We start from the raw sequence: 144179 nt of genomic DNA on the forward strand, positions 1-144179 counted from the left end.
ATTAATTTATATTCTTTGATCTCAGCCTGGCACAACTGCAATACACATGACCTTTTTCTGAAATGTTTACCTAAAGAGAGATATGTTTAGAGAAAACTCCACCTCTATTCTCTCTCTCATGAGTCATCTTAGGCTTCAGTTTTGATGCATGAGACAACAGGCCAATTTCATGGAAATCTGCACCTAATTCTCTCCTTGAGCAATATGGCGATTTAAGATTAATCGTCCAATCTCCAATCTGAAATCAGGGTTGACAGATTCGCAGGAAACCTCTTTGTTTCCTTAGACTTTGAAGTGGTGAAATTTATTTTAAATTGGGTGGGTCAGCCCTCACTTGAATGAAATGCTTTGGCTTATGATTTTTTTACTTCCAGTTAGAAGCTTTTTAATGTATTCAATTAGTCTACTAATGTTTTCCTTTTTTGGAACTTAATGTATTTCTAGGAAGTTATTCACATCTTCAGTGTCTTCAAATTTATTATACATATTTTCATGGAGCACTTTTCCTAAAAATTTTAAGGAGGGTTTTATAGAATAAATGTAAAACCCAGTAACTTTTCCTTAGTAATGAGAATGTAGAAAGGAGAACTAGAAAAATAATCTATTCAATGATCTCAGTTAAAACATACTCATGTATTTGGAAATAATTTCCTTATGAATTCACAGACTAGTATTAACAAGAAGCATAGCTAAAGAAAACAGAGAGATACTATGTTCTTTTTGTTGTTGTTGTTTGTGGGGCCTGAACTCTGAGCCTAAGTGCTGTTCCTCAGCGCCTCAGCTTTTCAGCCCAAGGCTAGTGCTCCACCACTTGAACCACAGTGCTACTTCTGACTTTTTCTGTTTATGTGGGGCTGAGGAATTGAACCCAGGGCCTCAGGCATGTGAGGCAAGCACTCTACCACTGAGCCACCTTCCCAGGCCAGATACTATGTTCTTAATGAAAATAATTGCTATTATGAAATAGCAGTCTCTTGAAAAATGGATACTTGCATTTTTTAGACTTGACTGGTCATCTATATAGGTGGTAGTGAAAAAGAGGGTTAAAATATGGAAGTCTACATGGACTTTCTATATGTTTTATTTTGCTATATGTTTCATTCGCTTCAGTTCTTACAGGTATCTATGTCAAGTTAACTCTATGAATTAATATTTCCCCTTAAAACTCTATGTATACTAAAAAATAAAACTATATTGGTTAGTCATGTGCATCCTAGTTTTCCTTGGAAAGGGTAAGCTTTGAAGAAAAAATAAGAATAAGTTGGGCACTGGTGGCTCATGTCTGGAATCCTAGCTACTCAGGATGCTGAGATCTGAGGATTGTGGTTGAAAGTGAACTCTGTCCCAAAAGTCGATGACACTCCAATTAACCACCAAGACAAGTCAGAAGTGGAGGTGTGGCTTAAGTAACAGAGTGCTAGCCTTTAACAGAAAAGCTCAGGGTCAGTGCCCAGGCCCTGTGTGCAAGCCCCAGTACACACAAAGAAAAATGAAAAAAAAAAGTGAAAAAAAGACTCTGCTACTGAATACTTGAAAGCATTTAGTAAAAAAAAATAAACTTGAGTTCAAACATGAAAAAGTACATAATTATTGTTTTGGGACTTTGTCTATTAATAAAAATAGCACCTACCATGAGCTGTTGAATTCCTCTGAAGCACATATTTTGTTCTAAGCAAGAAGAATGCAGTCTGAAGACACCTGAACTAGCTGTCCCGTCCCGCTGAAGGTGTTGGCAGGAGGCTGATGTTGTGCATTGTTTCCTGGTATGATTGGTAGGTGTGAACTTGGATTGAGAGAAACAGGAACAAAACTAAGAGTGAACATTATTTTTGCTAGTGGTTTCAAATAAAAGACCTAGTGGCATTTTTATTGTGAAAGATAGTAAGAGAATTGCTCTTCTGGCAGTGGGTGTTAATAAGAAAGAAACAAGGGGATTCAGTAGTGATTTCTGGGGGTCTGCATGAAAGCTTTCAAAATATGATCTCAGAGCTTGGGGCAGTGGTATGACACGCATGCCTAGAGCACTAGTGCACCTCTTGGCATTACTCCTCCTCCTCTTCTTTCTTTCTTTCTTTCTTTCTTCTTCTTCTTCTTCTTCTTCTTCTTCTTCTTCTTCTTCTTCTTCTTCTTCTTCTTCTTCTTCTTCTTCTTCTTCTTCTTCTTCTTCTTCTTCTTCTTCTTCTCCTCCTTCTTCTTCTTCTTCTCCTTCTTCTTCTTTCTCCTCGTCCTTCTCCTTCTCTTTCTTCTTTCCTTCTTCTTCCTCCTCTCTTCTTCCTCCTCCTCCTTCTTCCTTTTCTTTTCCAAATTAAAAAAGTTCAGGCAAAATTTGATGACAGCTGTACTGATGGAGAGCCTGGCTCAGGACTAGGAGGTCTATTTCAGCATGTGATAGCATCAGAATGGAAAAGGAAACTGGAATTCTGGAGATTAAAAAATTTACAGCTATAATCATTGCACATTGGTATATAAGCTGTCAGTCTTGTGGTGTAACATAGATTCTGTGTGTGTGTGTGTGTGTGTGTGTGTGTGTGTGTGTGTGAGTACTAGAGTACTGAGTACTGGGGTTGGAACTCAGGGCCTGGGTGCTATTGCTTAGCTTTCTTGAGCAAGGCTGGTGCTCTACCACACCTCTACTTTTGCTGCACAGGCTGGGTTTTAAGTATAATCCTCAGGTCTCAGCCTTCTGAGTAGCTAGGATTACAGACCTGGCTAGATTCATAAACGTGTGCCTAATCTTGTGATGGCTCCAGTGGGATCGATGTACAGCTCTGTGTCTGTAGATTTTAATGGGGTCATTATTTACAAGATAAGAAGCATGAGAAAAATCTCATTGTCCATTCATACAGTGAAATATCTTTGAAAATGTTTTTTTATAAATTTGAAAAGTTGTGTGTTTATTTTCACTTATTTGAAAATATTTTAAAATTAACTCATAAGTCTTTAACTCATATTGAAGCATCTCTTAATGAAAAGCAAGCAAACCACAAGTGCTTACAGATAATAGAAGCAAAAAAATTTGCCACCAAATTCCAACCATCTAGAGATTACTTCTATCAATACCTTCAAGTATAAGTCTTCTCTTCAAAATAATTATACCTTTGGGCTGGGAAGGTGGCTCAGTGGTAGAGCACTTGCCTTGCATGCCTGAGGCCCTGGGTTCAATTCCTGAGCACCACATAAGCAAAAAGAAAAAAGTGGCGCTGTGGCTCAAGTGGTAGAGCGCTAGCCTTGAGCTGAAGAGCTGAGGGACAGTGCCCAGGCCCAGAGTTCATGCCCCACAACCGGACCCCCCTCCAAAAAGTAATAATAATTATACCTTCTTTTCTAGGAGGTGTTTAGGAGAATAAAATAATCTAAAACAATTCTTAAAGATGTTATTTAACATATTTTGGCATATATTACATACCCAATAAGTATAAGTTCCCTTTCCTCGAAATTCCTCTCATTACTTTTTTATTCACATACATTTGTTTTTAAAATCATACTGTTTTATTAAATGCTTGTTTCTATAAATGATTCCAGGTTAATAAACATGTTTTCTCCATTGCTTTGTACTTATTCAAATTTCAAATAAGACGACGAAAGGATTTTTAACTAATTTGTGTAAATCATGGTCTGATTCATAACCACAGTTCTCCTTTAAATGTCTATTACTCTTCTAGGATCTTTGTATTGTTGGATGATGATGATGATGATGATGATGATGATGGTACTTGGATTGAATGCAGAGTGTCACATGTGCCAGTTTATGTGGGAGCTAAGCTCCCAACCCATTAGTATTATTTTTGTTTTAAACACATCAGTTTGTTGCAATGATTGAATCAGTAGTTCTGCAAATGTCGCTCTTTTCAGCTGGTCTTGTAGTTTTGTTTAAACCTGCCTCCTTTTTCTTGATAGTATTTCTTTTATTTGTAAATATTTGTATTGTTATTATAAAGGTGATGTACAGAGGGGTTACAGTCAGGTAAAGAGTACGTTTCTTTTGGATACCCCTTCACTCATTCTCTCCAAGTTTTTCCCTCTCATCTCTATCTACAAGTTGTATAGTTCATTTGCAACACTTGGTACCATGTCAAATCCCTGTACTTTCTTTCTTATCTCTAAATATTTGTCAGAGGCAAATAAAATATTTTTGTGGAGAACGTATTTTCATCAAAAAATAGGGTAGTCGTAGAAATGCGAAATACTAGTCTGTTTACATCGTGGTGTTCTGTAGATCATGAGTAATTTGTCTCAACTGGAAGTGCTCAAAATGTTATTTTTCTTAATTACTAAGGGTTTATTGTTGACGTTACGATGTCTTATTTTGGTTGAGCCTGGCCTTGACCCTGGGAACCATCTGCCATTGCATATTATATGAGTATAAATGTATTAAATAGTTCTCTCTCTAACAGCAAGGAGGAAAACATCAATTTTTAAAAATCATTTAATGAAGCTGGGCACCAGTGCCTGTAACTCTAGCTACTCAGGAGGCTGAGACCTGAGGATTACATTTCACAGCCAGCCCTGTTGGGAAAGTCCTTGAGACTCTTATCACCAATTAACCACCTGAAAATTGGAAGTGGCTCTATGGCTCAAAGTGGTAGAGCACTAGCCTTGAGTGGAAGAGCTCAGGGATAGAGCTTAGGCTTTGAGTTCAAGCTCCATGACTGACAAAAATCATTGAATAAACTTTTCTGTTTTTTATTGTAAAAAAAAGAAGATAGAGTAATAGCTGACCGAGTTGTCCCTGTTTTTGGTCTTTCTCACTGTCAAGTAATTCAAGTTATAACAAAAATGTTGACTTCAAAGAAGATTCTAGTGATCTGAAGTGATGGTCTATTTAATCTAGGACTTATATCCCCAAATAATTAACCTATTGCTGTCCCCAGTTTCTAAAATATTTAAGATATTAAACTAGCTTAATGACTCTTCAAGGTCAAGAGCCTAAACAGCTTATCAGTGTAGCTGTGTCTGACAGACTTAAGAGGTCATTCACTGTTGAAGTTCCAGATTCACTGAGAGGTACAGAATTAAAGCTGTGTCAGCCTCATTCTACCCATCGTCTTATTTTCTTCTCCACAGATTCATCATAAAGACAAAGAAGGTACATGATGAATTCCTGACTATTTAGAGTGAACGTACTATATTCCATGCTTCCGTTTAAGGAATGTTTCCAGTCTCCTTTCCAGCCATTTCTGGCATGTACTTTGTGCTATTTATGGTCTGTGTCACACCAGACTGCACAGTGCCGGTGGCTGCTCCACTCCCATCCCCCCAACAGTACTTCTCCGCTCTTTGCTAGCTGCTCCCCTCATACTAAACTCAGGATTCAACTCCAGAGCTTCATCTCTGATCTCCTTGCTGGGCTGGGCTGCTCCTGTGTTTGCATGTCCAGAGCACCGGTGTGAAGCCTTTTGGAAGATTATATTGAAATATCTGCTTAAGAGTTTATCTCTCTCCAATTAGTCTCTCCAATTAGTACTCAAGGGTAGGCCCCTGTAGTGTTCCTCCTTGTACCCACAGTGCCTCTTCTGCTTGTGGCAGATACCCAATAAATACTTGAGCTGCAGGGAACTCAGTAGATTGAAAGTCTAAGATACATTTGGGCTGGGACTCTTGCCTCTGAGAGGACATCAAGGACAGATGTACTGGCTCTGAGACCAGGGTAGAAGATAGCAGGCGACAGTGGAGATTGAAGCATGTTTCATTGGCAGAGAATTTATCTGCTGAGTCAGCATGTGGAATCCCAAGTACATGGGGACATACAGTCAGATAAAAGATCAAGGTGCCAATGGCTCTTGCCTATAATACTAGCTACTCAGAAGGCTGAGATCTGAGGATCTCAGTTCGAAGCCAGCTTGGGCCGGAAAGTCTGTGAAACTCTTATCTTGAAATAACTACCAGAAAATGACCAGAAATAATCTCCAGAAAGTGGTCCCATGGCTCAAAGTGGTGGAACACTAGAAGCGGTAGCCTTGAGCAAAAGATCTCAGGGACAATACCTAGGCCCTGAGTTCAAGCCCAACAACCAAAAAAAAAAACAAACAAAAAAAACAAAAACAAAAACTTAGTGTTTGTGATCACTTGGGATATTTATTAAAATGACAATTCTTGAGCTTCATCCTAGATTCTGAGGTAGACTGTCAATATCAGTGAGAACTATATATTTGTAGAAAACTGAGTCTGCTTTAGTATTGTTTTGTTTATGATCATTCGGGTAAATGCTCAAAAGTGGGATTGCTGGGTCATAGGCAAGCTCTATGTGGAGTCTTTTGAGGAACCTCCATACTGCTTTCCAAAGTGGCTGAACAAGTTTACATTCCCACCAACAATGTAGTAGGGGTCCCTTCTGGCCACATCCCCTTCAGCATCTGTTGTTATTAGAGTTCTTGATTATAGCCATTCTAACTGGGGTGAGGTGGTATCTCAATGTTGTTTTGATTTGCATTTCTTTTATGGCTATAAAGGTTGAGCATTTCTTCATGTGTCTATTAGCCATTCTTATTTCTTTTTCAGAGAAGTTTCTCTGTAAGTCTTTAGTCCACTTATTTACTGGGCAGTTGTTTCTTTGAGGATTTGTTGTTGGGGGATTTAATTTTTTGAGTTCCTGGTGTATTTTAGATATGAGACCCTTGTCCATTGTATGGCTACCGAAGAGCTTCTCCAATCCATGAGCTTTCTATTATCTTGTTAGCTATGTCCTTTGCCTTGCAGAAGCTCTGCAGTTTCATACAATCCCATTTGTACAACCTTTCTTTGATTTGTTGTGTTTCTGGGTCTTTATTAAGAAAATTCTGGCCTGTGCCAAGGAGACATAGGGTTTCTCCTATTCTGTCCTATGTTTATTGCAGCATTATTTACCATAGCTAAGATATGGAACCAACCCAGATGCTCCTCAGTATATGAATGGATCAAGAAAATGTGGTATATATACACAATGGAATTCTATGCTTCCAGCAGAAAGAATGGCATTGCCCCATTTGTTAGGAAATGGAAAGACGTGGAAAAAATTACATTAAGTGAAGTTAGCCAGGCCCAAAGAAATATAGGTCCCGTGGTTTCCCTCATTTGTAATAACTAGCATATATCTGAGGCATGCAGAAAAGTTAAGATGATGTTAAGCGAAATGAACCCCAAGATAAAGACACAAGTGGATTTTCTTTCTTGCTATTGTTTCTAACATATTTATCAGTTACCACATGATTTTTTTGTTGCTTTGTATGTTCCTCTCCCATGGTATAACCCCTGTTTTCACTGTATTTGATGTTGGTATAATTTGGGGAGAAGAAGGGAAAAAACATTGTTTAACTAGGGATACAGGTTGACCCATTGCAACAATGAGATGTACACGATGCTATGTCGCAAAAACAAACTTTACAATTTAGGTGGGCGGCGGGGAGTTTAGTTGTGGAGATGGGAGGAAGGGATGGTAGGGGAAAAACAAAGGAGGAGGCAACAATGTTTGATAGGAAATGTACTCATTACCTTGCTCATGTAACTGTAACCCCTCTGTACAGTATTTTCACAATAAAAAAAACTTATTAAAAAACATGAGTCTGTATTTTACCATATGCTCATAAAACCTAGATGTATACAGTAGAAATCCCCAGTAATTGCTATATAGATTTATTCTTAGTGAATGATTTTTCAGATCTGAATATTGTGAATTGAGAAGGAAGTTGAAAACTCCTATTTTTAAGAATATACTGGGACAATAACCATGCATCATTTGAACTGCGTTATCATATTTGTATAAACTAGGTACCACAAATATGTAAATAAACATTGAATTTAGAGCAATCAAAAAAAAAAGTCAAGTGTTTGAAGGCTGAAGACTAGGTTGAAAAAAGCCAACACAAAAATCCCCAAAGAGGGAACAATCAATCAGCAATCAGAATAGGCAGCTATTTAATCCACTCCACTTTCCTAGAACAAGGACTTTACCTGAGCTCCACCCAGGGCACTTCCCTTGAGGTTGGAGAAGGTTGGGCAGGTGTGGCTGTCTTGGGAACAGACAGGTGAGCACAGGCCCCTAGGCCTGAGGGCCCATTCCCATCCTTCTTCCTGTTCTGCTTTCTGCCTCCTCCCTGTGCTCTCTCCCTGTCTGTATTCCTTCCCGCTGCTTTATTTTCCTTGTCACTACTCATCCATTCCTCTCTGTTTTTCCTCCCCATTACTTCCCCACTTTGTCTTTTCTCTCTTCCTCATTACCTCTGGGCAGAATGTGAATCTAGTTTATATTCATTTATCAATCAGAGGAAAATTTGTTTTCTATTTTCATTGGGAAAAGTAATTACCCCCACATAACTTTTTTCACCCTTGAAAGAACAACTGATTAAAATTCTGGCTAGTCATTTAGAAGTCATTAGAACACACCATGGGAGAACCTAGAGCCAAGCAAGTTACTGTGGAGAGGGAATGGTGTGGGGCAGGGGATACTGTGAGCTGGACTCCCATAACAGGGGAGCTGTTGGAATTTAGATCCTTTCAGTCAGTGAATCCTGAAGGACAATACAGGGGAAATGGTAGGAGGAAAACGAAATCCCAAGGGATTCTTGAGGGCTTTTCAGAAAAGTTATCCTTCAGGGGGCAGCTTTTCCTTGACTTCCCAGAGGATTTATTCCCAAGTTTCTCAGTTGAGCACAAACATCCTGTGGGTTTTGAACCTATGTACCAGCTGTTTAACTACAAAGAAATCCTTCAGAATGGATTTCTGCTAGAACAAAGATCCTGAAATGTCTCATTAGTCCTTTTTGTAAATATTTAGTACCCAATAGAGATCACCTTGTTAAACAGAACTAGGTAATTTCATACTCAAGAGACCTTAGTATCCAAGCAACTCACTGCTTTGACAATCAAGTTCAGAGACAGAAAGGATTCCTTTGCCATTGTATACCTCATTATAGAACCTGAACCAGAATTCCCATCTCCAGTTTTCAGGATACCATGAAAAAGTGCCACTACAAAATGCAGTCTCTACAAAAGGCAGTGTATTTCATCCTCCAAAAGTTGAGGATCAAAGCAAAGAGAGTCAAATTGTTAGGTTTCATATAAGTAACAGTGAAGAAATATGCTGCACCACAACCCACTGACTTTTCTCTATGTGGATAAACTGTCTCCATTAGTATTGATCACAGAAGACTCTGGTAGATGAGAATCATGAAATAATCATTTTCACAAGTTCATTCATACTTCAGGGGTGTGTGACTTCCTTATTTCTCTAATTCCAGGAAGAGATATTTGGATAAAGGATCCACCCAGGGCTTATCCTCATGTGCTTGAGTAATAGCTAATGCACTGAACCATCTCTCCTATGCATATGCGTAGCATTTGCTCAGCTCCAAAAGCACTGCCCTAGGTCCCTTGGGGAAGCTAGCCTTCCCAACCTGTTCCCAGAGTTAGAAGATTTTTATTGCTTTGAACTTACTCATACAATTCAGACATTTCATAGCCTGACAAAACAAGAAGAGTCCATATAGTGGTATTTAGATTTATTTTAACTAAGACCTGTAGTCAACACGCACACTCACAAAAAGAAATGAGACAGATGTTTTACATAAAACAAAAATTTTATAAGATAATCCTCACTTCTGCTTTGTGTAATATATATGGATGTGTTTTCTTTTATGTCTTATTGAATTCCATTGAAACATTAGCTTAGTTAGGCATATTAAATCGTAAATTGACTGCGTAACATTATGATAAAAAGACGTATGGGAAGGGATGGGAAGGGGAAACAAAGGAGGAGGCAACAATGCTTGATAAGAAATGTACTCGTTATCTTGCCCATGTAATTGTTACCCCTCTGTACGGTATTTTCACAATAAAAAAAAGACCAATTTAAGTCAATTCTGATTTTTTATGAATATCAAAGTAAATTGAACAGATCTTTGTGACTTATTTAAGAAGTGGACCCAGATATGAATAAAATTTTCAATCTGGTCATATAGGTAGAAACTGAAACATCTAATCTTCCATGCAGCAATAATTTCTATGACTTCTCTTTTAGAAATACAGGTGTTTCCATACCTACCACAAATACAAGAGACACTTTTGTGACAATGTTAGAATTGGTTAAAAATGATAATTCAGTCCACAAATATTCAACACACATATTTATCAAATGTCCACTACACACTAGACATAGCCTGGACCTTGAGATATAAAGATAAATGAGATAGTGATATAATCTTGGGTCAGGATAGGTCTTCAAGATGGGGAAAGAAAAGAAATAGTCATGCACGTAATCTTAAGAATTACTAATCACTGCAAATTTCTCAACTTAATATAAATCCTTTCCTTATTTTGACTAGATTTTCTAGCTGACAAAGTGAAGGTTGTTTTCTCTTTCAACATTTCACTGCAAATCAGTATGTCTTCTGTGGAGCTTAGTGGTTTCATCTTTAGATTTGATTTCTCATCTTTTTTCCTGTTAAGCTACATGCTTTTCTGTCTTAGCCAAGGGTTCTTGGCAAAACATGCAGTGTTTGCCAAAATATGTAAAGAACAGAACACACCCTTAGCATGAGAGAAAAGATTTCTCTTTTATTCTACAGAAACCACAGTTTCTAAGCCTCTTGAGAGTCTTTTCTCTTTTTCCTCTTTTAGTCCTCCAGGGAAGGGAGGAGTGTGGAGGAAGGAATCTGGAAAATCTGGTTCTCTTCTTTTGACCACTGGATATGTTTTCCTAGCTAGCTAGTGGTGCAAAGGAGACTGCAAGAGGTCTGCTCAGTGGAGGGTAAGTTTCTTTCTCGTTCTGCTAGAGAATTTCCCCCTCTTCCACATTCTCAGCTTGTTTCCTCTGGGCAGAATACAAACTTTCATACCCTGCTCTCACTAACTGTGAAGATGGAGGGGGAAGGTTCTAACTTTTGAAACTGTCCAGGTCCCATTGACAGATTAGGATAAAGTATTTTCCATTATTGTTCATCTGTTTCCTCAATTGGTTGTTTTTCTAAATGACACATTTTATGATGTTGGGATATGGTTCGTGTTAAAATTTCCTTAAAAAAATATATGACTTGGTCCACAGGTACTATTAGATTCAAGTGCACCTTCTTAGTTATTGCTGGAGAAGGATTCACACAGCACTGTGAAGCCTGCTGAACAAACAGGTAACACCCACCAGAAACAGTTAATGAGTCTCATGAGCCTGAGATACTTGTTGGGAAGAGTTGGCACCTCAACTTGTAATTGTTATGAGAGGGGTCACTGCATCAGCCAACTATTACCTCATATGCTCAAACCGTCTGTATTTATTTTGTTTAAGTGATGAAGCTCATCATACTATACTTTAGTTTTCAGTGTCACTTGCTAACTTCTCACCTGCCACTATCTCAGGACAGGTAAAATGGAGAATGCAAATTCCCCAGATTACAGGGGGCTGGAAAAAGGGCAGAAATGGAAATTCTAGAAATAGAAAACAATAGCAAGCATGCTATTACATGAAATCCACCAGCTGTGAAAGATAGAGGTTATAATGTGTTGTGTTTGGAAACATAAACACCCCCAACTTTTTGAGATGAAGACTGAGGATAAGATAAAAGTGTGTACTACTTCAGGAGGAGATTTTGTCCTATTGCATCAAATCACTTTTCTGTCATTGTTGAGAATATGTTTTTCCTTCCAAAGCTCATATTTGAATCTAAGGACTTTTCTTGATGGATGTACAAACCTAGTTCTATCAGTTAGCCTGCTGATGGTACCTGAGAGGTGTCATGTGATCTTGTGGTTTAGGTTTCCTCAAGCCTTTCTGGGGTGAGAGACCTTCTACAAGATTCAAAACCTTCTTAGAAGATTATATTCCACAACTTTTCTAGGGCTACACTACTCCTAGATAGGAGATATGCATTTCCATAGAATGTAGAGCCTAATTTACAGTGAGTCAGGAAAATGACTTCTTTCAAAATCACCTGGGGACAGCCTTAGCCTTCATTCATGTCAGTGTTAGCCATTTACTCCATAGTGCTAACCATTTACTCCATAGTGCTGGCATTCTCACAAACAAACATAAGCTTCATGATAGAATGGTTCATGTATTGAATTCATAGACAGAATATCAGAACTAAAAGGGAAAATGGAACTGTAGTGATGAAAAGAATTTTAGCTGTATTGTTGCACTTTGGCGCGTATTTTACCCATCATGTAAAACATAGATTTCTTTTTCATTATTTTTATTTGAAAATTCTAAAAAGAAAAAAGTGATTACCATTAATATAAGTCAGGCAAAGAATACATTTCCTTTTGGACAATATCACCCCTTCCCTTTTTATCTTAAATATGTGCAGTCTTCAACTAGACAGCCCAGCTCCACAGAAAGCAATGTAAAGTCTGTCTCCAAATATATTAGTGTCATCATTATTTGCAACATAAATCAAGAGGAGAAACCTTATTGTCTATTCATGGAATGAAATACCTCTTAAAATACTTTTCCAAAGTCTACTAAATTGAAAAAGCAGGTAAAGCCTTTGGAATAGGGTCATCTCAACTTAAAAAAATACAATGTGTAAAGGTATATAGAAAGACTAAAGAACCTTCATAAATTTGGGTTTCATAGACACTGCATTACCTGTCAGATGAAGGGTAGAGCTACAGTAGCATTAGCTGAAGTAAACTACCTTAATATTGCTAGTAGTTGACTTTAGGCAAGGGGACATTATTTCCATTCAAACTTTATGTTTTATGAGTTTTCTGCAATAAACACACACTCATTTTATACTAGGAGAATAATCAATGTTGCCCTACTTAGCAAAAAATAAATAGATTGAACTTTCAACCCTGAGATTTCTTCTGATTGCATTTCTGTTTTTTCCAAATATGAAAAGGATATATTCTTGACTGGGTCTTAATTTCCCCTTTGTGCTGTTATTATATATAGTTCTTATATATAGACTCCTACAGTGTTAAGGATAGTTCCTGGGCTCTGTGTTTTTAGGTTACAGTGCCATCTTTGGGACATGACTGGGCTAACTGGATGATATCAATTGCTGATGATGTTAAATGCATACTTGTAGTAGGATTTTGTGACATAGGTAGTGAATTATTCTAAATATTGATGAGTGGATGAAACTCAAATAATTTTTTCACAATTCATTTTTACTGGGATCGTCATTATTAATAGCCTTATCTGTCTCCTGACAGAACAAACTATGTGATTTCAGAGTCACTGTTCTCTTTTGAATATTTCTTTTCCTTTTCATGCATTTCATTTTTATTGTTATTATAAAAGTGATATTCATAAGGGTTACAGTTACATAAGTCAGTTAAAGAGTACATTTCTTTTTAAACAATGTCACCCCTTCCCTCATTCTCTTCTAGTTTTTCCTTCCTGTCCCTACCCACAAGTTATATAGTTCATTTTCAATATAGTGTTTAGTGTGTACCACTACTTTATTGGTTCTCCTTTTATGCCTCCATTTCTGTGTCCCCACTTGCCCTCCCAAGGACAAATAAACAAACATGACAAAAGGAAAAGAAAACCAAAACAGCAACAAAGAAAAAAACATCTTGTTTCCATTTCTTGGAGTTTATTTTGATAAATATTATTTTATATGGTCAGATGCACATAGTTATATTGTGCCATTGTATTCCTCTCCTAATAATATCCTCCTCTGATCTTACTGTGTGTGAATGGTTAGACAATTTCTCTTTAATTTTCAGACTAAAATAGAAATTTCAAAGTACTTCTCAACAAACTCATGCTTCTGATTCCTTCTTGTCTATATGACCATATATTACCATTCTCTAGTCTTCTATTGAAGAAGACAAACCTTTTGTTGTGCCTTCCTTATTTATCTCCTTTCTTTGGGAAGGGAAACTAACAGTGCTCTTTTTCATTTCTCCATCTGACAGATTCCTGAGGTTATTTTCTTTTATGAGTTGAATTTAAAAATATCCTCCAATGTTCATGCATTCAAGGTTAGGTTGTCAGCTGTTGGGGTTTTGAGAGGTGACTGGATCACAAAGGTTCAAATTCTATCAATGGATTAATCCATTGATGAATTCACAGATGAATGGACTATTAGGAGGTGGAGCCACAATGGAGGCAGTAGTTCACTGTGTGTGTCTTTGAAGGGTAGATCTTGACCTCAGGCCCTTCATCTCTATCTCTACTTCTTGGTGCCATGAGATAAATAGCTCTGTTTTACCATACCCTCTCTGCCATCATGCGCTTCCTCACCACAGGTCCAGAAATAGGGAGGCAAAAGACTGAAACTTCTGAAACTGCAAGCCAAAATAAATCCTTCCTCATCTTAAGTTGCTCATATTGGGTATTTTGTCAAGTAATAATAATAATAATAAATCTACTATACTTCCAGATGGGGCTCAAAGATCAAGTCTTAATTTGTCTTTCTTAAGTCCACTAGTTAAGCACTTCCCATCTTCTCTGTTGACAGTGCCATTTATACTACTGGGCAGCCCTCACTCGACCAGATTTTAATTCTTCCTCCTGAATCTGACTGTAAGGGTCTTGGTGTTCATCCTAGTTTACCGTTCTACTGGCATTTGGCTCATAGATCAATAATGAAAATGCTCAAAAACATTTCTGAAGGAAGAAATGAGCATTGGAATTACTTGTGGGTCATGGTGGCTCCTATACATTTGAAAACATGTCCTTGATTTATACAAGGAAAAATCCCCAAGTTGATTAAATGGAAAACAATTTGAAAAGCAATTCTTAGTGTACAACATACTTAATAACAACTATACACACACGCACACACACACATTTGCTCTTCCTTTTCTATAACCTCTATTTAGTTTCATGTTCTTCACACCTGGTGGCTCATGCATTATTGATACCAAAGGCCTCACCCAGTGAGATGTCTTAGTCAATCCATATTATGCTGATCACATGTGTGTGCTGTGACTTTTGTACCAACACCTCATCATTACTCACCACACAGAGTCACTACCTCCCTATAAAACACACAGTCAGCATCTCTCTCATCTTTCAATTAGTCATCAGTTAATCAAGGGGAGGCTCAACTCTATGAAGTTCTAGCCAAACTGAGATCCTCTTTTTAGGCAAACCTCTTTAAAAATGATTAAGGGTCAATCTTTATGCAAACATCATCAAGAACAGAGGGTTTTCAATTTTTACTTACTCTACATTCATTCAATTAGCTTTATTCACATCATACATTGATATGTCTACTCTGACCTTTGGATACAATTCAATCTGCATATGAGCCAATGAACAAACACCATGCCAATACAACAATAATTAGACAGTTGCCAGCAGTATCTGCAAAACAGAATTCACTTGGGGCTGGGAAGGTGGCTCAGTGGTAGAGTGCTTGCTTTGCATGCATGAGGCCCTGGGTTCGATTCCTTAGCACCACACAAGCAAAAAGAAAAAAAAAGCTGAAAGTGGCGCTGTGGCTCAAATGGTAGAGCACTAGCCTTGAGCTGAAGAACTGAGGGACAGTGCCCAAGCCCAGAGTTCAGGCCCCACGACCTGACCCCCCAAAAAAACCCAACCCCCCCAGAATTCATTTATGAAATAGTTTGAAGGATTCATTGCTTCTTACTTTAATTTTAAGATGAATAAATGTTTCACATCTCTTGCTTATTATCTAAAAAATACTGGCAAAGTGTGATTTCAAGTTAGCTAAAACAGAATTTAAAGAAGTTGTCTTAACAAATTAATGTTTTTATTACCATCGAATACTGAGAAGGCACGAACACTGTAACCATAAGTTATACATAAAGGTAAACATAAAACTGCATCATATTTTGACACAATAATGTGATTGTATAGAAATGGACTTTTTCCAAGTAACATATAGGGTTATGGGTCAAAGTTCATTTATTTAGCTTTCATAGTTACGGTGAGAAATATGATTAAAAGCAAATAATTTTTATCCCTAATAGTAACACCATTTGCACACTACCATATGATTTTTGTTGTTATTGCATTTATATACAAGAGATACTTTTTTTTTTGTCTTTTCTTTTTTGGTACTGGGGATCGAACCCAGGACGTTGCACTTGCTAGGCAAGTGCTTTGTCACTGAGCTACATCCCAGCCCCAAGAGATACTTTAGAAAGAAAATATGAACTCCTAGTCAACCAATGACTATAATGAAAGGCTGTCATTACCAAAGGGCTTTCTCGTGGTCTTCAATTCACCAAAAGGTATAGCATTCTTTTAAAGTATTCTGTGCAAAATATCATACTATAACAGTGAAAGATGTAATCAGATGCTGGTGGCTCACCCCTAGAATCCTAACTACAGGAGGCTGAGATTTGAGGATTGTGGTTTGAAGCCAGCCTGGGCAGGAAAAGCCATTATACTCTTATTTCCAATTAACCACCTAAAAACTGGAAAGGGAGCTGTAGCTCAAAGAGGTAGAGTGCTAGCTTAGAGCGCAAAAGCTCAGGGATAGTGCCCAGACCCTGAGATTATTGTTAGTAATCTCTAAATTAAATTAACTTTTTTAAAAGACATATTCTCACAATGTCCAGGTTGGCCTCTAATTTGTGAAGTAGCCCAAGATGACCTTGAGATGGCCAGGATTCTCCTGCCTCAGTTTCTTGAGTGCTGGAATTGCACATGTATGTCATAATACCTAGCTTAATTTTAGGTAATTTGTGTGTGTGTGTGTGTGTGTGTGTGTGTGTGTGTGTGTGTGTGTGTGCTGGTCCTGGGGCTTGAACTAAGGGCCAGGGGGCTGTCCTAGAGAATTTATTATAAAGGCTAGTGCTATATCATTGAAGCCACAGTTCCATTTCCTGCTTTTTGGTGGTTAATTGGAGAGAAGAGTCTCACTGATTTTACCTGCTCTGCTGGCTTCAGATTGCCTTGCTTAGGTCTTAGCTTCCTAAGTACCTAGTATTACAAGCATGAGCCACCAGTAGTCAACAAAGTTTAGTTAATTCTTATTGAAAATGCTTCCTGGTTTTTTTTCTTTGAAACATGGGTTTACTCAAAATGCTATTATAATTTAAAGGAAGTAAGAAATTGAGATTGTACCTAATAAGTATCAAAACTAATAGGCAAAGTCTCCTGTAGTAGTACTCTGAATTTTCAGCATATCTAATAATATGCAAGAGAAGAAGGACCTGAAATATATTGAACATATACATGATAATTTATCAAAGTTATTTAATCATTCATCATTTCATTTAGATAACCTACATGTACTATGTGTCAAATTCTGTATAATGGCTGGAAAGCACCAAATAATTGTAGGCTTTACCATGTTATTAAACATGAAAATTAGATAACATTAATTATTAAATTTCTGGTTAAGCCAGTCTTATAAAAGTTGATAGTAGTTTAGGTTGACATTCTTACTTAGAGGGAAATTTAGAAAACACTATAAATTACTTGCAAATATCAGTTGATGTGATATCTTCTTTTAAGTGCTTCTCCTATAGAAACACTTCAACTTCTGTGTGATAGGAAATATATATATAACATGTAAATGTTCATGTAACATTTTTTATTAAAATATGGACTTGACCAGGAATTGTGGAATAATGTGGTACAAATATATGAATTTATGCAGATTTTTGAAACAATTATAAATATTTTACAAAATCCTGTTCATAGTAATGTGAGAAAATCATGATAGAAAAAATTCAAAATCTTAGCGCCAAATTCACATGGTCATCCCTCTGTTGTGACTAACTCTAGGGAAAGAAAATCTGTGACTACTGTTCTAGACCTGTCTGATTTGGATATTCATTTTGGATTGCCCCCATTTGCTTCATTATCTGTTCTTAAGGGTTTCAAGGAGTGACTTTATTTCCCAGATTCATTCTTGGTAGTATATTTTTGCAAGTCATTTATCACACTGTACATTCTTTTAAAAAGCATAAGAATTTATTTCCTATAACTTAATTTTAGCAGTTTTTTTCTTTTGCAAAAGACCTATTTCTCCTGAAGTGTATTGTTCATTGTAAGCTACATTCAAACATCTTGCTACATGCGGCATTTATAAAAGCTTTTAGATGATCACTTCCTCCAAAGGCTGCTATCTAGAGGCAACACTGCTGAACTGCAGACACGTTCTTTTTTTGGTGCTTTGGAGAATTGGATTATATTCTATTAACACGGGATGAAAGGGAGAAAGGATTACTTTTGCTCTCAAGGAGCTCACAAGCTGGTGGGCATAGGAAAAAGAATGAGTTCACTATTGCTGAGGAAAAAGATTGGGGCAGTGGGAAAAATACATGCTCCTGAGAAGTGGCAATACCTGAGGTGAGTCCTGAAGGTGATAGTAGGAAGCTACACAGGTGAGGAGAGTGCAGTATCAGGTGAAGGAACCAGTGTGGTGCAGACTGAGAGAGGTCTGAAAAGCCTGTGCCCGGCTCTACATTTATTTCATGTAAAGTAATAACAAAGGCAAGTCATGCTTTGAATTTTGCAATGTGCAAATACTGATTAACACAAAAAATGATTAATTTTCCTCATTTTAGACAGCATGGCCCTCCTCAACCAGATGGTGGGATGCTCTCCTAGGTTTGTTATGCTCGATTCTCAGATCTTTACCACCACAGAATTAAAAGCCAGGCCCTCTGCCTTAGTGATTGGTCACCAGGGTGTTTTTGTGCTGCGGTTGGGCTGCCCCAAGGTCCTCTTTTAAAGTAGGACATGACCTTTGAATAGTGCAGAAATTGCTACTGGCTCTCCATTTTCTGCAAGCTAAATCTATACTCCTATTGAGACATAAGTCCTCTGCCATGTGCATTTCAAATATCCTTCTGGAATTAAATCAATAGCATTGGGTGGGTAAAAATAAAGTTTTTGGGCTAAGGTACCTGGCTTTGATTTTAACTCTGCTACTAACTTAAGCTCTAATATGAAACATCAATTTCTCTTAGTTTTAATGTGTTCATCCCTGACATGGGTACAAATCATAATTCTAGTGTTTTCTTTATCATTTGGATTGAATTCCTTGTGATTTTATTCTTTTTCTTTCATGATATTGTTTTGAGAGTTCAAAAGGATCATGAATTTTGAGTAATTGGTACAGAAACAAATTTTAAAGTAGATGACTGTACAATTTTATAATTCTTGTTTTGATTCAAACTTGTATTTGTTTTACTTGAATATATCCTGTCATTTGGTCTTTTATAAAAAAAGTAAAAAAGCCAAATTTTGTTAGACAAAATTCGACTTGGCTTCTTCCAGATTTCACTTTCTTTTTCAAAGATCCTTCCTCAAACCCCCTAAGTGAAATTAATGGTAATTACCTTATTGCCACAGAATGTGGTATTTCTAGTACAGAAATTATAGTTATAATTGTGTTGCATTTAAGAGAGATGGTAAGAAATGGTATTTAATTCTCTATAATTCTAGAACATTTTCTGATGCTTATTAAAATTGATTTGTATTTCATGATGAAGATTATGAAATAATAAGAAATAAAATGAAATAATAACCAAATGTAAAACAATGATTTTACAGAAAAATCACTACACATTTTTTTTTCTGAGTTTGAATTAACAATGAATCCAACCTTTTGTACAGTGTATACAATACTAAAGACAATGAATACCCAGGACCAAAATGGGAACATATTTTCCAGATATATGTCCATGTTATGTATGGAATACTATGCATATTAAGAAAAAGTGAAACATTATTTTCTCTTAACATGATTTAATTGAAGAAGTATATAAAACATTATACATTTACTAGTACATTTCATTCAGAAACAGCTAATCTAAAAGCAGAATTCTGTTAAAAATGTTCTTAAATATCCTCATATTCTAAATATCTTCTTTCCCTTCACCTAAGACTTCACCAAGAGAGCCCATATATTTATTTATTGAATAATGCTTTATCCTCAAGTAATTCTGTACATCAGACAATATCTACTCAAATAATATTGAATAATATTTATTGATTACATTTCACCTCCTGGCCTTTCAGACTCATTTTCATGCCTGAATACAAGTGCTATACCAAGTTTACTTCCAGAATCTTAATTCTTATGGGATAAGGGGAGATTGTTAGGTTATCCTTTTCATTTTGTTTGGGATGACATTCACAAAGACACCAATTTCAAAAGCTTGAGTTGCATGACCATTCCGGCATGATGGGAGAGTCCTCCCTCGCTACTCATGTTCTGAGTACAAACGAGATGGTTTTGATCTGTTTCTGCTGACATGGTGGAGAAAAGTGTCCTGTAGAAATGAGTGTGCTCTTTTGGAAGCACTTTTAAGTCTTTGTATAATGAGAAACAGATAGAAAAAAGCATGTGTGCAGAAAAATTTTCTTACCCTTCTCACAAGTAGTTGTATATCTCCATTCCATACTTACATCTTTAGTCAAAAGCTTAGTTCTAGTTTATTCTTCATTTTTTCAGATCTCATAATTTTCAGGTTTTAGCTCACTTGTACTTTGCATATAAGTACTTGCCAGTCACTTTTTATATGTTGTGAATACAGATTTAAAGAGAGAAATTTCCATATCAGGATGGGCCACATAATTGATGTATTGTATGCCAGGTGGTTGTAGAGTGAGTGTCAGAATGATCCGGGAACCAAGGGTGCTTGGTTAGCCCATGGATCTTACCAAATTATAGAATAGTGGCATGTAGAATTTTTTCACATATGAATAACTTTTTTCACATATGAATATTTTTTCACATATGAATAATTTTATTCAATTAAATTAAAGTAACAGTTGCTGGTGCATGCAATTGGGGAAGTATTGCAAAATCTACAATATTTTAACCATTCTGCACCTTAACTTCATAGAATCAGGAAACTTTTTGCTTCAACTGAAAAATATTAAAGTCAATAAAATAGACAAAATTAGGGTAACTCCATTCAGATAAAGTTACCATATTAGAACACTGGCCAAGATGTCAAGCAATAGATTCAAGATTTTATGCTTAAACTAGTTGGTTGTAGACACATGAAAATGAAGAATTGGATAAGATTTTTCCTCCAAAAGGAATAAACCCTAAAAGTAAGTTTCATTTATACTATCTTTCTAGTCATAGTTACTACCATATAGTTCTCATATATTACAGAAGTATTTAACACCACCATGCCAGAATATTTTCTTATGCCAGCTTTATGTCTACAAAATCAGTCTCCCTGTGTGTTTCCATTTCACTCATTCAATATAGGTAGTAGTGTTAGGAAGAGAAATGCAAACTTGATAATGGAGTTCAGTAATTAGTTAATCATTCTTTGTAGGAATTCAAAGCCCTATTACAGAATTTTATTTTAGGTCTAAAATTGAATTAGGAGCTTAGTGAAGGTAAGAGTTAGGTCTGTTTTCTACATTCAAAGAGCCAAGACCAACAGTCAAAACCTAGTATAGTAGCTTCTAAGTAACTACTGATGAAAATAAAATTACATATGTGCTTTTGGAGAACATCTGGTTAGCGTATGAAAGTTCCATGATTTGGATCAATGAAATTGATTAACCAATGTTTGATTTTTTATTGACGTAATTAGCTAAACTGGCAGAAAAATTCCTGTGAAGAGGAAACCATTACTACTTCTACTGTTTTGTTTCTTCTATAAACATCATACTTTTCCAATTCTAAATTATGTAACTATTAACATTACAAATCAATTTTCATGAATTAAGCATGCTCTTAATATTGTTAGTCTTGTGAAATGGTTTGATGAGAAATATGACTTCTTTTATCAATTGATGTATGCTTCATATTCCTTTTCCATTTACTTCCAGGAATGTACATAACACTCATCTTTTCTATGGAAATTTTTAATAGAAATATGACTCTAAAGAAAATCATGGCTGACGAATGTATAAAGAACATTTGCAATTTCCAAGAATAAGAGTATCCTGGTTTACATGACTGGTTTTTTTCAGGGCTCAAGACCTGTGGGACTTGCAAAAGGAATTATGGGCTAGAAGCTGCATTAAAGGATGTACAACATTATCTTCAAGTTTTATGGCACATTATTTAAAATCTGAAAGAAGTACACAGGGCTTACCTAAAGTGCTCAGCCATATTTATCCTGCAAAAACTAGAATCAAAGGATGTCATTGAACTTAGAATATTTGAATATTTGTTGACTGTTAAATATAGTACATCATATATCTTTGATGGTTATACTGGTAATTACAAAGGTCTCCATCTAGAATACTGAGCATAAGAAGAGCATGAAGCTCTTACTGTGGGGAATAATGTATGTTACTGTATCGTGTTACTCTGTGTCGAGATGTTATTGGGGATGTAGAACCAATGGTTTGGCTTATGTGAATGTCTGGACACACTTGTGTCACTTGAATTTCTGGTCCTACTAAAATACCACCACTCATCACAGGTCCCATACAACCATCAGCCATGCTAGTATTGCTCATGTCAGGCAGACCAGGACTAGACATCACTCTCTCGGCATAGTATACATTGTGGGTATTGGCTATCTCAGCAGGCACACAAATATTACCTTGAACATCATAGACGGGTGCCATTACTGTTTCAGTTACAACAACATTGGTGGGAAGCTGAGGATCAAATACAATTGTAGTAGGTTGTACACATGGTTCAGTGGTTGTGTAAGTCTCAGTCACTATGATATCCCCATGAATCACAGGTTCACACGTTGCTATTTCTGCTTGGAATTCAGCCTCAGAGAGAGTCATTCCTGAAGACTCATTGACAAAGTAATTAGGTCCCAGCAGAGGAAGATCAGTACTAATAGGTATGCAGGCCTGCTGTGAAGGAAATGGCTCAATTTCTGTGTCTAAGCAGATCTCAGCAAGAGTCCTAAATTTTGGATCTAAAGTTTCCATGTAGCTTTCATCTAGGTCGTCTACGATCCAACTGCAGCAACCAATAGAGCCCACAGGAGACCCTACTCCTTCATGGTCATAAATGAGCAAGCAGTCATTGGCTGGTCGGCCTTCATCTTCATCTGCATATGCATATGCTTTCTAAAATTAGAAGAAGAATGGAAAATTACAAAATTCTTTCTTTAAAGCGACCAATGATGAATAACAGCAAAGCTTCAGAGCAAGTTGATCTAAGAGTATTTTATGTAAAAGAAATGGAAGAAGAATTGATGTTTGGGTGAGTGTATCACTAACATAATAGATATTGTTAGGAGATTGGTGTGTATTCATGAGCCCAAAATATGAAGAATGAATGTGAAATTCTCTTATTTGAAAGTTAACACATTTTTTTCATTAAGTATTTGAATCAATGGAGGTATTTAGATATTTGGGATATATATTTTTTGGATTCTGAGGTAGTCTAGAAAAAAGTTGAAGGTGTTCAGTTATGTTCAAAATACTTATTTAAGAGTCATGTGATCAATTTGGAACGAAAGCATTCTAAACTTCAGAGAGCATAGTCAGAATGTTTATGAAGTTTTTTCCTGTTGTAAGTTAAAAGAGCTAGATGCTCTCTGGGGTGAGGGTTAGCCAAAGAAAGGCACTAGGAGGTTATTTTCTATGATGCCCCAAATTTTAAATCAAAGCTTTTAAAGTATAGTCTTAGGTAGGAGCTCAATATGTAGAAGAGAACAGATGAGAGTAGAATCTCTGCTTGAAAAGGGAGGAATGAGAGCAGAGACCTGCTAGTTACTCTTCCATTTCCCCTCATCTGCTTTGGCCCTTGAAAAGTTCCACTGAATCCTTTTATCTTCTTGTTCTTCTTCTTGAGAGTACTGAGGTTTTGAACGCTGAACCTCATACTTGCTAGACAAGCACTCTACTAATTTCAATGCCCCCAGCCCTTTATGGTTTAATTTGTATTTCTGTTCCCCTGGACTTCTTCAGTCCCCTGACGATGTTCTGGCAAGTAGCTAGGATGACACTAGTGCATCGCTATATACTTGAATCACCTTCTAAGTAAAGATGTAGTTGATATTTTTTGTTTGTTTGATTATGTTTTGTTGTTTTTCCTGCACTGGTCCCAAACTATAATCCTGTGTCCCAAGTAGCTGAAATTATAGACACAGCCATGGCTGGCCTGTGGAATATGCAGAACTTCCTTTTTCCATTAAAATAATGAAAGATCAGGAAAGGATAAAAAGTGAACTTCTTGTCCAGACTCAACCAGTTATGGAATCAAATCTTAAAACCAATCATCCCTTTACAATGTCACCTGATATTTTCTCCCTGGTTTTGTACCAGACGCTCAGTTCTATTATTAGAGCTGAATGGATTGGCATCTTGAAATTAAGGCAAAACTATCTCTGCTACTTAATATTTTGGTAATGGACTTACGTAACCGTAACCCCTCTCTACATCACCTTTATAATAACAATAAAAGAATTTAAAAAATAGCCTTTTGGTAACAGGATCATTGCCTGGATTGGATCACAAGTTGTTGCTGCTGGTGGTGGTGGTGGTGGTGGTGATGTTTAAAGTTGAAGGGAACATTGGCACAATTTTGCAGGAGTTTGTGGAGACTTTGTGCAAGAGACTCACCTCTGAGAAGTAGCTGTCCAGGAAGGCCATGTTCAAGCCAGCAGTGTCTTGGTATTCCCGCAGCGTGCCTATGGTGGAACTCCTCTTCCTCAAGGTTCCCGAGGCAGCACCTCCAGCCACCAGGCCTGCGGCTGCTCCCACTGCTGTGTTGAGCTCCACTCCCGACACACCCCCTTCCACAGTGCCTCCTCCTGCATAGGTGTTGGTGTAGATTTCTGCAAAGACAGGAGTTCTCATTCCAGCGGGAGGGTTGCCCTTGTCACTGTTGCATCCCCACACTTCGCAGTCTCTATATGCCTACAACCCACCACCCTATGCCACAGAGAAGGTTCTGGAAAGATAAGATAAACAGACTCAGTAATTCTATTCAGAATCTCCAAGTTGGAAGATTTTTTTTTTTTTAAAAAAGCAACAGATTCAGCCAGCCCTCAGACATGGCCTTGGCTTGTGTGAATAATCTTGGTTGAAGTTGTAGAAGTTACAGAGAGGAGCTGGGTCTCTGGGCTTTGCATAGAGCTTTCCCAGCCAGGAGGGCGCATACTCCCCACCCGGAAGGCTCCATGTCCGCATTCACTGGGGCCCTGGGTGCGGAGCTGGCTCTCAGGAATATTCAGCCAATCTAAACACTGAGTGGAAGGGATCGAGCTTTGGATACGAAGGAATCAGCACTGCGAAATCTGCCTCTCTAGAATTATACAGTCATTCTGCTTGGCTTAATCATGGATGGGTATTTTTTTTTCAGTATTCTTTGGTGTGCATCAGACTGTTAATCTAGGAAGGTTACAAGATACTGATGGTCCAATAGTATATGTGAACTTAAGAAAAATTCTTCAATGTATTAGTAGAAGAGCACATAGGCTGTGTTTACTTTCCTTTGAACACCTGTAGTCTCTGCTAGGTACTATTCTAATGCATTCAGAATCACACACATATATATTATAACTAACATGTATCTATAGCAGATATATATATATATATATATATATATATATAAATTAGGTGTATATATTTATTCCTCATAGCAACATTCTGAAGCAGGTTCTTTGCTAAAACCTCTTTTTGCAAAAAGTGGTTAGGTTTTGCCCAAAGATTTCTTAGTAGTAAATGGCAGAGTTAGTGATCTAACCCCAGCATTTTGGTTTCAGAATTTGCCCTTTTACTTGCTGTAATATACTTTGCTTGACTTTAAGATCGAAAGCTAATGTGGCAACTTTAAATACATCACTTTTTCCTCTGAATATACTATCTCTCGGGGGAACTAATAGATATCCTATTTTTCTAACGGAAAGTGTCTACTTTTACATTCGTCTAGCTGAATGATTTTTCAAACTGTCAAAGGAAAAACAGACTTTAGTGTCCACTGACCAGAGGAATCAATACGATCCTGGGTATTAGAAGCTGTCATGGGTGGACATACATTTAATGCATCCTGAAAAGAAAAAAGAGAAGATATTAAAATACATATTTTTAAAAAACATTAGATAATTACACAAAGGAATTGCCACTTAGCAAAGCAGTTTATGACATATGTATATATATATATATATATATATATATATATTTGTTGTTGTTGGTGGTGGTGGTCATGGGCTTGAATTCAGGGCCTGGGTGCTGTCCCTGAGCTATTTTGCTCAAGTCTAGCACTCTACCACTTTGAGACATAGTATCACTTCCGGTTTTCTGGTGGTTGATTGGTGATCGGTGTCTCAGGGACTTTCCTGCCCCAGCTGGCTTGGAACTGTAATCCTCAGATCTTAGCCTCCGGGGTAGCTAGAATTACAGGCATAAACCTCCAGCATGTGGTCAATATATCTTGATCAATGTCACCCCTTTCAACATTCTCTCCTATCCTTACCCCATCCTCCCTTCTCTCAGCATTCTTAATTCTGAAGGGTATACATCCAGTTACTGCCTGCATTCTCCTCCTCTTGTCCTCTTCAATTGTCTGCCCCTTTTCCCTTGACCACACCTACCTCTTTCAAGTACCTGTTACCTGATGTTTTCTTTCGCAGAACTTTGATTTTTGTCTTTCAAAGGAACTATACTATTTGAGATCTCCCTTGAATCTACCATATTTCAATCAATACATTTGTATATACTTGCATACCACCCAACATATTTACTTACGGGTTTGTAAGTTAAATTTAGCTTCCACATATAAGGAAAAACATGGATTTTTTGTCTCTCTGGACCTGACTTACTTTACCTAGCATATTTTTTTACAAGTCTTTCCATTTCTTTGCAAATGGTACTAAACCATTCTTTCTAATGGATGAAATTCCATCCTGTATGTAAACCACATTTCTTGATCCATTTGTCTATTGAGGGCCATCTGGGCTGACTCCATACTTTGGCTATAGTGAATAGTGCTGCAATAAGCCACCAGCACAACCATTTATTGCAGCACTATTCACTAAAATACATGTATGATGTTAAACAGTTTAAAGTTGAGAGCTATTCATTTCCATTTGGTATAATTTTCAAGCCATGCTAATTTTTTAAAATTTTCATATGCAGGCTGTAAATTGAGGCATATAAACTTACTGTGCCTCATTTTTATCACCATGTATTATTTGTACATAGTAAACATTTTCACACTAACGTTTCTATTCAGAGCCAGACTTAGTTTCCCTGACCAGGAACAGTGCACTCACCCTGTCTTCTGGATGGGCCCCTTCTATTCTCCACGGCTGCATTACTCCTTCTCCACCCTCAGGCACAGGGGCGAACCTTGTCCCCAGCCCTTCTGGCTGTCTTCGTTTGCAGCAACACATGAGCAGCAACAGAGGTGACACTGCCCAAGAAAGTGATGAGTTAACCCCTATTGCTTAATATTGGTGAACGAATGAGTCATTTGTGTGGTGTTTTAGTTAGAACCACAAGATAAAGATAAAAGCATCAATCTCCCCATCTGAGAATCAAAAGGACATATCTATTATGGACATCTAATGGACATATGCATTAGATCAATTAGGACTAATTGATAAAGTGTGAGATCATGTAATCCAGATTCTTCTCTGATAGATTTGGAAAGTAAAATACGATCTTCCCCATGGCTCAAGTGACATGAGCCAGTTGGTGGCATATTAAGGATTCCAATTAAGTGTGACTCCTGACATCTCATAGACGTGTATGTGAATTTGTAAATGTGTAGACACACAGATAAATATACATACATACATACACGCACACACATATATAATATAGGTATACATATATGAGCTATCTTTGTGTGTATCTTCCTGAACATACAATGATTCAGTTTATGTTTCTGAACCTTATAATGGTCTGAGAGCAAAGCATGTTCAGTAGAAATCATACTTGGAAATTTGAATCTCTTCCTGGCTAGGGCAGGGGCTTGCCAGTCTCAGTCATCTTTGCAATCACATGGTAAACATCTGATATTCTATTGGTGCTATGTTCTGAGTGACAGTATGAGACAGGCGAGGTGTTTTAAATGCCTTTTGCCTTTACGATGTTCACATTTACTAGGCAGATCCTCTACCATTTCAGAACTGGTAGCCCTTTTTGTGTGAGTTATTTCTGGGATAGGATCTAGTGGTTTTGCTTGGTCCAGCTTCCAACCATGCCTGTGCTTCCTATAACTGGTGTTATAGGCATGCACTATTATGTTTGGTCTTGACACTAGCTTTTTAAAGGCTTAATTACTAAGTTTTTAAGTATACTAAAGCTTGAGTGTCATTTGGGTCAGGGCTTACATGTGAGTTATTTTAGAGGTCTCTATGTCATTCTTAGGTATGGCTAGGGTTAAGAACCTCTGATTTATAAAAGCTGTCAATTCCACTCATTTTCCTAGGTTCATGTTCTTGAAAATGTCTCTCATGTCATTTTCAGAATCACTCGTAAGTTTTATTTTGAGAATCACTCATAAATAGTATTTTCTTAATATAATGTGGGATTATTTCACAACAATTTCTATTTTCTTGTAGTTTGGAATGATATTTTAATTTATGCTCAGACATTAGAAATATGGCTTGAAAATTTAAACCTTTTAAAATTTAAGAATGTAGTGTTTGAATCCCATGAAATTTAAGCTTACTAGGGGAAACCTAAAATTAAGAACTTATCTAGTCTTCCTCCCCCTCTTCCTTTTCCTCCACCCTAAATTTCCAAAAAGGAGAATTTTCTTTTGAAAAGTTTTGATGGGAGGTCCTTTTATTCCTGCTAGTTCAAAATCCAGAAGTAAACTTCCTTCCCTAAACTCCTTCTTGTGTTTTACTACCTCAGATTGAGCTGGTTCCTTGAGCCCTAAAGTCTTCATTTCCCGAGGACCAAACCCCAGGACTGTACCTCTCCACTGGCCCCCAACCTATCTTCACACCTCTCTACCTCCTGAGTGGGGTTTTGCTTCTCCCAATCTTGTTTGTTGTTTAATGTTTGGTACTGGAGAGTCAATTGAGGACCTCATGGATGCTGAACCTGTGCTCTACCACTGGTCAACATCCTCAGCTCTTGGCTCCTTTTCTGCTCCAGTTTCCATTCTGGATTTCCTCATGTACATCGTACTTCCAAGAAAATCCTCTGGTTTCTAGATGCCGTGCAATCCACTTCTTCCATTAAGATTTTCCTAATATCTCTTCTTTGAATTAACTGCTTCTTGCTCTCTACTCTTAAAACCTTTTAATGCAACTTCCATTATGGGATTTATGATTTTATGCTTTAGTATATGACACTTAGTGATTTTTCACATTTCCCATCTTTAGTACTGTCATTAGCCATATATTACTTAGGGATCACCATCAAATATTTCCATACCTTTACCAGTCTCATTGTTTGTTTTCAGAGCACATGAACATTGTGCCAAATGAATCCAGCCCTCCTAGCAAGGCTGGTGAGAGTTTTGGGAAAACAGGACTTAATGTAGTACTTACAGAGTAGCAGTAAGAGGCCCAGCACAATCATGCCAATCCCTGAGGGTCCAAGCCGGACATTTGACTCTCCAACTCCATCATCAGTGGTGGATCCATAGATGTCAGTCGCCCCGCTCACATCCCCAGTATAGATGCCCGTGGTACTGGAGTGCAAGCACACATTGTTGTCACATACACAGGCAATCAACTGTACAATCTGGGGCAATTCACATGCTCTGTTATAGCTGTCCTTTACTAGGATTGGAATTTGGTAAGTTCCTGGAGATAAAGGTTGCTGAGCTGTAAGGATTGCAGATGTTCCTGAAAAAGAAGGGAAAAAAATAGGTTGCTCTTCTTGATAATCAAGACAATCTTGGAATTTGAGGTGTCTAGGCTCTTGGTCATGGAGTGCCTTGTCCTTTTATTTTCAGTTTTCATTTAAAATTAGCTGTTTCCTACTGTTTCCTACTACATTGTCAATTTTACAAAGCAGGAAAGGGACTCTATTGCTCAATAGTGCTTTACATATAATGTATACTCAACAAATGTTTAATGAATAAATATATTCTGCTAAAAGAAAATATTGGAAGACTTCTATTTAGGATTACAGTTTACAAATTCATCTTCAAAGAGTTATCTTTTGATTGAAATTATTGCTTCTTCAATTAAAATTATTTCAATAGCTAGCCTTCAAATTCTCTGTGCTACCATTGCGGATTTTTTAGTATAGTTTATTACCTTCAGTTAGATACAAGATAAGCCATCAGGGTCTATCAAAATCTAACTGGTCCACAAGGTAATAATCAAAAGATATCATAGCACATTGTTATATACATTCTCTTTTACAATATCAGCTGGTTCTAGAAATATTTGTTGTGCAATTTTTGTTCACAAGTTTTTAGTATCTTTTTCACACCAAGGTCTATGTAGACTTTTTATTTTGATAGTACTGAATATTAAAATCTAAGGCCTCACGCATTTTTGAGACAGGTCCCCTACTCACTCAGGCTTTCTGTTTGTATTTTATTTTTGAAAGTATGTATTACCACACCCAGCTAGCATATTTTTCTTACATATTTACTCAGAATATCTAATATGTGAAGGAGAAAAATGGTTAGAAATTCCTATTTGAATAACTGAAGAATAGGGGGAAGTGGATTAGAGTTGTTTTTACTTAATGAGAATTGATTGAATGTGCTTAGCTTTAAATATTAAAGGGAGGGGCTTGGTTGAAAAAAAACTAGAAAGTTGATGATAAAAAAAAACAACTGATTTTCTTCTTAGACCAAATATGTATCAATGACATTTTGTATTATAATTTAGGATTTTCACATCTGGTGAATTTTGTGACTGATGAAGTTTGGTGGTTTCAAAGAGGTGGAAAGAATTCCATCTCACCATGGGCCGTGGAGTCGGGAACGTCTCCCTTTCCTGTTAAATCTTTCCTATGTGCGCAGGTGAATACAAAATTAAGGAGATACCTTTTCTCAAAGAAGCTTCTCTCGTGGCATTTCTTTTTCTATTACACATTTAACATTTCGAGGAGAACCCATGGTAGGTAAAGTACCTTTTCTGAAATCTATGCTTTTTATTTTTTTTTAAACTCTATGTCAGGTTATTTTTAGCTAGCAGCAGTTAGCAGACATATATGTGCTTCTTTGGGATCTATATTATACCTTGCAGTCTTTGGTGAATGTATTCTTTATTATAAAGATGTAATGATTCTGGTTTTAATACTTACTTACATTAAGAATGTGAACCCTCTACACCATAGTTTACACAGCCATTGCTCAGCTATTGGGCCCTTGAAGTGATTTACACTTACAAAAAATCTGAACTATAGCCCTTGATAAAACAATCATCTCATTGGTCTCTGTGCTCCTAAGTAACAAGGGAATGTCTAAGCATATTTTAAGATACCTGGATTTCAGAGACATCTATGTGACTCGATCCAAACTTTTGAAAATAGGGAAGTTTAATGTTTGGAGACTTAGTCACAGGTTCTGTTTACGTCAACTGAGCAAAGATTACTTTTCTACCCACTTATATAGCATGATATATAAAATGGTATTTATACATGACTATTTAGAATAGAAGTATGGATGAACTCTCTCTCTCTCTCTCCACACACACACACACACACACACACACACACACACACACACACACACACTTTATTTTTTTTTTTGTTGGTCAGGGGGCTTGAACTCAGGGTCTGTACATTGTCCCTGAGCTTTATTGATTAAGGTTAGCATTGACTGGAGATAAAAATCCCACAGGGACTTTTCTGCCAGGGCTGGCTTTGATCCTTTATCCTCACACCTCAGCTTCCTGAGTTGCTGGATTACAGGCGTGAGGCATTGGCTCCGGACTGGATGGAATATTTTGACTTTTATTTCAGCCTAATATTTTTCTAAACAGACTTTGTGCACATGAAAGTCATAGAACAAGAAATATATAAAAGAATATAAAGTATAAATAACTTTATTACTTACTAATACATTTTGCTTTTGGGCCTGAATCATGAGCATGTTTTCATTCCACTTACCATTTATTGTCTGGATATCCCACATGTTAGCTACCTCTGATGGCTGGTCAACAACGCAGAAAGTAAAAGGGGCCCCGAAAGAATGGTCACTAACATAGATAAAGATTGATGGAGAATCAACGCAGATGGTTCTTCCAGAATAGATGACTGGACAGTAATCGCTGGCATCAGGAACCTCAATACATATAGTTCCTGTAGCTGTTTTGCCAGAGCCATCTGAAAAGTAAGGCATCATGGGTATTGAAGTAAAGGGTGTCAGGGAAACAAAAGTCTTGCTCATCTCACATAATGATGCTACTTAGAGGAGTAGTATGAGTTAACCTGTGAAACATGGCAGGTTTTTGCCTACTTTGATGATCGGCAGTTACTCTTGCTCTTGTGCACTTTTTTCTACTTACAGTGGGTGTTTTTGAACCATTTTTCCCCATTCAAGACTTACATGTTGCATTCACTCTTCTTTAAATGTAATCTTTATTCCATTCTATGAATTCCTAAGCATGCTAAAATGGGAAATTAAATGTTCCCCTTTCAAGGTCTACTGCTTTCTATTCTTACTTTGTTTCAATAAATTAGATGCCAGTGCAACAGATAGCCTTACATTAAGCATGCTAACTTACTCTGTCTGTAGTTTTTGTGGAAATTAAACAGTTGAGTGTATAATTTTGTTTTTATTATTGATTCAAATATATTCCATTTCTCTCTGAAATGGCTCTCTTGAAAACATATATAAATCTATTTGATCTTTTTTGTACCATTAAGCTTTTTGAAACCATATTTGCCTAGTATAATTTATTAAAAAATAGAAAACAACAATTAGAAGTCTGAGTTTCATCTACTTTCCTACTCTATGTTCAGTTATAGTGAATGAATTTTTTTTTGCTTAAATTTCTTTTACTGTTATTATAGAGATGATGTACAGAGAGGCTACAGTTACATAAGTCAGGTAAAGAATACATCTCTTTTGGCTCAATTTCATCCCTTTTCTCACAGTCTCCCAGTTTTCTCTTCCCTTCTGATCCACATTTTTGGTTTTTTAATCCAGCAAAGAAGCATTACATTTCCCATTTGTAAAGTAGAATACATTATCCTGTCTAGTGCACGTAGTTCTTGTGCTAGGTGCATGTGGTTCACACCTGAGTAGCTAGGGCTACTCAGATCTAAAGATCTGAAGATCATGGTTCAAAGCCAGCTTGGTTAGGAAAGTCCAGGAGACTCTTATATCCATTTAATTAGAAAAAAAGCTGGAAATGGAGGACTGGGTCAGGCGGTAAAATATCAGATGAGTAAAAAATCTAAGGGACAGTGCCTAGGCCCTAGTTCAATCTCTAATACCAGCACAAAAAAACAAAAACAAAAAATGTTTTGTATGACTAACTGGTAGAGTCACTGTATTAATAAAATAATAATAAACCAAGTGTTTATTCATATTCCACATAATTTTGTGCAGTCTGTTATACCTGATTCAGCACTGGGCCATCTAATGTATCTAATCACTCATTCTCTCACTAGAAAGACATCAGATTATTTTATAGAATGCATTATTTATTATTCTCTATCTTTTCTAGCTTTCTGATGATGACCTTGTGAGATGATAATCAATGCTCAAGATCTTGGTTGTAGGGTTTGCCTCTGCCTCTACATGTGTATTAGACAGAACCATCTGGACAGCTGTGTGCATAACATCTGAGCCTTGCATTTAGTTTTCTCCTAGTATCCTGTGTGTGTTTGTGTTTGTGTGTGTGTGTGTGTGTGTGTGTGTGTGTGTGTTTGGACAGTCCTAGGGCTTGAACTCTGGGACTGGGCACTGTCCCTGAGCTTTTGTGTTCAAGACTAGCATTCTACCACTTGAGCCACAGATCCACTTCCGACTTTTTGGAAGTTCATTGGAGATAACAAAGGAGGAGCCAACAATTCCCGATAGGAAATGTACTCTTCTTTGCTGATGTAACTGTAACCTCTGTGTACAGTATTTTTACAATAAAATACATACAAAAAAATAAACAGTAAGATCCAATAAACTCTAGAATAATAATAGTAATAATAAAACTTCACAGATTTTCTTGCCCAGACTGGCTTCTAGGTTTAATCCTCAGAAATCAGCCTTCTGAGTGGCAAGGATTACAGGTATGAGCAACCCTGGCTCCTGTTACAGTTTGATTATACACTCTTCTTTCACATGAAGTGGTTACTTTTTTATTCTAATTTCTACTGAAGATTTCACATACGATCAATTGTCAAACATAGGATGTGACCAGCATGATTAGAATTCATTTTGGAAACAGTCCCTCTAAAATGCCAATAATAAATATCTTATATAACTTGCCCAAATGTTAAAAGTGAACCTCAAGGTGAAGACCAGATTGTACAGATATTGCTTTCTTGAACTTTCTCATGATTTCCTTTTTGAATTTTATTCTGCTCATTTATCTTTTTCTGTTTGTCTACTATAAAAGTCAGATATGAAATGAATGCCCCAACCTGCCATATTTATTTTATAATAGGCATCTATTTGGCACACTTTAATTTTCCTCCTCTTTCCTGTCTACTGACCTTTCTCCATTGTTTTGTTCTGTATCAGATGGTTGCCTAGACATTGCTCTGAAGAATCACTATTGATAAATAAACAAACTCCTGTTGCTACTCACCAGGAAGAATGTGTCATGGATTATTTTTGGTGGAGAAGTGACTTAGTTACAAATTAATTTGGTGTATCTATGTTTATAGACTTTTAATTTGAATGGAATCTTATATTTGAAATGATCCTTTGGTCCCTAGTTCAGAGCATCTCAAGTCTAATTAAGTAGTGATTGTACAGGTTTCTGATTGTAGCTATATTATATATATAGTATAGCTACATATAGCTATATATAGTTATCATTATAACCACATTCTTGGGAACATTTTGTTTTTTTTAATTGGGAAAATACTTTACAGAGGGGTTACAATTACATAGTCAAGGTAATGAGTACATTCCTTATCAAGTATTGTAGCCTCCTCCTTTGTTGTTGGGAACATTTTGTATACAACTCAGAGCCCTGAGTTAGCTAAATATTTCTAACATACTGTACTAATAGTGTTAGATATACTTAACAGATGAGGTCTTAGACAGAAACTGAACTTTATTTATACAATTTTAACTTATAGGCTTTATGCTTAAATAATGGCTGAAGTATAAATTATGGTTATAAACGTAATTATATTCAGTTCTTTATATGCTTAGAACTTACCATGAATCTTTCCAAAACAACTACATGATACATTTTGAGTCACTCAAATATTGACATTAAGATAGCAATATTTGCAATATTTAGTACAGTATTCTATCTGTAATATTGAAAAGAATTTTCTTACCATCTATAGCGAGGATTTCTGCTGCATACATTCCATTGGTGATATATTTTGACTTCTTATCAAATTCCCTAGAAAACTGTATCTCACCAGTTCTTGAATCAACTTTTAACCAGCTGCCTGCATCATGCCCTATAATATACCTGTTTTTAAATAAATAAATTTATCATTATGCTTCTATGACAATTATTACTTTTAAATTGCAGAAGAGCAATGATGCAGTAAGCTTATATATTATTTATGGTGCCAGTTGTCTTGATTTGGAAAATGTATGTATTTGTGTATATATGAGTCCCATGTTAAAACATTAATACACAATATATAACAAAATTTCATTATCTTCTTAATATAATTGATAAAATGCATGAATTTATTTTAATTCCACTTATTAAATCATAATATTAAATTATATCAAATATTTTTTATTTTCCAAATGAAATACTATTTATTCTTTTTACATGTGACATATTTAGTACGTTTGGTGTAGATTTTAGGACATAATGATGGCTTTGGAATACTTTAATGTTTGGTCTATTAAAGGGCTCATGGTATTTATCCTCTCTTTGGCTTTTCTGTTTGAGTATTGCTGTAATGAATTTCTGGTACTTGACTTATTTGGAAGAAGTTTTGATTTTCTGTATCATGTATGATTTCAAATGTTCAGTTCATTTATCAGATCCTGTTTTTTCCCTTACTCCATACTAACAGACTTCATAATTTCCCTGGAGTCTATCAACTTACTAAATCACTAAAACTGCTAACATAGAAGTAATTAATGAGTCAATAGACCTTATTTACTATAAAAATACTGGAATGAAGAAAAAATAGGAGAATATAGATAAGGCATACCTAGTTCACTTTAGATATTTCCAGAATATTTTACTTATTTTCTAATTTCTATATAGTCTGCATACCTGGTACTTCTCATACCCATCTTTCTATCTCTCCTGTTGTGGCTCTGCTCATACTTGTCATGTTTCTGACACATGTTACTTAGGTTTCTCCATTGCTTTATCCTCTTAGTTTATACATAGGGTAGAAATTAGTTTCAAAGTCAAAGACAGCTACAAGTATTAGGAAAACGGACAGTAACTTATTCTTATTGTATGCTATTGTCCACAATTTGCTACAATCAGGCTTAATTTAAGGTAGCACAGTTGAGCACACAAGATTGGATATATTTTTGGAATAACTTAGGTGGCTCTTGTATCTTCCAATTGTTCCCAGAGAATTACTCTTATAGTCAATTGGATGATTAAAATTCTGAAAAAAAATCTGAAATACCATAGTCTGCTCCAACAATCAAACAAACAAGAGCAAAACAAAATTCCCAGAATATTACAACCTATTCCAGCACACAGTGTGAATTAATAATGGGCAGAGCCATGCCATGCTCTAGCAAATAGAATATTTTCGGTACCTGACATTTGTTGCAGGGTTGCCTGTGTCCAGATCTATGGCTGTGTATGTGCCAAGCACATAATTCAATGAGGCGTCTCCTCTCACTCCTTCTCGTACACTGAAAGTCATGGAATTTGGACGAAATGTGGGTCCTTCTCTGACATTAACAATCTGAATTCTCACAGGGGTTGAGTGCATTCGGAATTGAGAAGCAACTGAGTGATGAAACTCGGCTTGGTTTTTAACTCCAATACTGAGATGAATATTAGGCACCTCTTCATAATCCAGCATCTGAAATGATAGTTAAAAAACCTCCCAGAAACAATAATATAATGTGTTTTTTTGCTAAAAAAGGAAGTATGGTAAACAAAACACATGCTAGAATGAAATTTGGTAGCAAGGCAACTCAGATTTTACATTGAAATAACTTGAATTACTATACCTAATAAGGTATATTACACATATGACTGGCTTTATCTTTTGGCATGATCCGGTTTGCAGGTCATTTAAGTCTGTGACTTTGTCACTTTTTTATTTGCTGTTTGTTGTAATGCTGGAAACAGACCAAAGGCAAGTGAGCCACTACTCTACATCTATAGTCCTGTGACTCACATTTGGAGTTTTGAATTTCTTATATAAAAACTCTGAAACGGGCTGGGCACTGGTGGCTCATGCCTATATTCCTAGCTACTTAGGAGGCTGAGATCTGAGGATCGTGGTTCAAAGCCAGCCCAGGCAGGAATGTCTGTGAGACTCTTATCTCCAATAAACCACCAGAAAACTGAAAGTGACACTATGGCTCAAGTGGTAGAGTTCTAGCCTTGAACTAAAGAGCTGAGGGACAGCAACCAGGCTCAGAGTTCAAGCCCCACGACCAACAAAAACAAACAATAAATCAAAAACAGCCTCTGAAATGTAGAATAATATTTCCTTTCAAATTAATTTTTATGAAAAATAAAAAGCAATTTTAGTAGCTGAGAATGGTGGCATATATATTACTTCCGCCGGTGGGAGGTGGAGCAGGAGAATTCAAAGCTTGCGGCCAGCACAGACAATAGTAGCAGCAAGATTCTTTCTCAAAAGTAAAATAAAAACAGAAGGACTGAGAAAGTTGCTCAAGTGGAAAAGCCTTTGACTAGCATGCACAAGGCCTTGAGTTTAATCTCTCTTACCACACATACACACACACCCCACAAACCAACAAAAAAATCATGAATAATGGAATAAAAGTATTCAGAATCATTTGATGAATAAATAGGGCTCATATTCTTTGTAAAAGTCATATAAGAGAATATTAAAAAATCTTAACAGTAGGATAAAGGAACCAATATATAAATATATAATGTAACTAAACATACAATTATATTTTTATAGAAATGATGCAAAAAATTCTATAGAATTGGTGATTATTATAGTCTGCCCAACACTATAATTTCATTGCACTAGGTCTGGTAGAGGAGAAGACTCCTTTACAAGCTACATTCAAAAAAGTAAATACCACACCCTGAGAAAAAGTCACCTTTGAACTGGGCTTCCTGGATAAAAGATGAATAGAATCTTTTGATCCAGAGTGCTTGGTGTAGGACATGAAAGTCATCAGTGGAAAGCTGTGGTCATAAAGGGCACATGGGTTGTGTCTGTCTAGAAGTGGTTTAGCCGTTAAGGAAAGCATCTTTTGCATCATTTGCCAATGACTGAAGTCAAGATGTCTGTGCCTCCAGGGAAAGTTTACATCTTATATATTTTCTCAGAGTAAAATATTTGATCAGAGCTAAGAGAAATACTTGCCCCAAATCACTTGGTGTTTTGTTTAAAGAGATCTCAGCATTTTTCACTTAAATTTTAGCAAAATTTAGGGTTCTGATAGCCGTGATACATCTTTTCATAGATGGCACCATAATATCCAGTCTACTAGTCTATAATATCTATAATATCTGTAATAATGCAGTCCACATAATGAACCAGTACCTGGGATGCTTAGCACAGGGGCAAATAGAAATTATGTACTCAAAGAAGAGTTTTCCATTGGAAGAGGTTTCACTTCTACTACTCAGCTTTCAATGTCTACACTCCTGTGCTATTCTTACACAAATGAAAAAAAATTGAGAAAATATAGTTTGATTGAGAAATCTCTTGGATTTTCCATATGTGTACACGGATGCATTTGTTTGTCAGAATAATTCTCTATCGAATAGAATGAGATAAACATTGCTATTATGTGTTTAAAGTTATGTCCAACGTAGAAATCTATACAATATAGGAAATTGATTCAGGGTCAATCCTCCCTCTAACAGGGAAGATGGTAGAAACCGGGAAAGACAGAAGGAGATTGGGTTCATTCTTTGCAAGCAGAACATCATATCAAGAGTGCAATTTGTTTGTGATTGGGTTTTGCAAAGAGCAGGATAAATCAACTGTGTATCCTAGTCTCCTGAATGGAGAGGTTGAAATGTTGGTCTCTGTGGGCTGAGGAATGACTGAATAAAATCCATTTAAAAGGGTACATGGTTGGATCTTGGAGATGTGATCTGGAACCAGACTCAGGAAGATGAACCCTCTGGAAAGAAATTGGGCTTTTTTTGTTACCATAAATTGTGATATAGAAACTGAACTGTTAGATTTTCACACCACAGGTATTTTTCTTACTGTCTAATTTCATATAACAGTGCTAATTTAGGAAGACACAAATTCATCTCATAACTAAGTATGAAAGTAGGTAGAGACTTTATCCAAAAGGAATGTGTGGTAGCAGTTACTTTTATGGAAAGATGTTGGTAAAATAGCCACCAAAGTGAGTACTTTGTCCTTTCCAAGAAGGAATACTTTTGGGTACAAATGTGTATTAAAGAGGCAAACAGGGCACACACAGCTGGGAAGGGGTTTACAGAGGTAAGCAGATTGAGAGAAAAAAATCTCAGGAACCAGTTCTTTTCTGAACTATTCCTGGGCCTGATTGCTTGAGAGTGGCAGTTAAATATAATTTAGGGATGGGCGAGATCTTGTTGAACCTTGGCCTTGGTCATTTGTTACCTAGGTGACTGAAAGCTCAGTTTACCTCTTGGATTCTGTTTCACTTTCTACTAATAGGAAATTAATATTCTTATTCCCCAGAGTTGTGAAAATTAATTAAGGTAATATACATAAGGCCTTTATGCATATAATATACTACAACAGTTGGTGCTTACTACCATTATTACTTAATAATGGTTAATGTTTTACCCTTTCATTATCGATGTTAGAAATATCAGGTCTCTTGTGCCCTGAATGAAACATTTTCAGATGAATCTAGACAAGAAGGATCCTGCTTTCTCTTCTCTCATCTATACATTTGTATTTTACTTACATGACAATTTTGATTTTTTTTTTTTTTGTCGGTGGTGGGGCTTGAGCTCTGGGCCTGGGAGTTGTTTCTGAGCTCTTCCGCTCAAGGCCAGCTCTCTACCACTTGAGACACAGCATCACTTCTGGTTTTCTAGTGGTTAATTGGAGATCAGAGTCTCACGGAGTTTCCTGCCTAGTCTGGCTTTGAACCACAATCCTCAGATCTCAGCCTCTTGAGTAGCTAGTATTACAGGTGTGAGCCACTGGTGCCTGGCACATTATTCATTCATTTATTTATTTATTTATTATGCCAGTCCTGGGACTTGAAATCCAGGCCTGGGCACTGCCCCTGAGCTTCTTTTGCTCAAGGTTAGCCCTCTACCACTTGAGCCACAGCACCACTTCTAGCTTTTTCTGTTTATGTGGTAGTGTGGAATTGAACCTAGGGCTTTGTGGGTGCCAGGCATGCACTCTACCACTAAGCCACATTCCCAGCCTCACAATTATGTTTTATATAATAACAATTTTACTCTTATTTATTTGTTGCTAAGTCATGTGTGTGGTCTAGTTTTTGGGTGCTTTCCTTATCTTCCCAAGTAGATATGAGGCTCTGTAAGAACAAAGTGGTCTTCTTTTTCGTGGTAAGAAATATTGTGCTGTTAGACTGGCTGGTTTGGACCCACACGCTTCCTTAGGACACTTGTCAATACAAAACAGTGTTCACAGTCAAACAAGGCAAGACCTGGTTGTAGGAATAACTTAAAACTTTTTTGGAAGAAAATAATGCAGATCCCATACTGTACCTTGACGACTTTCAGAATGCCTTCGTTGGTTTGTGGATCTGTTTGGATATCAAACCAATTCCCATCATTACCAGAGAGAATTAAGTATTTTGCCAGCCAATTATCAGTGCCTTCTTCATCAAGATCAATTGCCTGCAATCTTATCAATTCTGAGCTCAGACAATTCTCTTCAATGCTTGCTGAGTACTGAAATGACATACATCAGTCTTTTAATCTCTAAATGAGTCATTGATTAGGTATTAGCTAATACATAGTTATCTTCTGAAATAAGATCAATAAATGGCATTGATTCCTGCATCATTATTACATAGCATATGTCCAATCAAAGACAAGAATTAAATGTTTATAAGATAATAAAACTGATTTCAATGTGTTCCATGTGAAATCAATATGTAGCTACACTTTGTTTTATTTTCCTTGCTTACTTTAAATTTCTTTCTTTCTTTCTTTCTTTCTTTCTTTCTTTCTTTCTTTCTTTCTTTCTTTCTTTCTTTCTTTCTTTCTTCCTTCCTTCCTTCCTTCCTTCCTTCCTTCCTTCCTTTTTGATGAGAGATCAGATGTTTTTCTATAAAGGGCCAGATAGTAACTATATTAGTAATGATATTGGGTGCTGAGAAATCTCCATCTTGGCTGCTTTTCTCTCTGCCGTTGCAGCAGAAAGTGGCCACAGATAATTGTGAAAAGGACAATCAGTACGATATATTTTTATTAACGCAGGTGGCAAAGCACATTTACCTCACTATTTTGAATTTTATGTTTTTTTACATCTAAAGGTTAAAATGGAAGTTAACATTGTTTGAAATTCTGCTAGAAATGGTCGATCAATAACAAATACATCACTATGTTGGCTTATTCTCAGAATGAAATCAATAAAATTCTAATTTCTATGCATAGACAATACACGGAGCACATCTTGTTTATACAGAGTAGGATTGTTTGAAATACTGAGTCAAAGATAAATATATAATGTTAGCTGCATTTTTATACAAAAGAAATTCCATGACTTATATAGCCATGCTGAATCCATCTATGCATGTGACAGGCCTACAAACTAGCAAGAGAGAAAATTGGTTATTGGAAATTATAGAAAAAAGGTCCATTGTAACAATGAGATGGGCAAGACACTATGTTGAAAATGAACTTTACAACTTAGGGGAGGAGGAGGGAGGAGTTGGGGAGGTGGGGAGGAAAAGGATGATAGGGGAAAAACAAAGGAGGAGGTAACAATTCTCAACAGGAAATTTACTCATTACTTTACTCATGGAACTATAAACCCTCTGTACAGTATCTTTACAATGAAAAATATATACTAAAAAAATGGAAAAAAGATTGTCATGGGTGAAACAAATATAAAAGGGTCATAAGAACAACAACTTACTGAAGTTTTCTCTAAGATGGGAAAATTATCATTGACATCAAGAACTTTGATTCTGCAGTCACATTCGGCAGATAGCCCATCTGTGGCCCCATCCCGATCGGAACCCCTCACGAGAAGGTTGTACATGCTGTGTTGCTTAATAAAGATGAACAAGAATGGTGAGAGTTAGGCCTGGCCCTGGATACAACTCAACACATCTCAACGTCGTTAGTTGTCTTTTATTTTACTGTTACATCAAGTCTATATCACTCTCTTTTAATTTTCATAAAAAATATCGCAATATTTTTCTTTTCCTTTTCGTTGGTATAAGGACACACATGAGTCATTTTATTACTGTTTTCCCAAATTTGCACTCTTTCAATTGCTTATCATTCACTTCTGAAAGCTTTACCTCTCTGTCAAGGAAACTGGACAGCGTGCGAACTTCTCCAGTGTATCTGTTCACCATGAACATTGGTGCACCTGTAGGCTCCTGAGCAATGATCTTGTAGGCAATTTTAGAATTCAGGTGATTGTCTTCATCTGCATCTGTAGCGCTCAGCTTTACTACCAGCGCATCTAGGAAAGGAGGTGAGGAATAGTTGGGAATATATGGTAATTAATTCATCAAATTAGACATGTCTATGCAAATTAAACATTTCTTTAGCCATGAAAGAATAGTGGAGATTCTGTTTTTTTGGGGGGGTCCAGTAGTGGGCCTGAACTCTGGGCCTGGGCACCCTCAGCTCTTTAGCTCAAGGCTAGCGCTCTACCACTTGAGCCACAGTGCCACTTCTGGCTTTTTTTTTTCTGCTTATGTGGTGCTGAGGAATCGAACCCAGGGCCTCATGCATGCAAGGCAAGCACTCTACCACTGAGCCACTTTCCCAGCCCAGTGGAGATTCTCTTGAATTCTTTGTTTGGGTAGTTTTTGGAAGGTATTACCACAATTTATAACCATAGCAATGATTAAAAAATTAATGGTATTTTCTTTCTCGCAAACTCCCTACTCTTTAATAAAATGTTTGTATTTCTTAAGTTAGAAGTTTTGAGTCTATGGAAAGATTCCGTTTACTATCATAAAGCTGGAGAAAGTGATTTTATAAGATTTGTTTTTGATATGGTCTGGAAAAATTATTTTAACAAGCCTACTTAAGGAAGACAATAGGTTAGTTAACTTGACCTTGTAATTGTTTATTAGGCATCTGTGTTTTTTTTATTATCATTCAGTCAGAAAGCAGAGAACTACTACTTGCTGCATGGGTGAAAACAGCACTATATCAAACAGTGCAAGCATGGAATTGAGACAAAGATTTGAGGCTGGATGTGTTGATCCATGGACACTCAGAAGACACAGATGGAAGGATTAGGGCTTTAGGTTAACCTCTAGAAAAGTTAGCAAGACTCTATCTCCAAAACAGTCTAGGTGTTGTGACACAGGCCTGCAGCACCAACTACTTGAGAGGCTGAAGTAGGAGGATTGGGGTTGAAGCCTAGCCTGGACACAGGTAGTGAGATGCTTTGTCTGAAAAATGAACCCAAAAGAAAGAAAGAGGACAGTGAGAGAGAAAGAAAAAAAAGGAAGGAAGGAAAGAAGGAAGAGAAAGGAAGGAAGGAAAGAAAAAAGAAAGGAGGTAGGAAGGAAGGAAGGAAGGAAGGAAAGAAAGAAGGTAACAAGGAAGGAAGGAACGAATGAATGAATGAAGGGAAGGAATTAAGGAAGGAAGGGAAAAAAGAAAAAGAAAGAAGGAAAGAAAGAAAGAAAGAAAAGAAAGGAAGGAAGGAAGGGAAAGAGAAAAAGAGAAAGAAAGAAAGAAGGAAGGAAGGAAAGAAAGAAAGAAGGAAGGAAGGAAGGAAGGAAGAAAAAGAAAGGGATTTGAGACTTGGTTCAAATGGTAGAGAACCTGCCTAGCAAACATGAGTCTCTGCATTTTATCCCTAACACACACACACACACACACACACACACACACACACACACACTAATTATGAAGAGTTTCTTAATTATTCACAGACACAAAGATGGAACCTGGTCAATTCTCATGGGACAGATTTTTCCAGAGTTGGCTGGCCCCATGTGTTCTTTCACTTCTCCAATTGGGAATAGAACTTCTTCAACAGAGTTCAAGAACTTCATAGCTTATGAAAGACTTTCCTGATTTGGACCATTTCTTCTAGAATTGTACTCAGTGGATGAAGGAAGCTTTAGCAAAGTGCTAATCAGCACTGAATGTTCTTGGTTGCGTGCATGACCTTCTCTTCCTTCATAGATTGGCCAAATGAAAAAGCATGCTAGAAAAGAAGCCAAGTTGCTGTCTGTTTTGCTTCTCTTAGACAAAATCTTTTCTCTGGCCTTGCTATGTCCTCCCATCCTCTAGGTTAAAGAACATGCTATGTCGATCTGCCTTTCTTCTGAAGTTTTTTTCTAATTTTTCCTTACAAATGTATTTAGAAGCATTTTGGCAGACACAGAGTTGAATGGGAGCCGGAGGACTGGAGGAGAAAAGGGTAGAAGGCAGAGAGGAAAGGGGAAAGTAGCAACCTCAAAAAAACCAAAGCATAGGAAGGAAAGAATACTCAGAAGAATGAACAGAAAAGGAGCAAGCACTAGACTTGGAAATGGATGAAGCAAGCTAGAAGTAAATAAAGAAGGGGAAGGCATGATGCCACTTGCTTCCCTGTGAGATGATGGCTCTCAGTGACTGGTCTGATTGGGGACAATCCCACAGACACCACTCTGACTCAGCCTAGTTGGGCTCAGCCATGAATTTTGACAAACAGGCCCAAAGAAAGCTTGTTTTTAACAATCACCCATATAGTGCTGGGAAGTTCCATTCTACTTACTGGCCTCGCTGTTCTCTTCAATGTTGGCTGTGTACACGTTTTGTGTAAACACTGGGGGGTTGTCGTTCACATCCATAACTTTGACTCTGAGCTCAAGAGGGCTCTCTAAATCTTCACCCCGTGCATTCAGAGCCCGACAATAGATCTGTGGAAAATCAGAAGGAAACGTATCTTTCTCCACTAAAGGAAATTAATAACCATGTTTAAAGATGCGTAAGGAAAGATGCTAGAAACAATATTTTTCAGTGAATTCAGACTATGTTATTTTTCTCACCCCTTCAGCCAATTTGTTTCAATCTATTATGTTTTATAAAATGTAAACCAGAGCTGGGCGCTGGTGGCTCATGCTTGTAATCCTGGCCATTCAGGAGACTGAGATCTGAGGATCACAGTAGGAAGCCAGACTGGGCAGGAAAGTCCATGAGACTCTTATCCCCAATTAACCACCAGAAACTTGGAAGTGGCGCTGTGGCCCAAAGTGGTTGTATGCTAGCTTTGAGCAAAAGAATTCAGGGACAGTGCCCAGGCCCTGACTTCAAGCTCTATGACAGACATTTAAAAAAATAAAAGATAAGCCATATTCCTTATACAATCTTTTGTACATGTGAATGGGTTTCCTCATGACATTTTGATACATGTATCTAATATACTGTGAGATGACTTTTTAAAACAGAAATGTCACAAGAATAAATCAAATCACACTGCTGTGACTTACCAGGAAAAGTGGAGTTATCTCTCTGTCTACCACTGAAGTGATATTAATTTCCCCTGTCCGAGGATTAATGGTGAACACTCCATAAGGTGGTCGATCAATTCCTGCTCCAGAGATTCGGTATGTAATCTTCTGACTCACTTCACAGTCTGAGCGAATCTATAAGCAAAGTGGCTAGGATTGTGATCCAGTTTAGAGAAGAACATGATCCTGAGAGTTCAGCAGAATGAAAAGGACCTGGGAACTACAACAGATAGGCTGTGATTTAAAATACATCCTGACTTAGTCCTCTGTGACCTTTTAAGCATTGACCTCCAAGCATTAGTGTATGATGGAAAGGATTTTAGTTAAGAGGTTTGGTGTGGGATTCTGTGGGGAAGGACATATACAACTCCAATCAATATGTGTCTGTCAATGCACATGCATAATTGTTTTAGGTGTGTTATTGTTAACCAAAATATGATTTGATTCTCTGATTTTGTTTGCCAATGGAGTCAGACAGAAGAAATAAGTATCATTAGTGTATTTAATAATTTGTGTTCCCAGCTGGGTGCCAGTGAGTCATGACTGTAATCCTAGCTACTTAGGAGGCTGAGATCTGAGGATCGCAGTTTGAAGCTAGCCTGGGCAGAAAAGCACGTGAAACTCTTATCTCCAATTAACCAGTAGAAAGCCAGAAGTGGTGCTGTGGCTCAAAGTGGTAGAGTACTAGCCTTGAATGAAAAAGCTCAGGGATAGCGCCCTGGCCCTGAGTTCAAGCCCCATGACTGACAAAGAAGAAAAAAATGAAATAAAAGATAATTGTGTTCTATTTAGACTTAAGTTTGAGACATCATCAAATGGTAGTTAAATAAAAAAAGAACAAAAAGATGGAGTGTACAGAGGTGACAAAGATTTTATAAATTCAAATGAACTTTATCATTCCTCTGTTACATAGATTTTATAGCCAATATTCTGTACAATGGATTTGATTTAGATGTTTAATAATTATTGCTTATAAACTTAAATTGCTATAGTTTGAAATATTACCTGTACATTGAAGATGAGAACATGTGATAAAATATTAAGATTTGTTACCCAAACTTTGAAATCCAAGTCAGCTGGAGAGACAGATTTGGTAAGCTCATCTGTGATTCAAAGAATGTTCTTTGGAACCCCCCAAATGGGAATAAAAAATGGATATGTGTTATAAGTAGGATAAAAGAAAGCTTTAAGTTAAATGGAAATAACAGCTTAAAAATCTTCCCCCAAATCTGAAGATCATTTGCTTACCGATTTCAATGACGACCCAAAGCAAAGATGCTCAGAAAGAGCCAGGGAGACCCTAGCCCCCAGGAACTGATCACACTTCCCTTTAACACTTTTTTCTGCTAGCTATTACTTTATAAGAATACCCAAGTTTCTGCATGTAGATATCTGGTGAGAACTGTGCACATCAGCTTTAACTTTCTTGAATTAATTAAATGCAACAACCCCTTGTTTGTTTGTTTTTTCAGGATTAGTGTTCGGGCTATCAAATACCTGATCACATATATAGGCCCCAATATAGTCCACTAGTGCTGGAGATATAAATCTTTCTTCTGGAATCCCTTGCTAAAGACCCTCTGCTGTCTAACAGTCTCTAGCATATGATACTAAAAATGTCTCTGTAGTACAAGCAAATGATTGCAAGCCATTCTCTAAATCACTACAAGCTGCAGAGGCTGCAAGTCCCAGAATTAGTCTGTGTTTTCCTGACTGCCAGGCACCTGCTATCAGCTCAGATTCCTTCTGTTTGTGTTGTTTTTCTCACTTACTCGGGCAATTGGATTCCTCTTGGAGTTGTCTTCTCCTTCCCGACAGGCCGCAGCAAACTTGATCCACTCCCGCTTCTGCCTCCTGACAGTTTGCCACTTCGTAGTGCCATTTTCAATGTCTAATTCTTTCACCTTAAACAAAAATGGTTCATATTGCTCATGGTACTAAAGCACTTTACGTAGCATGGACCTTTACTTAACATTGAAAGGTGACTCCAGAGGAAATAATGGCATTAAATTGGATGAACACAGGAAATTTTAACTAACTTACAACTGCATACACATAACTCGGGTAACACACTGCTATTTCTTTAGAATCATCTCATTTCTAAAGAGATTCTGAAGAGACTAGTTCTATTAGTTATATGCTACATTGCACAATATATTGCAGTTTTCTTTATTTCATCTATCTTCCCTAGATAGAGGACTTGCCTCTCCTACCCTTCCTTGTACTTTGATCCAATATTACTGTTACCAGAAGTAAAATTACCACTACTCTGTTGAGTCACATACAAAATGGAAGTTGTGATCACCTACAAGAAGGAAGGAATTTTTTCTGCTTCTGATGACAAAGACATAACCGTGGCTAAGCATCTCAGTACATCATTTCAAAATTAGGAGAATATTATTAACCAGCTTGACAGCACTGCCTATAATCTTATGAATAATTCTATGGCTTTCCAGTGTTATATATTTGTATCTCTATTTGCTATATTTGTTCCTTTATTGTTTTATGTTGCTGTTGTTGGTAGGTGCTTATAAATTTTATACTACTGAGAATTTAGAAATGCTACTATAGGCACAAACATACAAGGAAACACAAATTTGTATATTCAGTTTTGGAAGTCTCAATGCCCTTTTTGGAGCATAGGTGATTGTAAGTTTATTTAACCCAAGGTTTTATTTGCTACATGTGAGAAGCAGAAACTTTATGTGAATGTTGCTTGTTTTTTCAAGAACCAATGTATTTCTGCTCTCCGGTGTTTAATACATCTTCTTGAAATGTACTGATATTTTGTGAAGAAATATTATAACTTTTTTCCATTGAATTAAGATAATTATGATAGAAATTTACCTACCACAGTAAGATTAAGCACCACCAGAGCTGAAGAAAATTAGCTTTATTTTCTAAGTCCTAGTGTAAAAGAAACAAGATTCTTTGTTGGATTATTAAACTGCAATTGCATTTTTTTGTAGGTATGTGTTAGTCCTGGGGCTTGAACTCAGGATCTAAGTGCTATCCTTGAGCTTTTGTATTCAATGCTAGCTCTCTACCACATGAGCTACAGCTTTACTTCTTACTTTTTTGGTGCTTAATTGGAGATAAAAGTCTCACAGTCTTTCCTTCCCTAAGCTGGTTTCAAACCTTGTTTTCATATCTCAGCCTCCTGAGTAGCTAGGGTTATAGGTATTAGCCACCAGGACTTGGATACATATTTTTTTATTTGTGTGCTTTCCTAATTTATAGACTATATTTTTTGTTACTATCTAAAAATCCTCTTCCATTCTAAACTGTTTCTTTGCTTCCTTTGCTTTGCTATAGTTTGAGAGCCATGTAAATAAGCTACAACTATAGTTTGATTATATACTTAATAAGATTCTTAAAGAACAGAAACCTGGGAGTATAGGTTTTTCATCATTTTATTTCATTTTGACTAAGATTCTTTCTTTTGAGTTTTATATGGATAATTATTTATCTGGATAATTTTAAATATTCTTATTGTTGATATACCATGTACTATAAAACCAATTTTGAGGAGAGAAAAATAGCTTGTTTATACATTACCTCAACAATAAATTCACTGTTTACTTCCGTCACCACCTGTTACAGAAGAAACAATATTAAAATATATTTCTAAAATTTAAGGAAGCAGTGTTATAAAAACTTTCATGATAGATATAATTTTATTAATTCATTTAAAAACATACATAGATGGAATATTTAAAATAATCATGAATCTTTTGTATTCTTAGAGAACACATACACACACAGTGGCAATAAAAGAATTAGACTTGATAGTGAAAAGGAATATTTCTTCCTTTGGAATAGAAAGTTAATTCTGGAAATCTGTCCTATTTATAGATTTAATATACATGATCTTGATTAGGTAGTACCCCAAAATAATAAGTATTAAAACAAAAAAATCAAAATAAAAAAGTCTTGCATACACAGTTGCACAATTCAGCTAATAGTCCTGAGTTACAAAAATAAGTCAGCATTTGTATATTCAAGATAATGAGCATGAAGCAAGATCAAGGTTTAGTGAGTAGTATTTATGGGTATAACATTTGTGTTATACCCAACTGTAATGTAACCTACTACATTAGGTTTTGAGTGATGGATCCTTAGAACTACTATATGCATGGTTTGGGCAAGTTTGAGTAATTTTTATAATGCCAAACTCTGCTCTTATTACTATTTTGCCAAATTATTATGATTTCATTTGAATTTTGGGATCCTGTAATTATACCCATGACCCTGAATAAATATTGATGCTTGTGTTGACTACTAATATTATCTTGCAGAGGTCTTCAAAACTTTTGCTCATGAAAATTTATGTGTATATATATGTAGCATATTGTACAATGTACATATATATAAATTATACCATATATAAATATAAATATATATGTAATGGAGTTACTGTGGTTTGAACTCAGGATCTTCATTTGCCAGGCAGGCTCTCTACCACCTGAGCCAGGCTCCTAGCCATTTTTGCCTTAGTTGTTTTTTGAATAGGATCTCACATTTATGCCTGGGCATTCTAGATCACAGTCCTCTTATTTATACCTTCTGAGTAGCTGAGATAATAGATACTCATCATTCTATCCAGTTGCAAAACCTGAAAAAATTTTGAGAACTAAAAGGTGTGCTTTCTCAAATCTTTCTATAGTGACTGACAGTTAATGATTTTGATCATAAAATCAAAAGTTTGCAAAGGATGTTATTGAAAATATATTATAGATATTGCTATTTTAAAGTAAAACCATTACATCACTTTTGAAGTCAACCAAATTCCACTAATGACATGTTGCCTTTAAATAAATGTAAAATTTGTGCTTTCTTAGTTCAACATATTAATGTTTATATTGCTTTAAGAGGCACAATTTGCCTTTGGGGGAGTTATATTTTCAAAAAGTTAATAGCAGAGAAACAGCCAGTAGGTCACACAATGGTTTACTTCAGTGGTAGTCTCTTTGGAACCAAATATTCATGGATAATAGTGGTATACTGTGTATATATGTTAGGTAGATGATGTATATAAACTATAAACACATATATCATATGTAAATATATTATAAAATTTTAACTATAGTATATTTATTATTATATCATAAATATCTAAAATATATATAATAAAAATTTAAAGTATGAACACAGAATGAGAACAGGACGTTTTGAGATGTAATTGGAGGGAAAATTCGCACATTCCTCTTCCATAGACTTGTGAAATGGCTGAGAGGAGGTATCAGAAGTTACACCAGAACTTCTCTTGGGAGGTGAGCAACATGAGAGATTAGGAATTTGGTAGTGCAACACTGAATCTCCTCCTCTTCTTCTCATGTGTAATTTTATTAGATGTAAAAATCCAATACCTGATTTAATCAAAGACATTTTTTTCAATTGTATATAATATGCTGTTTTATACTAAATATGACATATGGGGTTAGGTTTTTGTTGTTATAAATGAAGATTATTCTGAAAGGTATAAGGAAAAATTCAGACAGAATCTCAATTAAAAATATTGATATTAGAGATTTGATGTTTTCTTCAGACATTTCTTTTACAAATATGTTCTCATGTAATTTGTATTTTTTGACCAAAACAAACTAAACATTGAAGACATTAAAATGTTCTTTAATTTTGTAAAAAACAAAAACAATAGCTAAACATCATTTTGTAAATTGTCTCTTGAACTCATTGATTACTGTGGTGAACTTCTATGTCCATGAATTCATCTAGACATATATATATATATTCATCTAGACATTGTATATTTTGTGTGTGTGTTTATGTGTGTGAGAGAGAGAGAGGGAGAGAAAGGAGAGGGAGGAGGGGGGAGAAGAGAAAGACAGAGAGAGAGAGGGAGGGAGAGAGAAAGAGAGAGAGAGAGAGAGAGAGAGAGAGAGAATGAGAGTGTCCTGGGTTTAAACTCAGGGCTTGGGCACTGTTGCTGAGCTTTTTTCTTATTGCCAGCCCTCTACCACTTGAGCCACAACTCCTCTTTTGATGATTAATTGGAGTTAAATGTCTCACAGACTTTCTTGCTTGGGGTTGGCTTCAAACTGTGATCCTCAAATCTCATTCTCCTGAGTGACTAGTGTGAGCTAGGTGTGAGCCACTGGTGCTGGGTTAGTAGCTGGTATTTATTTTATTTTTAGATTTCTGGCCCTGGGGCATTCAGCTATCAGAACTGACACATTCTGCAGTTAGTGCTGTAGACTACACACCAACATGCATTCCAGGGGCAGGGTAGACGGAAGGCCTGCCTTGGATTGCCAGGTTGGTGAGTTTAGCATGGGAGACTATTATTAGAACCTCCCTGTCCCCACCTGCAGCTTCACATGGTATCTCTTTTCACCCCCTTCTCCATTTCCCTTCTCTCTCCTCTCTGTGATATTTTTTTTTTCTCCCTTGTTCCTTTTTACCTGACACTTGTCTCAGGACCTCAGTGTCTGTCATTCAGTTGCTTCCTCCACCCACTGGAAGCAGAGCTGCAGAACCTCACAGCTATAATCATCCTAATAGCCTCCTTTTAACTTGAAAGCAGTGAGAGTGAGTCTTAGCTGGGTTCTGTTCATCGTTTGTGTGGAGAGTGATAGGTAGTTTTCCCTCTGTAGTGGAACACACTCTCACCAAACCCCTTCCCCCTCCTGTCCCCCCCCCCCAAGGCTTGCCTACAAACAAGCCTGGCAGGGTCACAGGCAGTATTAAAACAGAGCCCAGAATGGCCTAAAGCCACAGTTCTACTAGCTCTTTAATTCATTCAACATCCAAAGTGTTTTTTTAAATCGCCTGTTGCTGTTAGTATTTTGCCTAATTATTATGATTTTGTTTGAAATTTAGGGTCGTGTAAGTATGCCCATGACCCTGAGAAATATTGATTCTTGTGTTATTTCTAACACTATCTTGTGGAGGTCTTCAAAAACGTGTGCTCATGAAAACTTATGTGTATATGTATATGTAGTGTAGGTTATACAATGCATACATCTAAAAGTTATGACATAGATAAAGTACGTATGTAGAAGAATTACTGGGCTTTGAACTCAGGACCTTCCACTTGCCAGGCAGGCTCTCTATCACTTGAGCCAGGCTCCCAGACCTTTTTGCCTTAATAGGCTCTCACAGTTATGCCTGGGCATCCTAGATCACAGTCCTCTTATTTACACCTTCTGAGTAGCTGAGATGACAGATGCTCATCATTCTGTCCAGTTGTAAAACCTGAGAAAGTTTTGAGAGCTAAAATGTATGCTCTCTCAAATCTTTCTCTAGTGATTGACAGCTAACATTTTTGATCATAAAATCACAGGTTTGCAAGAAATATTATTGAAATATATTATAAATATTGCTACTTTAAAATAAAACCATGATATCACTTTTGAATGTAGGTAATGGCTTTAACTGACATTGTCACTTGATGCCTATTGTCATCCATTAGAAAAAATAGATGACCAAGTTTTCCAGGAGTTAAGATTTATTTTGCTTATCTTTCTTTTTGGATGCCTGTATCCTGATTCCACTGGTTAACCAATGGATTTAATTAACTCTACAACTCTAATGGAGTAAGCAACATGAAAATATGGGAATTCCATGTAAAAATAATTAAGCATAGAGAGTAAAATTTGATCAGGAATGTATAGTGATGTATGGAGTTTGTACAAGACGTAATGTCGAAAAAAGAAGTTTACAACGTTGGGTGGGGGAGGGGATGGGAGTGCAGGGATGGGAAGGGGAAACAAAGGAGGAGTCAACAATGCTTGATAAGACATGTACTCATTACCTTGCTCATGTGATTGTAACCCCTCTGTAAGGTATTTTCACACTAAAAAAACTTATTAATAAAAAATTAATTTATGAATAAATATCACTTATTAGTAGAATTAAACAAGTTTTAGCATCAATTTTACTTTTGTTTCATCTTTCAATTTAAATGTGATACAGAGAGAACTTGTTCATATTGATAGGCTGATATTGGAGAGATTTTTTTTTTAGTTATCATTAAATTCTTTAAATTTATTCTAAATTGTATGACCTAAGTCTACAAAGCAATTTATATTTAAAAATGAATGCTAAATAATCAATTCGCTAAAAACTCTTTTGCATCTTATTTTGGTTTTGTTGCAAACAAAGCATTAAAAACCACAGGATTTGCTAGAAGAAAGCTTTGGAGTCTGTATTTGCTCAATACAGACTTCAGAGATGGAGTTATTGTTTAGTTTAATACCTTTTCTCCTTTGTAGTGAAACAGTAATAATTTCTGTGGATGAGAGATGTGAGGGTTTTCCCCCAAAGATTTCTTCATTGATGGTAACTAATTACATAAATTTCACAGTAGTTATATTTAGCTAGTGGTGTAGTTATACTTAGCTAAAGTCACAAACACATTTTGACCTTCACAATGATAAGAATTATCATTGTAATCTACAAAGTTTATGAACAAAGAAAAATACAAAAGCTTCAAGATTTACATGAAAAAGAGTTTAACTCTACAAACCTTAACAATAAAAACTACTTTTTTGTTTTTTAAAGGGAAATTTGGAGAGGAGGTTGATACGTAAGATGCAGAGGCATGCTGACAGATTGAAGGAAAATGTATTCATATGTGTATATGTAGATTACTTAGTAATATACGTAGATACATGTGTACTATATACACATGTAAATAATCACATGAACATATGTATATCTGCGTATGTAAAAAATTTCTTTAAAACTATGTGTATTTCTTTACTTTTTGTGTGTATGTGCCATTCCTGGGGCTTGAACTCAGGGTCTGAGTGCTGTCTCTGAGCTCTTTTGTTCAAGGCTAGCACTCTATCACCTGAGCCACAGTTCCACTTCTGGGTTTTGGTTGGTTAATTGGAGATAAGAATCTTATAAACTTTCCTGCCTGGGCTGGCTTTAAACAGGGATCCTTAGAACTCAGCCTCCTGAAGATGCATGATTGTAGGTGTGAGCAGCTAACACCCAGCTACATTTAGCCTTTGAAGTGCTCGTGTGCATTTCAAGAAAACTTGTATCCCAATTAAAGACTTAGAGTGATAGAAATTAAGTTGGTATCATGTTTGCACATTTAAAATTGAATGAATTACATTCCACAGTGGATGTTTAGCTTTATTTTATGTTGGGCTTCATAAACAGTTATGTGCTTTAGAAACAAGTTCCTTAGACTTGTAAATAGAACTGAAAATTAGACTTGGTTTTGTCCTATACCAGCAGAATGACTGTGGACCACCCCTTCCCCTTTTTCCAACCCTTTCCTCCCCCTCCCCCAAGTTTCAGGATCTCCTAGGAATAGAGTCACAATGTCAATGCCATTGACCAAACAAGTGTTTGATACATCTGTAAAGAGGAAGTAAGAATGGACAAAATTTACTTCTGTCTTAGAGGATGAGCTCTTAGCACCTGACATCTAAAAGTACTAATTAAATAATTTTTAAATTTAATTTAAATTAAAAATAGCCATATACATGAGATTTGACTTTAACTCAAAGAGGTAAGGAAGGTGTTTTCAGTTTGTCTTACATTGCTCTTGTCCTCTTTACAAAGCTCAGCCTAACTCAACAGTCCATTCTAACCCTAAGAATCTTGACTACAACCTCCCTCACAGACCTTTGCTCTTTCTATCTTTTCCCCTTAGACAAAGGCAGTTGCAATACTAGGTCCTAGGATATGGTTTTCAATGAGCAGGATTTATGTTGTGCCTGATGGAGACTTTGTGATATACTTCTGCTAGTCTTTGTCCCCTAAAACTGGCTTTATTGATGAGTATCAAGTCGTCCAAGTCTGGTCAGTTTACAAGCTGTTCCCTGAAAGAACTCAGCTGATTACTCTGGGCCCTTCTGAAATCAGGGCCAGCTCACTTTCCTGGGAGCACCTGTGAATAGGTGTTTTGGCAGAAACATGAAATGATAGCATCTTCCCAAACTTTACCAAATGGCATTAGCTATATAAATCACACTGTGAAGAGCAATTCCTTGCCTGTAAAAGTCACCTTTTCAGAACACATGTGGGCCAGACCTTATCCTCTCATGTGGGTTGGCATATGGCCATGGCTAAAAGACACCCATGCCAAATGGAGCAGATTGAACCAGCTGCCACAATGGTAGCATACTAGAAAAAGGAGATGAAGGTACATACTGTTGTGGGGAGGGCAAAATAACCTGGAAAAATGTGTGCTTCCATAAATGTATTCCAGTTTCTGTGGGCCTTGGTGAGAGAGCTTTTGTTTTCTCTTTTCCTAAAGCGCCCTTATAATAAATTGCATTAATTTTAAGCAATGCGAAAGTGCCTAAGAAAATGAATAGTTGTGCTGGTAGCTTTATTGTGGTCTTTTGTGATCATTTGGGAAAATGCCCAAAAGTGTGATTGCTGATAGCTAAGATACGGAACCAACCCAGATGCCCCTCAGTAGATGAATGGATCAAGAAAATGTGGTAGATATACACAATGGAATTCTATGCCTCCATCAGAAAGAATGACATTGCCCCATTTGTAAGGAAATGGAAAGACTTGGAAAAAATTATATTAAGTGAAGTAAGCCAGGCCCAAAGAAACATAGGTCTCATGGTTTCCCTTATTGGCAATTACTAGTATATGTCTGAGACAAGCAGAAACGGTCAGACGAGTTGATGTTAGGAGAAATGAACCCAAGATAAGGATTCAAATGGTTTTTCTTTCTTGTGATTGTTTCTAACCTATTTATAAGATGATTTCTTTGCTGCTTTGTATGTCCATCCCCCACAGTATAACCCCTGTTTTCACTGTATTTGATGTTAATATACTTTGAGGAAGGGAAGGAAAAACAAATTGTTTAAATACGGATACAGGCAGACCCATTGCAACAATGAGATGTACAAGCCTTCATGTCGAAAACTGAACTTTACAACTTTGTTGGGAGGAGAGGAGTGTCGGGATGGGATGGGAAGGGATGGTAAGGGGAAACAAAGGAGGAGGCAATGATGCTTGATAAGAAATGTACTCATTACCTTGCTCATGTAATTGTAACCCCTCTGTATGGTATTTTCACAATAAAAAGAAAAGAAAATGAATACTTGAGTCCATGCTAATTTATGAAAATGTGCTGAAGAGTAAGATATAGCTTTTGACTAGGATAGGCTATATATTGAAAGAGGAAAAAGAAGCAAGTAAAATGCATTAGGCATAGTGGAAAAAAGCATGTTGTATGTCAAGTGCAAACCTGAAGGGTGAAGGGAATATATTACAGTATAGTTGGATGAGTTTTTGTCTTGTTTTGTGAAATGGTGATGCTTTTGAGGATTTTGAGGATTTTTGAGGATTTTTATAACATGTTGAAGTACCTTTCATAATGTAGAAGTTTTTGTAACTGTCAGGTGTAGGATAGCAATATTAATACAGACCTTATCCCAGAAAAATCAATGAGTCTTTGTCTCAGTTAAAACACTTGAGCTTAATTTGAAACCCAAAAACCTCATGAAACTTGTATCTCCCACAGATATGGGAAGTATAGTGAAGCTACTTGGTAAGAAACAAAAGTTGGAAACTGAACCCATTCATGAAAGCAGTTTCATTCACAAAATAGGTGATAGGTCAAGTTTTCTACATGCAAAGCAAGTTCTGAATGGTGGTGGTGGATGCAAGTCCAAGGAAAATAATAGAATGTATCTATATCACCATTAACTTTTAGCAAATTGCAAACTTTTTCTGAGGCTTGTTTTCTCTTTTGACACTTTGTTGCAGAGAATCTGATGATTTTATCTAAGATACATGGAATCTGAGTCATTACTGGGGCTCATTGCAATGTGCGAATACATATTATTCTCTTACATGCTGAGAGTATTTAAAGTATTGCCCCTGAGTAAGGCTACTGTTCATCTTTGTGACTTACCTTTTTTTGAAGTCAGTTTTGAAGTTATTTGCACACACCTAGGACCACCTTATTAATAAGCAGTTCTCTTCTGAATAATGCTTATAAAATTATTGAATAATTTGGTTGCCATCCTCTTGGGGATACAGTAAAGATGCCAGGTTCAAGCCTAATTATACCACTTTTGTTTATAATTGAAGGTACATCAAGTAATGGCATTTTGGTTTGTAAGCCATGTAATTTTCTGCATAGAAAGGAAGGGCAAACATTTCTCATGCAAACATTAACTAAGGGTTGTGCTTTAGTCACTTCTGTCACACACCCTGCCATCAGGCCTGGCATCCATGAATGCAGATTTCCAATATGGATCCCACTTGGAAAATGGATGGTAACATCCTCAGAGTTCAATCAATGTTCTCATTGCTCTGTGAAGAAGCCTCCCTCTTCCCGCATACAGAGCACTGGAAGGAGTCATTAGACTAGGCATTGAGGGTCCACAATATTTCTAAAATAGTACAAGTATCTCTGAAAAAGGAGAAGTATTCAGCATCTTAAGAGCTGTAAAATATTTCTAAGGCAGGATTTTTATATGGCAACCCATCAGATTGATTTAATTGATCTGGAAATGATATTAATTATTATTGTGATATATAACTGATTTGTAGGTAACTTTATTATCATGAACTCTGAAGGAATTTGAAATAAAAATGCATATTCTTTCACTCCTTAGCCACTTATATTGACAAAAAATAGAAGTGAGATGTGCCTGAATAGAACCTTTAGTGTGGCAAGGACAGAGGTAGTTTCCATAATAAGCAGTACTGAAACAAGTCCTTTAGTGTTATCTAGGGTATGACATTTAACCCAAACAAAATCCAAATCAGATAATATTATTTTTGCTTCCACCATTTTATTTCTGGAAATTTTCCTATCAAAAACAAATAAAAACCAATTTCTCTTCCACAGGCAGAATGACATTGTTCTATGTGAGAGCTATTAGGCTAACTTGGTTTTAAATATGTTTATAAATTTGGATACCTGTCTTCAACTTCTAATGAGATAGTGTCTATGAACTTTGCCCCCCTAAGCTTTCTGCTTTCCAAGAATCAGGACATCCAATATTTACCACTTGTATACAGTTTGAATGGTTACTCTATGTAGACCAGAATTCCCACCTGATCAATGACTAGTTTTTATGGTCTTATTAACTTGATAAAATATAGGCCTTCTTCAACTAATAACTGTTAAGCCTCCAGTAATTCCTACCTAATAAAATTTATACAATTTCCAGCTTTACCTAAATTTTCAGATATTTTTTTCTCCCCTAGGCAAATTTTTCAAAATAATATTCTGGAGCCAGTCATTAGTTTTTTCTGCATAAGTATACGATAGTAATAATTAGAGAATCACAGAGTTTCCATAGTGAAGGAACTTGATGACATCTTGTCTAACTCACATTCTCCATGGGGTACAATGAAGGCCTGAGGAGTTGAAGACTATTGCCAAAGTCACACAGCCACTTTGAAGAGGAGCTCTGACTCAATCCTGGGACATTTGAGTCTCAGTTCAGTGTTGATTGTTACCACACCTCCCTATCCAGTTTATAGTATAAGAACATGATGACTATCCTTAGGAAGAAAATGCCAAAGGACTCTTGTGATCAAATGAGACACCCCAGTGAAACCTACAGCTTTGGATGCCTTTTATTGGTGAAGTCAGTCAAAACTTTGTTTAAAGTACTCCTTGTGGTTGAGAAGTAGCTGACACACAATACCCATAAGTCTCTGAGAAGTAGCCACTCCCTCATTAGTGGAAGAGGCAATGATGCCCCAGAGAGTCTTTGATTTAGTTAATGAAAAAAGAGGCTGAGTTCAAGCACAGAAAATTAAAGACAAGTGGAAATGCTTATTTCCTTTTAACATCTACAATAGCAAACTTATTCACCTTAAACATTTGTTGCATTTGTCTCAGTTTTGAAATGAGATCTTTGCTTTCCAGATCTAGGTATTATGAATTCATATCCTAAGGAAATTCATAGGAACTTAATACTTTTCATAATGGTTGGGAAATGTTAAGCGCAAATACTTCAGTATCAGTAAGAAATGGGGGAATCATTCAGTACCAAATCCCACTAAGATTACTAAAGAAAATAAATTAATACTACCAGAAGGGACCATGGGAACACAGAATATATAGAATATACTAGTCTTTCAAGATCAAGGAGAAGAAGAAATTAACTCTGCAATTAAATAATTTTATCATAAAACATGCCTGAGCAGAAAGAATTTAATGCACAGAAGTTGCTTCTAACATTTTGACATATGATGTTTTCCATACAATAAACTAGTCCTCTCTGAGTCAGTGCATGGAAAAGTGTGTCAATAGGTATACACCTACACTTTACTCTTTCTGTTAATGACCCAGACAGGTTTTTAACTGTTTAGTAACTTTTTCACTTGATAAATTAGTGATGATTGTTGTAACTTGACATTGTACTTTTATTTGGTATTTCCTCATTAAGAAACGATTTTCACCAATTGTCTTATTTAAAAATCCGTCTCCCAAACTAAGAGAATGGAAACTTTCACCACTGCCCTCACATTCCCTTCCAAATTTGAGCAATGTGCCCATTGGCACAATTAGGTATCTGCACCTATTTGAAGTTCTTAGAAATATAAGTGCCAGAAAAATTGAATTCACTGTGTCACTAGCTAACTATGGGTTCCCAGCTCTGGCTATCTTGTCTTTTAGAACCGATGCTCTGATGAACTGAGAGGATGCAACTTGCTTGAGAATAATCTAGGAATCATTTCCCAAACTTAAACACTGTGGGTGTTCCTGGGAAACCAAGTTACAACCCAATTTAGGGTACATGATGCCACTTCGCAGGCACTTTATTCTCTGACTGCTCCCAGGTTGAAGGAAAGCAATATAATAGCCAAAGTACTATGTTTACTTTAGAGAAATACATCACTTAAAAGCTTTCCTTCTGGCCTGTAGGGATGCTCTCATAATACAATTTAAATGTTTCATAATTAGTTGCAACATAATTTTGATACAGCTGACGGCCCTCTTTGAAAGAAACTCCTTGGGAAATAACTGTTCAGAAGAAAAGAGCTTGATCAATTTCCTGTAAAATTGCTTACCATTTGCCCTGAGAAATTTTTATACCAATATGTCTGGTTTAAGTGTAAGTAAAAAATAATAGGAAAAAGTTTTATTTCCAATTAGCATTTTAGAATTTTCCTACCATTTAATCTGAATTAAATTGTGTCTCTGGGGCCATTTGAATCGAATGCAACAGAATCCACAGCATTTCTATACTCTGGCTCCTTGAGAAACAGTGTTTGCTTTGAAATCAGCAGAGGCTGAGTTCCCAGTTCTCCCTTTGCAAAAAAGGGGTTTAAAGCTAGAATAAATTCCATGTAGAAAACCAGGCAGTGAGTAGAACAGACAAGACTTCCAGGCTGCATTTCTTCCCAGGCTTAAAATTCAACTTACCATTAGGATGATCAAAAGACAAATGTTCCTGAAAAGTAGCCAATCCATTCCTCCGGGCTTTTCTTGTGCACAAATCCTGATGAGATTCAATTTTAGTCCAGGTCTTCTGAGTCCTGAATTAGGCTCTGCGGGAGGATGTGTTTCAAGACGCCCTTTTAGGAAGGCATGGGTGATAATTCTGGGGCTCTCTGAGCAGAGGGATGAAGATACTCTATAATGACTCGGTTTCCCCACCCCAAACTGCTGGGTCGGTCTGGAAGGCGAGCATTGTTTGGGCTCTGGGTAAGAACGAAGACACACCTTGATTCTTATTGCACTGAAACCCTTTGTTGGACACCAAAGAAAAATCTTACAGAGTGAGGACCAGATTTATGGGTAAGATACCCAATGAATAATAAATTACTCACAACATGAAAAATAATTAAAACGCTAGGGCCTATCATCATGCTGAATAAAATTAGAAGGCTCCTCCTGACTGCCAACATTGTAAAAGCAAAATTACATACACAGACAACACATACACACACATGTTCACTACAGAACCAGCTTTAAGGAATGAAACTGAAAAGACACTGGGTCTAAAGCATGGCTCAAGGAGAAAGACAGGGTAACAAAATTCTCCTTTCTTAAGTCAAGGTTTCTGGCTTCTCTTTAAAATGTCCTTTGTTCAACTCATTCTTTGGCTGTAGTGGGGCTTGAACTCAGGGCCTGGGTGCCATCCCTGCGCCTCTTTGTGTTCACCACTTGAGCCACAGCACAACTTCTGGATTTTGAGTGGTTAATTGAGATAGGAGTCTCACAAGGACTTTTCTGCCTGGGCAGGTTTTGAACAATGATTCTCAGATCTGAACTTCCTGAGTAGCTAGGATTATAGGCATGAGCCACCGGTGCCCAGCTTGTTCATCTTAATTTTAAAGATGTACTGGAAAGATCACAGTTAATATGAAACAACTTTGTTGAAAGTAGGACTAGTATATTTGTTTCCAACATTTGACATCTTTCTTCTAGTTATATAACTGATACTTTGTGGCACATTATTTATATAATTGTTTTAAAGCTGTATCAGTCAAGTTTCCTCACCTCTCATTAAATCCCCCCTGATTTAAAAAAAAAAAACAGAATAGAAGGTGTTTGAGGAATACCTTTTGAACCATCACATATGTTTTGTAAAGAATATCTGCAATGGACAGCTGTAGATTTTTTTTAAACATGCAAAAAAAATAGAGCATCATCTGAATGGTTCTGATGTCATTTTTCTCTTTTTTGTTCTCCCTTTCTCATTGTGCTCATGGGCTTTGAATGGGGTATAAAGTGTCCTCGTGCAAAAATTGCAGGTTAGAAGCAACAGCAACTAACATAAAAAGAACTTGCAGTAAATGTTCTCTAATTGCTAATGGCTGCTGGCTGGAGAGTTTCAAAGGCAAGTAGCATCTTCACTGACCTGCCTTCGTCACTCAGAAGCAAGGTGGATTCTAGTGATGGAATGTAGGCGGTACAGCTCCTGGTTTCTTGAGACACTTAGCATTTTGGGAAGTGAGGGAAGAGACGAGGCAATTAGAAGGCTGAAGAGAGCTGAATTATACGTTGGGGATGTTTATAAGAGAAAGAGGAGGAAATTGCATTGAAACAATGGGAAAATGCATTGGTAACATACAGGCAGTATTTGAAAGTACTTACGTAAGCCATACTTTAAATTTGAGACTATACCTGCCCCATTAGAAACATATAAGGTGAAGAGATAAAGCATAGGTGTATTATAGGCTTTTGAAGTATGTCATCAATTAGGTCCAAAATTATTTTAAGGTGAATGCTATCAATAAAGAATGCTAAAAAAAAAGATTCATAGTCAAGAGTTCCAACCAGTATCTCAACAAATGTCTCTGAAGAGGGAGGGGAGGAGCTGCCTTGATATGAGAATTTGTTAATTTCAGAATGTTTTAACAGTAGACTGAATGTTTTTATTGGCATGGCATTTGGTGGCAGATTGTCTAAAATACTGACAAATCAGTCTTCTTCTGGTGATTTATTAAATCACAAGTGATTGTATAGTACATAGGTTTTTAAAAAATGTTTTTACTATCTTTAAGTAGCTGCATAAACAAAGCAGTTTAATGAAGCATTTAACAAAGCAGTTTATGAATACAATGCATCTTGATCACAGTCACCCTTCTTCAGCATTGTCACCCCCCTTCAACCCATCCCTCCCCATAGGTTTTTAAACCAAAAATATCATGAAAAATCTGCTGTTTTGTGACTCTTCTAGGTCAGAGCTCTGATCATTTATCATTGTCATGCTTATTTTTCAGTTCAGAGGTTTGAAATATGCCAATTATGCCTGCATGAAAAGTATTTTTCTCATCTAGGTCAGAGCAACATTAACCTTTTTGTATCCATGAGACATATGCTCTCTCAATAATGCTGTTCAAGTATGGGTTGTGAGGATGCTGAAGGAATTTGCGTTGCTTCTCAATAGGTGGAGAGTACATAATACTGTTTCTAACTTGAGACCATTTATTTGGAATGTCTTTTAGTTTCTTAAACTAGTTGTACAAAGGAGTTGACATTCACCAAAGAAGTTTATGAATACAGTACCTCTGGGTCATATTAGCCCTTTCAACATTCTCAACTACACTTCCCACCCCATCTCTTCCCTCACTTTCCTTAATCTTTAGGTCAAGTATTGAATTTTCTTTGGCATTTAACAAAGCAGTTTACATAAACAATGCATCTTATCTGTATCATCCTGTACCATCTGTACCCCACATTTGACACGCCCCTTCCCTAATTTTTCTCAATTCTGTGGTATCGACAATGCATTTTTGCTTGCATTCTATATCCTGCATTCATTCTTCCATTCCTTTCCTCTTGGTCCCCCTATCTTGCAAATACCAATTTCCTGGTACTCATTTTGTTGGGGTTTGACTTAGTCTTTCTAAAGAATTGTATTTGTAAATCCCAAAGATCCTATTATACTTCAGTTTACTCATTTGTAACCACCTGCACACCACCCAGTCTGACATTTACTTATAGATGTATAGGAACATTCAAGCTTGTACAAATGAGGGAAAACATGCAACCTGTGTTTCTCTGGGTCTGGATTACTTCACTTAATATAATTTTTTCCAACTCCTAAGACAGGTTGAAGTAGCTCTCTCCAGTCTAACAAGGCTTTTCATTGGTGATAACACTGATGCCTTGGTTTTGTAAAATCATAGTGTAAATACATTTAGTTTACTTTTGAATAGAGAAAAACAATGAAAATTTGGCTACTGGTTCATGACTATTTGTGATAATTTGACTATTAGTGATGTTCCTTAACTTATAACTTGGTATATATCTGTATCTATGGACATACCACAGACATGTAGATTATTTTTTTACCTTTGGACATTTAATGTGTAGTGCTGCTTAAGATTTGCATAATAGAAACACAGGAGAAGATAAATCATCTCAAAATAATGGACTCAGAAGCTTAATAAAATATGGCTGACACCTCTGCATGGGCTAGAAGCTTGATTAGTCCATGGATATGATGAATTTACATAGAGAAGGTCCTGTGTTCTTCAATACTATGTACTGGGGCCATCAACCAAAATGCAATACAGAAAACCTTTGATAATAACAAGAATCACTATAGCACAACAGAGCATGAGTTCTAGAAGCCTGCGAAAACATGAATACTCTAGTGGATTTATGGTTACTCAACGTGGGTCACTCAGAACAAACAAGAAAACTAAGGGAGCACAAAGAAGCCAATGTTCGTCAAACTGGTTTTCTTTCTGTAACTGTTATTAAGCAGGCTTAGAGCAATCTATAATAGTATGTCTCCTTAACACATAGTATTCTGAAAACTGATTTAACCAGCTAAAGAAATGCATTTTTGTCCTTCTCCCCCATGTAGTGAGGAATTAGGATAACTTGAAAGAACAAATGAAAACGTCCAGATCTCTATATCACATTGCTTCTCATGAGAAATAAAACTATTCCTTTCTATCGCTCTGCCTGATGGAGATATTTTATAAAGGTTTACACTTTATTTATAGCAACCATAACTAATTTCTTCTGAAATATTGTCTAACCCCATGAATGTGATTAACCAAATGAGTTACAAAAGAAAGAGCAGCAGGCAACAGAAAAAAAGCATGACATTTTCTAGACATAGTTCTCCATTTGTAACCCCTGATTTCAAAGGTACTCAGAACACAAATCTGTAATTGACAAGGACAGGTGTTATCAGTCAATTTTCTGTGGCTATTACAGAATTCTCAGGGGTGAGTACTTTTTAAGAAGAGATTCAGTACTCCTCTTATTTTGCTCAAACCTTTGGGAACTGAAAGTATAAAATCAGGACACCCAGGAAGTTTAACCTCTGGTGAGAGCTGTGTGGTTCCATCATCATATGGAAGATAGCATCTGGAAGGATCACTGAGTTTCTGAAGGGAGCGGTCACGTTAGAAAGCTAAGATTTGAACAAGATTCACAAGATACCATTGCTCTTTCCCTTAAGAACTACATCAATAACTGCAAGGGCGCCATCCCCAGGGACTATCTTCCAATAGACCCCAACACTGTTTCCAACACCTCAGTACCATCACACAAGGGATCCGATTTCTAGCTCACACTTTTGGGTGATGCATACAAGCTATATTCAACTCAATCTTGTGATAACTAAGGAGTGATTGGTTGAGGCCCCATGTTCTTATTTGGACTTACTTCCTGCAAGAGATGTGCGCATGATCATTGGGTACAAGACATGTTTTAGTATTATATGTATGAAGGCAAAAATACTTGATGGCTGAACATTGTTTCTTTTTTAAAGCTTGCCCATATTTAAAAGTTTACCAAACTGTTGACTTTAGTAGTTGTTGCTAGAGACAGAAAGGTTTGAGTAAGTTTATAGTAAGTTTTAGAAAGATTTTAGTGCTTACCTTCTATGCAAAGCAGGGATTTTGACCTTCAGGTATGCTCTGGGTATTTATTTTTCTTGTGCTATGCTATAATAATATTTCTTATACCAGAGCATTTTCATTTTGCATATCACACCCTTGTGAACACAGTGAGAACTTTGGCAACTTGTATTTTTTCTTTTTTTTGTCGGTCGTGGGGCTTGAAATCTGGGCCTGGGCGCTGTCCCTCAGCTCTTCAGCTCAAGGCGAGCGCTCTACCACTTGAGCCACAGCGCCACTTTGGGTTTTCTGGTGGTTTATTGGAGATAGGAGTCTCACGGTCTCTCCTGCCCGGGCTGGCTTTGAACCACGATCCTCAGATCTCAGCCTCCTGAGTAGCTAGGATTACAGGCGTGAGCCACCAGCGCCCAGCACAACTTGTATTTTTTCAAAGTAATGCCATAGATGGCAGCTAATTTAATAAATGCTAGTACATATTCTCTGAAAAAATACATATATGATCTATACAGACACTTCTATTATAGATGTGATGCTAGCGTGGTGAACTTTTCCATTAAATCAACACATCATAGGGTTAGTAGTCAATATTATTTATGTAGTTAAGGGAAGCTCTTTTTCTTGAAAGCATGTGTTCGAGGAAAGGACATTTTAAAGTATATTATAGTTCTAGGCTATGTTTGTCAAATGTAGCACAGGTGATTCTAAAGCTGGTGCAAAGCAAAAGAGTTTTCTTTAGCTTGGGCCTGGAAGTATGTGCAGAAGGTAAACAAATTTGTCTCAGTTTTGACCTGGAGTAGTTGCTATGATGGTTCACCTGCATCACTGAAGATAAACATCCTGTCCCTTCATTAAAGTCAATTTAGGTATGGCAACAAAGGTCCAGCCACCAGGTTATTCAGTGGGTGTTAGAAATCCTGGAGATTAAATGTCAGTTTCCATAAGGATGATGTTAGTTTATACCCTAAGATCATACTTAACCTTGAAGAATCAACTTGTGTTGATTCTGTCTGAGATTTCATATTCTTGGCATGGAATTTATTCCAAATACACTACGATGGAACATGTTGGCTTCCAGCTCTGTATTAATTAAAGTGTACTACTAACATATTTATTACATACTTGCTCATACTTTGGAAAATACCAGCCTCTTGATGTCTGAGTATGACAGTGGCACCTGCACCACAGTGTGCTAATTAGTTAGGTGTCACATTGGCTAGTGACACAGGCAGTGCCCTCTTGTGCAAATCCATAGAGTTCACTTTGATGTTGTTAGTTATACATCTGGATTACTCAGGTATAGAATCTGGACAGCTCAGGTTGCTTCAGCAAGAAATCTATGAGTAGGAAGGTCAAAAAGAAGGGACTTTTCCCCACCCCACCCCCGCCCAAACATATACTTTTTGGGACAAATGTAGAACATGCAAACTGCTTGTTCCTAGATTTAGTGAAATTAGAATCGCTAGCTATAGAGTAAGATGTATTCATTTTAAACATCTCCAGGTAATTTCTGAGGCTGCTGTTTGAGGTTAAGAACTATAGAGTTAGAGCAATTGAGTGTTTCTATTGTGGGCCAGAGAAAGATTATGCCAGGTAAACAGGATTTTTTCTTTCTTTTCTTTTTTCTTTTCTTTTATTCTTTTCTTTTCTCTTCTTTTCTTCTTTCTTCCTTTTCTTTTGTTCTTTCATCTTTGAAGTCAAGGCCTTGTATTTGTCAGGCTGGTGTTCCACCACTTAAGACAAGCCCATAGCCTTACTTTTTGCTGGTTATTTTGGAGATGGATCCTAGTGAATATTTTTCTGCTTGGGGTGGCTTTGAATCATGATCCTCCAGATCTCAGCCTTCTAGGATTATGGGCATAAGCTATTGACACTAAGTTATGATGTATTTCTAATTTAATTAGTCTCTATTCATGGAAGGGATGAGATACTAGTCATTTTTATTTGATTTTATATGAAATATTTACTTTCTTTTCCCTTCCCCCCCATTGTATTGTTGATGTTGTTAAAAATAATTTATAAATATGTACTGACTCATTGTAGAAAGTGAAGGTAACATTTTTAGAAGAGTGACCTGCATTTTTCTCTCCCTTAAGAATTAATCGTGTGGTACTGGGTTCCCATATAACTATTCTCTGATTGTGTTATGGTTTTGTTACATCCTGAGATTCTTACAGATGATGTCATTTTTAGAAGATCTCTACTCTTAGTCCACTTATGAATAGGTCTAAGGCAGTTCCATTGCTCTTCACTGTCAGCACACAACAATCCCCCTGAGTTTTGTGAGATCATTTCTATTTTTACTATGACCTTTGTTATGTGAGGAAAGTGTATATTCTTTTACCTAATTTTAGAGATTTTTTTTCTTCAGTCTAGTTTTACAATATTGGGAAAATATTGACGCATATTTAAAAATAAACTATTTTCCCTCTCCTTTACCCTCTGGTTCAAATGTGATACTAATTAGGTCTAAATATTTACACATCTCAACTTGTCCTGAAACATACTTAAAACAGTTGATCAAGACACATTTACAATCTAACAAAATCAAATAATTTTTGCATACATTCAATTCAGAATGAAAAGCTCTATTTAAAAAATAAGAAGCATGGAGTGATCCAAGGACTGATTTCTCAAGAGACTGTGAATGGAAGAATGATTTTTTAGGACAACTTGAATAGCAAACAGACTTTATGTTTTCATGTGTCCAACAAATAATTATTGGTGCCTCTGTTTGCTTCTGGGCTGACCTTTGTGCCTCACACACTGACTCAAAATTTGTTATTTAATCTTGCATATATAAACTGATGGCCATACATGATTTGCTTTTTAAAATAAGCGAGGAGCAAGAACCTGTCTGACACAGTGAATTAGCATAATGTCATCAACAATGAGCTCTTATCATGTTGGAGGTTATATTTACCAAGAGCAGTAACATAATGAACAGATAGCCTTTATTTCTGGCCATCAACAGATATCATAACATTTATCTATTCAGGTCATTCCTGAGTTTGTAACAGTAAAGCCAAGTCATGCAATAAGGAGAATAATTATATCTATAAACACTATATAGAGGGCAAACATCTAATTAATGTAGATAATAAAACCATGAAGGTACATAGTAATGACAAGGAGGACCTGAAAACTTTCCTGATTTACACAATCTTGATTTACACAATTTACTGATATATTAGCTTATAAATCATTCTTTTTTAAAAAAGTTTTTGTTCATTTGTTTTGGTGGTACAGAGGTTGAACTTATGGTCTTAGGCTTATTATGCAATAAGGGTCCTTAGTACTTGAGCCATAACTCCAGTTTCAGCCTTTTTTGGCTCTAATTGTTCTTTTAAATAGCGGTTAACGTTTCATTACTTTTTTAAAGTTTTTTTTTCTTTTGTTAGTCGTAGTGCTTGAACTCAGGACCTGTATGCTGTCCCTGACCTCTTTCACACAAGATTAGCACTTTATCACTTTAAGCCATAGCTCTACTTCTGGTTTTTATGTGGTTAATTGGAGATGAGTTCCATGGGGACTTTTCTGTTTGGGCTGGTTTTGAATCACAACCCTCAGATCTCAGCCTCCTGAGTAGCTAGGATTACAGGCGTGAGCCCCTGTCACCTAACACACATTTATTTCTTGCCTGGACTAGCATGCAATCCTCCTTTTATGATTCCAATGGAGCTGGGATGACAGGTACATACCAACATATTGGACTATTGATTAAGATGTGACCTTATTAACTCTTTTTTTGCCTAGGCTAGCCTCAAACCAAGATCCTCTCAATTTCCACATTTCAAATACCGGAACCACAGGCTTGCGCCACACTTAAAGGCTTAAGGCTCATTCTTACAGGAAATGTTCAAGAAGGCCTGGTCAATCAAAATTCTGAGGTATCTCCAAACGTATTTCACCCGAGTGATCTAAGGCACACTGATGACGAACAGACTTGATGGGCCTACTCCACATTTTTTCATGCACCTGCATTTCTACACTTCTGCGAAAGCGACTGTACCCATCTATACAATAGACTCAGTGGGTAATACTTTCTAGTGATGGCCTGACCTGGTGTCAGTTGGTGTGTACAAATACACTCTCTTTCTCTGAGATTCTGGATGACTTAATTCTGCAGTAATTCACCACGCACTGGCTCCCAGTATATTTTCAGGACTGACTTTCATTTGCCTGTGGTTGTAACTGCTTTGATATTTTAGCTCCTATTGACTGCTTTCTGTTTTTGTTTCTGTCACAATTTTCTATGTGTGGTTTCTTTACATCTATTTATTTTACATTCTTTAAAAGTTGCCCTGAAATCCTGTTTTGGGCTTTGCTTCTGGATGAGCTTATTATAAGATAATGATCAAAACGTTCTGATCAGTGTGGGTCTATAATTTATCAAGTGGAATACATCTGAAAATGATATTCCATAAATTGAATGGAAGAAAGTGTATCTCTGTGTGTGGGGGGGGTTGGGGGTGGATGGGTGCCAATGTGACATTCTAGGTCAAATCGATGTGAACTTTGGTAAAAATCAGAACCTGATACTCTGAATAGTTCTAGGAAGATTTTGTACAAGAAGTTTCAAAAAAATCATATTGAGTGAAGTAGGTGTATCTGTTAGCAAGAATTTGGCTTATTATATGGTATTTTCACAATAAAAAAAGAAAAATAAATAAATAAATGAAAGTTGACTGTAACTTACAAAAAATAAAATTAAATTAAAAAAAAGAATTTGGCTTATTAGAACTCAGTCACCAAGTCCACGGCTGGAATTTGACATCATTTTCAAATTAGGTGATTAGCCTTGTGTTCTCCATTTATATTTATCCTATTTACCCTTGAATTTTGGGGACAATTTGTAATGAATTTGAAATTTAATTTTCTGCTCAACAACTTTATAACCAAGTTCTCTGTCCATGCTACTTTACTGATCTATCTGTAATAATATTTTCTTGTTTTCCTATTAAGCTGTGGTTCAATCACTCACTTGGAAGACTGCAGTATCTTTCTAGTGAGTCTCCTTGATTCTTTGATTTCCTTTTATGAGCACCTACTGTGAAGGCAGAGTGATGTTTTTAAAAATATAAATATTCAATCAGCACTGCTCATCCCAAACTTTCCAGTGGATTTTACCACTCTCAGTGAGTCAGGGTCTTACAATGGAGTGCAAAGCCACACTCATCCCTTCTTTCCTCTCACACCTCATCTTCTTTCTTTACTTTCTCTAGACCCATCTGTGTCCTTGTTCTTCCTGAATACTCCCGTGTCAGAGTTGTTATATACTTATGAAGCCACATGACTATCTTAATGGCAAATGGTATGACTTTATAAGCAAATAAGGAAAGTCATTTTAAAAGAAATAAAATAATAATGTAGAAAATGATAAAATAAGTATGTAAAAGAAAGGTAAAACTATAAAATCAACATGAATGTATAAAATACTAAGCATAGCAAATAAAATTTTAAATTCAAGCTTTTAAAAAAGTCTCATTAAATGAAGCTAAACCCCTAGTTATGGATGTGGTTTAGTGTCATTGGGAAGTCCTTTCCATAGCAGGCCTCTAGGTAAACAGTAGGCCTCTAATGGAACAAAAGAAGCAAGGAATGGAAGAATAGAAATAGATTTTGGCATTTTGTAAATAGAATGATTACCTCCCCAAAATATGGGATGAAAATAACAACCAGATTTGACAACTTCTAATTATTTCTTACACCATAAAACCTTCCCAATCTTATAATTCAGCAAAGATAATAGAGGCATATCAATCACTTTATTGCTGTAAACACAATGCTTTAGAAATTACAAGCTGTCTTGAAGAAGCCAACAGATGATGAAGTAAGGAACTAGCTACCCAAATAATCCAAAAACTTTCATATGGAAACTTAAGGAAAGCAACTTGTTTTAAACATCACCAAAGATGAATAAGAGATTAAAGAAGCTTAGGAAACAGCAAAAGAAAAAATAAGTTATTCTAAATACAATATAACTAACTAGAAGGGAATGTAGACAGACAATAAATTATCAATTATTTCAAATTATATCAAAATTATTAGACTTTGTCCTAAATTAACTGAATCACCTTGCAGTAGATTACAGATTCAGTATCATTTATGCTAAGGATCTATCATGGAGTCATGTATTCTAATGGAATGTTAAGTTTTCAAAATATCAACAAATCAGAAATACTTGCTTTCCCTTCATAATTAGGTTACACTTTTTTGAATAGGCTTGGGATAATGGGTTAAGTATTTTTAAAAGTTTGCTTGAGTTCTAAATAGCCCTGGCCAGTTTTGCCACCGTTTATAACATCTTTAAATCTTCTACTCAAGCCACAGGATGTCACATATATAATACTTTGGCTGACAATGAAATCTTCATGTGAATTTCAGAGATAAACTGTGTAGCCAGAAACATTCATTAGATATAGTAATACAACATTTTTAAGAGTTGCAATTAAAATTCTTTCAGAACATCACACAGAATAAAACTTCTGATGCTAAGATCCTAATGCATAAATGTAGGACAAGTGTCCAGATGATGGTATATAAATAAACCTAGAAAATACATTTTCTGTAAAATCTTCAGTGCTAATAAAGTTAAACCGGGGAACATATGTAAAAGTGCATACTACCTAACCATGTATTTAGAATTCAATGTCAAAATTACCTCAAGATGGCATTTTTAGCGATAGTAAATGACAAAGAATTTATGATAAACTGTATTTTTTTGCCTGAAGACAACCTTTAAAAAGTCAGTGTCACAAAAATATTCCAACCATATATGCAAAATGCTAAATTACTATCTACTTTTCTCCTTTAAGAGCAAGTTGGTGTGTGGCCAGCTTGAAATATGGATCTAAATTATTGCTATTGACGTATGGAAAGATTTCCAAATTTCTTCAAATTTAACTCAGTAAGAGAATTACACATGTGAACTGGAGTAAAGTATATGAAGATAAAAATGAAATCCTTCCCAAGGACTGTCAATTGAAAACAAAAAAATAATGCCCTTTAGTGCTGTCTTGAAAGGATAATTGTAAAGGTTAATACTAAACAGGTAGGACATCATTGTGCAATCCTGGAAAAAAATACTTTGATTTGAAGATACTTTCCTGGAAACATAGATAGCTAAAACTGTTGCTTAAAATTATGTTTTCTCTGGTTTTGTATAGATAATGCATTTTAACAGCCGTTAATAAAGCAATCAGTGTTCATTAGACTACCCAAAAAATGTTTCTGGAAGGTGTCAGACATCTTAGGAAAATATTTACTAAGACAAATAACCTTTCTTTTTAATTAACTGATGACAATAATTAATTAACAATTATTTTTATTCCTTCAACTTTTTGAACCAAGCATACTCAAGTACATTGGAATAAATGCCTTATGATCTTATTTCTAGAAAAATTACCTATCTTTGGTTAGCCAAAAGAAATCAAAGAAAGAATCCCTTAGACTATCTTTTTATACTTTCTGTGTTTTGGCATGCTATTGGTTATAAAATTTTTACATATTCTACAGAGTTAAAATGGAATATATATGGTGAGATTTAAAATATTAACTTTATCTCCTATTTATGTAGAGCAAAAGAGCTCCTGGTAAAATAATTTCTCTAGGTTCTCTTTAACATTTGTTGGAATTCAGTAATATTCTTTGATTTTGTTATCTCTCTTGGGAAATTCAGATAGGAGAAAAGCTTTAAAATTGGTGTATAATTTACAACCCCAGAGGAAATACTTTTTCTACTTTTATTTTGTCATATCCATTTTCACTCCAATGAACTTATTAACACTGAATTTAAAAATAAGAATAAAAATCCTTTTCATGCAATAGTGACATATTTTAAAATGCTTGATTCTTTCTAGAGAATTTTATTTAGGTAGGTAGCATTACATAGCAAACACACAGAAATAATAAATCAAAAATTGCACATCACTAAAATTTGAAGCTAGAAAAATATACGATATTATTTCCAAACTGTCTACACATCAGACATTTTATAAGCCAGGAGCATATGGAGAGATCAAATAAGGAATTTAACTTTTTGCAAGTAGAGAATGAGCTAGAGCAAAAAGAAAAATGGGTTGCTAAGTACTATTTCACTGTTGACATTACAACAGCATCCTCTTTGTTATAGGTTCCTAGGTGGTCACTTTAAAATGTCAGCAGAGGGTTGTTAAAGAAAAGTATTAAACTCAGTTGCAAGTAATCACTAGTATGGCATTACTTTATTGAAAAGTTCTCCAGTTTTCCCCTTTGAAAGAGTTTATATATTCTAAAAAAATTCTTGTAGAGCCCCTTAAAAAGTTTCCTAAAGCTTAACCACACTGCAAGCTCAGCTTACGTTAAGTCATTTTAACTTCAGAGTTATGTAATAAAGAGCTGGATATGAGCACAATCTGAAAATACAAAATGCATTGCCCATCCAGGTGCTTGGAAAGTCGTTTACCATTGGGGCAACACCCCATCAGGCACCACTTGCTTCAGTCCAGGAAGCAAACTTGGCAAATGTTATTAATAACACAAGCACAGAGGTAAAGAGGAAGGCAAGTATGATGTCTCAGAACCTCACCAGTAAGCAATTATTTATTCAAGACAACACCTACCATGAAACACAGACTGGCATCTGAGAAGTCCTTGACTATACAGGAGACTGAATAGAAGCCTTAACTGGCTCAGACACTGCCTGTTTCCCTTGAACAAATTGTGCCCTCTTGCCACTCTAACATGATCTTGCTCCTAAGACACATTCTGTAGTTGGAATCTTATTATTTCATCTGGTTCATATAAGGAGTAGTCAAGGTAGCAGCAACTGGTGGCTGATAGATTTGACTAGGGAGTCAGAAGTGTGTAGTGGCTAACCTTAGTTTGAATCTGTGCTTTGAATTTTATTTACATTAATTGAGACATTGACAGGGGGGAGAATTCAAATGTCTCCACCCACATGAGTTGAGATAGCATGTTTAATTATTTTTGAATATTGCCTGAGATATATGGCAATTCAGTACAGAGCAAGGAGAATTATGGCAATTGCCATCTCAAAGCCAGTGCTTTTACATGACCACATTTTATTAGTTCCACATGCCGGATTATTCTATAGGCCACACGGGGGAAAGGAGACCCAATAGGCCATGTGAACACAGAGAAGACTGTGCTTTGAGTTTTAGTTCACTGGCATGATTTCTTCCATTCGTATTAACATAACAAAACAAAGTTTACAAATGCTAAGGAGAATGTGCCTCCTACAGCCATGTTTCTAGGAATGGTTCTCATTGTGGTTTCTCACCTTGCTCCACCATTTTCTTGGCACCTCGATGTGCATTAGAAATTGCAATGTTAAATTTGGGAGGTGGAGGCCGAATCCAGACTCAATTGTGAACAAGCATGCTGGGCTCCTTATTGCTTACTGTATTGTACTGTGCTATACTTTGTGATTCGACTTCTAGCCATGCTCGGAGAGGCAGATCCCATGGTCTGGCTAAAATGATGATCAGAGGAACTCATATTGCCAATGGTGGCTGTGCCTCCCATGCTGCTACTCAGGCCTCCACCTCCACCCAGGTTGCTCAGTGCAATACCACCACCACTTACCCCAGTTCCACTCAACCCCCCACCACTGGCACCCAGGCTGGTGCTCATTAAGCCACTGGTGCATAGGTTCCCACCTCCACTCATCCCAGCCGCGCCACTAATTCCACTTATGCCAGCCCCAGACACAACTCTCTCTGTCACTATTACATTGTGGGCATTTGACAACTCAGGGTGCATACTCAGACTGCCCATCATGCCAGAAGTTGGTTGGATGACTCTTTCTGTGACTACCACATTTGAAGACTCTCTGGAATTAGGGATTGTAAAAGAAGTGGGTAGACTCGAACCTGGTGCTATTACCCTTTCTGTCACTATAACATTGGATCCATCTCTCAAGTCAGGCATATCTAAAATTCCGTGCAAATCAGTGCCAGAGATGGGGCCTACCACTCTTTCCGTCACCACCACATTCGACGCATGACGGTTATCATGAAGGTGGACAGAGGGCTTCAGAGTGCCCGAGGTAGTGTAAGACTCAGTCACAGTGACATTGCCATAGCTCAGAGGATCAGAAATAGGTGTAGGGTGCTGTACACCAGGGCCCCGGGGATAAGTGCTCTCAGAAATTACGGTGGTCGTACCATAATGTGGGGAGATTGGTGGGTGTCCAGTAGCAATGGGCTCTGTTTGCTGAGGGATAATAGGTTCAGTGTTCAGAGGTGGCCAAGAAGGGTCAGGGTCTGGATAGGATTCGATTTCTTTCCCCAAGCTGATATCTGCCAACTTCTTAAATTTAGGCCCCAGCGTATCCAGGAAGTTTTCATCCAAGTCTTCTCCAATGAAACTACAGCAACCCACAGAGCCAGCTGGAGACCCTGCACCTTCAGTGTCATAGATCAGTAAACAGTCATTGCATGGGCGGGCTTCATCTTCATCCGCATAAGCGTATGCTTTCTGAATTTGTAGAGGAAAGAGAAAAGGAAATGATGAGTAATATTAAGGAACAATAGAACACTCCACGCTAGTATTTTTCCTCATAGATTATTGTCAATGGCAAATATGGAAAACACAATTCTAATGTCTATGGGAAATGTTTAAAGAATCATTGTATAATTGCTTGAAATAATTTGGTTAGAGATAGGTATAGGTATCTTCACTATTTTGAATTTTACAGTTTGAAATTTACTTAGATGGGCTTGGTTAAAATGCTATGCACTGGACAAAGCTCACATACAAAACTATATGAACTATTTTATAAGTAGGTTAAAAGGAAAGGCATAAAATGTTGTACATAGTATACACAAACAGAAAGAGAAATGTAGGTTTAAATTATTTTTTCTCTTAATGAAGCATTTATAAACAATAGTTTTATTCAGGATTATATTTTTCTTTCTTCAGTTAGAAGATTCAGTTATTGTCTTATTTTAATATGGCTTTTAAAAATTACTAACATTTGACCCTGGGTCTGTGCCACTTACGGATTCAACATTGAAGGAGATAACAGATGGGCTTTGAAAATAGAATCTCTTTTAGAGAAATATAGCTTTAGTTAGAATCAGATATAGAAACCTTCTGAAGATTTAGTATCACATGATAAATAACCACAGGCAATTGGATCTTTCTGGGAATAGCAAAGTTAACTGCTGATTCTCCAGGATTCACCGTTAGTGTATTACCTGAACTTAGTTTTCTGACCATTCTAGGAGTACACCATGGCCCTCTTCTTGTAGAAGACTCACTATGTGCCTAGAACTAAGGGTAGTTCTGGCAATATAATATAGAGAATATATGAGCTCAGTGTGGAGGTAGATCTACAGACTAGCAGATTATTAGTAATGATAAGTTATATAAAAGTGTATAAACAAAACACTACAAAAATACAGGAGCTGGGCATCTGTTGGCTCACATCTATAATCTTAGGGACTCAGAAAGCTGATCTCTGAGGATCCCAGTTTTAAGTTAGCTTCGGCAGAAAAGTTCACAAGACTATGATCTTCAATGAACGACCAAAAAAGCCAGAAGTGGAGCTATGGCTTAAAGTGGTAGAGTACTAACCTTGAGCAAAAAATGTCAGAGATGTCACTCTGGTCCTGAGCTGAAGCCCAAAGACTGGGGGTGGAGGGGGGGGGAAAGGAAGGGCTCAGCATAAGCAAAAGCACGAAGCCGTACACTGAGAGCGTGGTACACTGAGAGCTTGGTGCCATTGAGCATTTTTAAGCGGGAGGGTAAAGTACTCACACCAGAGGCTTACAAAGATTATTCCACAACAGGATAATTGGAAATCAAGACCAGACATCAGGAACTGAGGCTTCCCAATGGAAATTAGTGAGCACTTAGAATATAGTGAGTGGAAGACACATGGATACACATCTTACCTGACAGAAGTAACTTTCCATGAAATTCATATTCAGACCTCCATCTCTACATTCTCTCATAGAATTTCTTCTTAATGTTCCAGAATATTCTTGACATATCTCAGGTGCAGCTGATGTTTTAACTCCATCCATTAGTTCAAATCCTGTTGTTCTTTCTTCTCCTCCCATATCTTGCATTTCTCTGCCACAGTACTCATTGGTATAAACTCCTAAAAGTGATCATAATAAATTCAAATTTTCTAATACATTGCAAGCGAAAACTAACTTGCTATAATGTGGGGTTTGTTTGGTCAAGCATGCATTTGCAAGTAAAGAAATAAGTTGAAAATGTCACTTCAGGAATGCAGAGATAACTATGATGACACTGAGTGCAAAGTACTATTAACTAACTAGCAGATTTGGTAACTATCTATTGCAATGGAGAGTGCAGAGGTTGCAACACCTATGCCCTACAGAACTTGATTCAAACTGAGAAAAGTGAGAGGTAAAAATAACTCAAATTCTAAAGGCTAAAAACCATGATAAGCAAAACTTAATAAGCATTATTGCAGGCACAGGCACTCACAAGGCAAAGGAACCACTGGCTATCAGAGAAGAGGCTATGGCTATAGATAAAAGAAGGTTTTAATGGATTTATATGTGGGTATGAAGTCTAGAGTTGAGCTTGTTGCAGTATTTGAGATGTATGATAACGTGATGGCCTGGACTATGGAAGGTCCATGGGAGAAGAATAATCTTTGCATGATAGGTGTCTCATAGCCTTCATATGTCAAAGGTCTTGGGTTTGAGGATAATATGTTCATACTTCAATTACTCTGACACTTTCTGCAGTTTATTGTTTCAGATTTATGCAAAGATTTATTGCCTTAATGAAAGAGTAGATGTAAAAATAAATATTTGTGGATTTGGCGGTTTGACAAGCCTTGAGAACTGATTGAGAACCAATGAAAAAGGAGATGTGTCAGATATGTACTAAAATGTTTTTTTTTCTTTCATGCAATTGTTTCTAACACATTTATAAGATTATTTCTTTGTTGCTTTGTATGTCCATCCCCTACAGTATAACCCCTGCTTTCACTGTATTTGATGTCGGTATAATTTGTGGAGGGGAAGCGGAAAAACAAATCGTTTAAATAGGGATACAGGTGGACCCATTGCATCAATGAGATGTACAAGTCGTTATGTCGAAAATGAACTTTACAACTTTGGTGCGGGGTTGGGGGGAAGCTGGGAGGATTGGGTGGGGAGGGAGGATGGGAAGGGATGGGAAGGGGAAACAAAGGGGGAGGCTATAATGCTTGATAAGAAATTTACTCATTATCTTGCCCATGTAATTGTAAACCCTCTGTACAGTATTTTCACAATTAAAAAGAAAAAATAAAAAGAAAAAGGAGATGTGAGTAAGCAATTAGTTTCTGCTTTCGTGGTGGAGTATCAGTGTCATTAATTTTATATATATATAACTAAATATATATAACTAAATATATATAGTTATAGATATTTCTCCTAATATATATGTATATTAGGATATAATATATAGATATAGATAAGACACAATATACACACATATATTAGTATGTATGTGTACATTAGGAGGAGAACTAATGTAAACATTAATGTATCTACTGTTACAAGATGTAAACATTTTGATGTCTATTCCATTTTGGAATGTTTAACATAGAAAAGAAATAATTATTACTTTGAAAAATGTCTAGGAGAAAAATATAAATTATTAACATTTATGAAATAGATATCATGATACAGATATTTTCACAGATGTAAAAAGTTATTTATTTATTTTATTACTACTGTGGCTATATACCTGTAGTGAAGTTTGAATTGTTCCTGGTGTGTACCTATGCATTGGTCTCAATTCCCATTTTAAGGCAAGTTATATGGACACAGTTTGAACCCCGGGCAAGGAGAGTCTTCACCACATGCCCACAATCTTTGCTGAGAGCTCTGAAATATTTTCATATTCTTTCACTTACTTTCAATGTAAGAAATTGGATAGTCTTTTTAGGTCAATGTTTGTGCTGATGTCAAGAATGGATGTAGTTGTTTTTTCTGTTTTCATAACAAGCAGGTGAAGTAAGAGCAATCTTGAATTATTGAATTGTGGAATAAGATTCTAGTCTCCATAAATCACAGATCTATTTAATTGGGTTGTCTTTAATTTTAATTAGTGTATATGTTTCTTGGGTGAATAAAAATTGCTCTATTAGATTAAAAAGATCTTGACAAGATTGACTAGAGTTATAATTCAGCCCTTCTCTTTATGGAGAGTTTATGCAGATTCTAATTTAGTGGTCATCATACTTTCTGATGATTGAAAGAGGTTGGAAAATACAGCATGTAAGAACAACAACTACTTTAAACACTTTTAAAGACAACTAAGATCATCCAAAATAGTAAATATACAGAGATACAGAACAGAGTTCCTTATCATTTGTGATATTATAATGTTTTTTTCTTACCTGAGTTGTCAATGCATTCTACTATGTTCCCATTGCCAGGTAGCATTGGTGGCACACAGATAGTGGCTATATCCTAAAAGACAAGAAACTCTGTTTTTCCATTTGTAACGAGTCTTTTCTTTTTCTACATTATTTTTCTTTATTCCTAAGTTACTGCAGATTTCCTAAATTAATTTCATTCACAAAACTTTTGAACACCATTTAATACATGGAATTTTTTTAAAGGATTCCCTGGTTAATTCCATTTGATTTTGAGGTTTTTGTTTTAATTGTTCTTCCTTTCCCCATTCCCTATCCTAAATTATGAATAGTATGGGTTGAATGATTGCAACCATGTTGGGTATTGAGTTGAGCTGACTACCAAGGTCAAGTACTTACATGGGGTTCAGGCTGTGGGCCTTCTACCGCCCATGAATGAATTGCTCCATCAGAACATTCAGGAACAGGCTCAAAGCCAACTCCACCCCCAGGGGCACCCCCACAGTCGCAGCAGATCAGTAAGAACGGGACCACTGATGATAGAAAGATGGGAATAACAGAGTTAGCAGTAGGTCATATTGAAGGAAGACATTTTGTTTTTCATATTTATGCTAAAATTTTACTTCCTAATATACATTGATTTAGTTATAAAATTATCACTAAACTTAAAGGAAAAAGAACTGAATAACTATGAACTTCAAAATACCAGACTGGAATCAATTTTAGTTTGTTTCATATTATTAAGATATAAAATTACAGGATTAAAACTTAACTCATTATTTTGTCATTGTTCATGGTAATAATGGAAAAGAAAGAAAATTGGAGGAGTCTGATTCTTCTGTTTTCCCTTTATGCTTTTACTTACGCTCCTGTTTTCACACATGCCTGACTTTATTTACTTTAATAGTGAAATCTTACGCAATACTCAATTGTTTTTATTGAGGCTATTATTTTCCCCTACAGAGATAACTTTTCTTTAAATTACACTTAAAGATGCTCTTGAAACATTCTAACTTTTCATAGTGTCTTTCTGGTTAATCAATTGGAAATTTTGTTGTTCGTCTACTTATTATTCATTCTTTTATATAATATAATGTTTTCTTTTTCTAGTTTGAAACCCTCTCATTTTGGTTTGGAACTTGCTATAGCCCAAGCTAGCCTCAAACTCAAGATTCTTCTGCCTCTGAGTTCTGAGTGCTGGAATGTAAGAATGAGTCACTGCCTTCATATAATATGAACTTGATGAATGATTTTGAATGGATGAATAAATGGATGGGAAGAAAGGACATACAAATTAAAATTTAAGAAAGAAATGAAAGGAAAAGGAAGGAAGCAAAACAGAAGAAAGTACAGAAATAATGAAAAAAGGGAGACAAGAGGGAAAAAGGAGAGAAAGAGTCCTTTGTGTTTTAATTATTGGAAACTGCTAGGTTAAGAAAAAATATTAAATTTGGAAATATGGACGTTGAAATCCTTATATAATTTAGATGCTAAAATCCTTATATAATTTAGACTCTTTAATTAAGCAAACTAACCTAAGTTGATCACCAATATAAAAAACTTAAAATGACAGTTTGATATTATTTACAGTTGTGATCATCAGCTCCTGGGTATTTAAGTTACTTTTATAAAGCAGTAAAATTTAAACTTTGTAATGTTAATTGGCCAACAAAATGATTTAAAAGCTTATCTTCTAATATATATTAAATTCTGCAACTTTGCCATGTTAATCATCACACTCATTAACAATGTTAATTTTGATGAAAATATTGTTTAAAAGTCATCCTTATTTTCATAATACTTTTCCTAGTCATTATTTCTATTGCTACAATCTCAAAGGAATGAATGCTTAGTCAGTATGCCTAATTCTGTATTTTACATGGATGAATGGTGATTAAAATGTTCAAAAGGGTAAGTTAAGTCTGAGCAAACACTTTACTAATAAAATTTAATGACAAATTCTGTTTGTAGCTGATTATGTTTTTAGAGAAACAAAGGGACATTTCACCTGTGAACTGTGTTCTGGTGCCAACATTTTATGCTTCTGCACTGGAAAATGGCAATGCTAGTGTTTTCTTTATTTATTTTTTACGGTGGTCTTGCTGTCTAGGCTGGTCTAAAACAAGTGATTTTCTTGATTTAGCCTCCCCAGTACTGGGATTACAGTTGTGTGCCATCTCATCCACATGAAAATGGCAATGCTCATGCTCACATTAATTACAGTGTGAAGATTTCAAGGTATTTACTACAGATCTTCCCTTCTCATCCTCAAATACGTTACTATGCAGCTCAGCTCTACTCTATTTTCTATCAGTGTCCAAGGTAACACCAAAGATCAGCTAGAGCACCAGGTTCTTCTTTTACAACTAGATCCTTGACCAGAGCTATTCTAGTGGCTGCCGAATTTTCTAAACACTTTCCATGTAGGCTTCTTTCAAATAATTATGGAAATATTTAAGACTACGAGGTAACTATCACATATAACAAAAGCAAGGCTCAGAGAGAAAGAGAGAGAGAGAAAGAGAGAGAGAGAGAGAGAGATAATTTAGAACCTGGATAATAACTATGTCTATTTGGCTCTCTGACTCCATTTTTATTCAAATTTAACTCTAAAGTCTTAGAGTTAAATTAATTTAAATCTCTTCAAGGTTTAGCTTTGCTTTTCTTCCTCAGGTTTCATCCCACACTCAGGTACCCCTCTTCTTTCTTCTCCATGAGAGTCCTTTATTTCAGTACCTTGTTCTTTCATTCTTTTGGTTTTTTTTTTAATACATATTTTTGTTGTTGTTGTTTTCAGGGCTTGAACTCAGGGCCTACGTGCTGTCTCTGAGTTCTTTTGCTCAAGGCTAGCATTCTACTACTTTGAGCCACAGGACCACTTCTGGTTTTCTGGTGATTTATTGGAGATAAGTCTCATGGGGACTTTACAGTCTGGGCTGGCTTTGAACCAAAATCCTCAGATCTCAGACTCCTGAGTAGCTGGGAGTACAGGTGTGAGCACCAGTGCTTGCCTAAAAAAAATTTTTTAACATTTTGCATCACATTCTTCTTCTCTTGTTTAATGTCTACCCATGAATTAAAACTCAACTCAGAGTTTACTTCTCCCTTTTTGCTTTTATAATTGCTTTCATAAATTATTTCTGACTAATCCACTCAGTAATTTGGACTTGCTTGTTGTGACACTTTCCCACCAAATTAAGTTCAACTGAGAACAGGTCTGTACCCTTTAGTATTCCAGAAGGAGGACAAGAAGTTTAAAGATTTTGTTTTTATAAACCCAGCACCAAGCATACGAATGTCTGGATAACATCACTGTCTAAAGAGCTGTAAAATATATTTCATCAAGAAATCAGAACAGTTATTTCTCCCCTCCTCATGTTTTTTTTGGGGGGGGCAGACGGGGTGGGGGAGCACATACAAATAAAATAAAGTACTTACAGCCTAGGACTAAGAAGCCCATGATGAGTAGCCCAATGCCAGCAGGACCAAAATGTACATTATCTGAGAGACCACCTTCACCTTGGTAAGAACCAGTGTTAGTTTCGTAACTATTTCCATTATTATTATCATTTGGCTCATTGTAAGAGTCATCAGAGGGAGTAACGTCGTTCTCATTTGTGGTGACATCGCCCCTGTTGCCTCCTCCTCCGGTAGTTTCTCCTCCTCCGGTTTCTCCTCCTCCGGCCTGGTTATTCGTACTAGGGGTGTTTGTATTGGTCTGTGAATTACTTTGCCCACTGGCCCAGCCAGAACCATTAAGGTCAATAACAACTGTACCAGTGCAAGTTCTTTGAAGAGAATCTGTAATAGGTTCAAAATGGCAGAACTGTTTTACACTTTGGTTGTAATAAGCATCAGAAAACATTGAGTTATTCTCTTTTGCATCATTACTTCTTTCAATATCTTTATTTTCAGAAATGTAATAACTTCTCTTTCATCCCTTGTTGATGATTCTCTTGTCAATGATGATATCATTATAATTAAGCTAATTATTATTTTCTACTGGGAACCCTATTTTCTAGATATTTATTATTTATTTATGTTTGCTATAAATAGTTGGATATTTAGTTATAGTTTGAAATTATAGAAGGAAGCAAATGAAAAAGACTAAAACCCTTAATCCGCACTCATAGGTGCTTAAGGACAACAATTTTTGATGATCCTAATTGTAATGTTTAAAAGGTATTTGTTATTTTTGTTATATTGAAATAATGAGTCACTCCACTTTTTAAGCTTTTTAAAAAGCATAACAATAATGTATGCATGTATATTTTCCTCAAGAAGAAAAAGCAGTTAGGTTGATTTCTTACCATCTATGGACAGAATGGTTCCTTCATATCTTCCCTGAAGCCTTTCATACTGTTCCATGGTTACTCTATTTCTCAATGTGATTACACCTGTTCTTGAATCAACAGCCAGCAGGCCAGCTGGATTATTTCCCATTACATATCTATGTTTGAATAAAATACACATTAATGTTAATTATATTAAAATAAGAAGATTTTGTAAATTATAAAATGTATCGCTCTGTTAGTAGTTGGAATTCATGGATAGAGTTTTCTATTATTAGGAAACAAATTTCAGGTAGTACCAGCTATATGAGGCCATTTAGAAGTAGATCAATGCCTTAATTTAATAAAAAGAATTTCTTCTTCTTTTTTTTTTGGTCGGTCGTGAGGCTTGGGCTTGAACTCTGGGCTTGGGGGCTGTCCCTCAGCTCTTCAGCTCAAGGCGAGTGCTCTACCACTTGAGCTACAGCACCACTTCCAGTTTTCTGGTGGTTTATTGGAGATACGAGTCTCACGGTCTCTCTTGCCCGGGCTGGCTTTGAACTGCGATCCTCAGATCTCAGCCTCCTGAGTAGCTAGGATTACAGGCGTGAGCCACCAGCGCCCGGCTCTCCTCCTCCTCCTCCTCCTCCTCCTCCTCCTCTTCTTTTCTTCTTTTCTTCTTTCCTCCTCCTCCTCCTCCTCCTCCTTCTTCTTCCTTTTCTTCTTCTACTTATTTGAAAGGTTTTGCTTTATACCTCAGGCTGACCTTGAACTCCTGCCATAGCCTTCACTACTTCTGGGCTGGGAAGGTGATAGAGTGGTAGAATGCTTGCCTTGCATGCATGAGACCCTGAGTTTGATTCCCCAGCACCACATAAGCTGAAAAAGCCAGAAGTGGTGCTATGGCTCAAGTGGTAGAGTGCTAGCCTTGAGCTGAAGAGCTCAGGGACAGCGCCCAAGCCCAGAGTTCAGGGCCCATGACCAACCACATCCCCATTCCCTTACCCCCAGCAAAAAAAAAAAAAAAAGTAACTACTTCTGGTAGAATTTCTCAATGCCATGAATGGCAGTATAATTCTTTTATGTTTGAAGACACATTTCCATTTGGTGGCAAGAAGCTTTCAATCCTGGGATTTCCTGAGTGTTACTAATTTTAAACTATCCTGTCAAACCAAACCAAACAAAGCAACAACAACAGCCAAACACTAAACAACAACAGAAACAAAAGCAAACAAGCCTCACTGTACCAGCTTGTCCTGTGCTTCTGTTTCCCCTTCTCCCTCATTCCACACACCATGACTCTCAGGATTCCAAGCCATGTTCTTGCCTTGTACATGCAACCTACTGTCCTCAGTCTTCATCATTGACTTCAGTGTTTTATCCTCACCATTATATACTTGTGAAACAAACACTGGTCCACTACTTCTCTGTCTCAGGCATTGTGTGAAGCTTAGGAAACAGAGCCTGGAGAGAAGCCCAGGTGGGGAGGACCTCAGGAAACCTACTAGGTAGAATGCAAGGAATCTGATCAGCAACTGTGGCCCACCATGAATGAGTAAGAGTAGAAAGAGTCCACACTGTGTGAGGACAATGTGGAGAGAGAACTTCACCATATTAGTGTGACTCCAGTTGTTCTTGATCACAATCACATCTGCCTCCTCCACACAGATATTTCCTGCTTACATGGGAGATTAGACACCAAGCTTAAAAAATGCACCTTGTACTTTTTCCTTAACATACTAACTGCTTTTTCATATCAAAGTTACTGTCTAAAATTTAGTGCTGAGTAAAGTCAATAAATTAACCCAATTAGCTACCTAACTTGAACTGATTGCAAATGGGATAATTTTGTGGGGAAATTCATGACGCATAACATTCAGGTAATTGATAAATAAGATAGATGGTTCTTTCTGATGGAGGAGTATAATTCCATTGTGTTATATACCAAATTTTCTTGATCCTTTATATTAAGCAAACTAAGCTAGATCCAAAGAAACATAGTTTCTTTGGTTTTCCTCATTTGTTGTAACTAGAATATGCCCCAAAATTCTACAAGTTTACATACTGGATGGTAGAAGACAAAAAAATACACTGGACCATGATAAATTATACAGGTCTCTAGAGATTCACACAGTGAGACCAAAGGAGTATATTCTTAGGAGAGATTCACAAAGGCTCAATAGCTTCATGCATATAATAATTCAAAATAATATTTATAAAAATGAACTTCAAGAAATGGAAGCAAGAGGTTTTTTTTTCCTTTGTAACTATTTTTGTTTTCTTAACCTTTCATTTGTAAATTTATATGTTTCTGGAAGGGTAAGGAGAAGGCAGGACAAGGGTAAACAAATGCAGCAGTGGCACTCACTAGACACTATGTGGAATATGAACTTTACAACTTGTAGGTGGGGACAGGGGGGGAAAACTGGGAGAGAGCAGGGGAAGAGCTGATACTTTCCAAAAAGAAATATACTTATTACCTGACTTAAGTAACTGTGTCTCTTTGTACATAACCTTTACAAATTACTATAATTATTTAAAAAAACAAGATATATGAACACAGTATCAAAACTTTCCCAATATATCATTTCCACAGTCTTGCATCTTACATCTTTCACAATTTTTTTTATTTTCTCACATTAACTATTGGTAGTAATTCAGTAGAATGATGGTTTCCAAATAATGAAACATACGTATTAATTAAACTAGTTTTAATTTTAAATTTAATTTAATTTTAATTTTAAATTTCTAAAAGAGAAGGTATAGCTTTTAAGTTCAACGTGATTTTAATTTTTTATGGAAAATGTCATTCTTACCTAACAGTTGTTGAAGGGCGACCTGTGTCCAAGTCAGTAGCTACAAAGTCTCCAACCTTGTAGTTATCTCCCATATTGCTGGTCACTACATATGTCTTTGAACCTGGGCGGAACACTGAGCCTTCAATTACATTGGTCACAGTCACAGAGACTGCAGTTGCTGTGAGTTTATACTGAGACATAATTGAATGATGAAATTCAGCTTTATTTCTAACACCGATGCTAAGTTGTAGACTCTGCATAGCTTCATAGTCTAGGGGCTAGAAAATACAGAGCAAAATAGTTTTACTATAAGAAAAACATTGCAGAAGAAAAAGACATCCTTTGAAAATAAAAAATGTGGGGGAGGATTGGGTGGGGGGGAGGGAGGATGGGAAGGGATGGGAAGGGTAAACAAAGGAGGAGGCTACAATGCTTGATAAGAAATGTACTCACTATCTTGCCCATGTAATTGTAACCCCTCTGTACAGTACTTTTACAATAAAAAAATGTAAGTAGCATCTGAGTATATTTAGCTATATCTATACATATAGACATAGCTAAATATAAATCCTTACAAATACCCATTTTATCTTTAGTATCTTTATCTGTAGTTCAATGAGTACACAGCAAATACAGTAAAAAAAAATACTTGTCCCATTGTTGAAAAGATTGAAAACATGTGACATAATCCCTGATTGTGCACTAACCAAATTAAAACTTAAAATAACAAATGGTTACATTTTTGTATTATGTAGTGCAAAGTCAATTCATATTAGAATTATTTTATGTTTCACAGAAAGTAGCTCTGTTTATAATAAAATGTTTATCAAACATATTGAGACTTCCCATTTGACTAGCTGTACCTATAAGGAACTATTTCTAAGAAATTTACTTCTGTAATTTGAACAATCAAGCAATATATATATATATTTATATGAATAAATTAGTTTCCTCAATAGAGTCTAGAAAAATATTTTACATTATAAAATAACCAAGTACTACTTTCATTATGAAGGGTGATGTCAAAATCCACAATTCATAAAAATCTATAGAACAACTGTCATTTTTTATCTATGTATAAAAGCTTTGGATCATACATATTTTAAAGTATAGCACTTTAAAAATCATTTCATAAAATGGTTTGTAAAATGCTAATATCATTTGATTGTTAAACTTAATACTTTTATAAAAATATTTTAAACATTAAATAAATTTAGTATATCATACCTTAACGACCTTTAGAATTCCTACATTTGTTCTTTCATTCATTTCTATATCAAACCAACCTCCTTCATTTCCAGAGATAAAGAAAATTACTGCTATCCAGTTTGCTGTGTACTCCTCATCCAAATCAATTACTCTAATCTGGAGCAACTCTGAATGTAGAGCATTTTCTTCAATACTTATGGCATACTGAAACAAGAAGCCAAAAAAAAAAAAACACAAAATCAACACAGAAGATGGGAGGAGAGATCTTGACCAAGGTTCTAGTGAAGTATCAACAATTATTCATTATTCAGAAATAGTATCTATTTTCAATCATACGCTTTCATTGTTTAAATATATATTTCCCTATTGTATAAACAAACACAAGAAAAAGTGTATTTTCCCTTTTGGGCAGTGTGACATTAAACACAAGTACATCTGCAAACAGGACTGTCAAAGTGCATTTTCAATGTAATGAACTTAGAGTTACTACATTTAACTTTCAGGAATGAATACGTACAGAAGGCCGTTCCATGTAGGGGATGTTATCATTGACGTCAAGGATTTTAATGTTGCATTCACACTCTGCTGACATGCCATCTGCCCCGCCGTCTCGATCTGAGCCTCTTACAGCAAGAGAATACTGAGCATATTGCTAAAGATTAAAAAAAAAAATCACAAGCAATGTCACACCAGGTAGACGCAGTCATTAGTTTACACAAAGGTTTTTAAAAACATTTGCTAAATAATGTCCTAAGTCTAGGAGAAAGCAAAGAGTATCACAAAATATTAACCTACAAATATCACGTGTATCAATATGGAAATTGCCAGTTCCATTTCCAATAATGAATATTTTGTGTTAATTAAAGGAAGCAATCTTTTTATGAAAGCCTGTTTGTTTTGTTCTCTAATAGTCCAGATTCTGGAAATGTTTATAAAGGGTGAGATGGAACAGAACAATCCAGAAGTGAGAGATCTAGGTTCACAAAGGATTTATGGCATGCCAATCTCATAGGAATCCTATAACTAATCACTTCCCGAATATGCAAGGGAAATAGTAGCATACGTGACTTTAATATTGAGGGTGGGTAGAGAGTTATGGCAATTGAGTTATTGATCATGTAGTTATTCTTGATTTTCTTCAACAGTACTTAAAATTTTAGAAGTTGGTAAAAGCTATGAAACTTTTCCTAGACTCATGTGTACATATATTGTCATTCACAGTTATGGGCAGAACTTCAGGGCATTCATTGTTAAATACATCTTGAAATCTCTTGATGGTCCCAGACTTTACAACGACAGCAGAGTTCTTTTACTTTGGATGCACCATTTTTAGTGTTCACTCCCACTAAAGCTATTTTTATATTAAAGGAATTTCACTGGGATATTTAGGTGAGTTTGAAAGAGAAAAGATGGCTAGATAAGTTCTTCTAAAAGGTCATTTTCAAGCAAGAAAATAATGAGAATTAGGTAACTTAAACACTGTAACACTGAAAACTGCAAGAATAATAAAACAATTCTGATTTATCTTAAACTTAGAAAACATTACTAGGAAGACTGACATTTTAAAACCAAGACTAATGAAAAATGAATTTAATTATATATATTACAAAATAAAATATTCTCACATATATGTATATATAATCATGTATAAATATATATACAAACATATATGTGTGAAATATAATGTACCCATTTATGATATATATGTATATATGTGCATATATCTGATATATATATATATATGTATATCATATATGTATATTATGAACAAGTATGTCATATATTTAATCCAGTTCTAATCTTTGTATAAATGAGCAAGTAGATGTTTTAAATAATGGGACATATATAGAAATTAATAGATTCTAATCTGTTAGCAACCACTAGTTATTTATCAATAGATTGTCACAGGTGTTATTTAATTACTATCCACTATTCTGATCGTGTGATTCATTAGCTAAAGTAGACCAGTAGGTGTAAAACAGAAAGAAATTTATTAGATATCTACTCATCAAGAGCTTAGAATATACCATGTTAAAGAAAGATAAGTGCAGTGACTCATGTATTTCAGAAGGCTGAGATCTGAGGATAGCAGTTCTAACCTAGCCAGGGCAGGAAAGGACCAGGAGACTCTTAGCTCTAGTTAACTACCTAAAAACCAGAAGTAGAAGAGTGGCTCAAGTAGTAGAATACCAGTTTTAAACAAAACACTTCAGGAACAGCGCCTAGACCCTGAGCCCCAGAACTGTTGCAAAGATAAATAAATAAATAAAGCAAAGCAAAAGAAAAGAAGATAAGCATGTTTCTTAGTCTGTACATAGTTTTAGAGCCACTATCATGCTGTTCACGTGTATTGTGATGTACCAATGGGGAAACAATGGCAAGTGTTTCTTATATTTATTTCCTTCTAGAACACACCTTTCTTTTTCAAATGGAGGCTTGATCTCTACCTTTTGCAAAATTTTATGTAGTTTCACAATCTAGCTTTCTTAAATTGAGGTAGGTCCTAATTAACTGATAATGAAACGTCAGAACAACATAAAATTAAATAATCTTCATTGATCATTTAATTGTTTTAGTATCATTGCTCTAATATTATCATTATGAAAAATGAGTATATAATTAAAATATAAAGATACTGTCTTATTTTTCCTTATAGGTATCCTTAGTTTTAGAGTCAGTTCCTTCAAGTGAATTCCCACTTAAAGAAAAAAAATTACTTCTCTGTCTATGAAATTATTCATTGTCCGAATTTCTCCAGTGTATCTGTTGATGATGAACATTGGCGCATCTGAAGGCTCCTGACTTATGATCTTGAAGGCTATTTTTGAGTTCAAATTGTTTGGTTCATCTGCATCAGTAGCATTGAGTCTCATCACCAGTGTATCTAGAAATTCAGGAAAATTGATTGCAAGGGTAATATTGACATTTTTGTTACAATACTGTATATTACCTCTCCAGTGATGCACAGGAGTTAATAATATGCATTTTATTATATTTCTATTATAGAAGTTCACAATATCAATATCTTTTTAAATTTATTTTTGGTGAAAATACTGTACAGAGGGGTTACAATTACATGGACAAGATAATGAGTACATTTCTTATCAAGCATTGTTGCCTTCTCCTTTGTTTCCCCTTCCCATCCCTTCCCATCTCCCCCTGCTCCCCCATCCAATCCTCCCTGCTTCCCCTGCTTTGGTTACCTTGGTCTTGATAAAAGACCACATTTTAATCAAGGACCAAAGGAAATGTATATTTTGGTGCTTTGTTTTTTATTAAAATACAATTTGTTTCTTCTTCTGATGCTTATGATAAAAAAAGTGACAGTAAAACTAGATTAACTTTTACCATGCCCTAACACTTTCTAGGTATATGATCTTGTCCTCATTTTCCACATTTATGAATGAGGATGATAATGAAAACTATCCTCACAAAGTTCCTGTGAGAAGTGCATAGGTTATTACAGAAAAATGTATAGAATTTCTACTGAACAATTCATTTTTAATGGCTATTGTTACTGTCTTTAGACCTGTAGATTGTGATGTTCTTTATTTTTTTCAGAAAATTTATCAGTAGTTTTAATGAAGGGCACAGGAGAACAAGAAAAGCTGTCAATAGTCATTCCCAAACTAGAATTTTTCTACTATTTTTTTCAAACATGTTTTTAAGTGCAAAAGGGCACCCATCCCCTCCACTCCACTCCCATCCAGCCTTCTCCTCTCTTCTCTCTTCTTTCTTCTCTTTGTTTTTTTCTCTCTCTCTCCACCTCGATTCATTTTAGTATAACTTAACAAAATGTTCTTATTGGCAATTAATTATGGCACATTCATATAATGAAATGCATTGTATCTTTTTAAACTGGAGGAGTATACATGTTCTGATATGTAAATATAATGTGCATATAATTAGCTAAAAGCATGTGGATTAGTACATAGAAGATTCTAGTTATGTCCTGAAAGCTTTACTTACCTTCTGTATATGTCTAGTAATTGGGAGAAAAGCTTATCTCTGCAAAATGGTATAATGAAGAACAAAAGTGGGTTTTCATTCCCCTCTTCCTTCCTATATTCTGTGACTTTTTACAATGAGAGTTTCTATAGTAGTTTTTTTTAAGACCAAGAAATAGATATGCTTTTAATGAACAAGAATGCAATGTGAGAGCTTTGGGATTGAAAAGAAATTATGTTACTTAAAAGTTTAAACATTCTGTGGTAAATTGAAGTTTTGACTACAAAAGAGTACTCATATCTTTTGATTTAATGCTTGTTCCGCATTTATATCTGTCAACAAAACAGAATGTATGGAATGGATTTTAATGCATGTCTTTGAAATAGCCTTTTTTGTGCTGTTACCCTTTCCCCTTGCTCTTTGCAGTCTCTAGTAATCACTTTTCCTTTTCATTCTTCTACAAGGTTGATTTATTGGTTTCCATGAATGAGTCAGAATACGTGGTATTTGTGGTTCAGTGTCTGGCTATTTAATTTAACATAATTACCATCAAGAAGTTCACTGAGAGCATTTAAAACACAGAGTGAAGGAATTTTTTCTGGTTCTTCATTAACACAATAGGGTAACTATTAGTTCAAATAATTTATGATACATTTAAAAATGACTGGAAAGGATCGGGCACCAGTGGCTCATGCCTGCAATCCTAGCTACTCAGGAGGCTGAGATCTGAGGATTGCAGTTCAAAGCCAGCCCAGGCAGAAACGTCCAAGAGACTCTTATCTCCAATAAACCACTCAGAAAACTGGAAGTGGCACTGTGGCTCAAGTGGTAGAGTGCTAGCCTTGAGCTGAAGAACTGAAGGACAGTGCCCAGGCCCAGAGTTCAGGCCCCTTGACCAACAACAACAACAACAAAAGACTGGAAAAGATGAGTACAAAATTCATAACCTATAGAAGTGATTAATGGTTGAAAAGATGGAAATGCTTGTTACCAATCTGAATATTATAAATAGGTATAGGTATTGAATTGCACAATAGAACATATAAAGAGGTAAAAATATCATATCATCTTGGAACTGTGGTGACAACATGTCATCCAAGCTATGTAGGAGACTGAGATACTGAGGATCACAGTTTAAGGCTAGTAAAACATGTTCATAAGAAACCAACTCCATAGGAAAAACAAAAAGCTAGATGTGGTGGTGTGCACTTGGCAACCCAGCTAACACTGGAAGTGTAAATAGGAGGATTATAGTCCAAGCCAGCCTAACCAAAAAGTGAGACTCTATCTTATAAATAGAGAAAAAAAAAAAGCTGGAGGACAGAATCTAGGATCAAAGTGCCTGTCTCTGCAGGAGGTGCTGGGTTCAAATTCTACTACTGCCAAGGAAAAAAAAGAGATACAAGTATTAAATTTCAATAAAAAGTACCTTGAAAAACATTACAAATCGGGAGTGGGTTTCTTTTTGCCCTTCTACAGAGCCAGACATGCCACTCCACCACTGAACAAAATGTTTTACAAGTATCTTAATTCAGGTTCTCCTAAAGAGGTAGGGTATGGGTAGAATGAGTAAGTTCTTCTCCTCACTTTGGAGAACAGCTTGGAACTTCTTCCCCCTTTGAGAGAGTCTCTGTTCTGGATGCTTTTCTGGGGCTTATTTCTAATATTTGCGATGCTTACCTTGACACGGATTAGACTGCAATTTCCTGGCTGTTAAGACTGACCTTGAAACCAATAGATTTTGCTTACTTAAAAATTACTTACTTGCATTAGAGTTTTCTTCTATTTGTCCTACGAATGTATCCATGGAAAATACTGGAGCGTTGTCATTTACGTCCATTACTCTCACTCTCAGTTCAAGAGGTCTCTCTAAGTCTTGGCCCTGTGCATTCAGAGCACGGCAGTAGATCTAGGAAAGAATAATGATATGGTGAAACACATACTTATCAAGTTTTTAACTTTTAGAGAGTATTGTTAGACATTGTGGGAAATTAAAAGAGACATATGATTGTGATTTTTCTGAAACTATAAATACAAGCTATAAGCACATGCATGTGCATATTTATGCACGTATACAATAAGGCAGACATGAGCACAAAACCTTTAAGAGAAGGCAGCATAATAAGATATAAGAAGAAAAAAATGATGAAGTAATAGGAAAATGTAATGATAGAGATAATAATAAAAGTGTATTTCAACAGACAGAGCTAGGAATTGGCAATGTTCCAAGAAAAGAGAATTTGATAAGGAAACAAGCATGCTGTATTTGAAATAAGGAAGTGGGGTTAAGGGAGAATAAAGCCAAGGAATATCCCATAGAAACTTCAAGGAATGTAGCATTCTTTTTTTTTTGTCGGTCGTGGGGCTTGAACTCTGGGCCTGGGTGCTGTCCCTCAGCTCTTCAGCTCAAGGCGAGCGCTCTACCACTTGAGCTACAGCGCCACTTGGAATGTAGCATTCTTAATCTAGGTAGTGTTTCTGTGGGTGATTATTATGATGAAGACATGTATATAGGTACAATGTGAACTCTTCCACATATGTTGGATACCCTATACATAAGTATAATGTCTACTATTTCATATGCGTGTATTTTGTATAAAAATATATTGAGCCTACTTCTAGTGGCTTGCACATGTAATCCTAGCTACTCAGGAGGCTGAGATCTGAGAATTGGTATTTGAAGCCAGCATAGGCAGATAAATCAAGAGACTGTTCTCTCCAATTAGCCAGTGAAATATCCAAAGTAGAGGAATGGGGTTGAGTGCCTTGAGTAAACAAAGCTATGAGATAGCACAAGGCCCTGCGTTCAAGTTCCACTCCTGGTGCTTGCACATGTGTGTATGCACACATACACACACGCGATATATAATACACATATTATATAGATAGAAGAGGAAGAGGGCTTCAAGAAAAGTCAATAATATATAGACTTGCTTGGCAAGAGTGTAGATTCGGATTTGAAGGCTAAGGAATTGATGCAAGCAATCTTTGAACTACAAATGGACAAGAATGACAGCAGCAGGCATAGAATACTATTATGGTGATTTGGGGATATGGCTCACTGAGATTTTACTAGAAGATGGATCAAAGAAAGGGTTTAAAATGTCATTATTTTTAGATTTTTACATATTAAAATGAATGGTGCCCATAGTGATAGGTAAAAATGAAAGTAGCCAATGGAGAAATCAAGGAGAAATGATAATGTACAGCTGATGAGGTTCTTGAAGAAATAGGTAATTACAGGACAATAAGAATGTCTTCAGATATGCTATGGGAAAGGATCCCAAATGGATCCACTGTTGGATTTAATGGAGAAACATTTCTGAGCTGTCAGAGAAAGAATTCAATTGAGGTAACTGGCCTCAGCCTTCTGGATGGAGTTGCTCTTCAGCTAGTCTCTCTGAAGTGCAGTGAGGTTGAGGGCTTGAAGAGAGGCTGCTTAAGCCCTGTGGGAGTGTCTGCCCCAGCAATGGAAAGTTATACTGAAGCTTGTCCATTTGGGAAAGAATCCTTTTTAAGCTCTAGAATCATTACTTGTTCCTGGAATTGAAAGGAGCTCACATTCTCAACTGGGTTTTATTTTATTTTTTGGTTGGTCATGGGCCTTGAACTCTGGGACTAGGGGCTATCTCTGAACTTTTCAGCTCAAGGCATGTGCTCTACCACTTGAGCCACAGCACCACTTCCAGTTTTCTGGTGGTTAATTAAAGAGTCTCAGACTTTCCTGCCCAGCCTGGCTTTGAACCACAATCCTCAAATCTTAGCCTCCTGAGTAGCTAGGATTGTAGATTACAGGCATGAGCCCCTGGTGCCCGGCTGTATTTCTTTTTTTAATTAAGTAAAATTAGATATTTATTTTTCCTTCCCTCTACCCCCTAAAATAGTCTAGTGAACAATGGGAGTCAACTAGATGCTGGTCGATTTGTCCACAGCTAAGTGAAACATACTTTGGTCTCAGTTTTCTCTGTATTTATTGGGATATTTGTGAATTACAAAACAAGTAACAAATGCCTACTGTTGAGGCTTTTGAAATCAAATTGGGCATGATCTGAGTTAAGATTTTCTAAAATTAATTTCATCTTGAACATATACATTCACATGGCACCCACTTACAATGAAAAAAGGAGTGACTTCCCGGTCAACTATGGATGTTATATTAATTTCACCGGTTTTTTGGTTAATGATGAAGATTCCATAAGGTGGCTGATCAATTCCTACTCCAGAGATGCGGTAGGTGACTGGCTGGTTTGCAGCACAATCTGAGTGAATCTGCAGGAAGAACACAGTGGAATATTACTGAGAGGGTATAAAGAGCTTGGTTTGATACATGACAACTATTTACCTTGAGAAGTGTTGAATATGCTGTCCTTGCCACCATTTGTGAAAAGTTGAAAACAGAATTACATTCTAAGATAGGTGAAATAGCTTTTGTGTTTCCATAATCACTAACATACATGCCATATTTTAATGGTAACTGACAATGCAATAACACAGATTCCCATTTCTATTTCTACTAAATAATAAAAAGTAAAATATCATCCCCAATAAAAATGCCATTGCCTTTCTTATTTAAGCCGACATCCACTTACTCTATGTGTACAATTTGATCTTATATTATTTTCAGTCTCCATGCTAACAGTGGATTTACAGTAGGGAACTCCTTGCTGTCCTGAAGAACTCACTAATACAGCTGTTAAAGAAATTTGATCTTTAGATTTAAAAAAACTTTTAAAAAAGGTAAAATATTAGAAGCAGCTTTATATGGAATTGTGTAGGTAACAAAAATCATTGGAGCTTAAAAATAGTTATTCTGAAAATAGGAAATTTGGTAAGAAAGTAAAGCCATTCAAATAAATGCTTATAGGAATAAAAACTGTGTCTTTGAAATAAAAGACTGACAATTAGCAAAACTTACTAGGAAGTCTCCATGTGTTCCTGTATGAATGGTGTGTATTTGTCAGAGTGTATCTGTATTTGTTTGTATATCTGCATATGTATTAATCTTTGTGGGATATGTATGTGTATGTGTGTGTGTATGTTGTAGAAAGGGGCACATTGTGAAAGTTATAAATAAACACACAAAGTTATAAATAAACACACAAAAACAGAAGTTCATTTCTAATAGATTATAAAGCACACATGCTGAAGTAGTTTATTGATGTGTGTAGGAGTGTACGTCCAGAGTGTAAATCCACTCTGAATCACTGGGTATTCTTTTTCTTGTGTAGAGTCTGTAGTAATACATGCTTATGTATATTTGCTTTGTCCGTGATATGAATCAATATTTAACTGTTTATCTGAGTATCTAACATTCTTAATTTACTCTGTTAGGAACTTCAGTTTTCATAACTTGAATAATTATAGTTTTTCTCTGTAACACAACTTTTCAGTAAGATAAGTTCACAGTCTATGGAGAAGACAGGTTCTGTCAAACTTAACCCTCTTCATTTGATTTCAGGTTTATGTCTTGAGTTCTAACTTACTTTGGCAATTGGGTTTCTCTTAGAGTTGTCTTCACCTTCACGACAAGCCGCAGCAAACTTGATCCATTCACGTTTTTGCCTTCTGATGGAGTGCCACTTGATGGTGCCATTTTTAGTGTTATAATCTCTTACCTTGAAAGGATAAGATAAAGTCGTAGTAGCAGTGGGAACATTTGTTCTTCAATTAGAACGTTAAGAAATTTTCATAGTTACTTCAGCTTTTCAAATTACAGTGAGTTACTTGGTATCACTGTCTTTAATTTCACAAATTTGGTAACTAAATATTAGAGTGGAACCAGGGGGTTGATATGGAAATATATTCCAAAATAATTAATTGTTAATACTTATTAATTTATTGAATAATGATCTTTATAGGTAGAAAGTGACAAATGTGCGATTTCATTGCATATTTGCTAAATCTAAACCCAGGCATTCTAGTTTTTGCTAGTGTTGCTGTGTCATTTTACTAGTTTTCTCTATGAATTATGTACTTACAACAACGTGGAAGGGAACATTTTTAAATAATATATTTATTTGCTTCATGAATGTATTATACTAACATATTCTTTCTTTTTCTTTTTTCTTTTTTGTTTGGGGACAAACAAAAGGGTAGGTTGAACTCACCATCTTCCTGGCTTGGTCTTGCCTAGGATTACAGGTATGAACCAACATGCCCTATCATTTTGCTTTGAAATGTGGAAAAACCATTTGTTGTATCTTACCTGGATTCGAAATTCACTGTTAACTTCTGCCACCACCTATAAAAATAGACAGTCACAGTAGTTAACTTGGTATTGAATACTTTAAAATTCACATTGCTTAATCATTAAAAATTGAAAGACCCAGTCTTGTGAGTCATTAGGATTATTTTATCAGTTTGCATGGCAGGTGGCTTTGGGTTACTTCATAGGTTGATGAGGGTGCTTAGAACTCTTCTTGGTTTTTGCATTTTTATTTCTCTCATTTTTATTATTGCTATTGAAAAATCTTTGAAAATTTCATTTTTAGCCATTTTAGCCATAAGGATACTTGAAGATAGGTCCCAGAGGAGGATGTGTGCTGGAGACTAGGGCTTTCTTAGTAAATCTTAGGACTGAAGAGGTAGAAATACTGATGCAACCCAGTAAGAATCAACAATGAGTTAATATACTAAAACATTAGACTATGGTTTCAGGATCTGACAAGCTTACTAATGGAAATGAGAAAAGTGCTTAGAAGCTAAGAACGGATACAAAGCAGGGAGATATCCAAAAAACTTCAAAATATTTGCTCCTTCATATGCAATTCTACACATAAGATTTTAGTATTTTAGTAAAAAGAAGAAAATGCAAGTATGTAGGGGACAAATCATGAATATAAGATTTCCTTAGCTATTTTTCCTGCTTTATATAATTCCTCTAGCCACCCAAGTGGCCAAACAGCTATGCTTGCTTAAACTCTGGGTCTGATCACTGTTTATAACATAGAGTAAAACAACAGGATAATTTACTTTTTCCCTAGAAAACACAGACACTTCTTAACATCCATTTATCAGGATAATATCTCTATATCCTTGTTCAAGGTATTATAAAAATATATATTTAAAACTTAAGTGTATATTTGAGGACCAGTTTGCTCAGATTGTTTTAAATTACAGGGAACATCCATTAAAGATACTATGCACCCTTGGTTTTAATGTCTACCTAAATAAAAGATGTTAAACATTTAATCATTTTTGTAATAAGCAAGTATAAAAATGATGTTCACAATCCCACTTTGTATCATTGATATACAACTTTCATGCATTTCATTTAAAGTACTAATACTAGTAAAGTTTAAATTTAGTTAATCATTTTCATAGCTGCTTTCAATTTCATCTTTAAAGAAAAATGGAATTTCACTTTTCAAGGACATACTAAGAATTCATCATAACTGATTAAGAAAACAGTTATCAATAAGAGAAAAGTATTAAGCCATGATACAGTGTTAATCATTATAATTACCCCTAGTATCATTCACTGATAATAACTACACAGTAGGCAACACATTTAGAGAAATCTTTACATATAATCTTCACAACAAAAACATATGATTTCTACAGAGGACACTGAGGTGTAAGTTTTGATTTATAACATCCGACTATTCAATACATTTCAGCCTAAATTTGTGTATGTGGTATCTCAAGTAAATTACTAAGTAAAACCTGCTACAAAGAACTGATGATACATCTTTGTAAACTCAGAAAACTGATTGTAAGACAATAACTTCATCCTTGTGATCACAAATATTTATACGCAACATCAACAGTAATAGAAGAGGAAATTAGGGGGGGAAACCAAAATGGTTAGAATGATTAGGATGTGTAACTAATATCGTTGTTAAAGCCATCTGGAGTATGGACCTGAGAGGATGTTTATGGAACATATTCCTCTTGCTATTTATGAATTTTCTAGCTTTTACCTCTCTCTTGAATGTGGGTGTGGGGTAGGGAGGTGGAGACACCTTATTTGTATGTTTCAAAGTCATGTCTTCATAGTTTCCACACTGTGTATGCCTCTGTTATCTGTGACTGCACTTCCCTTCCCGTAATGAAGTGTCAGTTCTTGCTGTTTGCTTTAGATAACTATGCCAGATGACTAAGACATCTTTTTACCTTTATGCAGCTGGGTCATTCTCTTTCCCATGGGAAGCAGTTTGGGCAGAGGACCAAGTAGGTTTCAGCACAGTGTCAGACTCACAATTGGATGGGTAATTAAAAAACTGCCAAGTCTGCTTAAAAATGTGGTGGGTTGACTGATCTAAGCTTCTTTTCTTTTGTTCAAAGTGTAGAACAAACTCAGAAACAAAGTCCATGTTAGACTTTCACAGGCAAAACAATAATAGTAGAAAAAGATCACAGAGTTAGAAAACCTTCGATTTATTTTCTAAAATTCTTAGTGCTTTCATTTATTCGTCTGTAAAATGGGTAGACTAACTTGTATATGAGTACTTTTACAGTTCTCACCTAAAATCCCTGTGTGCAGGGAAAATATTGAAGTATTTTCATCATGGGAAAGGTTTAATAAAATTATGGGGTTAAAACCTTACTTGGGCAACAGCTGGCAGGTGCGATGAGAAGAGGAAGAAATTACAGGCTGACAGCATTTGACAGTCAGGGTGTCAAGTCAGGATAGAGGTTAGGAGGAGCTAACCAGAAGCAGAGGCGGTGGGAATCAGAAGGAAAGATCAAGGGAGAGATAGTGGAGAGACAGAAAGAATCCTTAGGGTTTGAGAACAGATGGAATGGGGGAGTTTAAGAAGGGGAGGAGTGTCGGGTAACAATGGTTTTAAAAACTAGGACTGGAAGGAAACACAGTAGTAGTAGAATTTAGCAGATCTGAAGACACTGAGTTGAAGATGAAATAGAAAGGCCCGGTAAAGATGCTTTGATCTGAAATATGGATCATTCAGCCAAGAGCTGTAGATATGAGATATATATGTTCAAGTAGGAGTGTAAAATTATGGAAAATATTAAGTTCCTAAAGTAGAGGCTACAAAGAAATAACCTGTTTGAGGTAGACAGTGGAGAAATCCTAATAATTGTACAAATGGGAACAAGTGTAAGAAACAAGAGAAAGAAGCAGAGAATTGGCTCTAGAAATGGGAGGAAAACATACTGCATTTTAGCCATTCTTAAAGGAAGGGAAATTAAAAGACAGATATATGAATGAAATGAAAAAAAAAATAATGGGCAGCATGAATCCTGAGGAAATCTTGAGGCTTTCAGTGATATTTTTATCTAGCTGGAATATGTCTTTACCTGAATAAAAGAAAATATGAAATAATAAGAAGAGAAGGAAGACACAAATCTGATCACCTTATGTAGACATTTAAAGAATAAACAATACGGCAGGACAAAATGATAGATGATGGAATCCAGGAAATTGGTGGAGAAGGGTTTGTGATTTTTTTTCAGAAGTTGAGAAGGAGGGAGGAGAGGTATTTTTATTAGAAAGTAGAGATATTGAAAAAGAAGATGCTTAATGGAAATGTGGTGATGGAGAGAGCTGGTGGAACAGGTAGAAAAAAGAAAGGACCTTGGAGGCAGAGTAGAAGCAAGCAAGGAAGAATGAAGATCAGGAAAATTGAAGCACATTGTAATGAGTGACCTAGATATCATCCCTAGAGTAAAGGTGAAGTTTTTATCTGAAAACTGTGGAGCACTTTGGATTCAGCCATATGTTTAGAGTCTTGGTTACAGAAGATGCAATGGAGCTCCACTGAGAGATAAACATGGGTTGTGAAGATGCCTGGGCAGAGCTTTGCTATGCTCTGCTTTCTTACTCACTGGGTATGAGCCTTGGGGTAGTCCCTTACTCAATCTGTGCTTCAGTTTCTCTATCTGTGTTGAAGATTAACAACCCTTTCGTTAGAGTCTATGAAAGCAGTGACTAATTTAACTCAATGGTTGTTTTTATTGAGTCGAATTTCTGTTCTGAGAGGCAATTTATTTGTTTATTTGTTTTAAAGGGACAGGATGCAAAATGGCATTCTAATTTTAACAATTTCCTTATAACAGTTTGTTCCATCCAGTTTTTGTGATATTATACCATGAGTTTTGTATATCATAAAAATTGGCTTGAAAAAGTAATTTTCCTAAGGAAAATCGATTTCTTTTAAAAATAGTGAGTTCATTACTTGTGAATCACAAACTTCTGATACATTTGTTAACTCTTAGATATGTCATAAGGATGAAAATACAATAGAGGTAATATATAACTTGCTTTCTTTGGAAAACTTCTGCTCTGATAAAAGGTATCAGTTGAGTTTGGCTATAATCCAGTGGGTTGATTTCTTCATGTTTATTCATGAGTTTATATGTTTTCTTATCAATTCATATTTAACTGTTCATTGTGAAGATCCAAGGCTTACCTGAATCATTTAAAGGGCTGTAATCCTAAATATTATGGTAAGTCTTAGATATGATGCCAAATAGACATAATACCATACTACAAAATTTTAGTAAAACCTAATACAATGATTTCCTTAACTAATATTTTTGATAGCATTTGGGAACAGAAGTATAAACTATCTGAAAATTCCCTCTGATGCCTCTGCTCTGTGTGTGAGTCAACTGTTGAACAATCTTGCACTAGTTTAGGTTACTGCAAAGGATATAAAAGTTAATCACAGAACCTGTCTTTATACTATTTCCAATTGCATCATTTCATAATCAGTAGGCATCTATTAATTATTTGCAAATCTATTAATTACAAATCTATTAATTTGTAGAGATGTGACTTCTCATTTGACAAATGTATAAAATTGTATTCTCATAGACCAGTGAAGAGCATGGATCAACTACCAGTGACATTAGAATCAGTTTGACTCAAGTCCATGAAAGGTATTTGATTTACAATTATAACCAGCAGAAGTGGCATGACCCAGCACTCTGGGAGGGTGTGTCCTCAGTTGAGGGAACTTCATAAATTTAACTGCCATGCTAAGCACAACAGGCTTCCTGCTTATTATCTATATGGAAATGCCAGTTAGGACTCAAGAATACTCAACAGCAGAGTCCTTGTTGGATGCAGTGTGGAGTTCAAAAACTAGATGTTCTATGTAGAACCAGAGGTCATGTTTTCTAGATTCCTTCACCTCTTTGAATAAATAAATCTTGTTTCTAAAGCCAAACCTGTGTGAAGATAGTATTCTCCCAGAGATTTAGACTTTCCTATTACTTAAAGAGTACACCTGGAAATGTTTTATGCTTTGTGACAATCTAAACTGAGTTCACCAAAGAAGATGCCAGTCCTAAACCTAAGTTAAAATACAGAAGCTGTAAGGAGGTAGCTCCTACCTGACCATTCTACAAGACTGTTGTCCCCAATTAACAAGCAAAAAGCCAGAAGTGGAGATATAGCTAAAATGGTAGATAGAACACCAGTTATGAAGGAAAAAGCTGAGCTAGACCATGAGGGTAAGAGTTCAAGCCCCAGTATTGACACAAAGGAAAAAAAAGTACAAAGTCTTTGTGATATATACCATATTGATAGAAATAATTATGTTTAAGTGCAACTTATAAGTTTCACTGAGATGACTAGAAATATTACTTTCATTTCCTATATTTTACTGAAATGTTAAATCTCTACACTATTTGTACAAGAAAACATAAAGACTCCTCTCTGTGATTTGTCTTGTTTGATCTGTACTGGTTTGCTAGTCGTTTTCTTGCTTTTGGTGACAGCAAACACAAGGAAATTTATCTGCTCAAACAAATTTATGAATTATATGATAAAATGAATATTATTTTCAGTGTACTTTAGCCTGACTGCTGAGAAATATCCTGAAAAACTTCTACTATATCCTAAAGAATGTCAACTAAGAACATGTCAGGGGAGTTTCTTTTAGAATGAAATATTATCCTCACAGAAAAAGAAGTAAATACAATGAATTGAAAATGTTCAGGTCATGTGTGGCAATATATAATAACCGTTTTCTCTGTTCTTTGGGCTGGACATGCAGTCATTTGCCTTTATTTTTAAAAAATCTTCAGATTCATTTAGATGTTAATGGGCTGAACAAATCTGGCAAAGTTACAAGTATTTTTTCAGAAATGGTTAAAACTCTAGAAAGTCTAGAAATTCTATTTCACAACCACCCACACAAATTTCTTTTATTTGGTGCATATTTGTTCTCTATCCAAAAAAAAAAAAAAAGAGAGAGTACATATCAACTCCTTTCTACTCCGTATACTGATTTCATGGGGGGTGGGGAGGAAGAAAGAAGAAAGGAAGAGTGTGAGAAAGAGGAAGGAAGGAAAGAAAGAAGGAAAATAAAGAATAAAGGGAAAAGAAAAGGAAGGAAGAAGGAAAGGAAGAAAGGGGACAAGAAAGAAGGGAAAAAAGAAAGGAATGAATGAGAAAAAAGGAAAGAAAGAAGGAACGAAAGAAAGGAAGGAAGAAAGAAAGAAGTAAATTGTTTAAATAAGGATACAGGTGCACCCATTACACCAATGAGATGCACAAGATGTTATGTCAAACAAGGAACTTAACAACTTTGGCTGGGGGGGGAAGGGGGGCGGGGGGAGATGGGAAGGGAAGGGAAAGGGAAACAAAGGAGGAGGCAACCATGCTTGATAAGAAATGTACTCATTACCTTGCCCATGTAATTGTAACCCCTCTGTACAGTATTTTCACAATTAAAAAAGAAAGAAAGAATGAATCAATCCCTACCTCAGGCTTGCAAAGAAAGAAAAACCAAGTGTAAGTATTTTCTACCCAGGAGTTCCATGTGAAGAATAGAAGAGTCATACATCAGTCTTGGTCATTTTAAGAATAGCTCTTCTGCTTCATTCTCTCAGATCCAACCCAGTAATTTTAATAAGGGCAAACCTTTCACTTTCACATATATCACATAGACTCCACAATGTGCAGTCTGTCACCAGCTAGGTGTTGTCACCAGTAGTTGCCCTAGCTCTCATATGGCTTTTCCTTAAACATAAGTATAAAAGTCCTAAAATCTTCACAGTTGTCCAAATATATTACTAACATAGATTTTTATTTATTTACGTTGAGAAGAGGAAAGTCTTTCTATGGATTTATTTTTCTTTTTTGGGAGGAGGGCATGGGAAAAGCAACATTCCCAGTGAGACTAGAAGAAAGAAAATTCAGCTTTCTATAGTGGTAGTTTTCTTCAAGGGGAAAATACATTATAGCAAAAACAAGATTATATAACTCCAAAGGATATTTACCAAAATGTTTTAGTAAAATTGGTAACCGAAATGCATTATGATCCAAACCTTAAGAAGTGAAATATTTTATAAACTAAATTATGCTGTCAGTATGAAAATAAAACATTTCACTTCATCTTGGTGAAAATATTTAAAGAAATAATTAACAAAAGGCATATGAGAAATTCATGATTGATTCCAAAGTAAATTTGGCCAAATACTCCCCCACTTTCCAAAACAAATCTACAAACTGAAAAGCTATCTGACCTTAAAAATAAAGTAGAAATGGCCAGAAATCGCTCCAAAGATAATATTTGATCAGGATACATAATTTGGATAAAATGACACAATTTATTGAATAATGAATAATTAAGAAGTAGTTGCTTAAATAAATTTTATAGACTGTACTTAAGTAGAAATGGTGATATAATAAAAAATGAAAATGAGGCATATTCTTTAGAATCAGAAAAAGTAAATGTAAAAGTACCTAAAAAAACTTTTAATCAACTAAAACTTTATGATAAGTCATAATGAATCAAATTTATAAAAATGATATTTTAAGTATTCCATTATCTGGCAATATACAAGTTTCTGTGATCAAATGATATACCACATAAAGTTATTGATCATTGTCATATTCCAAGTAATGACACTAAGTGGAACTAAAGATCCCCTAAAAAGTCAGTGAGTTATGGGTAATGTTGGAAGAACAGCTCAGAACTAGTGCTATTGGTGTATCAATACTCCATTACAAGTAAGTATTACTGGTTAAGAACCATAAGAATCTTTCCATTCAATGCTGGGGATTAAACACAAGGTCTCATGAATGCCAAGTAAATGCCTTATCATGGGCTACAATTCCAGCCCTCTAACTCCCCTTACTTATTAAACTGAATTCAATCAAACTAGCATACCATGAATCAAAGATCTAACTTGTTGTTATATAAACCCAGCATTCCAGGTCAAAACTCAAGCAAGTAGAAACAAATAGAAATCACATCTTGCCAGGGCTGGAGGGCGATTTACCTGGCACTGCCTTTTTGGATTACATTAACCTTGCTGTTTAAACACACACACACACACACACACACACACAACAAAACAAGTATGACTAAAAGTATTGCTCAAAGTGGCTTGATTTAATATATTGGCATTGCTCTTCTTATTTACTGTCTCTAAAAAGAAACCAGTTAATAACATGTAAAAGGGCCATGACAAATCATTTTATTACAGTGAGGGCTAACAAATGTACATTTTTTTTTTACCATAGTCACTTCTGTTTGAAGTGGTGAGAACAAATATAGTAAATAACAGCACTTATTTCTTAGTTAGAATTAAGTGCAATTCCCACCACCTTCACCCCTCCACATGCTATGTAATTTATAAATCCCTCATACTGCCATTTTTTAGATTAAAAATGCTGTACTTCATAATTAGATAGCGTGGGATTCTGACCTGAGCAGTATGGAAAACAGAGGAGATTGCTGGATTTGTGAGGAGAGTGACACACAGCTGTGATTTTAATTTATGTAGACCCTGCTCTTACGTGGCACCGATTCTGCTAACAAAGGTATCCAACAGAGAAGAAATCGGGACAGGACTATGATTTATAGAAGCCTACCTGTCAATGAGAACTCAAACAACTCCACTAAGGAGGGATACCAATTTCCCGAGTTGAACATTTATTTACCCAGGATGACTTAGCAATGACTTGGAGGTTAGAGATGTGATAGGCTGCATTAGTATGATCCGGAGTCTTCAATTACAGAGAGAAACACTATTTAAAAATCAAGTTCATAAAAATCACCTTGTCATTAACATAAACTTTTAATGGGTTCAGGTTAGAAGTACCACTAAGTAACATTTTCTACAGAGTTCCCACCCGCTGATAAGTGAGGACCAATAGGGAAGAATTTTGAGCAGAATTCACTTACCAGAAAAACGAACAGCACTGCTGCTGCCCTGAGAGATTGCCAGTCCATCGCAGCTGCTGAATTCCCTTACATCCAACACCCTGGGAGTTTTGTTTGTTCTGCTCTGCTCTTTTTTTTCTTCTTCTTTCTTTCTTTCTCCCACTCAGCTGGTGTCTGATTAAAACAATTTCTCAGTAGATGTTCTTACATGCAGGCTTTGAGGTGTTTCTGCCTTCCTCTGGGAGAAGAGCTGAAGGTACGTATAACCTGTCTGGATCCCCACCCTAAAAACTTGGGCTGGTCTCACTGAAATGCTTGACAAGATCATCATTGCTCCCAGGTAAAAGCTTAGGGACACACCCTCCATCCAGCTGAAAAGTAGACTGGATGGAGCAAGGGCGATTCACACCTGCACTAAAGGTTGCTGGTGGCAAGCACTCAAAGTGACCCAAGCCAGGAAGGTTGTGCAATGAATGGGGGTTTCTCATTTTAGGCTTTATTTATCAGCCATTTAGCTTCTCCCCTTAGTTAAAAGGTACATATTGTTTAGAGGTTTCTAATATTCAGAGAATTGTCTGGCCCATGCTCAGAGCCAAACCCTGAGGTCACAATAGAAAATTACAAGTTTCCACTTCAGTGAGATGTTAGGAAAGATTCTGATATTTTCTAAGAGGCAGAAAATTTGCTAATTTTGAGAGTAAGTATTGTGTTCTGAAAACATCAAATCCAACAAGCAAAGCTATGATACGTAAAATTCCTAGATTCTCTATATACGTCTCAATTCCTTTTATGTGACCAGCATAAATCCAGAGAAAGATCCATTTTCTCTCTAAATGAAGATTTTCTTTCCCTGATTATTTTTCTCCTTTTAAGAAGCTGTCCTTCCCAAAAAGCAGGTAAACAAACTTTAAAGTCCCCCTAAGATAGATTCGAAGAAAACCAAAAACTGACCAACTAAAATCTTGTTGGTAATTTTTGGAATGAAATATTAATGGGAGCATAGGCAGGAAGCTGTTCTTCAAGTAAGGTAGGTGAAAAGTCAGTGAAGAGTTGCAAGCAGACAGGCAAGTCATGAGCCAGCCAATTAGAACAAGGGAAATGGCTGCCCACACAGGCAGAGAGAAAGAGCTGTTGTAGTCCCTGTGCTCCTGAATACATGGTGTCCCACAGGAGGCCAAGTTTGAGCAAGCATCCTTCTAAAGAAGATTCACTTCACCTAGAAGTTTCTAATATAAATACTATGAGTGAAAAGAAACCTCTCTAGGTGTTAGATACCTCTAAAGTATGAAATGGAAATCTGGAAAAAGAGACCTGTCTGATAAGCTGTCAGTGATGGTCAGAGAGATGCTAACAATATCCCAGAAAATAAGAATTATCTGTGAGGACTAGTCTTCAGAATGCTGTCATTTCTACTTACAGATCTGTGGCAAATGTCATTTGACAGTTTTGAAATATCACACCATTCACCATAGAGCATTGAAGGATGGAGGGTTTGTTTACAGTGAATAAAAATATTTTTGATAACAACTAGTTGATGGGAATAAATAAAAGTAAAAAGAGACCAGCAGGCCAAATTTCTCATTAGTTAAGTAAAACATAGCATAAGCACTGTTCTATAACAGCCTGAACTGGGAGGAGGATTGTCTAACCATGAATTATAGAAATCTCACTGGGTACCAAAGACAAAAGAACCCACTTTTGTATCCTTCCAAAGACAAGTGAATGCTTTATCCACCTTGGAGTCCTGATACAAGGCCAGGGTGGCACGGGGCTCTCTTTATTCATGGAATTACCCCTCCCTGGGCCCAACCCGAATCTACCTCTCTTTCAACGCCCTGTTCCAACAATCATCCCAGCCTATTTGTAGGGCAGAAACTTCTCCAGCAGATTTCTGGAGAGGAGGTATGGCAAAGCCTCAAAGTTTCAGGGCATGACAGTTTTGACAGGCACCTGAGAGCTAAAAACATTAAGCACAGTAGAAGAAGGCATTTATGAGTCATAGTTCCTTTTTCCTTTGTCTCTTTTCCTATCTTACTCACTTTCACATCCTTAGAGCAGAGCAGTCGGATTGAACTTTCTACAATTCAGAAACGGTCTCTGTCTGTAATGTCAAAAATAGGAGCCACTTGCTCGATGTGGTTATTGAGCATTGAAATGTGAGTCTTATGGCCAAGAAACTGAATTATTAAGTTAATAGAAAAAAGTAAAGCAATACGGCTATTGGTTACCCAATTGAACAGTTCAAAAGAGTTAGCATGTTATTGGTTTAAAAAAATTATTGTAATGATGTGTAGAGAGGTTACAGTTACATAAACCAGATATTAAGTACATTGTTTTTGAACAGTGTCACCTCTTATTATCTTCTTTCTTATTGTAAATCTTAATTCCTTCTGATAGTTAAAAAACTCAACTCTTTAATTAACCCTATCCTAGTTCTTTTCTCAGCTCAGGGAACTCGATCTTTCTTCAATGGAAGTCAGTTAAGATACTTTGAAACATAGACTACACAAGCCCTCCTCGCTTCTACTTCTACGTGCACATTGCTTGCAATTCTCTCACCTGTATCCTCACACCACACTGAGGCATAGCTATGCTGTACAAGTTGCTGCTTCTATTTTGGCTCAAGGCACCCACCCCCTGGGGCCTACCTGAATATTGGTTAGCTAGGTTGCCTTTCAACATGCATACCAACATTTCCCATTTCATGGAATTTAAACAAAAATAAAATTTAGGGTAATTTTTCTGCTGGAATTTCCCTAGTGAGCTGACAAAATTCTCCGCTAGCATCCAAATTCTGGTAAGATGTTTTTTCTTTCTTCTTTCATTTATCCCCCTCCCCTTCTCTCCCTTCTCCTTTCTCTCTTCCTCCCCTTTCCCCCCTCCTTGTCTCCCCTTCTTTTTTTCTTTAATGGATAGAATGGATAGAAGTCTAATGCTTCTTTCCTTCTTTTAAACCAAATCTTAAGGGGAAAAACCCTCAATTTTAGTTTTCTCTTGTAAATTCCAAAATAGCTTCTAATAGCTTCAATAGCTCCTAATCTGTTTATACTTTGTATAGAAAGCATGTTTACGAGCAGAAGAAAAATCTCAAGTGATTTTTGAGAACTTTGGGTTCTATCTTGAGACATAAATGTTTTATGTTACAATAGTATTGGTAAAAGAGAATTAATGTTTGTGTATTGGTGATGACTTTTAAAGAGTAACAATTCCAATTAAGTATCCACTCATTGTACTTACATTGTTGTGCTAGACACCCTAGACTGTTCAAAATAATTTGGAATTCTGTCCTGAAGGAACTTACATTGTGGCTGCAAACTATTGAAACAGAAGTATTATTAATGTCTTCTGGCAGCTTGTCTTATGTTGTATACCTGTGTGAATTAACAGTTCATTCAGTGTGGTATGTACATTTCATGTGCAGTGTACTTGAATTTCATGCCCATCTCTTATAATAAATTATCATCAGTTCAGTTCTGCTTTTTCTTCTCTGGCTTCCTGTGTGCTTTCACTACATTAGGTATGAGATTTACAGAGATGCTGTGGTCCCTCCTCCAAATAGCTCTGGGCTAACTTAGAAGCGAAAATACAGAGTATTCCTCCTAAAATTTGGCAAATGGAAGCATGCAAAATATATTCTGGGAGGCTTGGTTCAATTCTGGTGAAGGTGACATCTGAGAAATCTTATGCTTTTAAAGACTACATGTTTTTGACAGAATAAAACTGATTACTAATATGCTTGATTTCTTCTTCTCTTTGCAGCTTATCTAGGTTTATCATTTTGTATTTTCAAGTTATATCTTCTCTTGTCTTAGCGTTTCCTTTCTGGCTTTACTTCTGGATTGTATCCAGGTCCACTTTAGCTTGCATTGCCATGCCATATTTCTAATTGTAATGTCTGAATCCAGACTCTTCATTGACCCATTGTGTATTGTACAGAACAGCATCTCTACAACATTGCTTTCCTTATGTCTCATCTCTTCTTTTAAAAACGCAGTAACTTGTTATGCTTTTCCTAGATCAAATGGTGTCTTTGCCACCCCTTGAAAGTAGCTTGTCTCCAAGTTATTGAGTAGATCTAGTGGAAAGTCTAGCACCTTCAAAAACTTAACATTTTTCACTATTTCCAATCAAGTCTGAAGTGCATACCTTGAGTACTAATGATAACAATATATTTAAAGCTAACAGTTCTGTCTGTGCCCTTTGATCTGAGTTATCCTCTGCTGCAGTCCCTTTGCAATAAGCTTTGATTCCAAGAAAGAGAAAATACACTGAGAAGCATTCTGGGTAGAAGGCAAACTGTCCCTCCAACAAACAGATGTATTAACATCTTGAAAGAAACAGCTACAAATTCAGGAGATCACTGGCTGGGCAACTTGTTCCTCTTCCTGTTTCAGTGGTACAGTGATAACAGCTCAAATGAAATGAACTCCTCCAAAGTCTCAGTGAGCCAGGCCACATATCTGTGATTATAAGACTGTTTTTAACTACCAAAAACCTTAATACTCCTGTCCCCAAATCTTCCTATATAACATTAAGCCAATGTGTGTATCTTGCAGAGCCGAAGTTGGACTGAGGGCTGTCTTCTCATGGCTGAAATGTATGTAATCCCTTTCTCTACCCTTTATCTTTGGTGCCTATGTGGGTGATTGGCCAGATTCATTCAAAACATTTTGACTTTGGTCCTGGAGTCTAAAAACTCAGTTTCACAAACTCCTAAACATCTATCTGTGCCCTCTCCCAGTCAACACTACGCCCCTGGGAAAAAGTGAAAGAATATGGAAGAGCCTGGTAAAAATAACAGCACACAGGACCTCCACCTTGGGAGGTCAGGAAAGTACATGAGTGAGGAATTTCCCATTCTTGCCTACCCCCTCTAGTTATGAGTCTGGGGACGCTTGTGTGAGCCCTCAAAGCAAACAGAATGTCTAACTTTCCTTTTGCCCTGGTTTACAAAAGTATCAAGTTTTAGATGTTTATTTTTTGCAAAAAAAATAGAGGCACTCTCAAAGGAAAAATAGCCAATTTATTGTGGGGATGGCTGGGGTTGGGAAAAATGAGGAAGAATGATGAAAGGAGGGACATTTATCAAGTGCATTGTACTCATAAGCTGATAGTGAAGTGAAACTTTCATCCTTTGTCCAATTACTGAAAGGTAATTCCTTGTTGCTTTGTATGTCCCTCCCCCATGGTACAACCTCTGTTTTTACTGGATTTGCTGTTGGTATAATTTGTGGAGGGGAAGGGAAAACACAAATTGTTTAAATAGGGATACAGGTGGACCCAATGCAACAATGAGATATACAAGAACTTAAGTCGAAAAACGAACTTTACAACTTTGGCCCTGGGAGGGGGAGGGGAAAGTGAGTGGGAAGGGGGGTGGGAAGGGGAAACAAAGGAGGAGGCAACAATGCTTGATAAGAAATTTACTCATCACCTTGCCCAGGTAATTGTAACCCCTCTGTACAGTATTTTCACAATAAAAAAATGAATAAATAATAGAGTGTCCCATCTTTACAAAGGTGATAATCATGAGTGGATCTTAAAACAGCAAGGAGGCTTTTTAATTCTATTATAAGGTACATAGACATACACGTGGTATGAAAGTGTTTTATGAATAAAGAGACACAATTTCTGTATTGGAGAAATTAGACAATTCTTCATGGAAGGCAGACTTGAATTTTTTAGGAGGACCACCATATTCACAACAAGTGGAGCTACAGATGGGAAAGAAATATGTATTTTTCATACTAAGAGTCATGTTAGACTTGAGTACAATATTTTTAAAATGTACCAGAGTTGATGAATTAAGGGAAATAGAATAGGGCAGAACAAGGAGGACATTGGTTGTCCTTCTGAGGAATGTGGACATATTCTGTGGCAATCAGAGCTCTAGGGCCGTCAGCGTTTGCGCGTTTGACAGGGATTGTGCTATCAAACCTGTGCTATGAAGTTTGCAATCATAATAGTGGAAGTCATGAACCTGAGCCAATGTCATTCCTCTGGGAAGAGAAAGGACAACAGAGCATAAAGGGAAGTGGAAACATAGGGGGATGAGAACTGGCGAAAGGCACCTCTTTTCTTTTAAGATTTGGTGCAAAGGGGAGATGCTTATCCCCTTAACAAAGCAAAAGACATTCATTGAGGGTTTTAAAGTTGCTTTTAACATTTCATCTGTATTCTTCTCTTCTGAATCAATTCAAGCCTTTGTTCAGATTTACAGCATGTTAACGTTTTCCCTCTCCCCCTTCCTCCCTCCTTTCTCCTTTTGCCTTTTTTGCTTGGTTTTGCTAGGTAACTTGAAAGGAAATAGAGGATAGAATATCATTTTATTTCCAAATGACAGGATATATGGTCTAGTAATAAAGATTAGTACTACGTAGTCATAGCATAAATATCTTTGATGGAAAAAGCATAAGACATGATGCTAATGAACTTCGAGGCATTGACTGAAAGTCAGTACATGAGGTCACTACTGTTACTTAAAAGTACTTGTGAAAAGTAGCTCTTCTTTACAGAAGATCACCTGCACAGAAATATAGGAAGAACATAGAATTAGAAAATTGATCTATTGTGCCCAGCAATAGAAATGAGTCAGGCATATATGACAAATGGATTGTAATACTATTGAATGAACATTTTTGTTGGAGAGCCAGAAATACTCATAGAGTCAATGGAACACACTGTTTTTTTCCATTGTTAAGGCTTGCCATCGTCCATAGCAGGACAAGCTGACAGTGTGCGTCTCCTCTCATGACACATGAGACTCATACAATGTTATGCAGGTAGTGTTCTTGCTCAAAACGTGTAGTCTGGTTGTTCGAATGTGAAGTCAGTCAGGAAATCTGCATTGGGAATATTTGATTGAAAAAAGGTGGGTTCCTCAATGTTACGACATACAAAATATAGTAGGGAGTTATACTGGGTTAAAGACTAAAAAGGCACCAAATTTTCACAATGTGTTAATCTTATGTCTCACAGGGAATTCATGGCAAAGAATAGGGTATTTTATGGGACAATTACTGATTTTTATTTTAAAAAGACTCTAGGAAACATGTTTTAAATGTTCATTTGCTTAACTATGTTTTTTCGTTTCTTTGTCACCCTATTTCTCCCCAACTATCCATTCAATGTGCTTATCTCATAATGCTGGTTTAATACTTCTTTTCCAGTCTCTCTCCTGAGTAAACTCAGGCAGTAACAACTTTTAGGTAGATTTGTCCAGTCTAGGCTTTTGTCCCAAGCGCCACACCTGTACATATAAATGCCTACTCAACTGTTCTCTTGGAATTTTTTTAAAGTATAATTTGTGTTGAAAATTCAAGTTCCAAGCTTCACCAGCATCCATTTTCCAAGGAATGAGACTTCCCTCTAATTCACCATGCAAAATAGAAGTTCAGGAGCTATTTGTAACATCTTTTCCTTCTTACTCTTTTATTTCCAAGTCATCACCAAGTTCTATTCAATTTACATCTAAAGTGTTTGTAAGTTTATTATCTCTTTTTCATCTTGAATACCACCAGCCAGGTTCATCCCCAGGATTGTGATTGTAACTCCTAATAATAACTTCCTACATCTATTCTGGGTTTACTATAATGAAGAATTATGTGAAAAAGCAACCTTGAAATTTACTAATGCCTTCACATTTTTTTCAGTGACACTTAGAATAAAGATGAGCTACACAGTCAAGAATAGTCCAGTGCTGGTCTATTCTCAAGGTTCTTCTTGCACTGTATGCTAATGGTAAGATGCTCTTGTATAGTGGTTCCTCTCTTTATTTGCAGTTATTCTGGTTGCAAGTTTATACTTATTTGTGTGATTCTTTATTTCCTGTTCTTACCACTGAACTGTTAGGTTGTTTTGATTTAAAAAGAAAAGGTCAAACCCCATGAGGTGAAAAGACAGGTATGTTAGAAACAAAGAAATGAGATCTCCAGAAAGATAGGAGATTGTAGTCTTAAAACCTTAATATTAGAGATTACATGAGCAGCAGTGAATGATTTCATAAGGATTAGGGTGTGGCCATGGAAACTTGTATTTATGATGGTATGAATTGTGCTGGAGAGCTTATGTACTTGCTCCCTGAGTAGTTAAAAGGCCCTTAAAGTGGAGAGACTTGTCACTTTCTGCTTCCTTCCCACGGAATCTAGCATAAGTGCAATTAATATTTCACATATAATTTATTGTTTTTGTCAGAATTCTGCCTTCTTGGTTTATCTTAGGCTTTATTTGTTTATTAATTAATTAATTCATTTATTTTTGATACTCGACCTGGGCTTCAGTTTTGTGTTGAGGTACCATCCCTGAGCTTCTTTTACTCAAGATTAGCACTCCACCACTTGAGCCACAGCTCCATTTCCTGTTTTTTGATGGTCAATTGAAGATAAGAGTCTGATGGACTTTTCTAACCTGGCTGGATTCAAACCATGAACCTCAGCCTCCTGAGTAACTAGATCACAGCCATCAGCCATCAGTACCAAGCCACCTTAGTTCTTAAAGCATTTTTCCAGATCAGACTCTCTCTTATGGTTGTCTTCATAAAAACCAGCTCCCAATAATTAGTTGAACAAATAATTAGTATTTGTTTAACCATACATTTCCTCATCACTGGATCTCAACTAGTGGGCTATATGTGTATTTAGATAGTTACATACATACATGCATGCATACATACATACATACATGTATATATAACTTTTTTCTACTGTTGTTGACTTCAAGAATTAAGTTGTAGCTGCAGTCAGTGAGAAGCTAAAATATTCTGGAAATTATGACAAGTGTTACAACAAGAAACCTAGGAACAGGTTTTTAAAACATGCTTCTGGTTCTTGAGGAGGTTTTTCAACTCAAGCAACTGCAAACATCATCAAAATTCCGTGATATAATCAGTGATGTGCTATGAAATGCTGATGATTAACTTCTGGAAATGCACATCCAAGCAGTCAGACTTGTCTGTAATGAGTCATGGAGTTATATGCCTGAAGTTAGTGAGAACACCCAGGGATTTCTGCAGACGGTTTGGGGATATTGAGAACTAAGTATGATAGCAAATAAGACACCATTCTATTAAAAATCTTGGGCCAGATTTTACCACCAACCCTAACTCAAAATAAAGGGCAGTAATTCAAACTAATGTAATGCAAACCAATATCAAGGAGTGACTGCTGAATCCTACACAATTATTTTACCATCAAGAATGTGTATTTCCAGACAGGCACTAGTGGCTCAAGCCTGTAATCCTAGCTACTCAGGAGGCTAAGAAGTGAGGATCATGGTTCAAAGCCAGCCAGGGTAGGAAGGTCTGTGAAACTCTCATTTCTAATAAGCTATAAAAATAAGCAAAAAGCCCAGGCCCTGAGTTCAAGCCCCAGAAAGGGGAACAAATAAAAAGAGTACTTCCATCCAGAGGGTAATGAAATTATTACAGGGTGGTAAATGCCTTGGAGAATAGGTATGTAGGAACTGTTTCTGAAAATGCACTTAACATATGGGTTCTTAGGTTGTATTTTACATCATTAAGTCCATCTTTCTAGATAATGAGGACTAAGAAAGTATATTTCTAGTAACTTCCCAAAGTGAGTTGGATGCTTTAAATCTGAGAACCATTGGTAAAGAAACATATTTAGTAAGATGGAATCCTTAAAACAGTCCTGATGCATATACCACGATGGCTATGAAAATAAGTAGGGACTTGGTAATTCTATGAGTTTGTGTTTTTTCACCTGCTATTGCCAATTTAAAAACTTCTCAAGAATCTGACTGCTGTTTCCAACTAGAAGAAGTTGTTTGGCAAAAAAGGACACAATTTGGAATTAGGCAAAGCTGAGCTCAAATCCTGGGTCTTCCATGGTGAGACCATAGCCCAAATCAATTAGTATCTATGAATATAAGATCTTCTTATTTGAAATAAGGGAAATAACATGTTTAACAGCCAAGCAAGAGCTTATGAGAATTAAATGAGGGGTATGAGAAATCAAAATTATATACAACTTCATTAAGTTCAATTGAAATGAAACAAAGTATTTAAAACGAAGTGGTAAGAAATATGAATATATAAGCCAATGGGAGTCATTTAAATCTGATAAGATTAGGGTTTTTTCAAATTCCATAATACTGTCACGTGGTCTTGATTTGATTAGATATAGTCAAGGAGGTCTGCTCTTTTCTTGAACAATCTCAGCTCCATTTAACTCTCCTACTCCTCATTACTTAAGAATCCCAACGAAGATAGGAACATCTCTTTGTAAACAAAGATGGAGCAAAGGGGAGTGCTCATCTCCTAGAAAGCAAGAAAGATTGACACTGCTAACTTGAGCTTTGCCAATGGAGGATCGTCATAGAAAGTTATGCTGAGGAGTAATCCCAGGGCCTTGGTGCATGCTAGAAATTCATTCTACCACGACTAGCCCCAAAACTATTGAACACATAGTGCGTTGATCTGAGCATTAGAATGAATATAAAAGAGTGGGTGTGGTCTTCTCAGAGGAATTGACATTTGGGATGGGTCTTAATAAGGTATAGAGAATGTCTTTTGATTAAAAAAATAAAATGTGGGAAGAGAAGGGCATCATTCCAGAAGGCAACAGATGTTCCAGAATCACAGTGAGCCAAAGCTGACAGAGTTAGAGAAGACCCGACAAGTGATGTCTTAGGATTGACTTTGCTATAACTGGCCCCACCTTCTTTATTTACTCCAAGAGGAATCCCAGGTTCTCGTCCTTCTCCAGCTGGAAAGTGGGTTGCAATGAGCCTCCATGGGATGGCATGCCATGTGGGCTGCCATTCCCTCCTCTCTTCCTTTCCTCACCAAGACACACCCTTGCAGGTGGCCCTGCAATCATCACTGCACTGCTAACATCGGCCCTCATCAGAACTGCTTTTCTGAAAGTCAAGCCCTGCCTTCTCAGTTCTTGCTCAATGAAGTGTATTACTAATTGTCAAGGCACTGTAGGCTGTCTAATCCAGTGCTTTTCCTACTCAGCATGAGTTGAAAATGAAAGTCCTGATGGACACATTTCATATACATTTTTTTCATACAACCACAAACCAAAACAACACTCTTAGATGCTAGGTATTCTTTGCAAATGTTTGTTTACCAATTAATTACTGTTTCTTTCTCTTATGTGTATTCTTTCCAGAGAATGTGTTCAACCTGTGTGTGTGTGTGTGTGTGTGTGTGTGTAAGATGTGTGCATTAGTACATATGCATGTGTTGATGTATTATGTGATGTTATACACTCCTCACAAAATATTAAAGATGCTCCTTCTTGTGCTGTCTTTTATTTATTATTAAGACTTTGGGTACTGGAAACATTCCTACAGGACTACTAGATATCACATTATGAGATCTTCAGAGCTTTCTTCTAAATCTAAAAAGAGGGGCATTTGTCATAAGATATTACCCTTGGGTCAGGGTTTGCCGAGGTCAATATCCTTGGCAAAAAGAAGTTTATCCTGGAGGATGAGGGGAATGTGGGCCCTCTTTCCAAGAGAAACCTTTTTATTTGGTGTGAGTTAATTGATAGCAGCATGGCTATACCTATGGCATGATGTGGTGTTAATACAAACAAGATTCTACCTGCTCTTTTGACTACCCTCTCCTCCACTAACACTGAACCTTACATAGTGTAAGAATCTTCATTTATTAAAGAAAAAACAACAACAAAAGAGATTCTATCAAATAAGGAAGTGGTGAATAATAAGCTTAGAGCAGTATGCCAATTAATGAAATGTGATTATTTATTCAAACAACAAACATAGATTGAGTTCTGTTAAGTGGCCTGAGGTCTGATGGGATCCAAAACATGCCTAAGGTGGTCACAGTCTAGGGAGCATGATATCCCCATGGATCAAATGAAAAAGATCCTTTAAAATTCATATTAGTGCTGTTTGTTTTCCATTCATCAGAGGAATACATCTTCTAAGTTGGAAACATTGTAGACTAAAATTATTGTAAGAGGATTGTAGTTAATTTTTATTGACCCATTATTATTTATTAAATAATTGATAGATCCAGATTTATATACTATCTATTTTTTGAGCTAATGGTTTAGTACTTCCACATATTTACAAAGCATAACATATTTGTTAAACATAATAAAATTAATTGAATATAGATTAAACTAGTTACAACTTCATTGTGTTAGCATATACTCTAATAAAAGCTTTTATATGAACTTATAAATATATATATTTACATTTAAATTTTCATGTAAATTTAAAAGGGGAATCTCATACTTTAAAAATAGCTGCTTGAAACTAGGCACCGGTGGCTCATGCCTGTAATCCTAGCTACTCAGGAGGCTGAGATCTAGGATTGTGGTTCATAGCCAGCCTGGGCAGGAAAGTCCATGTGACTCTTATCTTCAATAAACCACTAGAAATCTGGTGTTGTGGCTCAAGAAGTAGAGTGCTAGCCTTGAGCTGAGGAGCTGAGGGACAGCACCCAGGCCCAAAGTTCAAGCTCAACTGACAATAAAATAAATAAATAAAGCAAGCTACTTGAGAACCACAGATCTTTTAAACTGGTGCTGTGATTGAGCTGAAGACACAAGTTTTTCAAAGAAAATATGAGCCTTGCTGGGTGTCAGTGGCTCACACATAATCCTAGTTACTGACAAGGCTGAGATCAGGGATTGCAGGTCAAAGGCAGCCTGGAAAGAAAAATATTTGACACTTTATATCCAAAATAACAAGCAATAGCAAGGTTTGGTTGAAGTTGTAGAGTGCAGGCTAAGCAAGCCAAGAGGGCAAAGGACCTGAGTTCAAATCCTTGAACCAACAAATGACTAATGCATTAATGTGCATTAGGTGTCCCACAAATGTTTAATGTGTCTGCAATTAGATTTGTTCTTTGGAAACAATATCACATAAAATCTAGAGAAGTATTTCTAAGATTATAACTATTTAGGACCATACATAGACATGTTTAAGTTCTCTTCAAGAAGTTTATTTTCGTCATTAAATTTTACATTGAGTTACTGATGTGCTAAATAAAATGTTATTAGGCCTGGTATATAGGATTGGGGAAGAATGCAGGCAAAAATAAATATAGCACGAATGCCTTTTTAGCTGCAAAAACTAGAAGCTTCTCTTCTCCTTAACTTGATACTTAAATGACCGTGTTCTATTGCATATTTGATGGAAAAATTATAAAAGTTATTAAACTTTTAGTGTTCCAAAATAAATGTATTGAAAGATTCATTTAATAATATTGTTTAATATTCAAAATAAATGAATATAAGTTCTGAATATGGAAATACAGTATGTAATGGGAATTTCTAGCAGTGAGTGCACCTATCATATACATTTTTCTTCATTAGAGGTGGCAGATCAACATATGTTCTCATTTAATGAAAAGAGTTAACAACTTCCTTAATTTCTAAACTTAAACTACCTTGTATTTTATATGATATGTTCCCTTCTTTTCTACTCATTATGATGTTAATCAACCCACTATCTTTTGAAATGTTTTTCAAAGGACATTATAAATAGTTTATTTAACTCTCTTTAGTTTATTTAACTCTTTTTATTTAAGAAGCTCTGACCTTTAAAATGAAAGATTATTAAAACTTGTCAAAACAGTGAATGCTTTATGTTCTGGGTCATATCTGTAGGCAACCTTGTTAGCATGAAGAATATAGTAGATTTTGACAGCCTTCAATGAAAAATTTAGTACAAGGTGGCAATTTTATCCATGTTTTCCACCTTACTTAAGAGTCTTTTTCTTTCTAGGGGCTATTAACACATCAAGATGGTATTTGTAGAATGTAGTTAGGTAATGACCTCCCATAACACTGGGAAGTTATTGAATTATGAGGTTAATGTATGACAGTGTTTTCCAAAATTGACCTGAAAGAAGTATTGACATGAAGATAGAGATAGATAGCTGCCAAACTTTATGCTGGGGTGAATATTCGATTAAAGTACTAAGATCTTCATTTTGAAATGAAGTTCAAGTTATGTGGACTTTCTTCTGCTGCCTAACTTTAGAAATATCTCTCAGCTAGACACATACGCATGGCACCTCACATTAAACACGTGAATTGGAATAAAACTTGCGCAACTCAAGAAGGATTTGCCTACTGTTCTATGATCATTGTTATCTTACTATGCTACTAGCTACCACATTTGCCTTATGTCAATATTACTATCATTTTGCTAAATTAATAGGTATGCTTCATAGATGTACTCAACAAGAACTTGTTCTTCTTGTATTTCTCTGAGTAGGTGTGTCCAGTTAACATTAAACTGTACTTATTATTTCTTTGTACCAACATATGTTACTCACATAGAACTTAGTTTGGCAGACAAAGCACTTCAAATACTTTAAACATATAAAAACATTATGAAAATAAATAAAATTTAAGCATATTTTTGTAGCGATATTCAAAGAAGTTATGACTAAATTATACGTTAAAGGGAATTGCTATTGTGTCAGGTAACTGAATGCTTTTCTACAAAATAGAAATGTTATGTTATAGAAGAATGAGGCTGCTCCTTTTAACAGTTTGTAATTCTGGGAAATAAATATTTTTGTAGTTAATAAGAAAATTTAAGAGAAAGGAAACTTGGGAATGGTGTTGAAAAAAGTTGCACAATTTGCTCCTAATGTAATGCATAATTCCCCCTGTGAGTTTTGTCTACTGAACTCTTGTATGAAGCTGCAGCTTTTACAGACCCCAGTGATTATCATGTAATATGTAGTCCATCAATATTTTGTTTTATTTTATTTTTTGTTGTGGGGCCTGAACTCTGGGTCTGGACGCTGTCCTTCAGCTCTTCAGCTCAAGGCTAGCGCTCTACCACTTGAGCCACAGCGCCACTTCTAGCTTTTTCTGCTTATGTGGTGCTGAGGAATCAAACTCAGGGCCTCATTCATGCAAGGCAAGCACTCTACCACTGAGCCACCTTTTCAGCCCACCATAAATATTTTAGAGGGATCCAATTTTTTTTTTTTTTTTTTGTCGGTCGTGGGGCTTGAACTCTGGGCCTGGGCGCTGTCCCTCAGCTCTTCAGCTCAAGGCGAGCGCTCTACCACTTGAGCTACAGTGCCACTTCCTAGAGGGATCCAATTTTATGTTTGGGAACAATCACCAGTTTTCTTTATTGCTACCATTTTTAGTATATACAAAAATATATTTAATATATATATATATTAATAGAGAGAGAGCTGAAATGGGCGAAGAGAACTAGTCCAAAGTCAGACCAAGCTTCTGATTCCTTCTGTACCTTCTACCTTACCTAGCTTCTCAACCTGAGATTCCATGGATCTCAATTCTCAACTCATAAACCTCAAATTTCAACTGAGATTTCCCAAATTTCAATTTCACACCTCAATTCAGATATAAGACTCAAAGTTCCATAACCTAACAATCTGATTGATAAAGATATTACCCAGACATTTCTAAGATAAATGAAAAAAACCTTGCATTTTTATAATTATGAAAAATGGAAAATGTAGCCTATAATTAAAATATTGGTTTAATAATTGAAGTATAGGGTGAAAGATTTGTTGTTTTTCTTATTATGAAAAAAATGTCTGCTCAGTATTGCCTGTAATACTGATTTTTAAGATACAGAGTTATTATTTTGAAGGGACTGTTTTTGCTACTCAGTTTCTAGTAACAGCATTACTACACATGCTATTCCCTTTTTGTTAAAAAAATAGAAACATATTAGGAAATTAAAATCTTTTGCATTGTATTTATATTAAAGATCTGCCCTAAAATTGACATAAATAATTTACTAAAAAGAGAGTTTTATATCTAAGAGGAAATAATATATTAGTTGTTAACAGTAATTAGTTCATTAAGAGCTTACATCATTTCATAATTTGAAATTAAAGTACTTATCAATTATACGTTTTTTTCCTGTGAATTCATACTGAAGGGAAAAGCATAAAATTATAAAGTAAATGGGAAGAACCAGAAATAATTTGATACTAAAAATATATATATAAACTCGTTACCCCTAAATAGCAAATACTTGATTTTGTGTATATGAGCGTATGTAATTTTATGAAGCTATATGTATCAGATAGATAACACAGTACAGAGTTGTGGGACATCTCATCTTGGCTCAAATCCAGGTTCAGCCATTCCCTGCCTGTATGGCCTTGGGAAAATGTGACCCACTTATGCCTCAGCTCCTTCTTGGTAAGTAGGGCTAATAACAACATTTACCTCATATGTAGGAGAATTACATGATTTAATATACACCAGATACTGAGCTCATGCCAAGTAAATGTTAGCTACTATCATCATCATCATCATCATCATCACCACACAGGCAATGTACCTAAAAGGGTACACAGTTGTAATTTTAATTTCCATTGCTTTTAACATGTTGACTCGATTAATGTGAATTAATTTATGTATGACATAATTGCTATATTTGTTTCCCCCATCTCCTTGGTGCATTGAATTAACTTACGTATTTCTTTAGTGTGTATGTGAATGCACTGGGTGCTATTTCTTGTGAGGGGTATGCTTAAAAAAAGATTGAAGGTTTCCCCAGGAATTTTGTGGGTGTTACTAAGTGCTTCCCACCCCCCCCACACACCCCAAGTGAACAATGAGTAGTAAAACTGGCTCCAGGGATGGATGAGGAGTGAAGATAATGGCATAACTAGCTTGGGAGAGCAGGTGATCACCTCAGGGAGAGACTGGGTGAGGAGCAGAGGTGGTGGGTGGAGAGATTGTCAGGGTGGAGCTGGAGGAGACCCAGAACAAGCAGCAACCTGTGCAAAGACTCTGGGCTGGGCTCAGGCCTTATGGAGGCCTTGAAGGCTTTGCTGCCATTAGACATGCTTGGTACTCAAAGGAAAGGGGTGCTGGTAGAAAGAAGTGAGAAAAGCACGTTAAAGTACGCTGAAACTTTCATAGCATGGTATGTGCTCCTGAGGAGTTGAAAACTTGCTAGGAATAAAAGATAAGACATAAGGAAATGTGAAAAACATTAGGTAGGGAGAGCTAAAAAAAAAAAAGAGGTTGGCAACAATTTAATGCACTAGACTTATAGAGACTCAAGATGGGGTATTCATGTGCCTAAAACCAATTAAGAGCTAAATGGAATAATGGTAATCAAAGCCATGCTGCCATTCATGCTTTACACTGTAAGTGTTTATGAACGTAAAACTGTTGCTGCAATGGAAAAATCCAAAATTTGGTTTCTGGAGCAGATGGTGAGCTCTGTTTAATTGAAGTGCTCAGAAAGAATGGAAGACACATAAAGGGTAATGTCTCCAATTTTCAATGTGACTTCTCAAAGGAGATATAAATTCTCCCCCCAAAACTAGCCAAAAGTTAGAGTTATCTACTTACTGGAAATGGTAAGTTGTGGAGCAGCAATGGAGGACATTCTGTGGGGAAAAGGAATAAGTACTTTTGGTTCATTTACTTCTAATTTTACCTGATGGGGTCAATATGGGCTAACACTTGCCAGATTGTTACAACTCCATATTCTTTAACCTACTCAAGCATGCCTCAGATTTTTGGAGGAACTCAGCCAACTGCTCATGTGCAGATCTGATGGGGGACCTTGTACAGCACTGAGCTTCCCCAGAAAATGTTCATCTGTCTGCAGGGGGTAAAATGGAAGTATCAGATTAATGTAGTGCATTATCGTATCTTTTAAAACATTTTTTCCGCCAATATTGAGCTGTGCACTCAGGGCAATGCCATTCAGCTGATTTGCTAATGTCTGGTGTTCTGAGTCCTGCATCTACTTCTGGCTTTTTATCTGGTTAATTTGAGATAATAATCTCAGTTCTTAAGATGGGGCTGCCCACATTCGCTCCAAACTTGGATTCTCAAATTTCAGCTTCTTCAGTAGCTAGGATCATAGGCATAAGCCATTGCCACTTGGACTATGATACCTTTGAGAAGTGAAGTTTTTTTGAATCAGCCTACTTAAATCGCAGACGTGAATAGACTGGGAAGAGTTGCTGACACCCAGAGCTCTTAAGTGTGCTTTGTTTTCTAGGAACCTGCCTGTCCCTAATCTTAAAATGAAGTCTTGCTTGGCTTCACAAACCACATATGGATTATTTAAGTTGTTGTAAATAACTTTGCTTGATTATTCAAAAAAGGTTCAAAGTTACTAGAAGGAAATAAGCTTACTAAACCATTTAAGAACTTGAAAGTGTTTTTACATAGAGAACTAGTTAGTATTCAGTAATTATAATGGAAAAATTGCATGAAATGTTTGCTCTCCTGTGTGTCCTTCTAAAATGCAAGGTAGAGCTGAGGTGGAGGAAGTAAAAGTTACTTCCCACAATCCAGTTGTGGGCCTTCAGTGATGTATGTATGGGATTTGCTCACCAGAAATCGAGGTATGCATGGGAGATTGACGGGCAGTTGAGGAGAGAATAGTACCTGAGAAAAATGTCAGGAAAAAAATGGCCCAGGATTGGTTGTGACAGATGAAAAACCAATCATAAAAATGATTGACCACCTATAAAGCTTTGTCCCTTGGTCTCAATGCATGCCCAATTTTAATAGAAAAGAAGGAACTGAATGTAAAACCACAGTAATATTTTCACTAAACTCCATAAACATATAACAATGTTATATGATTCTGAATTGGAAAAAAAGTCTAATAACTTCTGTTTAGAGATGTTTCTTTGCAGAACCCATTGTGGTTTCTGCATTTTGAGGACTTCAGACAACTCAGATTCTAGGGGTTGTCGATAATCTGTGGTAGAAGCTAACGATAATCCTGCAAAAATAGCTCATCCCTGAGAACTGTATCCCACAGGAAAAAATATCATCAGAGGGATATGACCAGAGAGATGGGGAAGAAAATGATGGGCTCATGAAGGACAAGTTTAAGAGCTTGCACCCTAAGTGTTCTCAGACATAGTAAGGTTTAGAATAGATTTTATATGCACAAATGGTCTTCTCGTAATACCTCAGAAACAAGAGCCAGCCAAACAAGTTAGCAAAGTTTATGTGTAGGATGCCAGACCATTTATTGTATAAGATCAGTTATCTAAAGATGAAAATTAGTTGAATGAGATAGAAATGTTTTCTTTTTATCGCTCTCCCTCCCACCCATGCCCTTCCCCTGCCCCCTCTTCCCACCCCACCCCCACCTTGGAAGCATAGCTTTGAAGAGTAGGCCTCATTCTTGGTATCCTTTCTTTTCTCTCTCTGCTTCTGATTCATATAAAGGGATCACCTTCCTTCTCTTATGCCCTTCCAACATGATGTTTCTCTCTACCTTGCCGTAGACCTAAAAGCGATGGAGCCAGCCCACAATGGACTGAAAACTATGAAACAAAGAAGCAAAATGAATCTTCTTCTCCTTTGCTTTTATCGGGAATTTTGTCACAGTGTGTGACATAGCAAGCTAAAAAGAAAAATAAAGATAAAGGAATATTTTTTGGAAGTGGCAGAAGTGTGGCCCAAGTCGTAGAGTGCTTACCTTGAGCTGAAGAGCACAGGGACAGTGCCCAAGCCCAGAGTTCAAGCCCCACAACCGTCAATATCTATCTATCTATCTATCTATCTATCTATCTATCTATCTATCTATCTATCTATCTATCTATCTATCTATCTATCTATCTATCTATCTGTGTGAGATATGAGGGTAAGGTTCAGAGTTGTAGTGCTGGAGATCAAAGCTAAGGCATACTAGGAAAGCATTCTACCACTAATTGACATCCCAAACCCAGAAGTTCTGAAATCTTGCATTTGCTCATAATCTCATATTTGTACATCATCATGGAAGATATACAGTGCCCTGTCTGGAACCTAGTGGGAACTTATTAAGTGCTTTTTGTATAATGGACTGAGTAGTCTCCACAAATCTCAGTTCAGCCAAACTGCCTCTCTATGACAGACTTCCTTAAACACACTTAAAGATCTAAAAACCCAGATGCTTCAGATACCAGCGCCTAGTTGTGAGACGGTCCCCTCTATAAGCATCATTTTTAAAGGAAGGAAATTATCTTCTCTCCTCCTCTGCTTTGCTTTTGTCACCAGAGAGGCATGGTAGGCGTTTGGTCTCTCTGAAGAAAGAATTCAGGGAGCAGAACACAGGAATTTTAACAGAGCAGGATTGATGAAAGCAAAAGTATAAGTATATCCTCACAGCAAATTGAGAGTGGACAGCTTAACCAAGTCAGTCCTAAAATGTGTTTTGTGGACACACACACACACACACACACACACACCTCTCCTGAGGGAAAGAACTCTATGCAAACAGCTGTAGAACCCCTATAGAACCCAAAACTAGGGGAGGAAGTAACATTTAAAGGTCTTGTGGGTTTTCCTCTTCATCTTGAGCAAAAGAAAGTGACAGTGACCACTGTTGAGCTTAATCTCTAATATTATACCCAACGAGCTGCCCATAGAGGCAGCTGTGTTTATAAGGAGTGTCATTTCTATAAGATAGTGAAGAGGGGGAGATTGTTACCTAGAAAAATACTGTTTCCAGGTGTGGTGGGGCAGGCTGTAATCCCAGGTACTTGGGTGGCTGAGGTCAGCCTGTGAAAGACTTTATCAGAAAATGAAATAAAACAATGAAATGAAATGATGAGCAAGTAGCACAGTGATAGAATGCTGTCTGGCATGCCCAAGGCCCAAGATTCCATCTGTAGGAACCACATAGGTAAATAAGTAAATAAATAAATTTATTCTTCACATAGATTCTAACAATTTCTTTAAAATTTGGTCAAAACTTTCCTTCTGGTGCTCACTTCCAGATTCTGCCATATACTTAACTCTAAAGGTTGAGCCTTTTTATTCACTAATGACTCTGATTATGTAGTTTCAGCTTCTTGGAATGTTTGGGGCTTTTTTTTGGTTGGTCATGGGGCTTGAACTCTGGGCTTGGGTGCTGTCCCTCAGCTCTTCACCTCAAGGCGAGCACTTCTGGTTTTCTAGTGGTTTATTGGAGATAAGAGTCTCACGGACTTTGTTGCCCAGGCTGGCTTTGAACTGCCATCCTCAGATCTCAGCCTCCTGAGTAGCTAAGATTACAGGTGTGAGCTACCAGCACCCAGCTCTTGGAATGTTTTGTTCTAGGTTCCCATTTGTTTCTTCAGCCTTAAGAGTTCTTTGTTATTCTTTATGATGCATCTCAGCTTGTTTCTCCTCTTTGCAATTTTTCCTGACTCCTTGGCAAAAACTAGTGATCAGTGCCCATTTCTATTATAACACTTAATGTATTCTGATATGTTACTATGTGCTGCCAATCGATTTTCTCCTATGCTGGACTGCATTGCTTTTGTTGTTGTTGTTGTTTCCAGTGTTAGGTATTAAACCTAGGATCTTGTATTTCCTAGGTAAGCAGTTTACCACAGAAGGACATCACGACTGTATTTTGCGAAGCAAAGGCAAAGGTGAGAACTCATAGTAAGAGGTCCTCAAAAGTCAATGTCTGACTGATAGAGGAAATATAAATCTATATGCTCTAATTTTTACCTAAGTGATCTATCAATCTAGTTATCTATCCACCTATCTATATTAAAAAGATGTTTCATCATGGTATTTCTATACATACATGTAATATACTTTGACCCTTCATCCTTTCAATTTCTTATCATTTGCACTACCACCTTTTAAGCAATTTGAATAGGTCTCATTATCCTATTTTCATATATGTGTATAAAGTACTTCAATCATATTTATTCTTTCTTCATTCTCTTCTTTGGCCCACCTACTCCCACTAGTAACCCATCCTCAAACAGTCTCCCTTTTATACCCCTGTCATTTTTCTTGTGAGATCTAAATTAATCTTACCTAACTTATTTTTTCCTGTTATTGTTCTTGTTCAACAATATTTCAGTTTGGGTCTGAGATAATTTGACAGGGGTATCCAATTGTACATTAAAAAAGAATGAGATTTCTTCTCTGCCTTGTGATTCCAAGCCCTTAAAAACAGCTTATTGAAAATAGATTCTTGGCCAAATGCCCTACTGAAGATTATAATTTTTTTCCTCAGGTAATCTATTTATTACTTTGGAAAGTAGAGTGGGACTATGTTAACATCTTATTTTGATTCATATCAAAGGTCTCTAAAACAGGATTATAAGTGAATGTTGTCAGACTTAAACGAATAAATACAAGTAAATATTGACAACTAACTCTTGCCAGGATTTTTTTTACAAAAAGTAAATGGTAAGAAACAGTAAGGTATCTGTGAGGAGAAGAGAGAAAATATTTTTGATGTATTAAGAAAGCTTTTTAGATGAGAGAGACAGCAGCCTGTTTGTATGCTTATGGTAATCATCCAGTAGACAGAGACATTTAAGAGAGATGGGTTTTGTATACATTGAGAGTTGAATCAGTAATAATTTATCTCATCATTGTAAGGGAGATGCATGATAAACACAGAAATATCTTACCAAATATGAAGCTAGAACATATTACTACTGTTAGATTATTTGGACTTTGCCAGAAAACCACTCAGACATCCAGGTACAGAGAACAAAGAAAGGGTTATTGCCGGGAAAGGGGCTGGCAAAACCCTTTCTCCCAAGGGAGAAGTGAGAAGAAGCACCAGCTATTGTCTGGGTGACCTATATAACTTAGGAGGTTTAGGGGGGCTAGAAGAGGCTAGGAGGTGGAGACCCTGGTGTAGACTGCAGGCCAGGGGATTCATCATGACAAACTAGGATTTATGGCTGCTGTCCAAATAGTAGATAAGGGGTCCTGCAGTTGCCCAGACCTGAAGGTCAGTCTAAGGGGCTCTTGTTGCCTTATATGGTGGTAGCTGCCCCAGAGAAGTGCCATCCCAAGGTAAAGGGGGGTTGGAGGCTGATGATTTATTGCCTTTACTAAATGGGCCTAGTTTGCCTAGAAATGGAGCATGCTAAGCTGTGGAGATCATGCTAAGCTGTGGAGATGGGAAGGAGCGTGCTAAGCTAGGGGAAGGGAGCTCATTTCACTAACAACTACAGAATCTTATTTAAATTTATCTTGACATTCAAAAATATCTACATAAAATAAGAATGTTCGATATAAACATGAAGTACTTCCAGGACAAGGGATAGAATGGTAAGTGAAATCCTATTTTCAGTTTTCAGAGCTTCTCTGTAGGATATTGGCAGTATGAACCCCAGAACCAGGCTGATTTGAATCCTGGTTTATTAGACAACTTATTAGTTGTATATTTTAGGCAGATTATCTAAATTTGTAAATATACAGAACATCAAACTTAAGTTATAAAATTATAAATGAGTCATAACAAGAATGTGTAGCTTATGTAAGTTATGCAAAATAAATAAGCTGATACATGTTTTAAATGTCTTATCTATAGTAATAGTACGTAAAGTTTTCTTTGTTATCACGAGTCTGACATTATATGTCTAGTTTAATGGCAATAAGATAGAATGCCAAGGTTGATTAGAAGAGACCAGTATTCTCACAGGCTATAAGAAGACTCTGAATACTTTTCATAGGAACTGTATTTAAACAGACCTTGCAGAATCAATGAGACCTGGCCATGTATAGTATAGCCCAGCAGAAACTTCCATAAGCAAAGGCTCAGAATTGGACAGTACCAGTCATACATAAGCACATGGAGACCAGGCATGGAAAAGTTTACAGTAGGAAGTGATCACTGGAGACAGAGCTTCAGGGCCTTGGAGACTTGCTCTGGAGTTTGAACTTGGTCCTGCACACAGGGAGCCATCACAGCACTCACACATTGTGAATACAGGAAGTTGTAAAACCAGAGTCAACAGGAAATGGTCCCAGGCTTCATGAATTCCATCCATATCATAACTCTATACTGGTCACCCTTTCCTTAGTTCAGTGACATTTACAATCATTCCACCATCATTTTCTTAAATATCTGTTGGTGTATCTCAGTGTCAGCTAGGGCCAGGATGTGAAATCCATCCTGACCCCTCTAGGCAGGCTTTACAAACTCTTCTATAGCTCCACAGAGTGCTTCAAGCTACCCCTGACATACATTTCTCCAGCTTCATTCTTTTAGACTAACCTACAGAATATGAACATACCAGGACAACAAAAAGACTTAAAATCAGTGAATAGTCACCGAGTTCTTATAACCCAATATGCTATCATAAGTGCTGAATGACTCATTTGCAGTGAATCATTTGCAATTTTGGGAAATAAATTTACATTTTTTGTTGTTGAATTTTGTGAGCCATTCGTTTCTTTTCCTTTTCTTTCCCTCCCTCACTTCCTCCCTCCTACCCTCCCTCCCTCCCTCCCTCCCTTCCTCCCTTCCTTCCTTCCTTCCTTCCTCCCTTCTTTCCTTCTTTCTTTCCTTCCTTCCTTTCTTTCTTTCTTTCTTTCCTTCTTTCCTTCTTTCTTGTTTTCTTTTACATGGAAAATGAGGTCTCAAAAGCAATGATATTAAAATGTCCAATCAGTACCCAGATACCACCTTCTTGACCTATTTCCAACATTGCAACTACAAGAGAAAAAAGATGTTTAAGTGAAAGGCTGCTTTTCTAGTAAAGATGAAACCTAAGCCATTCAGGAAGATGTCTAAATTACAGTGTATAGGTTAGTCATTAAAGTCATCCCTTGGAGCCAGTTACTTCCTTAGAGACAAACACCAATGCATGCATTCACCCACTGAAGCCATTTGGCTTTCTCCCACAGGACCCCTGTCCTTCCCTACCTTGGTTCATGCAGCTGCCTCAGCAGAGGTCTCTCCTGCTCTGCCTACCACAGGCTACCAGATCTCACCTCTTCTAAAGATGTTGCTCTTGGGGCTGGGAAGGTGGCTCAGTGGTAGAGTGCTTGCCTTGCATGCATGAGGCCCTGGGTTCGATTCCTCAGCACCACATAAGCAAAAAGAAAAAAGCCAGAAGTGGCTCTGTGGCTCAAGAGGTAGAGCGCTAGCCTTGAGCTGAAGAGCTGAGGGACAGCGCCCAGGCCTAGAGTTCAGGCCTCACGACCGGACCCCCCCCAAAAAAAGAGATGTTGCTCTTTCCAGAGACCTATTTTCGATAGGTTTTTATACTCAGAAGAAACACAGGTGGTAGTTTACATGCATTTCCCACTCCTCCTTTTTTTGCATATGTACATGCACATACATGTACACACGTGTACATATATGTTACACACAGCCTCAAATATAAGCCTCCAAGAAGGGGGTGTGCTTACTTATTTTTTCCGGCACCCTCCATGTTGGAAGTGATCTTTGAGACATAATTCATGCACAGGGTGTGGTGTGTGAGACCTAACAAGATGCAACTTGCTGGATTCTGTGAGAAATAAAACAGAAACTTACCTAGCTTGATTGAGATCTTGGCGTAGCCTAGTGAAGTTGAAAGGGACCTACTTTTCTCAGTTGGCTACAGCTACAAAACATATGAAAACTGCAGAAAAATTTTAGGAGTCAGATAAGTAAGTTTGTTATTTTTTTCCCCTAAGCCTCTGGTTGTAGTAGGCTTAGGTACTTGATCCAAACTCTGAAAAGATACAAATCATGTAGTACTTGTACAAGAGAGTTACTATTTAACAAAGCAGTTTATGAATACAATGCATTTTGATTGATGTCACCCTTTTGAACGTTCTCACCCATAAGCTTTGTGCAAAGAGACCATGCAGCCTGTCACTATTTTCACAATGTGTTTATGGACCCATAAGTGGAGTGACTGGCAGTTCCTCACTGTGGAAGATACTCCTAAGATGAGTATACTGTTGATTCATCACCCTATAAAGTGCCAGTGGGACTTCTTAGCTCAGCCTGGAGTGAAAGAAGAACTTGAGGCTTCAAAACCTCCCAAGTGTCCTCATTTTTCTATGACAAGTTCCTCATCTAGAATATCAGCTCCTGAGCACTTTTCATTTTCCTTTCTAGTTAGTGCTGCCCCTATAATGATCCATGGTATGGAAAGGTTGAAACAGGTCTCTCTGGCAGGCTCAGACAATCTTCTCAGGCCCAAGGTAACAGTCACCCATTTCCATATTCAGAAAAGCAATAAATTATGCAACAATATCTACACCATAATATGGAAAGATTTTGTTTTTCTTAAACTAGACACTAATATTTACCTTCTGAGAAGAGAGAGCTGACTCAAAACCCTATCTTTCAGAATGGCATAAAAGCTTGGCAATATCGAAAGATGAATGTGTTATTTGGTGGAAGGTTAGAGATAAAAGATGCAAATAGACTGAAAAAGAATTACAATTTACCTTCACAGAAAACTTTCATATAAGAAATAATGTTGACTGAAGGTTTAAAAACGGGGTGATGATGATTACAAACTTTAGTGAAGATGTTATTTTTAGAAAAATGAAAAGCAGAGTTGGCTCTTGTATTCTTCTAAGTGAGAACTGCTTTGTTGACTTACTGAACAAATAGCTCTTCATTTAAAAACACACACATCAAACTAAAACTGCTTATTCAGTGATGCTGTTCACCAAAGGAATTATTCTTTGACTCTGGTTTTAGCTGGGTGTGGAAAGCTAATTTTCCCTGTTGGCTAGAAGCTTGGTGAGAGCCAGGTGAACACCCAGGTACACACAAAACAATTAGGTTAGACTCATTCTGAATACATTGGTTCCCATGAATAGGCTGAGGTTTACTGATCTGTCTTGCTTGAAATTGCTTAAAATGTAGACTTAGGAGTAGACAAGCAAGTGGTCAGGGAAAAAGACTATTAAGTTAGTGTCAACTAAATATCTAGGTACTCATAGAACATAGAATAGCCATAGAAAATACTATTGGTTAGTATATTTTGATTTTTAATTAGTAATTATTTTAAATGAAAGAAATATTATTGCTCTAATTTCTGCCACACAAACTTGACTCTGGGACAAGATAGATATAATAGATACAATTCTAGAAATTCAATACTGAGAGTTGATATCCTTAGGTACAGATACTTATCTCAATTTTCCATTAGATTTGCAAAACCAAGTAAGTATCCAGATGAGATTGTGTTCATCTAAAAAATTAAAAAGAACATTGATTTGAAGATGTCTTTCTTATTCAGCTTTTACAGACTGAAATTATTTCTTTAGAAGTAGAGTAGCATAGAATAGCTTTCTTGACATATTTGTTTTAAAGCTATAAATTGTTTTAGGTAACTGTGCAACATGAGTATGGGCCATTCATTTTCAAAATGGTGGGCAGAAGGTCAAATCCTACCCATCATCTTGTTAGTACAGCTACAAATAGCTTTGGGGGAAAAAAAGCACAACTCAAGAATTGTTATTTATTTCACAAGTACAAATAGTTACAAGGGTTTCTACTTAATTCCTAAAGTTTTGGAGTATTATTCCAACTCATAACCAGAGGGGTTATATTAAAAAGTTGATTTATTCATAGCATAATTTTGAGAATTATTTTTCTTGTAATAACTTTGATGTCTTGATCTTAAAAATATTTCGTGCACAGATATGACTAGGAAACATTTATGGAATTTTGTCTTTTCATGGAAAGGTGTATACTGACACAAACTTGTTTTCAGACATTTGAAGGGGTGATATTGTTCCAAAAGAAATGTGCCACTTTACCTGGCTTTTGTAATTATAAGCTTTCTGTGTACATCGCCATTATAATAACAATAATTTTTTTCTCTCACAACACAGAGAAATGTCTTAGATTTTCAGAATGACTTTATTGGCCTATAAAATATAATTGGGCTATAAAAAAGTATTTTCATTTTTTGTGTGCTGGTCCTAGGGCTTGAACTTGGGGTCTGGGTGCTGTCCCTGAGTTTTTATGCTAAATGCCAGCATTCTACCACTTGAACCACAGTTCTACTTCTGGTTTTTTGGTATTTTCATAGACTTTCCTGCCTGGGTTAGCTTGGACCATAATCCTTAGATCTCAGCTTCCAGAGTAGCTAGGATTACAAATATTAGCCACCAGCACCCGGTTCATATTCCAATTTTGGTAAATTATTTTTAAAGTTACTTTTTGGACCAGTGCAGTAGCTCATGCCTATAGGCTCAGCTATTTGAAAGGTGTAAGTAGGAGGATCATAGTCAAGTCTAGCCTGTTTCATTTGGTAATGTGCCTACCCTCAATTCATGCACCAGTATTGACAAAAATAGGTAAATAAGTAAATGGGAAAATCAATTAATTTTTAAAGGAAGTAAGAGAAATAAAGAGTTCCATGAAAAAGTTTTGACTAGAGGCTGCTAAAACCATCAGAAATCATTGTTGACTTATGATAGGGAGACCTCTGCTCTTGTATCAAGCAAATAATTCATTTCAATAATCTTAGTTTCATTTTCCTCACCTAGAAAACAGGAGAGCCACAAACCAATCCTCACTTATTTCACAGGGGTTTGTTTATAATAACTTAGAAGGATCTTGAAGTTCTTAGAATATGCAGTATAAATATAATGTTATCTTAACATTCTACAGAATGTTAACATAGTAGAGGGTTTTTTTTAAAACACAATACTTATGTATTTTTTCTAAAATTCCATAATGTGAATTTTCTCCTGAATGTACTCCACATATCCACCTTTGCCTGCTTATGCATACATTCATTCATTCTCTACCAATCGACCACACTTAGCTGCAGAGTGGTCACAAGATGTCCTCAAGTCCTCCATTCAGAACATCAGCTAGCTCACAGACCTCTTTCTAGTCTCAGGTTATAGTAATAGGAAACCATACTTTTCACAAGGATCTGAGGACTTGTATTATTCATTCCATTTCAAATTCATTTTCTTCTAGTTTTTTCCCTACAAGTACTATCTAATTTTAAAGATCTGATTTACTCTATGCCGTTTCTGTTAGATTTTCAAAGCCTGAAGACTGAATTTGTCTTTCCCACTTGTTTCCTGTAGAAGACTGAGTTTGTCCCTATTTTGAGTCAACCTTTTGTCCTGTGGAGTTGCCAGACTTTCAGGTTTGAGTTACAGGTTTAAAATCTCTGCTATTGGGCTGGGAAGGTGGTTCAGTGGTAAAGCACTTGCCTTGCATGCATGGGGCCCTGGGTTTGATTCTTCAGCACCACATAAGCAGCAGCAAAAAAGAAAAAGCCAGAAGTGGCGCTGTGGCTCAAGTGGTAGAGTACTAGCCTTGAGCTGAAGAGCTGAGGGACAGTGCCCAGGCCCAGAGTTCAGGCCCCATGACCAGACCCCCCCCAAATAAAATAAAATAAAATCTCTGCATTTGTATTTCTGAGTCTCAATAACATGGAACAATAACAAAAACTCATTAATATTTTGTTGAAAATTTAAATGATATACTATATTTGCAGTTATGCTATATTTGCAGTAGATACAATAAACGCTCAAAATGGCAGCTATTTCTTCTTTGTGAATTGTTAAAAAGAAGATTCCATAAAATCATATATAAAAGTGCTGTGTGAGAACTCAGTATATCATTTACAACTGAAATGATTAGTATCTACCTGCGAATCCTCAACCATTGCCAGAGCACAGCTCTAAACTCCTGGGCTCACCCATCAGAAAGGCAACTAAAAGAAGAATATCAAGGGATGTAAGAAATGCAGAGTTTTTGGAACATTGCTGCATTACAGTTGGAGTATACATAGCTAGAAACACCCAGGGAAATTATTTGGTACTGTCTTTGGTGCTTTTATAACAGACTACTTCAGTCTGAACATTTAATAATGAATAGAGATTTCTTTCTTAACAGTTCTGGAGGCTGAGAAGTGTAGGGTCTCTGCTTCATGTGGCATGAGCCTTTGTAATATAGCATCTTGTGGTGAAAGGTAGAGGGACAAAGGGGCCTGTAGAAAAGAGGGGAGAGATGGATGCTAAAAATGCCATTTACAATAAATATTACATGAAATGTTGATTAAATATGATTATGTGTAATAGTTTTTCAAGTTAAGATATTCAACTTTCTTTGGGGTTTTTTTTGGGGGAGGAACAGGTCTTAATTTTGCTTTTCTAAATAACATTTTGGATTCCTTGGGACTACTTAATGGAAGCAAGCTAGCAAAACACAGTGCAATGCTCTTAAGCTTATATCCAGAGACATTTAGAGTCATCCCCATTAGAAAAGCAATTTAAAGGTGGCCTTCCTAGATTTTGAAGGACAGAAAGTCTCCTAGTCTTCAGTCACACAATTATGTGGATGGAATTCCTTGGAGATGGCAGGTGTATTCAAAGAGGTCAAGCAAACTTTATAAGGAACTGCATAAGGAGTACATAAGGAACACTTAACATGGGTATCACCTACCAGTGGTGAAAACTAAGTTTTCATTACCTCCTTGAGTTTTCATTGCCTCATCCTGGAAGGCTACAGAGCAGAGTTGGATTACAGTGGAAAGTCAGAAATTAAGTGGAGGGGATGGATGCCATGCTGTTGGCGCGTCTGAGCTGATTAACTCCTGGGCATAGAGGACACAGACAAATGGGTAGCTCAGACAGGTTGCTTCTTTCTCTGCTGGCTTTGGGCAAGTCCTGCATGTATGGATTTGACTAGAAGGAGGAGACAGGAAACAAGTCAATGCATCTGAGATGCAAACCTGAAAATTTCCAGGTGACTGAATAGCCTACCTAAATTCCTGCCATAACTTCGATTTTCTTGAGCACCAGAAATGAGCTTGATGCTATCCAAGATTCACTTCACATCCCACCCTCTGAGATTATGGGAAGTTTATTTGCTTTTTATACTTGCTGCTTTGGCAAGCTTATTGTGAGAATCACTATGTTGTCAAAGCTAGTATTTGCACTAAACTTGATTCAAGCCAGAGCCTAGGTGGCTCACAAAGCAGCTCACTAATGTTTCCTCGGTCGTTCAAGTGTTTAAGTTTTCTGAACTTAGCAGATGATTTCTGCCACTAGTTTTCCCGTCTGTGCATGGCAAAATCGAGAGCTGCTCTCACTGGGCACTTTCCAAATTGATCTCTTTACAACTTCAATGTTATAAACCTTTTATTCTGGCCTTTAGATCACCTCCTGTCTCCGGCATTTGCTTTAAATTGGTCATTCTTACCTTTATAATCCTAATGACCTTCCTTTCCTCAAGTCTTTAATTTTCCTGTGAGACAATTATTAATTACTTAACATGAATCCTCCCATTGTTTCTTATATTCTTCCTTTTATTTCTCTCATTTTCTCCACACTACAATCATGTCTGATTTTCCCCTTTGTGTATCTGTTTTCACTTATTCTTACATAGTTCAATATCCAGCTTTAAGCAGCTCTCTTGTTCTGTGTCTTGTATTTTCTCTTATCAAGCCCATTTCACAAAATATATAATAGAGCTGTCCAGTTTCTCTTTCTCTCTCTGAATGTCCTCATCCAAATCCATAGATGGTTGCATGGTTGAGTAGTGTTAGCAAGGAATACGATATTTTTAAAAGAATTTTGAAGTTATTAGATTCAAAGGTAGGAAGAAAGAGAAAGATTAGATGAACTGCTACCCCACCAAGATTTCCAGACACAATCTAGGCTACTGTTCCTTCTTTGACTTTAGGTCCAAGCTCGGTGCTTTTCCTAAGCTTTGAAAAATACCCCAGGAAAATCTCTACTATTTACTAGAGAAAGATTGAAATGACCAGAAAATAAGAAAAGACAAGTAACTTCAAGGAAGAACAATAATATACAGAAGAGTGAAGGAAACTAGAAAGGAAAGATAGGAGAATATAGCAAGGCTAAAGAATAAAAATATGGCTGGGAAAAATGTAAAGAAAGAATGTCAGGATCGCATCTTTTGTCTGCCAGGGACCTTTCCTTTGCTGACCTGAAGATCCTCTGTGGATTAGCTGTAAGTTAACATTTATAAAGAAGCACTATGTCTCTAAAACTGTGATAAAAATACTATTTTTCCAGTGAACATTTTCTTACATTACAATCTGACTTAGAATGAACACGGTAATGATTATGTATTAATTTAGATAGGTAGCATACTACAATTTAGATATTTATCTACATTTTTAGTTTTGGAATAACAAATGAGTGACGGGAATCCACCAATGGAAGAACATCTCATCCTCCAGGAATGTTCAGAGGAAGTCATCTGTTGAGAGATGATCCAGTGAAGGACCAGTTTCTGATCATCGAGAAGATACTTGCTTCCTCGTCAGTTATATGAAGATTTGAGAATTTATGGTGATGGATCTGTGTACAATATGATTTTTTAAACTATGCAATGTCTGTTTTAATTGTTCCTAAATGCTTGTATTTTCCTTAAAGGGATTTGATCTCCAAATTATTTCAGGCCTGGAAGTGATCATTGTAGCCACAATATTTCTCCCTTTTCTCTTTTCCTACTCCTTCTCCCTCCTTCTCCTTCTCCTTCCTCTTCTTTGTCGGTTGTGGGGCTTGAACTCTGGACCTGGGCCTTCAGCTTTCAGTTTAATGCTAGGGCTCTTCCACTTGAGCCACAGTGCCACTTCTATTTTTCTGGTGGTTAATTGGAGATAAGAGCTTCACAGACTTTCCTGCCCAGGCTGGCTTACAATCTTGATCCTCAAATCTCAGCCTCCTGAGTAGCTAGGGTTACAGGTGTGAGCCACTGGCACCCAGCTCAGGGATTCATCTTCTAAAAACAATAACAGCTTAAAAAAACATTAAAAAAACAGTAACGGCTGTATTACCTGTAGAGTGCATTATAGTTTCAAAAGAACTTAAGCACATGATATTGGTTGATAAGAAAACTTTATGTTTTTATTTAAATAAAACTATGACATGGATTGATTTTAGGTGCAGTTGACTAGAGGAGGATAGAAAGATCTGCCTTGAAAACCCTCATGTTTAAATTTAGTCCCTGGCTTGTGAGGTCATTATTGATTTTAATAATTGTTATATAGTGTTTATCACCATTATTTTCCTATAGTTCATGAAAGCACAGAAAGGATTGATATCAGATGAGGAGAAGGCTGTCAAGAATTCATTATGTGTACCACAAAATGAAGAAAAACAAGAGAGGCATGGGTCAAATAGGAGTGAAGATGTTGAAGAGATGACACTGATCAAGATGTACTGTATATGTAAACTGCTTTGTTAAGTGGCCCAAAACCTAATTCAACACATATCCTAAAAGATTAAGAAAAGTGAGGGAAGGGGTGAGTCGGGAAGGGGTTGGCGAGAATGCTGAAAGGCACATTGATTAAGATTCACTGCATTCTTAAACCTCTTTGTTGAAGGGCAACGCTTTTGTACAACTATATAAAGATATTAAAATAGTACTCAAAAAAAGATTACTAACATTATAAACGAGGGAGTCAACAGAAATCTTCACAGATATCAAAGGCTTTGACAAAGATATTGGTGTTGATTTTAATTTCTATAATCATAAGTATACACCATGTTTTAGGAATCTTCTAAATCGTGGCATATGCTCAGTACTGTGATGGTGGTTTTTATATTTAAGAATGGAATGTAGTATTGATAGCTACTTTCAACAGCAAATGTAATTCTACTTCAAAAATAAGAATGGCTTGCTGCAAAGACTGAGGACAGATTTGCTTATGATGCTGCCACCTTCAGGAAATTATACCTTATTAGAATTCGTATCTATATTGTTAGGGGGATATGTTTCGTTTCTTTTTAAAGGGTTGACTAGTTAAGAGAGAGTTGAGCATTTCTGTTCACATTCAAAGAGTATTTTAGGAAACATATGAATGGACTGAGTTATCTCATACTGAATTTTATGCTTTTAAATATAATACATGGCCTAGCAAAATATACCACTGCATGTGGCTTGAAGATGTGGTTTGAGACTAAACCCTTTTGGTGATCAAATAAATTATGCTCTTATTCTGAAAATAATTTTCAATTCAGCATTGTATTGTATAATTACTGATTGTTTCAAAGGTTATTTAAGATTCATTACAAAAGCAAATGTAAAGTAGCTCATGTTACTCAGGAAGCTGAGATCTGAGGAGTGAAGTTCAAAACCAGCGAGGACAGGAAAATCCACAAGATTTATCAACCATGCAGAAAGCTGGAAATGGAGCTGTAGCTTAAGTGGTAGAAAGCTAGCCATGAGCAGATAAAGCTCAGGGACAGCACCAGACCCTGAGTTCATGTACCAGAATTGGCACCAAAATAAAAATCAAATCTACCTAAAGCTGAAAACTGAAGAAATTTTGCAATTAACAACAGACTCAAACATCTTCAGTTCTCATCACAAAATAATATCATAGATCATTAATAATTAAAAAGTAATGTCTTTGAACATCTTTGCATAGTAGTGGCTATGTTTTGGCTTCCATGAAAGTAATATTCCAAAACATACCCATATGAAATATAGCATCATATTAGATTTTTCTCATGTAAGGAACACACATTTATTTTAACCACTGAAATTACATAAATAATTACTTAAGGCTAATTATTTCCCCTATACACCTCTGAACTCTCCTCTACCTTCAAAGAATCTTTTGTGCAGTGTAATGAGGAAGTATATTTTATTCTTTATCCTTTTCATCACTGGAAAAGTTTGAACTCTTTATAATTATCCATTTGACAGATAAAACACTTGTGTTATCATGGTTTAAAGGCATATTTCTGAGTAAATATTGTTTATCATCCAATTGGAATTTTCCTTCTGTGAATTATGATTGTTACTATTTTAAGAGTTCTTAGTTCCCCAGGTATAGGTAGTGGTTTTGACTATGGGTAAGAGTGATTTCACTCTCTGAGCCTAAGAATGCTCATTTGTGCACTCATGCAAGTATTCATCCACGAAGTTGTCATGGTGTTCACAAAAACAAACAAGAAAATAAACAAAAAAAACCCACACAATAAGATGCCTGATGCAGGAGGTCAGACAAGACTGGAAGGTCAATACTTGCTGAACATGTAAAAGCAAACTGTTTTTGTGGATTATTCCCTTGCAATCATAACATGTAAGAACCTTTGCTCACCTACAGTAATTTACCTCTGGGTAAGTGACCCAGGGGGACATTAGCCCCTGGGGCTTCTTAAGGGATGACCACTGGTAAAATGGAGAATATTGGCATTTAGAAACACTAGCTATTGCACCTTGGGTGGGGGATAAATGAGATAGCATAGTAATACATCGAAAACGCAAAACAAATGTACCTAACACTTGTTTACATCCATGTAGTTAATTGTGTAAAAGCAAATTGGTATAATCTTGTTTTGTATGTAGTCTATAGCTGCTCTTTAAACATTATTTGATTAAATGTATTTAATACATTTAATTAAATGCATTTGATTAAATGTATTTAAGGTTTGTTTCTGTTTCATTTGCAAATTGTGTTTTGTGTTAATATGTTATAAACACAGAGAACATGTTTGTACACATACACATACACACACACATACACACACTCACAATACCCCAGTATACAGAGATAGTTCAGTCTTCCATTAAGAAAATCTGTTTCCATTTAATTCTCAACTCAAAGAGAATTCTATTTGTTAAGAGTATGTCAAATAAGTAAAACAAACAAGAGTTAGTTTAGTTAAACATTAAATTGAGTGTGAGGGACCTCTCTGATAAGGAAGGAATGTGGATCTGTTTTTCAGAGTGAAAAATGTTAAGGAGGTGCAGTTTGCTTGGTAAATAGCAACCACAACAGACAAGTGCTAAAATGCAAAAACAGACACTATGTGTGGTTTCTATTATTTATTTCTGAATTTCAAAAAAACCTCAAGCTTTAAATATTGAGGGCAGATATTTAAGAAGGCAGGTACACTTTGTCTCTCAAAGCATTTCAAATATTCTCATGTATGTGGATTTAGAAGTGAATTAGGAATAACTTCAACTCTGTTCTCTAACCTAATATACATACCACATCATAGACATGTGACTCCTCATTCCCGCAGCCCTGAACAGCAGTCCCTGCTATTGGTCATTCAGAATTGCTTCCAGGACATTTGAGAATTTCTAGAAGCTAAGGAAATTCACAGATGCTTTAGAAATTTCCTGCCTTGTCTGAGAAGTCTCTGATGGTTATGAGTTAGCATGAAACTTGCAATTCTTCCGTTTCTGTAGAATACAGAACAGGAGGGTTGGCACCTGGAGGCTAGAAAGCACGAACCTTCAGTACTCATAGTTTGGGGAGAAGATGCAGTAATGCTCTGCTTTGTCAAAAACTGGGGTTTGTGGGTTCAGAAAATACACCCAAGACAAGCCCGCATATTGAAGTGTACACTGGAGGGAATATTTGAAGAATATATAAATACCCACATGTATAATTTTGAACTCTGGGCCTGGGTGCTGTCCCGCAGTTCTTTTACTCAAAGCTGGGCCTATACAGCTTTGAGCCACAGCACCACTTCCATTTTTCTGGTGGTTAATTAGAGATAAGAGTCTCCAGGACTTTCCTGCTCTGCCCAGCCTTGAACCTCGATACTCAGATCTTAGCCTCCTGAGTAACTAGGATTACAAGTGTGAGCACTTAGCACCTAGCTCTGAAGAATATTTTGTTCTAGAAACTGTCCTGAGATATTTGTTTTTGGTAGAGGATAAGGATGCAGTGCAGGGGAACTATTTGGCAAGGATGAATAGCCAGGCTAGCTTTAAATATCAGTTTCTCACTTCCCATGTCTAACCCACCAGCAAGCCTTAGAGATGCTAGTTGCTACTTCATCTCCAGCACTGTCACCTCAGTCCCATTGCTTAACCCCAGACTATTCTATAGTAGCTTCTACTTTGCTTATAATATTAAATCTCTGTGATGCAATGGAATAACCTTTCAAAGAAAGATCACAGTCTCACACTCCTTTAACCCTTCTAATAATAGTGTGCAGTAGATTATGTGCAGTTGTGTTATGTGTCCTTATGTGACTCTTTCCCTGCCTATCAATCTGATTTCATAT

General features: G+C 36.4%; 2 protein-coding genes across 2 annotated transcripts; both read right to left on the reverse strand.

The window, feature by feature from the left end:
• Positions 1 to 22096: 22096 nt before the first annotated feature.
• Positions 22097 to 75133, reverse strand: Dsg4 (desmoglein 4). The gene is given in 17 exon segments (XM_013014807.1): positions 22097 to 22861; positions 24362 to 24576; positions 25727 to 25790; positions 27016 to 27155; positions 29254 to 29553; positions 31781 to 31996; positions 35132 to 35271; positions 36549 to 36820; positions 40654 to 40839; positions 42032 to 42166; positions 42423 to 42589; positions 44855 to 44999; positions 45570 to 45725; positions 47363 to 47494; positions 49149 to 49217; positions 60934 to 61121; positions 75121 to 75133. Coding segments are annotated over 17 exon segments (3303 nt in total).
• Positions 75134 to 75230: 97 nt separating this feature from the next.
• On the reverse strand, positions 75231 to 107577 carry Dsg1 (desmoglein 1). The gene is made up of 15 exons (XM_013014808.1): positions 107530 to 107577; positions 98628 to 98663; positions 97906 to 98037; positions 96536 to 96691; positions 94187 to 94331; positions 91192 to 91358; positions 88992 to 89126; positions 88493 to 88678; positions 87284 to 87543; positions 84507 to 84646; positions 83635 to 83997; positions 80596 to 80729; positions 80218 to 80290; positions 77741 to 77949; positions 75231 to 76319 (listed from the first exon to the last, which is right to left on the reverse strand). The coding sequence occupies exons 1-15, from the start codon at positions 107575 to 107577 to the stop codon at positions 75231 to 75233; spliced, it is 3273 nt and encodes a 1090-aa protein (XP_012870262.1).
• Positions 107578 to 144179: the final 36602 nt, after the last annotated feature.

This window comes from Dipodomys ordii, unplaced genomic scaffold (genome assembly GCF_000151885.1).
Source record: "Dipodomys ordii isolate 6190 unplaced genomic scaffold, Dord_2.0 Scaffold25, whole genome shotgun sequence".
Taxonomy (NCBI): Eukaryota; Metazoa; Chordata; class Mammalia; order Rodentia; family Heteromyidae; genus Dipodomys; species Dipodomys ordii.

What these genes read in the sequence shown, in the direction of transcription:
- Dsg1 (XM_013014808.1), bottom strand. Translation starts at nt 107,577, where the DNA reads ATGGACTGGCAATCTCTCAGGGCAGCAGCAGTGCTGTTCGTTTTTCTG. An exon ending in ACAGTGAATTTCGAATCCAG is followed by an intron (nt 98,038 to 98,627) that starts GTAAGATACAAC and finishes TATCCTTTCAAG; the next exon opens with GTAAGAGATTATAACACTAA. An exon ending in CCTACATGGAACGGCCTTCT is followed by an intron (nt 88,679 to 88,991) that starts GTACGTATTCAT and finishes TTCTTGTTTCAG; the next exon opens with TATGCCATAAGTATTGAAGA.